At 44.8% G+C, this 128,173-nt stretch overlaps 6 protein-coding genes and 1 pseudogene across 7 annotated transcripts; all 7 read right to left on the minus strand.

Moving 5' to 3' along the window:
- Positions 1 to 376: 376 nt before the first annotated feature.
- Positions 377 to 12,408, minus strand: LOC149331325 (amine sulfotransferase-like). The gene is made up of 3 exons (XM_089555463.1): positions 12,161 to 12,408; positions 3,043 to 3,529; positions 377 to 1,386 (listed from the first exon to the last, which is right to left on the minus strand). The coding sequence occupies exons 2-3, from the start codon at positions 3,499 to 3,501 to the stop codon at positions 898 to 900; spliced, it is 948 nt and encodes a 315-aa protein (XP_089411589.1). The 5' UTR covers positions 3,502 to 3,529; positions 12,161 to 12,408; the 3' UTR covers positions 377 to 897.
- An 8,553-nt stretch (positions 12,409 to 20,961) lies between these two features.
- Positions 20,962 to 32,880, minus strand: LOC149331326 (uncharacterized). Its single transcript, XM_089555464.1, has 6 exons — positions 32,610 to 32,880; positions 31,274 to 31,364; positions 30,327 to 30,371; positions 27,668 to 27,858; positions 25,214 to 25,542; positions 20,962 to 21,347 (listed from the first exon to the last, which is right to left on the minus strand). Exons 2-6 carry the CDS (start codon positions 31,344 to 31,346, stop codon positions 21,329 to 21,331), a joined length of 657 nt encoding a protein of 218 aa, XP_089411590.1. The 5' UTR covers positions 31,347 to 31,364; positions 32,610 to 32,880; the 3' UTR covers positions 20,962 to 21,328.
- Positions 32,881 to 39,975: 7,095 nt separating this feature from the next.
- On the minus strand, positions 39,976 to 48,166 carry LOC149331327 (uncharacterized). Its single transcript, XM_089557334.1, has 5 exons — positions 48,151 to 48,166; positions 47,535 to 47,579; positions 44,859 to 45,049; positions 41,349 to 41,677; positions 39,976 to 40,381 (listed from the first exon to the last, which is right to left on the minus strand). The coding sequence occupies exons 1-5, from the start codon at positions 48,164 to 48,166 to the stop codon at positions 40,363 to 40,365; spliced, it is 600 nt and encodes a 199-aa protein (XP_089413460.1). The 3' UTR covers positions 39,976 to 40,362.
- Positions 47,553 to 78,130, minus strand: LOC149331328 (uncharacterized). 2 transcript variants are annotated; one of them, XM_089555467.1, is made up of 5 exons: positions 77,852 to 78,130; positions 76,526 to 76,642; positions 75,728 to 76,056; positions 48,410 to 48,500; positions 47,553 to 47,579 (listed from the first exon to the last, which is right to left on the minus strand). In XM_089555467.1, exons 2-4 carry the CDS (start codon positions 76,629 to 76,631, stop codon positions 48,417 to 48,419), a joined length of 519 nt encoding a protein of 172 aa, XP_089411593.1. In that variant the 5' UTR covers positions 76,632 to 76,642; positions 77,852 to 78,130; the 3' UTR covers positions 47,553 to 47,579; positions 48,410 to 48,416. The 2 variants fall into 2 exon arrangements, with proteins under 2 accessions (XP_089411593.1, XP_089411592.1); XM_089555466.1 differs by lacking the exons at positions 47,553 to 47,579; positions 48,410 to 48,500 and adding an exon at positions 68,474 to 69,059 and having other exon boundaries at positions 77,852 to 78,128.
- On the minus strand, positions 53,743 to 58,226 carry LOC149331329 (uncharacterized). The gene is made up of 3 exons (XM_089556453.1): positions 58,096 to 58,226; positions 57,181 to 57,261; positions 53,743 to 55,077 (listed from the first exon to the last, which is right to left on the minus strand). The coding sequence occupies exons 2-3, from the start codon at positions 57,251 to 57,253 to the stop codon at positions 54,512 to 54,514; spliced, it is 639 nt and encodes a 212-aa protein (XP_089412579.1). The 5' UTR covers positions 57,254 to 57,261; positions 58,096 to 58,226; the 3' UTR covers positions 53,743 to 54,511.
- Positions 62,845 to 65,389, minus strand: LOC149331330 (uncharacterized; annotated as a pseudogene).
- Positions 78,131 to 79,038: 908 nt separating the features above from the next.
- Positions 79,039 to 102,962, minus strand: LOC149331331 (uncharacterized). The gene is made up of 8 exons (XM_089555468.1): positions 102,466 to 102,962; positions 100,503 to 100,710; positions 94,844 to 94,991; positions 90,033 to 90,154; positions 86,436 to 86,553; positions 83,640 to 83,816; positions 80,273 to 80,386; positions 79,039 to 79,179 (listed from the first exon to the last, which is right to left on the minus strand). Exons 1-8 carry the CDS (start codon positions 102,869 to 102,871, stop codon positions 79,039 to 79,041), a joined length of 1,434 nt encoding a protein of 477 aa, XP_089411594.1. The 5' UTR covers positions 102,872 to 102,962.
- Positions 102,963 to 128,173: the final 25,211 nt, after the last annotated feature.

Raw genomic sequence — 128,173 nt, forward strand, 5'->3', positions numbered from 1 at the left:
TATTGATTTATTGCAACAACTAGCGCAAGGAAAGCATTTTTAAAATTAGCTCGGAGAAGAGGACAACCTGCACCAAATGTAGTTATTCGTAAAAAAATTGATTTTTTTGGCTATTTCTAGTTATACTGATATTTGTCGTACCTGAAAAGACGCACTTATTGACGGGAAACATAGGTGATCGGATGAGATTAAGAAGTTTACGGGGCAAAGCTGGTAAAGGAAAGGGTTGATTGGACAGGCATGGGGGAGGTCTTTGCCCTATAGTGGGCGTAGACAGGCTGGTAAGGATGGTGCTGATGACGACAGCAAGGTATGGCGAGTAAAGGCGTACAGCGCACTTTTAAGGCGGAAGCCTTTAATGGCTCATACTGTCGTCCGTTTACAAAGCGTGTCATACGCGTTTAACTCTGGAACAAAAAAAGATAGAAGAAAACCAATGGTTGCATCAGAGGAGGAAAACATAAACCTAGAAGCCAAGTTTGTTAATTGTATATTAATTAGTTAATTAATTATGTACAATAATGTTCAACTTGCGTCGAAATAGCGCGGACGTCGATACAGCCACTGGAACGGTGTGACATCACATGCACCGGAAGTCGTCACGGCATAGTGAAAATTATGAGAGAATGGTCAGAAAAACGTGCAATTTGTGTCAAATTATATGAAAAAATCTTTAATTAAGTGTAATTAATACTTAGGATCCCCGAAATATGCATAATTTGGGTATCGATATAGCCACGGGAACGGTGTGACGTCACAACCACCGGAAGTCGTCAAGGCATAGTGTCCTCGGCTTTCGCCTCTCAACACTTTAGTTCCCAAAATGTACTCGCAATTTTTATATTTCATGACAGCTTGATATTACACGGGACTACAGTGCCTGTTTTTTTGCTTCTGTTATGGAAGGTCTATGTTGCTCCAGAGATCCATTACCTCACTTCCCCGAGGCTTGGCCGCAATCCAATCCTTCATCTGCACTATTTGCTCAGACGTGAAGTAGTTTTTCCAGTCGCCTACAGCTCCTTTTCTAATAAATTCTGAACCGTACTCCATTTGAACATTTGTTTTCTTCACGTCTTTGGTCGATTTGTAGGCAGATAATGACCGCTGATCCCCACCTTCCATTACCCGCTTCACTTTATCGATTGGTGCCTCTTTGTAAATAGCCCTCATGTTTTCTGTCGTGCAAGCATTTAGGACTTCCTCGAGGAGTCTAGAGTCGTCCCGCAGAGCTTTTCCATGTTCCTCGTCGAGGAAATCACCGATCTTGAGAACTTGCGCCCTGGTGTCTTCTTTGAGCTCTTCGTAAGTGATGAACAGGATGTTGCTCTCGTTACGGTGAACGTACCATTCTTGAACGTGGTCGAAGTAGTCGCCGTAACAGATCTGAAAGAAAAGGCCAATTTACTCAAGCAAAAAAAAGAAATGTTGACATCACAATATTTTCTCCTGTGACTTCTAAATTATTAATTTTGTCTTTGAATACCGCGGCGCCCATCTTTTTTTGTATATAACAACTGTCGCGTAGTTCGTTCTCATGTCAGAGACTTTTGTTTTGACTTGAGGAATATCAATATATTTGAAATTATCAAACGTCAAGTGGCCAAGACTCATATCTAGCCAACAAAACAGGTCACCCCACAAAACCAATTCATTTTCAAGCGCCAAAATTGCAAGACTAATCAGTAGTTAATCACGAAGTGAATCTAGGGGCCTTCGATTGTTGGTTTTATTTTGCCTACAACGGGGCCTAAAAATAGGCTGAAGTATTAAACACAAATTCAGGCGGAAATAAGGTTTGTCAGCGAAGCCTTTCGCAATCAAGTGTTCTCGGACCCTATTTTTCAGAAAAGATCTGCTATTTGTGTGCGAGAGAAAAAGTCCTATTTTTTGCGCAGTATGTTACAGACAAGGTGGGAATCGTTGGGTGTTTGGAAACCACGACTTTCCCTCCTGTCGTAACAAGTTTATTGCGTCGTGGACGCTAACGATCTCCTACGCGACGCTCCTACCTTCGTGGAACACATGCCTGACTTGCGCACTGCGAAAATTGTCACTCAACCTAACAATTGCAATTTTAAAAGCAGAACTCTGGAGCAGGATCTCATTGCCACGAATGAAGGTCGATGCAATGACGCCGATAAAATTTTTATCATCATGATAAGCCTGACTATGCCCACTGCAGAGCAAAGGCCTCTCCCACGTCTCTACAGTTAACCCTTTCGTTTGCCAGCTGCGGCCACCGTATTCCCGTAAACTTCTTAATCTCATTCGTCCACATAACTTTCTCGTGCCCCCTGCTAAGCTTGGCTTCTTTTGGAGTTGACTCCGTTACCCTCAAGGACCAGCGATTATCATGCCTTCGCATTACACTACTTGCCCAAGCCCATTTCTTCCTCTTGATTTTGACTAGCTGTCATTAACCCGCGTTGTTCCCTCAGCCACTCTGCCCGCTTCCGGTCTTTAACGTTACACCTATAAATTTTCGTTCCATGGGTCGATGTGTTTTAGACATAACAGGTTTTTGGGCCTGTCGATTTGACATCGTAGTCTTCTAAATATTGATAAAATTAAGTCTTCTCAAAATAAGCAAGCGCTAAAATAGATTTAACATCAATCATTGAAGGGAAAAATTCGTGTGGAATAATTACAGGGTGTCCGGTAATTTCTGTGCGTTGTCTTCAAAGAAAAATGTGCGTAATCTAGGCTTTTTACATACGCAATAATGAGCCCTTTATTCTCTGCCCTTGTGTGTTTTCTAGAAGGGGCATTTCTGTTGAGAAATAAGGCTTAACTCCATTTGTAAGAAACCTTCTAGGTGGGCAAGATTCAGGCAAAATTTATTTTTATCTGAAAAGAAACGTGATCAGATATAACATAGAGGTGCGGGTGTTCAATGCCCTATACATGAGCTCTTATTGCGCTGAAGCTATTCAAGAAGCCAGCGGTAAAGGGTCATAGCGGCCTTCACAAAGAGAACAGATAACGATGAAGTGGTTTCTCAAGGCAGAGAGTTGAAAACGCTGAAAGAAGAATAATTACCTTTCCTGAAATGAACATGTCGAGGAACCTTTGGAAGGAGAAATCACTGCTTGCCTCTGGCTTTAAAATTCCCTTTAAGAAGTGGTAGTACGACACAGCGCAGTCGTACGGATTCCTTGCTACGTAAATGTACTTGGCGCCGCCCACCGGACGCAGTAGGCGAAACGGGAGGTGGGTTACAATGGGACCAATTCCAGATGGCTTTTCGGCTTCCGAAGATCCGTGCATTTCGATGAGCCCACGCATGACCCCGAGATCGGTAGCACCGGGAACTAGTTTTCCCCTGGTAAGAATGCTGGATGCGATGAATTGCGTCCAGTGCAGGCCAGTCCTTGGGTAAGAGACGATGAATACGTCGCCGGCTCGCGGTCTGTAGTTGATGGCTGAGTGTACGGTGTGGTCACGAAAGACCTCACCCATCCACAAGCCTTCAACGTAGCGGCCAACCACTCGGTCCATTGTCAGGCTGTCTTCTTTCCCTGGAATGCTTCAAAATAGAGATAACCTGGGCGTTAGCAACATTGTTTTGCCATGGAGAGCAGTAGCAGGCCAATACTTAAATAATCAGTCACAGTGCAAGCGCATAATATTAACAAAATGACTAAACTGGCAAAGAAAAACACACGTACTCAAAATAAATGGTGGGTACCGGAAACAGCACATAATAGCACCCAATATTTTTCCAGAAGCGTTTTACTGTATTAGAAGAAATTAATAGAATCAGCATAGGGTTAAATGGTATAGTAGTGCGATTTGTGCTGAATGTTGGACAAATCTTTTCGTAACGAACCAGAGAAAAGCAAACGCATGCTTTCAGAATATGAAACGAGCTTTGTCGCGTTTTTCTTATTATTAGACAGCAGGATTAAATAAATTTTCCCCAAGCTCATGCTGTTATCAGTCTTTTGTGGATTATGCTAAAATGTTTCGCTTTCCAGAAAATTCACGTAGGGGAAATTAGCGATCTGAAAACCATGAATCGTGACATTCAGTTTTTAAGCTTATGAGCCGAGCAGTATTATCTTGTAGGTGTTAGCAGCGCACACAAAACAAGGACGGATAGAAAAGGGAACAAAACACAGCGCTGACTTTCAACTGAGCTTGAAAGTCAGTTGAAAGTTGAAAGCTCAGTTGAAAGTCAGCGCTGTGTTTCGTTCCCTTTTCTGTCTGTTGTTGGCGCTGCCACCAGTTGTTGGCGAAGATGGATAGGTTCGGGGTCGTTGCTAGCTCGCTGCTGCTGCTGCTGCTCGCTTGACGCAACCGCGGTCAAGCTACCGACACCCGTTCCCACCACCACCAGGACAGGAGTGCCGCCAAGTCAAAGAGTTAAGGTGATGGGAGAAAGATTACAAGAGGGTTTATTTTACATTTTTACATCATGTTTAGAAGTTAGACTGAAGTGGAGCTGAAGTGAGGCTCCAGTGAGGCTCAAATGAGGCTCTATGGGAGGCTTGAAGTGAGCCTCACTGGAGCCTCACTTCAGCTCCACTTCAGTCTCACTTCTAGCCATGATGTAAAAATGTAAAATAAACCCTCTTGTAATCTTTCTCCCATCACCTTAACTCTTTGACTTGGCGGCACTCCTGTCCTGGTGGTGGTGGGAACGGGTGACGGTAGCTTGACCGCGGTTACGTCAAGCGAGCAGCAGCAGCAGCAGCGAGCTAGCAACGACCCCGAACCGATCCATCTTCGCCAACAACTGGTGGCAGCGCCAACAACTGGTTGGCAGCGGTGCGATGAACCGGGTGACATGGTGCTGCATCTGCGGGTGAGTGTTTGGTTTTTGCTTTGGATCCTCCAGGCTTCAAATTCTGGGTTAATAATTTGAACTGCTGGTTGATCGGGTGTTTGTATGTCTGTAGCACAGGGGTAGTTGCTCAGAATCACCATGAGCGAGCAAAGCCAATATTTAAGAGCAGCGCCCGTGGACCTGACGAGGTTGTCGAGGACAGAACTGTTGTTCTTGTGCGATGAGTTGGGAGGGGATGTGGAGGAAAGAGCGGAAGATTCAGATATTGTCCAAGCAATCCAAAATTTGGAAACGGAGGAAGAGGATGATTTTCAAATTGCTTGGGATAATATGCACAAGTGGGTAAAAGAAGAGCAGCTTAAAAGAGCTGAGGAAGCGGAAAGAGAGAAGCTAGAGGCACAGCTACAGGAGCGTGAAAAAGCTGAGGAAGCGGAAAGAGAGGAACGAGAGGCACAGCACCAGGAGCGTATGGAGAAGCTAGCAGCGGAGCTAAAAGACCTTAAACTCGAGGCTGAGAAAAGGCGGCTCGCAAGGCTCAGTGGTCTTAATGGGAACGAGGTAGCAATGAGCGACGCTATCTCCTTCCAGACAGGGCCCTTAACGTTCCAGTCCATCGCCGGGCTGGAGAGACATGACGCCATAATACAGGATTGCGAAATGGCGCCAAACCGGCATGGATGGTACACGACAGAGCGCGGCCAAAGTAGAGAGGCTACAGAGACCGTCACTGAGTTAGCTAGGTGTAACTCCGCGAGAGCTCGTTCAGAAAACGTGTGGAGAGGGCACGAATGGCGTCGGACAAAGCCTCACTAGTGCCTCACTTCAGCCTCACTTAAGCTTCACTTCAGTCTCACTTCTAACCATGATGTAGAAATGTAAATAAACCCTCTTGTAATCTTCCTCCCATCACTTAACTCTTTGCCTTGGCGGCACTCCTGTCCTGGTGGTGGTGGGAACGGGTGTCGAAACTTGACCGCGGTCCCGTCAAGCAGCGAGCAGCAGCAGCGAGCTAGCAACGACCCCGAACCGACCCATCTTCGCCAACAACTGGTGGCAGCGCCAACACCGTCCTTGTTTTGTGTGCGCTGCTAACACCTACAGCATGAAAAACAAACTATCCCAAGAAAAGACGATTCAGTATTATCTGCCAGTCCATCTTTGGTTTTAGGTGCAATTATGTGTTCACAAGCTTAAAGTATTTCGATTTAGCCTTTCAAACACGCACAAAACGGAAGATAATTTAGCCAAAACTGCCTCTGCACCGATTTATAGAATCAAATGGAAAACCTTTGAGATGTGTTATGCTTACAAAATCTTGATTTCTGCTTTAAATGTTTTTCGTGGGTTCCCGCTTCAAAAGGTAGCGCTTGAAAAGTACAGAAAGCAAATTCGGAAGACATGAAATACAGAAGTGTTCCTAAGAATTAGATCACTAAGAAAGCTCGTGTTTATTATTAACACATATAAAAATACTAATTGTGATTTCATAATTATTCAAAACCGCAGGTAAGCTACTAGTTCGTGCAAGTGTTCAGAAGAGTGGAGCCAAAACGTGAAAAAATGATCAGCATTCCTTAACTGCTTGTACATTTAGGAGTTTTTTTCAACGAATCAGCGGGGAGGGAGTATACAATAAGCCCTAAGAAAAATTCATTGCCACTTAAACTAAGAAAAGTTGCCAAAAGAATATTGTATAGTGAGCTTCTACTCAAATTGTATTCCTTGAGCGCGATTTGAAGCAAATTACAATAAAGGGTAGCTGAGGCAGTTTTCAAGTATGCTAACATTCTATGCTTCTGAAGTAGGCCAGTGGTTGATCACGTCTGTGGATTTATTTTTTCTCATGTTGGTTAAAAGACTAGCGAAATCACTAATTCAAATCGTGGGTGTTCAAATCTCCCGCCTCAGGCGTGGGTGCAGGAGAGGAGAACAGCGGAGAGGCATGGGCCAAGTGAGGTCATGTTTAAGAGCTGGGGATACTTACAGCCACTCGAGCGAGCTTTCAGCCAGCGCTGTTTCTAGTGTTGCTTGCGTTGTTCACCGAGCTGCGTTAGTTGTGGGCGTGCAAAACCTGTCAGCTTATTTTGAGCACCAGGTTCAACACGACGTACTGCTTTGCGTTCGGGTGCACGAACAATTGCGGCCGCGAGTGTTTCGTGTCCCACTGTTTCCCAGAAGAGCTACAGCTCGCAGTGCACAGGGTCGCTCCTGTGAAGAGAGAGAATTGCAAGCCGTCAAAAGCAAGCGTACTCTGTTCGAAGCACTTTCGTCAGAGAGGCTGCATGCGGAGCATGACCCTGCTTCGATCTCTACGGCTTTCTGTCAAAGAGGCTTCGCTGAACCACCATAACGTTCCTTCAGTTTAACTCGCATATGAGGTGCGTGTCACCACTGCCGAGAAGTGCCTTTGTTATAAGAAGAAACATGAGGTGAAGCCTTCCACTTCCGCTTATAATTTCATTACTTGGCGAAAGTTGAAGTTTCTTTGTTTGTGAAGGCTTGCATGAAGTGTTGAGATCGATTAGTCTTCGGAGAGTGGCCCCACGATGGGACGGCCAGACAGTTTCAGCGCGTTCCTGCATCTGCATGGCTCCTTTTTTCGCGCATGGGGACACACTACAGATCTGTGTGCTTATCGACGCCTAACCCACCAACGCGCGCGGACAGGCTATTGAAAAGGACTCACTGTTGTGTCGGATATCGTCATTCCTCTGCGAGATGCTTTCCCTCATGGCACGCGCTTGACATGCTCGCGGAGCCTCTTTATTCTTTCCTTTTTGTCTTTTGGTGTTATGCAAATTATGTACCCACCTCAGATGGTCTTGTTGTTCAAGACCGCAGTATTTATAAATAAATAAAAAAAAGAAAGCAAGCAAGCAACCATCGGAGCTGTTTATATGCAGCATCTTTTTTTTCCACCAGCTGCAGCCTCGTCACTAACCATAGTGCGCTATTAACAGGAACACGTTAAACAAAAGTCTGTCGGGTTTGGAATGTGAATTCAAGTGTGAAATGAACGCCACACAAGTTCATTTTAATAAAACACGACGTTTCGAAATCTCACTCGGTTTCGTCTTCACGGTGTGACTGCGGGCTAGTTGCAGCTTAGCTTTTGATCTTTGCCTCTTACCAAAACATTCGGCACTTGCAAACAACTCAAATCCGTTATTTCGGCACCTCCACTGAGTGCTACACTATTTTAACGGAAATACTCCGAGGAGCTGCAAATGCATCACTCGTTATTTATGTAATGCTAGAAAGTGCAGTACGATCGATACCTCGAGGGGGACTCTAGGATATTAGATGCGACTTTGCAGCAGAAAAGCAGAAAAGTACTGCAGCAGTACTGCAGTATTGCAGTATTGCAGCAGAAAAGTACTGCGCTCCTTATGTGAAGAGAAAATAGCCCCTAGTTAGCTGACTCGAGCTGAAGTCTTAGCAAAAGTAAGCATGAAACTAGGCATACCGATCACTGACGATGCAAAGCCGAATGTGGTTGCGAAGCCAACTGCGGGAGACAAGTGTGACGGCACACGGACGAGTGCCATATATTTAGCCATCCTAGGGGAATGAACCCCTCGACCAAAGAGCGCATCCTTCATATGCTCTCCTCATAACAGACACCTGTGAAAGGTAGCTCGAGTGCAAACTTAAATAAAAAATGTTCCCTGAATATATTAATGCCGCATATGGATCGCGTTCAATAAAGTGTTCAGCTTTGTCCAGCAAAGCGACAGGAAATAGTACTCTGGGTAAACAGTCATAAAATATTTATGTACGCATAAAAATTCACTTCGCGTCCGGTGGAACGAAACAGAGACGTTACCGATGGGTTAAAATAACGAAATATCTGTACGTATGCTATAAGTGTGTGTTATTGCACATATCTTTGCAAATAGGAATTTAGGCGACAGCGCAGCACACTGTTAGTCTATCCTTTACGTTAAAACAATCAGAAAGTTTATTAAATGCTTTCCTTTATTCTTTCGAGCATTGTATTTTTCAAAAATGTTAAATGTCTTCAGGAATAACTGCCAATCTGACACTCCAACTATTTTAGAAATTCAGTGACCTCTCCATCTACTTGGGCATATTCGCCAAAAACATTCAATACTTGTTGGTGAAACGAGCGCTTACTTGCCATTTTGTTGTGGGCAGTCTACTTTTAGCTTACATCTAGGATTTCAATCTAATTAAAGTGGCTACGTTGACTTTCAAGGTTGTTCATGGTTCGTGTGAGAGTTCCTCCCGCAACTAACAGAGTGATAGGTTTAGACGACCAGCAGAACCGGATGATCAAAACTGCCCTACAGTTTTACTGCCCGATACGCAAATTCGTTAACAGTACTAAACGTGTCCGAGATTATCTCGAATGAGCCGGTTTAGCATGAACACACTTTAGATAAGCTTATGTTCCCTGTTTATTAAGAAAGATAGCAGTCACCCAAACCCAGGAGCATAGAGAATATTTCTATTTTTTTTTTAATTTTAAATGTTCATGAAAGGGAAGTTAATGTTGCAATCATTTCGTCACTTTAAAATAATTGCTTACAAAGAGCAAGAAAAGCAAACAAATGTCGGCGGTGGTACCCGAACCCAAGGGGTCTGTATTTTGCGTCCGGTGCCATGCCAACTCAGCTAGGGTAACAGCTGTCCCAACCAGGCGATCATTTTCCCACTCCTCTGTTGAATAGCTTAACGAGGGCCTCAGCTGTGGCAGTCTTGTCGTTACAGGTAGCATCAGATGTTTCTAGCATAGCTTACCCCCTCGCAAACTGAATGCGTTCTTCTTGTAATACAGGACATACTACGCCCGCTGCTGTGGACGAGGATGGCGCTAATGAACACTGTCAAGTTTAGGTTACGCGTAGCAAAAATACCCTCGAAAGCAGAAGATGAATAGCCGTCACCGTAGCTGAGTTGGTGGAGCACAAGATACGAGATATGGATGTTGTGGATTTGGTTCCCACGGTGGCATAAGGTTGCTTTTTCTTCTGCAGAATAATGAACTCTCTTTCTGCTGTGCAGTAATCACACCATTAATTTCCTCCTGACGAAGACCGCAAAAAACAAGAAAACAAACATTTCCTGGTGCTTTTGTTGGTTTCTGTGACTGTTTTCTTCATTTTTGTATTTTATCGCCATTGCCTCATTTCCACGCACTTCGTCTGCTCAATACCTTAACGAGGGCCTCGGTTGTGCACTCTTGATGTAATAGGCAGCATGAGAGGGTCCTAGCGCAGCTTCCGTCCTCACCGTTGGATCCCGTTCCACCTGCCACAGGACTACTACGTCCACTGCTATGAACGAGGGAGGCGCTGGTGAACACTCTGCAGGTTACCTTGCGCGCAACATTCATGCACCCGAAACTGATGACTGGATAGCCACCGCCGGAATTACGTTGGTAAAGCACCACACATAAAATTTGCAGGTCCGGGTTCGTATCCCACCACGGCATGTGGTTATTATTCTGGCTTCTAAGGAATTCTCTTTCCTCCATATAATAACGAAACCATTAATTTACCATTGATCAGGACTACAAAAACCTCTTATGCTCTCTATGGTGTTAGTTGCTGTTGGCTCCGTTAATTTCTATAGCGTTACGAGCCTCTCATTCCCCTGAAACTTGCATAGGCGAAAAGGGAGGTGGCTTACTGTAGGACCGATTCATGACGGGCTTTTAGCTTCCGAAGCGCCTCTCGACTCGAGAAGTCCCCCACATGCCAGCGTGTTGTTTTACGCCGGGAACTTGTTCGCCCCTCGTCAGAATGTTGAATACGTTAAAGTGCATCCAATTCATCCCATACCTACGATAAGCGACTACGAATAGATCCCCGCCCTCCCGTCTGCAGTTTATTGCTGGGTGTTATCTTGAAATGCCTCCCACATGCGCAAACATTGAATGTAGGAGTAACCTGGTTTCTCCGTTGCCAGTTTTTCTTCTTCCCTTGACATGCGTTAAAATCGTAACGAGGCCTCTGCAAAGAAAATCCTGTAGTTATTGAGGCCTATAAGAGCTCGCTAATTGCTCGGTAGGAGTTCACAAGGAGAGGAACAAAAAACGATAAGCAACACAAGCATGAAGAGGAAAAAATGCACATCAAAAGTAAAAGATTTTCCATGTAAAACAGCAAACAATAGCCGCAGAGGGTTGATTGGTACCTGCATTATGCTTTGCGCTCCACACTGTGTAAACGTTCTCGCCAACGTGCGAGCGAAGAGCAAATGCATGTATGCAGGTAGTGGCGAGACCGCAGTCGCCCTTTTCTTTGATGGGACGAGTGGATTATAGAAAAGTGGTTATCTTTCATGCCAGTTCATTTGGCACCGTTAGCCTAGCGAAAACCCCGAGTCAAAAGATTCAATTTTTGCAGCTCATTTAACATGAGCAGAGCACTAGTACCGAGCATCACACCTTTTGTCACAAGCCCATTTAGTGTTCCCAACCTGAGAACATTTTGTTTTTATTTTCCAAACAATCACTATTAGAAAAAATTAAGTCAAAATATTTTTTGCTCCCCTCTTTTATATGCGCCAGAGCAAGATATATTGCACATTGCAATTCTTCACTGTATTTACGAAATATCAGTTCTGAAATCTAATTTTTTTCTTTCCTCCTTTTTGAAAATGCTAGTATTCGAAAGCACAAAAAGATGAATCTCTAAGCCATGAGAAAACAAACTTTAAAATCTAAACACAATATAGAAAACTGCAACGTCTCAATGTTTACAAAACAATAATTGCAAATTTATCACTAGTGCAAAACAGCTTGTCGGCTGGGAGATTATCTCCACCAATGCCGCCGCGTAGGCTCAGTGGTTATGCTGGTCGGCTGCTGATCCAAAAGACGCGGGTTCAATTCCCACCGTGCCGGTCGCATTTAAATGGAGGCGCATTGCTAGTGGCCTCTCTCTGTGCTGTGCGATGTAAATGCACGTTAAATAACCCCAGGTGCTGTTTTTGTCCTGAGCCCTCCACTACGGCGGCCCTGACAACCTGAGCCACTTTGGGACGGTAAACCCCGTCACACCAAACCAAACCAAACCAAACCAAACCAAACCAAAGCGCAGTGGCTAGAGCACCAGCTAGCTGAGTTCTTGTTGTTCTGAACAATCTAAAGGAAATTACCGCGGCAGCGTCGGCAATTGAGTGTGTAGGGACCGGGGATGCTCTAAGCTAAGCAAATGGGGCGGTTGTTAGATGTGTGCTTTGGAGCTGCATTCGTGGCTCAGGTGGGATCAGTAGTGCGTGGCGAGTGCACCAGAGGCGACCATACGCATACGCCGGTGGGAGAGTGGGCGAGCCATGGCTTCGCCATTGCTGCGAGGCGCTCTCGAAATGGAGTTCGGCGTGGTAGGCGTAACTCACCGGCTGCGGAAGATGTAGTTAGGACGACCTCAGGAATCGGCTACAGGGCAGCGACAGTAACTGGCAGATAGCTGGAAGGCAGATCTTCCAAGTCCTGACACCGTATTTCTTGCCTGACATGCAGCGCAAGGACTGATGCTTGTCCCCATGCACAGGGCAGCAGAGACCGCCGACGGGGGACTTGCTCGCGCACAAATTTCGTGATTTCAGTGGAGAGGCAAGAGAGCTCTCTGCTCGTTGCCAGGCCTGCAAAACACGCTGCCTGCGTAGCTTGTCTCATCTCTGGCTGAGTTGGTAGACAGCAGAGATGCTGCCTCTGCTGAGTTGGTAGACCACTTAAGCGCGAGACTCGCTCGCTGGAGACAAGCGATGGCGACGAAGTGCGACAGGGCTGAGTGGTCCTCGTCTTCTTCCTTACGCTATAAGGCTTTGCAAAGATAGGTTCTTGTCGCATGCACCAAAAGGCGATATTTTGTGCTTTCGTGTAGAGCGGAATTTCGCTTTTTGCGAAAGCTATAGCCCAACTTACACAGCGGAAATCCGCAATTGCGCGTCTTCGCTGAGTGCAATCCTATTAAAATAGGGCTTCTGAGTCAAAAGGCAGCTGCGTCACGTGTTTGTTTTTTTTACTTTAGTCTTCGAAAATATAGTATACCCGGCACATCGTGGGGACACCTACAATCTTAAATGCGTCTTTATTTCAACTGAGCCAAAGAGTAACTCGCTTATATGAAACAATAAAATTACCCCTAGCCGGCTTATCTGGGGCGCCAGCTTTGGATAGACCAACATAAAAGTAAGCAGGACGCGCACGAAGAAGCACTTTGAGCGCTACCTGCAAAGCTACCCTTGTGGATAAAGCTGCTTTGTACGCGATGGCATGAGTCATACGCTTGTATCGTAACGAACACCTGGACAAAGCAGCACGAGCGCAAACATTCTAAGCAAACAGGTACCTGAATATATTACTGTCATATATGCATCCTGTTTAACCAAGTGTTCTGGTTTTGTTGTTATACCGGGAGGACAGGGCACCGTTGGTCGTCAGTGATTGAATATGTAATGCATGCATAAAAATTCGTTGTGCATCTGGTCGAACAAAAGAATGACGATGCTAAGGGAATAAAACCACAAAGTATGCGCACCTATACCTTTAGAGTGTGGAAATTGAGATAACATTTGTAAATAGGGACTGAAGCGCCAATGCAGGACGCTGTTAGCCAGTCCTTCAGGCTGAAACAGATAAACATTTTATAAATGTCTTTCTTGTAGGCCTTCTATTCATGATCAAGGTCTGTAACTTTAATTGACCTTCCCGGGCACCTAATTTCAGCCCTTTATGAAGAGAGGATTATATACAATTGTGTAAAGAAATAAAATACAATAATTAAAATTTTGTTAGAAAATATTAGGGTATTTGAAACAACCGTCTTCGTGCATTACTTGCACCTATTTTGTATTAGCGTGATCTTGATCACATTTTTGCTGCACCCTATTCGATCAATACTTTTCGCAAACACTACGTATTTCCATAATTATTGTTATTGCTTCATTTTGCAATTAGTGATCAGGACCCACTAGAAATCACGTTTAATATACGCCATTTTGAAAGAATAGAGCAGTAATGATTCATTCTCTTTTACCGTAATCCTAGTCGTCTGTTCTGATTTGCGGCCTATAGGATACAGATAGTAGATGAGTCCTTTAGAGATGACTCCCCGCTCCACAAAAGTACCGCGGGTAATCCTATAGGATACAGAAACAAGCCTGAAAAAATTCATGCGCAGCAAATATTTATAAGTAATTTGCAATTGCAGTAAGCACGCGAAATTCCTGCTGCCCCACGGATCCTCTCCGCAGGCGCTAAAGCGCGGGGTCTGTCCGTTGAGTTTTGGAGGAGTTCTCCTTAATCGTTTTGTGATGGCGAGTAAATGAAGTATTTCTTGCACCATTCTTCACACAGAGAAGTAAAATACGTAAACTGCTTATCCAACATCACAACACTTAGACATCACCTTTAGGCTTTTGCATTTGGCAAGCATGATGTCACGGGTTTTTGCTTTCCCTTCTACATCTTATCGTGAAGTTGAGCAATCCTATAAAGAACGCGAGTTACTACAGACCGACTACCTCAGCCTCAAACATTTCCCAGTGCGCTGGATGCATGCAGCCGGTACGGAAACATGTAAAGCTTTTATCACGTTTAGCAGACCACTCTGCCACGCAGCTCCTGTCAGGTTTGCGTAAGTTAATGTGAACGGTCTGAGAGATACGGTGCACCCCAATAAAAACAAAAAAAAACAGCCGTGTGTGCACTCGTACGACTCGCGTACTGCCGGCTCTCAGTCGGAGACAATGAAAGCTGCAACACGTGGCACCTTACTAGACACTCATGTTGGCTGCTCTTTGAACCAAACTTGATTGCTCTTACAAAATCTCCACAATGCTCACGATTCCGGGAGTTATAAAAACTTCTTAAGAATAAAACCACGGGGCTGGTGCCCATGTCAGTGTTGCTCCTAGAACAAAGAGCTCGTGTGGCCACGTGTGAACCTGCCCACTGAGAGGTTCGGTCCTTTCTTTGATACGCGTGCACCGGAAAGAAGTCCATCATAGCACAGAAGGTAACACAGGCGCGGAAACAAGAGAATTCGGTCTTATTAGTTCTGAACCTCTTTCGGGCGTTGTATTTCTCATAAAAAAATGTTAATGACCTTCCGTATCAGTGGCTATGTGTTGACATCGGGCGGGCATTACTACAATTCACTCGAAATGTCTGCCTCTGTGAAGTTGCTTTTGAGCCAACATCTAGAATATCATTAAAACATTCAATTGATTGTTAAGTATAGAACACTTCATGAGAGCCCTATTGCAAAGACGGTACTGTTCGGTTTCCTTTGGCATCTTTATCCTCATCTGCTTTGAATTCAATCCTCAGGGTGATTATTGCCTATGTTCTTTGCACAAAAACTGATTAGTGCATTGGGCTCATTTTAAGCCGACCTCTCGTTCAGCTCCACGTGTCCCCAAATTTGGCAGCGGTTCAAACGTGAAACGCTTCCCAAAACAACAGAACTATTCGTTGTGTGTCTTAGAACGGACAGAGTTCTTGCTTCTGGAGAGGAATGGCTCTAATGCAAGCAGCTCTTAACGGAAATGAGCAGGAACAAGAGGGAACGTAAAAAAAGTAACCGAGCAACAGGTTGTCGCTTCTCAAACGTATAACGGAGCATTTACAGCAGCCCCAAAGACCGAACGGTGCCATAATGCAAGGACAAGGCCTCACCTTTCTTTACACAGAATTAGAGCTTAAGGGCTGTCGTGAGTGATTCGCTACGCGGCTAAGAAAGAAACCACCTGTGCCGGGTTACTTTTTGCAAAGACTGTACATTTAAAGGCAAATAATCTTAAGGAAATCAAAATATGTATATTGCGCGCATTCACTGAAAGCAAATGAGGATAGAAATTTGAGAGTAATTCCTTTCTGGAAAGCATGAGGTTTGCTTAAGGATGGTGTTTCCTCAAATGAAAAAGAACTGACATGCGCTCTCTGGGCAAATTTTCATGAAGAAGGGCATCAACCAGGTTTAATGTTTAGGGGTAGAGTTCAGCAGCTGCGACAAATAAAGTTTTTCTGCCGTGGAAACACTTCGTACGTATATAGCGTTTAATATCCCAAACCTCCACACGGGCCCAACAAACGCTGTTACAAAAGGAATCAGAATAGTTTCGCGCTATCGGCATCTTTGACTTGATATGAGTACGTGACCGTTTTTGTACTTTGTGTGCAAGTAAATTTCGTAAATCTCAACCTAATGAATTCGCACCCGAAAGGCTTGAACCACTCAGCCACGGTGTGTGCGGGTGGTTTCAATCGTTAACACTCGAAGCTCATTCAGTTTGATGCGTCAACTACCACTATTTGTTTGGGTCAATACAGAGAGCATAATTACGCGTTGTTTATTCGGCAATACCAATAGTAATTTCACTTCGCAAATGTGAAAATATTGCATTCATTTGATAACTATGAGGACAACATCAAATCAAATCAAATCAAATCAAATCTTTATTTTGCATTTTTAGTACAAATAAAAATGCAGGGAGTGGGGACAAAAAGCTGCTCAGAGGCAAGCTTGACTGGGTCCCCACCCCCTTTACATGGCAGTTTGTGCAGCAGTTATGGATGAAATGTTGAGTGTTTAAAAGAGAACAATTTACAGCACATGCGATTTTCGCGCAGGAAATGAGTAATGTTACAAATGCAGTCTTTTACAATATAAAAAATACAACAAAATGCAACAAACACTCGCGTGATAGCAGACCTGAAAAATGACAATGTTAATAAACAAACTCGCCTGAATATAAGGGAAAAGAAATAGTAAAGACAAATGGACACAACTACAGTACTCTGGGATGAAATGACGTGTTACAAAAGCTCTGTTTTTGGTTATGAAGATGGTTGACACTGTTAAACGCCATGAAACATGCAATGCATAAGGAATGTTCTTTAAGAGAATAATATTTTTTTATCGTCCTGTTTAGTGCTTTCACTTACAGCGCAAATAAACTGCAGTTGCTTCGTGATTTTCTTTTTAAATGTCTATACTTTTGAATAATATCAACATTTCTTAAAGAAAAGCAGTGTGGCTTGTTGGATCCTTTATTCACTTATCAAAGCGAGTTGTCACTGTTTGGGAACACTTCGTTTTATTTCTCTGGAACAGAGACGAATTTTACAGGTTCAAGCGTGACGTGTCTTTATCTGATTTTAACTTCTGTTTACTTTCAAGGGGCGATTGTCGACTCTGCATATGAATCAATGTCAGCTGAGGGTCCACCACAAAAAGTGGCTGAGAGGCACTGCGCGATGATGCAGTTCGGCCGTCCTTCATTCTGTCGCGCTGTGGCTCCATAAGGAGACAAGCCTTCTGAAATGCAACAGAAATGCCGAAATTTGTATCGGTATCTTCAATAGGAGAATGTGCATCATCAGCGAAAACATGAGGAAAAAAATACTTTAACTGAGCGGATTCAAATTAATGACCCCTTTTAGGGAGGGTCTATAAGAAAACAAAAATGACATTAAATAGAACAGATGATAGGGTTCTAACTGTCTGCATGAAATCAATCTCTATTCCTTTTAATTTTAAAAATTCATGAATCTAATTACTTACCTTAATTCTGCACAAAAGATGCATATGCATCGCATTTAGGTTCATACTGATAATTTGATTGTTGTCAACTCTCAAAGGCATAAATTTTTAGCGCCATATTACTGTTGAAGGCTGTCAAACTTCACAGAAGGCGCAGTAAATTGTGCGTGGCCCGATGGGTACTCAGCACCTTTTCTTAATAATCAGCGGGCAACGGCTACGGTTTTGAAAATACGCCACAACAAAAGAGGCTACTCTTAATTCTTGTGAGGGTGTGGGACGTGCACGGTACCGTAAATATTTAGAGTCATAGATCTAGAACGTACTTGTGAAGTCGGAGGGCTGCATAAAATTTGATGTGCTATCCCGTAAAGCAGCGGCAGAGTAGACAAAATCATGTAGCCAGGGCAAAAACCGCTAGCACACGCCCCTACAGCGTTTTCTGCGCCATGGCCACCCCGAGCAACTGCTGCGATCAGTCTGCCTTCATAGCTCCTCGCATGCAGATCATATATTCTTTTACAATACGAAGTTTTCTTAACAGTTTTACAAAAAACTTTCACGTGATGTTGCATTGACTCTAATGCCAATTGTTTTTTGCTTCCTACATCTTAAATATTGTGATAGGAGAGGGTCTTTATAGTTATGATAGTAGGTTTCAGTACCATACTCACCCATTCATCTTTTTCAGGATAAGGTCTTTAATCAGCAACTTCACGATGACTGCTCCTGCCCATCTTTCGGAATGAAACTTCGAAAACTCGTTCTTTACACTCCCATGCTGGTCGTCGACTGTTATTCGAGGGGAGTGAAGTGAGAGGGCCCTTGGGCGGGCGGGAACAATAATTCTGACTTGAAAGTCTGATGTGATTTCACGGTAGAGTGGTATTTCGACAGCAACTCTCATGCCGTGATGCGTGATGTTGACGGGACCATCAAGTCCAATGTTCCACTGCAGCGATGTCACAACTGGCATCGTTGATTTCAGCTTGAACTTTAGGACCTGCAGTGCATGAGGTGATTTTTGTCTTATTCAATCTCACTTTGAGCTCTAACACTCGCATGTCGCAAAGTTGCGTCGATTTGTGCTATTTCCTTTGATTATGAAATTTCCTCGCTCATTGCATCAATTCTCAAAAAGAGCGTGAAAAAGAGGCTGATACACTTTTCGATAGGACGCTCAATTTTTTGAGAGTGACAAGAAATGATCGAATTTCTTTTGATTGAATTTATGTACTGTGTCCTGTTTCGGGTACGTCATAGTTGAATGCGCCCCATAAAAAATGCGAGCGATGCTAACACTATAAAAGAAAGATTTTCTACTCATTGGTATAATGGATCATTTCCTGCATTATCTCTCTACCGGAGTATTTTGCAGTTTTACAATTTCAAAGTTTTTGTCGACTTATGTTGTAGGTGAAAGCCATATGCACAGATAGAAAAATGAAACATACCTGTATACTAGACATCATGAGCCACGGTAATGATGTCTCGTATTAGTTTTCTGGTGTCATCATCCTTTCAGAAGAACGAAGCATACCTGTATACCAGACATCATGTGCCATGGTAACGATGTCTCGTATTAGTTTTCTGGTGTCATCATCCTTTCAAAAGAACGACACATACCTGATACTAGACATCATGAGCCATGGTAATGATGTCTCGTATTAGTTTTCTGGTGTCATCATCCTTTCATTGGGCCTCTTACGGAGTGGGAAAAAATGTATTGAACATATCCATGAAGAAATTTTTTGTCTTGACATGAAATTGTGAGCATATAGGTAATCAAGAGCGTCTGGTAGGACTTTCGAAACTGACGTGTCTTCCCTGTTTTTCGCCTCCTATGTTTGCGCTTTAGCCCCTTCCTCTTCTCTCCCTCCCCCTATAAAAACAAAACAAAAACAACAAGTAGTGCTTAAACTTCTCGCTAGAAAGAGTTTCTAAATGAAATCGCAATCCTGGAGCAAATGAACGGCAACTTGACTTGTTAAGCATCGTCTAGAAAAATCATAAGGTCCCAGGATAAACCAGCCTTTCCTCCGCATTCAGGAATCACAGTTTAACTCGTGTGCGCCTAGAGGAACTCGTGTAAGAAAAGAACTCCAGTTTAGGAAAACAAAGTTGCAATCGAGAAGGAGCCCCAACGCCTCGGATTACCCGTAGTCCACATTATGAGGGCAGTAATGAAAGCGCCGCTGAACAACCGCGGAAACTAGACCTCAGCCGTTTTTTGGAGACGCTTGTACATAGCTTCGCACTGATCGTGACTTATCACGGTTGCAAATGCCGTCGTCTCCTAACATTGAGTTAATTAAAAAGCCTTGTGATCCCTGTAACCGCTCTAATAAGATGTAGGCTGTCTATCAACAAATGACGTATGTTGATGAATGTTGACCAGTCGGTGGAGCTTTTCGGTCTATACCCAGCATGTGTCTAATACACTCGAGCGATGCAGCATAACCTGTAACAGCACTGCATAATTACATGGTCTCTGTTCCTCCCTGTGCACCTAGCGGCCTCAATTAGTTGATGTTCTCTTCATGCTATTGTGGGCAACAACGTAACTCGTAGCTTCGTAACATTGCAAGTTGATGCGGCGAACGTTCGTAACTCGCATTCAATAGCGTGTAAGTTATGGCATGCATCAAAGGTAATGACTCGTTTGCGTTAAAATCGAATGTAAAAAAAGCAGGCACAGGTTTTTTTTTTGAAGTTTTTTTACGTTCAAACCTTAAACTAAACTTCAGCCGCAAAGGTTGGTTGGTTTATGGAGTTTATTGATACAAAGCGTCTCAGGCTCTGAGGAGCGCCGTAGTGCAGAGATTCTGCCAATATTGGTCACCTGGGGTTCTTTGACATGCACTGAAATAGCACAATACATTGACCGCTAGCATTTCGCCTCCATCGAAACGCGACCACCACAACAAGGGTCGAACCTGCGTTTTTTGGGCAGCAGCCAAGTGCCATAGCGGGGATTGTTGTTGTGCAGCTCCGAAAAGAATATAAGAAACTCCTGTGGTGAAATGCCTCGGAATAATATCCAGGCTGATTGCGTTCCTTAATGCTAAATGCAGTATACGGCACATAGGCACATTTGGTTTGGCCTCCATATAAATGCATCCGCTATGGGGAAGAGTTGCTCCCCAGGGCCATGACCAATGAGTCACGGTAAGGTTGATTTCATTTCTTAACAGTTGAATCTCTGTCAGTTTGACGTGTCAGGTGCGGCTATTTCAATGGTTCAATATACGAACTTCAAATGTGCGGTGTTGCTTCAATTTGACCTGAAGTATTGCTTGTTTCATGGAAACTGGGGTAAGAACATATTCATCAGTGGTTATGGTGCTCGGCTGCTGACCCGAAAGACGCGGGTTCGATCCCGGCCGCGGCGGTTGAATTTCTTTGGGGGACAAATTCTAGAGGCCCGTGTACTGTGCGATGTCAGTGCACGTTAAAGAACCCCAGGTGGTCAAAATTTCCGGAGCCCTCCACTACGGCGTCTCTCATAGCCTTAGTCGCTTTGGGACGTTAAACCACATAAACCAACCAACCAACCATATTCATCAATTAGATATGTGGACAATGCAAGAGAGAAGTTTAGGCAGTGAATTTTTATTTGCTGCTTAGCGCTCTTCTCTTCTCTGTGCTGCAATCACATGTGGCGAATATTACACCAATTCTCAACAAAAAGAACTGATTAAAGAAAACATGCAGGCTGGCAGGAGACTTGTTTCACTTTGCACGTTAAGGTTTCAAGCTTTAGAAACCTTCATTATGCGGTACCGAGGAAAAGACAATTTTTTACAGGTAATAAAAGCGATAGGCATCGTGGTAACGGCACTAAATCGCTTCGGTCAAATTTATCACAGTTTGACCTTTGTCGACAGTTTCCATTGTCTATAGCGGTATTTTCAGATCAGTCCGTCACCGCCAACGATCCAGCAGAAGTGGGCCGCAGACATGGACTCTGCGTGTATGTTTCACCATCGTCCTTCAGCTTTTCACGCTGTAACTTTCATAAGGAGATTCGTGCCCTGAAATGAAAAAGAGCCCCCGCAGCTTGTCTAAGTAAGGGTAAGAACAGCATATGCAACATAAGTCAACACTTGAAAAAAAGAAACTTTGGATGCAGCAGATGGTAACAAATGACTAATTTTAGAGAAGGGGAGCGGGGGCATGAAAGGTAGGCGGACGTAAAATCGAACAAGGAATGGATATCTAACTACAAATGCAAACATAGTATGTAGGTCTAGTAATTTACTTTAAATAATGCACGAAACAAAAAAAAAATGCCATAACAGAATCTAACACAACAATGTACAATGCATTCAGCCAAACACCGTTCATTTTATGGTGGTAAACTCGGAGACATAACTGTATTTTCACCATTTTACTCTTGAAAGGATTTCAAGTTCCCAGTAAACGTCATCATTAGTATGGACCACCTCTTCTGAATATTCCTAGAAAAACAGAGTATTTTCTCGCCATTAACACAACGCGCAAATAGGGTATGCACAGCTCAAGTCCACGTAAGCGCGTGCCTGCGCGAGGGAAATCCGGTTGTGGGCGGCAATACGCATGATGGGCATTGGGACTTAAGACGAGGTTGTAACTTCAACGACTTTTTACAGCTAACCCATTTCTTTCCTGATTAAGGCCCTGTATCACATTCTTGGGCGCCATTACTGCTTTTAATTATCATCATCAGTCTCACTAGGCCACTGCATGCAAAGGCCTCTGCTATGTTTCTACAATTAACATTGTCATTTCACAGTGGCGGCCACCGTATTTCCGCAAAACTTCTTAATCTCATAAGCTCACCTAACTTTCTGCCGACCCCTGCTGCGCTTGCCGTCTCTTGGAATACATTCCGTTACCCTTAAGGGCAAGCGGTTATCATGCCTTTGCATCACATGTCCTGCCCAAGCCCGTTTATTCCTCTTGATGTCGACTAGGATGACATTAACTCGCATTTGTTCACTCAACCACTCTGCCCACTTCCGATCTCTTAAAATTACACCTATCATTTTTCGTTCCATACCTCGCCGCGTTGTCCATAACATAAGCTGAGTCATTTTTGTTAGCTTCCACGTTTCTGCCCCGTAGGTGAGTACCGCTAAGCTACAGCTGTTGTATGCTTTTCTTCAGAGGGATATTGGTAAACTGCCATTCATGATCTCACAGAAAATGCCACATGCGCTCCACCATAATCTTATTCTGCTAGTTATTTGCCTCTCATGATCGGGAAAAATGCTACGCAAGATGCCGTGGGTTTCGTGGAGACTCCATTAATTTTTAAAAATGGGTTTCTGCAGGTAAAGGAAAGCTTTCTTGGAGGTTTATTAACATCAGGGCTGCCGGACGTCACAAAAACAGGTGACTTTTGTTACTCATGCAGTTAATCACTTTACTACTTAGCATGAGTCACCTCTCTTCTGATGTCCACAAGAGTTGATTGTACTATTCCGCAAAAAGCTTTGCTATGCCAGAAGAAACCTATTTTTAAAAATTTGTGATGTACTCCCCTGAAACAGCTAATATAATAGCACCTCGTGAGCTTAGTCAGAGTTAAGGGCATTCCCGCTTGTTCTATCCGACTGGCAACAAAAACTGCAATAGTTTCATTGCGATAGCCAGGGCTGCCTTTTTTTATCGTAGGGCAATATTCTCATATAAGCCTCGTGAGATATGTAAGGTTTAAACTTGTAAAGAAATAAATCATGGCTCTCAATCAAGCCTAAAAAAAAATATGCATATCACGAAATTGAGCGCAGATCTCAAAAACAACTACGATGAGAATGAAAGCATGCCCCCGCATGCGGGAGAATGAGTGAGGACAACAGAAAAGATTCCTGCGAGGGCCGCGGGAGAGTGCGCGGCTTTGCGAGTTATAATTGATGGCCTCTCCACTTAGGCTTGGCTGCGTGTGACGGGAGAAGAAACACCTCGCGCTTTCTAGAAAGTTCCTCCTCTGCTTTTTAGAAACTTCGTCCTCTGCTTAATAGCATCGCGCGCCTCAGCAGTAGGGTGAAAGTGCTTGCACTATCAAAAGTACTGTGTGTGTGCGTGTGTGTGTGCGTGTGTGCACGTGTGCGCGTGTGCGCGTGTGCGCGTGTGCGCGTGTGCGTGTGCGTGTGTGTGTGTGTGGCATCAAAGAGGAGGCCGCTGAACTTTGGCGGCAGCCTCTGCCATAGTACCATTGCTTGAAAGGGCAACTCCAGCGTGTTTGTATCTCTTCAGATTTGACTCAAACTTTCAGGTTAAGTTACTCGCACGTTTCTGGTAATTTGTGCCAAATTTCGAAGCCGGGAAACGTCTTGTTGCAACACAAATGAATTTTTTATTTTTTGGTTTCAAAACTAAATTCCAGCGGTTTCTACGGGAAACCTGGCGCGTGTAACGTCACAGCCTTGCACACTAACTGATATTCGCTCTGAATTTGCTGAAGGACATAACTTCGAGCATCTTCTTGATCAGTTGCAAAAATAATAACCATAGCTGTCCCTACTCGACTCCTACTCGACTCCATAGCTGTCCCTAACATACTCCTACTCGACTAGTATTTTGAAAAACGGTTCTCCGTACCGGAGAGAGGAAACTGTAAAGAATGTGGGCTTATTACACTCAAAATGTGCAAAAAAAGCTTTAGTTTTTCTTTAAAGACAGGGGCTCCGCATGACTTGTTGGATCTACAATACTGTCCCAGCCACGGACAAGCAAAAGATCGCGCGCCTCCCTTTAGGACGGCTACGTCTGAGATCCTATGGTCATCTGTTCTTCACTATGTCCAGGAACAATTTGCCTTCCTTTGCTTTCTCTTGCGTATCAATACAATTTTGTTGTGTGATATCTCTGTGTATAGTAGCCTTCCTCTGATGTACTGCTTTGCATGTGGTTCATTGTTTGGGGAAAAACTGCGGTTTTCTTAAGCATGTCTTGTAATTCCTGCGTATTTTCTCGCTGTTGTATAAAGATCATTCATAAGTGTAACATTCTTTCGGACCCAATCTCTGCCTTGAGACCAACAAAAGCTGGACCCCATACGACCATCTTCCTCATCACTATGCAGTGTGATTACTGCTGAGCTTGTCGCGCTAAATGCAGGGCATCTCCATCGAGGCGGGAAAATCTTCCCACACATGGTCTAATGGTGTGTAGGTGCGCACGTTACTCGTGTGTATGTGACAGTTGTGTGCATGCTCTCCATCAGGTGAGCATTTGGACGAATATGCTGATAAAAAAAGCAAGCACCTAGATTTTATGGTTTACTTAGTCGCATAATTTCGCTAGAAATTTTCTGGAGTGTGTGGAAAATCCTCATTTATGTTGTTTTCCTCTTAAGATAGCATTCCGAGGGTCCTTTTTTGAACCTAAAATACAGACCATGACAATTAAAACTGTGCAGCGACTGTACCTTATCTCATAGCCTGTTATTCGTCGGAAATTCACCCTGAATGTAGGAAATCGGCTTCGAACATTCGCAGTGACGGAACATGCCACTATTCTGACACATTAAATATTTTTGTGAGAATGAGTAGTTGCAAGCTGCACTATATGCTTTGTCGTAAAACGGTGACAGAGCGGCCGAGCTCCCGCTACCGCACGAAATACCATTACAGGTGGCGGTACAAATTTCACTACGTCATTCTTCACTTCCGCTGCTGGCAATTAGAAAGACCGGCCCCGAGAAACTGTTGCCATCCTTTTCTCTTCACCGTTCTGCGCTTATATAGCACGTGCCCATTCACTCTGAGGATTGATACCATTTTCATAATGTGCTTGGAGTGCACTTTGCGTAGCTGTTTTGCGTTAATGCTGATTAGAATAGCTTTATGTATTCTATCAACTGATTTAAGTGGTGTCCACCGACACGGCGTTTAAAGCAATCATGAGAACTCACCTATTCATCGCTGGCACGATGTGGTCCGTCACGAGCGACTTCAAGATAGCTGTTCCTGCCCATCTTTCTGCATCCAACTGCAAGAGCGCATTCCGTACGCTCCCATGTTGATCGACGACAGTTATATTCGAGGAATTCAGTGTGACGGCCCTTGGTTTTTGGGAAACTCGAATGCTGGGTTCACAAACCGATGAGAGGTGATGATCGACGGGAATTTCCAAAGCAATGGTTATGCCATGATGCGTGACGGCGACGTGACCGTCCAGCCCAACGTTCCATTGCAGCGATGTCACAACAGAATTCCTTGATACTAAAAGCAACTTGAGGACCTGCAAGGCAAGAATTGACATTCCTCTTGTTTCTTTTGCACGGTAACACTGACAAGCGTGCGTCATTGAAATGCTTCACAGACTCATTTTTTTTTCGACTGTGGTAGTAGCTGGCTCATTGTATCAGTCCTCGAAGATTGGTTTGGTTTATGGGGCTTAAGGTCCCAAAGCAACTCAGCCTATCAGGGACGCCGTAGTGAAGGGCTCCGGAAATTTCGATCACCTGGGGTTTTTTAACGTGGACTGACATCGCACACTACACGGGCATCTAGAATTTCGCCTCCATAGAAGTTCGACCGCCGCGGCCGGGATCGAACCCGCGTCGTTTGGGTCAGCAACCGAGCGCCATAACCACCGAGCCCCTGCGGCGGCAGTCCTCGAAGAGAGCTGGAAAAGGAGGCTCATCGGATTTTCTATCGCATTATTTTTTCAGGAAGATATGCAATGAACTAATTTCTTTTAGTTAAAAGATAAAGTGGGTCTTGCTGCAGGAAAGTCGCAACTGAATCTGCCAAATTTAAAATCTTGCTTAAGTTTCACATGTTCGAGATTTCGTTAACTATTACTTTTTCTCCAGAACGAAATTTTATTTCTACCTTTCGTCTCCATTTCAGGACAGAAATAGAATAGCACGATACATTATAATAACGTTACATATCGGAACACCAACTTGATCTCAGGAAGAGAAATAACAGACCGCCTGTTAAGGAAAAAATGCTATCTTTTAAAGCGCACCGCATACAATTTACAGGGAGAGTCAGGGAAAGAAAGCCTTCCCTTTTAATGCGTGGTTAAGTGTTTTTAGACGATATATGATATATGAATATAATAACTTTTTAAGCAAGGCTGCAGTTCTTTACGCGCATTGATTAGGCAGTATGCGTGCCGAATCACTCGTGTCAAAAAACAGACAGCGCTACTTGAAGGCCTTTACTGCCCGAAGAAGGATTTCTCGTTGCAATTTCCGTCCGAATTTTCTGTGCAGTGCTCTACCAACTGAGCTACGACGGGGCGCCTGTCAAATCTTCTACTCTGGGCGGTATATATATTGCGCGTGACCTTGAGCATTTTTACCAGCGCTGCCCCCGTCCATAGCGGCGGACGTGGTACATTTTGCATTACCGAGAGTGTCACATGGATTATGACCGTACGGTAAGGACAGAAGACGCGCGAGGATGCAATTATGCTGCCTATGGCATGAAGACTGCGAGAACCGAGCCTTTCCTTAAGCTATTGAGCTGACAAGAGGAGGTAAATGAGAGTTTCGCTAAGACAAACAGAAGAACAAGTCACCGAATCGAAGGAAAGTGTAGTGAACGTTAAATGTGTAACTGTTTTAACGGCTGAAATGTAATTGATTAGAAAAAAGAAGAGAAACAAAACACACGCATCTGTATTTTTCTTCTTTCTAGTAGACAATCTGTCAGCAATAAAATGCTACACTATTAGATGAACATTAACACCACAAATTAAGGAATAGGAACATCCTGTCGATTTGCACGGTTTCGGCGTCTTGGCTTTTTCGCAGGTATTTAGATGCTCATTTCCCTACGGTTGTCTGCTTAGTTGCTAGATATTTATCGCGTATTCTTATGTGAATGAGCTAGAAGGTGGATGCAAGAACTGCATTATTTATCGAACACATGCACCTGTATTTTTCTTCTTTCTAATAAATTGCCAGTCAGCAAAAAAGTGCTCCACTGTTATTTTATCATCGATTAACAGAACAAATTAAAGAAGGATTAGAACTTTCCTCTATGCTTTGTTTGGTTTCGGCGTCTGTTGGCTTTTCCTCAGGTGTTTTATAATGAGACCCACATTTTCCTATGGTTATCTGCTTAGCTGATACATCTCTGTCGCTTGTTTATATGTCAATGAGCTTCAAGGCCGATACAAGAACTACATCATTTTATCCAACCTTAAATCTTTCAAAGACCGCGTTTTGTCCGTTACAAAATATTCTCCGGCAGTGAGTGAAACACACAAATCAGCTCTGTGATGGGCGTGCTGCAACACAGCGTTAAATATGGACCATCACATCGGAGGGTGGTTAAGCTTCCCTCGCACTAGGCGTGGTTAGTGAAGCGCATGTATCACATTTTCCTCCAGAAGCTTTCCTTCTTACCCTCTTATCGTGCAAGCAGTGACTACGCAGTGCTCCCGTGCGTCGAAGGTGATTTAAACCAGTCACAACGAATGGCTTCTCATCGCTCTCTTTTTTCTCGGAATCAAGCTCGGAGGAGTATACAGGTGGCAATTGGAGAGCAGAGTCGAGGGCGCGTTCCACCTGCCTGGTGTAGTAGGGGTCGCAGAAATCTGGGAAGCGGCCAAAGAAAGCTGGAGTTAAGCTGGTGAAAGAATGCTGGACAAAGAAACACTGCAAGCTCTCAACGTTCGGTCCTAATAAATTGAACGCCATTTTTCCCATCAGCATGCGGGAATAGTCGGCCCCTGAACCATAAAAAGTTCACCATGTGGTACTTTTACCGATTCAATATCGCACTATCGCACTTGGTTATCGGGGACATCGGAGCGTTGTCAGTACACCAAAGATGTCAATGCAGATAGCTACACCGCGTACAGACTGGCAAATGGGAGTAACTGCACCCGCCAGGGCTCTGAACGAATGCTTATTGTGTAGGGAGTAACTGTAGCTCACGTCCTGATATAATTTCTCTCCGAGGGAGTAAGCATAGCATTTTTGAGGTACAAATGATGGACACAACGCAGTTGCACCTAAAGGTCTATGCTCTGCAGCAGTTTAGTGCTTTTGGCTTAAAGTGCAAAGTTTAAAGTAGGTTATTTTTTCTAACTTTAAACTCAGTACCTTCACTGAAATTTATAGACCTTTTTGCCCTACAGTACAAACACACAGTACAATGTGGCATACGGCGCAAAACTGGCCAGACGGATGGTTGATTCAATATTCGCCTGAAGGGGCGCAAGAGAACACGGTCTCAGTCAACGTATTCACGCATGGTTGGCCACAGAGCGGTCTGCGATAAAATGGCTCGAGCAGGCTGGTGTTTGAGCAAGCTGTTTTCCTCTACCATTTGCGGGACAAAAGCACGTATTGATCGAAGCTTTCATTTTCAGAACGCTCATGTGCGCCAGTCAGTCCTCGATTACGCTCCACGGTAAGGAGATTATTCTTCTAGTAAACGCCGAACGGCGTCTTCGGCCATAGCCTTCTCTCATGCAATCTGGATTGTTTTGTTTTATGCTTCTTGTCAGTGTTTTTCCTTTTTGTTTTAAGGCACACAGTGCCTTCATGATTGTTCACAAACTGGCAAATATAACATTTAAAATGGTGGCACAAAAAACTTACTCCGTCTATTCAGCTCCTAGCTACTACCATTTGCTTCGTAATATCAAAGAACAGACGAAGGCTACATATTTATCCCCCTTAAGCCGTCATAGCGCTGTAAACGGGGGGCTTATGCAATTGGCAGCCTCCTTTCATGCAGTGCTTACTTTCAGTGCACGATCTATGTCAAAGGTTTGTTCACCTTCAGAGTAGAAGTTGAATAATTGGTAAGTTTCCTGTCTGCACCGTTAACTTTCTTCAGTTCAGCTCAAGACATCAGAACTTCTCCGCACAGTGATGTGGGCACTATCCTTTGGGAGTGAGTACGTATGTCATGCCCATGTATATTTCTTGAGTAAATAGTGCGTCTGATATGGATATTGTTAAGGTGAACAGGTCTTAGGCTAGATTTTTATTCAATGAATTTTAGGCGTCCTCTGAACACCATCGCAACAATGGGAACCAGCTCGGAGAACGCATATTTATATTTAGTGTGCCGGAAAGCGGTGATGTTGAGTGCAACATTTTCACCTAGAGCCAGAAGATTCTCTGTTTTAGTGACAGTCGCCTTATTACACTGCCGCTTATCCAAAAGGTGACAGATATAAATCTTTTCTTTTTAACAATGAGCACATATAAATCAGGCGCAGGCATTTTCGCGTATATTGTGTTCATAAACAATTCTTCCTTATTCCAAAATTGAACTCATTATCTTCAAGTGCACTTTTCCACAAGCTAGTAAAATATGAAAAATAATGTTGCAGATTAAACTAGTCTGCAAAAAGCCATTTGAGGCGATGTCGGACGTTCCTTTGCGGCCTCGGCAATAGAGCTCGGAGGGCTTGCAGTAGATATTACGACATTATGACGCACAACATGCAGCAAAACTTTTCTTGTCATTGTAGTGTGAACAAGTTTCTAATGAAAACTCTGCAAACTTAAGCTAAAATCAGGTTTAAAAAATCCAGATGCTAAAATCAGGTTTTCAGAATTGTATCCCGTTTTGAGCTTTATGAAGTAGATTCTCGGCTGAGCGCGCACCTCGGGTAACATGAGAACTAAATGGCGCACAGGAATACTGTGCATTTACAGCACAGAGTGGAGCTCTTCGTTCTGAAGTAAACCACTTCTGAAGCGTGCTTTCTTCTATCATGCGGAGGTTACAGGCCCTGACAAGGAAAAATAGGGCATTCGCCTGCAGAATTACGAAGAAAACGCTGCTTTGCAGACAGCAATACCCCCAAAGTGAGAGCCACAGGATACTCGTATTCTGTTGATTCTGATGCCCCTGTTGAAGTGATACATCCAAAGAAAATCATGTTTTAAGAGATGGGACGGCATTGACTCAGGAGACCCCGAGAATTGTTATAGAGATTCGCGCTTGCACGCATGTACTGGCAAGGTTCTTTTCCCAGCTGAACTGTCCCTTGTACCACGCCCTTTGCTCAACATCTTTTTTATTGAAGAATGTCCTTACCTGTGGGGTCGTACCCAAATCCCTCTGATGGATGAGGACGACGTACTGTAATACAAGAAGGTACAAAATGCCGACGCTGAGTATTACGCAACGCATGGTAAAAGCTCTAGACTCGAGCGAAAATATGAAATAACAGTGCAGATGGCGTAACTACACGTATATAACATTTCCGATAACATACCTGTGCGGTTAAAAGTAGTTTACTATCTATAAAAAATGTCATTCTTTACTGGAAATTGTTTATAACCTTATTTTCTACTGAAAACGATTGATAGCACAAAGCTTGAACACATACAGGGAGTGGAAACGCTCGCATAAATACTAAATAACATGTGGACTGTTACCTTCTATAAAATCTATGCAGTATTTCTCTATACGTAGCTACACAGAGCGGAAACATAAAGTCTCAGTAGCATTTCTCGATACAGAGCTAAACAGAGCGGAAACAAGTGAAGCACTCAATTGTGATATCTTGGCCTAATAAAAGATCGGCGTGCATCTCTCTCGAGGTGATTCGTTACTTTCAGGAGCTATCATTCAAACAGAAATTCATTTCTACGAGATCAAGTTCTTTGCAAGTATGAATTCATTATGCACCGAATGCGAACGTCTTTGCTAACACAAATGAAATGATCACATCAGTAATAGCTAGCAAGTCTTGAATTCACAGATAAGAATAGAGTTACTAGGCTGCAATCTATCGATCACGTCACCCAAAAAATATCCTAAAGTGCTAGAATTTTTGTTAAGAAAGCACACATCCACGTTGCTCGGGAGAAAAACCCGGTGAAAAATAGTGTGATTCGTTTACTATAAAATCTAATGCACTGATTCCCGAGCTTGACTCCTTTGATCGCTAATCACACAATCTAAAACACTTCGCGGAAGGAGATTGCTTTCTGCGCTGCTATGACTGCAGCGGAGCATTGCATAAGTGAGCAACTTACAAGAGCATGAGTAGGCAACTTCAACTCCTAGAAAGAAGCAGACAAAAGCTCGCAGTGCTGTGTATCGTCCCATATCTGTGTTCAATAAATTCTGCATGGAAGGAAAACAGAAAAATCAAATGAATCACTTTTGAGCTAAAATGAGACTCATATATCACACACCAGGTAACGCCAATCCCTTCATGAAACAGACAGTTATGGTGTTAAGACCTTTATCACCCGACCAGCAACGAGGACTGGTTCTCAGGGCCCACGCTGCGGCGCAGGCCAGAGGGCTGCAGGAATTGGCGTACCGCCCGAGGCTCCAGTAATTGCCATTGTCTAAAGTTTTCTATCTATCAATGCCAGAACCTGCTTTCGCTCAGTATTCCGTGATTAGAAATGCTAAACCGCCAGCAATTTTGTTCTTCAATGGCACCCAATCTAGCACAAATAGCCAAAGTGATTTTACGGACTGTGTGCTAAATTTACCTCTTATTCTAGTGACCTCATTCTCCACATCACCACTGGTTTCAATGTTTCAGCAGATGCGCATCCCCGCGGAAGCGCAAACATTGTAACCCTTGCTGTGAAAAAAACGCAGTTAATCAAGCTATATAAGTTGTCCAGTCGTTTAGAGTACCCGGGGTTGTATAACTTGTGCTAACATCGTAAAGAACACGAGACTTTTATTATTTCGTCTCCACAACAATACCGTCGCGGCCGTTCGAACTTGGTCCAGCGTCCTTAAGACGAGCAACGAACACACAAAGGCGCCGTAAGCGAGTTTTTCTCTTCTAGCAAAACTATATTGGTGGTTTGCGTTAATTTTTCTTTTAATGGTCAAGCCGTCGTCAAAAATGACAACAACGTGACAATCGACAACTTTAAGCACCTGATATGGTCTTTGAGGCACTTAGAGGCTGAGGCATGCGAGGGATCTGCTGCGTTAAAGATGCGAGGGCCCTTCGCTGCAATAAGCCACTCTAACAGCATGTGAACTAGTGTACAGTCAAATACGAAAGTTATATCTGGTAAACGAAGGAAAAGTTGCGGGGCATTTACAGATATTATATACAAAAGTTTTTTCAAATTAAAATGCCGATCTGACTGCGAAAACACCGTTCAAGAAATATGGCAACTTTAATTGTCAGGTTGAATTGAAGTTAAAGCTCTTTTTACGAAAAAGACGAATTAGTCCGCTTAAAAGGCACCTAGTGATTATGACAATAATGCAGGTAATTATAAGAAATGCAAAAAAGGGCGGCATAACCAAAGCAGACGTGCCTGTTTTTAAGCAACACATGAGACGCCACCCCACGTTTCAAATATATATATAACATGAACTGGTACCTACATTTTCCTCGTGCTTGAGTCTTCGGTTCCTGGTAGGTCTGTACAACAAAGCAAGAAGGGGCTCAAAGAGTTAAACTGCAGCTATATCGAATTTATGGAAGCAGCCGCTTGTAATAAAAAGCGGATATGCTTTGAAAACCACTGCTGGCGATGGACAACTCAGATGCGAATGGGGGCGGCCCTTATATATTTTGCAGAAACCAGCCGACTTCTGTGAGGAAGGGCTTGGGCTTGATATGGGCTCAGAGAGAGACGTAAAAGGATATGTCCACAAAGCGGAAGTAAAGGCGCGCTCTCTGTAGAGAACGCTGATTGCACTCCTCTTGCACTTGCTTGTTCGGCAGCCGTTCTCTTCTGCATTCGAGCGTCATGAAGTGAGCACATCTAATCAGAGGCGAATATTTTTCATTCTTTTTTTTTTTCACTCTGATGTCACGCCTCTCATAAACTGACGTTTGCCGAGCAGAGCTCTCCGCACAGCGAGTCGTCGTACTAACGGGACGCGAAGAAAAAAATTGACAAAAATCACGCTATGATTAAGGCCCGCTCTTTGCATGGTGGTGGTCAGTGAAGTTGAAATCAGACAATTTCGGGACGTACAATCCCATTCTCCTGGCCGTTATTATGCTTGAAATACTGTCGTGTACTGTGACGCGCTTAGTGGTCTATGACACAGATCAGGACGTGTCCTGATTATGTCAGTACCGGTAAGATGCAGCTGCTGTAGACTTTTCTCTGGAGGTATATTGGCAAACGGCCATTCTATATCTGAGAGAACCTGCCATATACGCTCAACCCCATTCATATTCTTCTAGTTATTTCACTCTCATGATCCGGGTCAGCGGTCACTACCTGCCCTAGGTAGACGTATCCCCTTGCCACTTCGAGCACGTCGCTACCAATTGCGAACTGCTGTTTCCTTGCGAGACTGTTGAACATTACTTTAGTTTTCTGCATGTCAATTTTTAGCCCCACCTTTCTGCTCTGCCTGTCTAACTCATTGGTCATGAATTGCAGTTCATGTCATGAGTGACTTAGCAAGACAATGTCATCAGCGAACAGCAAATAACTTAGGTATTCGCCATTAAACCTTATGCCGAACCGTTCCCATTTCAGGCCGTGGAATACTTCCTGTAAACAGGCGGTGAATAGTATTGGCGAGATCCTGTCTCCCTGTCTGACGCCTTTCCTACTGGAATTTTTTTGCTGACTTTATGGAGGACTATGATAGCTGTGCAATCGTTATAAATATCTTCCAATATTTTTACATAACACTCTTCTACACCCTGATTACGCAGTGCCTGCACGACAATCGAGATTTCCACTGAGTCAAATGATTTCTCATAATCAATGAAGGCTATATATAGGGGTTGGTTATATTCTTCGCATTTCTCTATCCCCTGATTGACAGAGTGAATATGCTCTATTCTCGAGTACACTAAATTTACGAAAGCCTGCCTGATCACTTAGTTGATTGAAGTCTTAGGTTGTCCTTACTCAGTTGGCGATTACTTTAGTAAATACCTTGTACGCAATGGAAAGTAAGCTGATCGGTGTGTAATTTTGCAAGTCCTTGACGTGTCCTTTTTGAAGAATTAAGATAATGTTAGCATTTTTTCAAGCTCCTGGTAGGCTCGAGGTGAAAAGGCATTGCGTAAAAGGGTGGAAAGTTTTTCTAGCACAATCTCTCCTCTGTCCTTCAACGAGTCTGCTATTATCTGATCCTCACCAGCTGCTTTCCCCCTCTGCGTGGCTCCTAAGGATTCTTTACTTCCTCCTTCGTTACTGGCGAGATGTCCCATTGCTGTGCTTGACCGCCAGTCTCAGTAACGTTCTGACCACATTCGCTACTGTATAGATTGATGTACAACTCTTCGGCTACTTCAGCTATCTTATCCATATTGCTAATAACAATGCCCTCTTTGTCTCTCAGCGCACATAGCTGGTTTTTACCTATACCTAGTTTGCTCTTCACTGCTACCTCCATTCTTTAGAGCATGCTCGATTTCCTCCATGTTAAACTTCCTTATGTCGGCTATCTTGCGCTTATTTATTAAGTTCGATAGCTCCGCTAGTTCTATTCTGTCTGTGGAGTTGGTCGTCCTCATGCTTTGGCGTTTCTTAATCAGATCTTTAATTTCCTTCGATAGCTTGCCGGTATCCTGTCAAACCATCCTACCACCTACTTCTTCGGCACACACCGTAACGATAGCTGTGAGATTATCGTTCATTGTTTCAACAGTACGGTCGTCTGCTTCAGTTGAAGCGGAAAATCTGTTCTGCAGCGAAATCCTGAATTTCGCTACTTTGCCTCTTAATCTAACTCGTTAATAGCCTTCCGCTTCACTAGATTCCTTCGTTCCCTCTTCAAATATAAGCTAATACAAGACCTTACCATTCAGTGGTCGCTACAAAGGACCTTTCCGCGGACCTCCACATCATCACGATGCCAGAGTGAGCGCACAGTATGAAGTCTATTTCATTTTTAGTCTCACGATTGGGCCTCTTCCACGTCCACTTCCTGTTTGCTCGTTTGTGGAAGAAGGTGTTTATGATCCGCCAAATAGTTCTATCTGCGAGGTCTACTAATAAATCTGCACTGCTTTTTTTAGAATCTATCCCATAGTCGCCTACCGCCCGGTCTGCAGCCGGCTTCTTGCCTACCTACGCATTGAAGTCGCCCATCAATACAGTGTACTGTGATTTTACTTTGGTCATTCCCAGAAGAGGTCAGAAGAGGTAGCGATGGCGTAGACATAGAGCATCGGCCTCGCGTGCACGAGCACCGGGGTTCGACTCCCTGTGCCACGCAATTTTCCACCGGGTTTGGATCCTGGAGTGCGACCTGATCTCGGTGACAAGAACCGACAACGCGCTTCCTCACCAGAACAGGATTTGGCCACCTTGGTGCAGTACTTGGCCGCAACCTTTGATGAAGAAACCAATTAACCCTCGGCCCTCAGTCCCCAGCGGCTGCAGAGCAACTGACCAAGGCGGCGGTCAGACCTGTGACGCAGCGGAGGGTGCTAAGAATCACTCGCTCCAGACAGGCCGTCATTGGAAACTGAACCTGGCGACTTTTAACGTTACAACCTTATCCAGTGAGGCGAGCTTAGCAGTGCTGTCGGGAATTACCGAGCATTGAATGGGATGTCATAAGGCGTAGAGAGCTTAGGAAGACAGTTGAGGCGTCTATAGTCTTAAAGGACGGGCACGTATTGTGCTATCGTGGATTAGCAGACAGACGAGAGCGAGGTGTGGGATTACTCATCAATCAGGATATAGCTGGCAACATAGAGGAGTTTTATAGTATTAACGAGAGGGTAGCAGCTATCGTAATTAGGCTTAATACGAGGTACGAGCTGAAGGTGGTGCAGGCCTAAGCACCTACATCAAGCCATGATGAGCAGGTTGTTGAATACTTCTATTAAGATGTAGGGGTTTTGCTGTCTGCTAAAATCTGTAACCACAGCAAGGAGAATGCTGTACAACTATTCATAATTAATATTTTGAGGTACAGAGGCCACCGTGAATGCTGAATGACTAGAAAATCCACACTGTTAGGCAAAGATGTGTAAACATCACATATACATCATCGAGGAGATGGTGTGCGAGTAGAGGTTATTTTAAAACTGCAAAACATGCAACAACGTTACTGGCAAGGCTGTACAGCTCAATGCATATACAGGCAGCATCATTACGGTAAAGTTTGAGCACTCAGTGATTGTCCCATAACTGACGCCTAGCTTGGTTTGCGTTAGCACAAGGCTATGAAGCTTTCTCCATGATGCCAGGACAAGCCCCTTATGCGACCGCATATTGCGTGCAACAAGTACACCTTTAACTTTTTTCAAACTACTTTTCCTCTTGGTATTTAATATTCATTCTCAACTTTAAGGCATGATTTTTTGTACCTATTGGTTTTTCCCTTTTTTATTGAAGGGGCTTATATACAGCGTGCCTCGGAAAAGATGGATCTCGTTTTTTAAAAAAAACGTAAGTGTTCTTCTGAGCTGAAAGGATGCGCATGTTATAAGCTATGAGAATTATGTAAAACCCTTCAAACAATGCCCTCATCAAACCCAGCGATACCAACACGATCACTCCGCCTGCTCTTCAAAATGTAATAACATATTGCACACCATGGCACTGTCCTACCTCTATCGCCTCCACACTACCTCAATGTCTTGGAAAATATGCAAACTTGAACATTGTCTGTACACAGTCATTGCGGAAAATTCAGGTTGCTGTGTACGAGCGAACGCTCAATTTGCTCGTCTTTCTGCCCGGTCGCAATTAGCCTTTACACAAGCAATACAAACCGCCTACTTTTTCCCTGGTTCACCCCATATCAGTTAGAAGATCAGCAAATGACCTTCGGGGAAGAAGCTTGTTCCCTCCTTGGTGACAATAGCAAGATTACCAAATCAAGTACTGTCTCTCAATCTAAACAAACTAAATGGAACATAAACATCACAATTCCTGCATTTCGTACAGGCGCATAAAAATACCGCACTAACTGAACATCAATGAACGGAACAGCGAACACATCAACGGAACACCAAGTGCTTAGCCCGATGTGGGCGGCATCACTTGGTTTCGAAGCAGAGTAGTGATTGTTGCCACAGTGGGCCAGGCGTGTCGTCTAATTTCCTGCATTGATATTGCAAGCTCCCAGCAGAAGCACCTGTCTACTGCCGTCTATCGGCAGCTGCTGCAATGCGATGATTCATGGTCATGTGGCATTTTCTGAACAGAAATAAACAGAACCACACGTTTGTCATCGATAGGAGGCGCCGATTGAGAACAAGGCCTAAAGCCGTCTTCGTCGCTTTTCGAGACAAGCGCTCCTTGAAAGTTTATATCGGCAGACCCGCAGCAATCACAGCCTTTAAACAAATTTTTCCGCGCACTTAAAACATCCGCGCAGTACCTTGATTCTGTACGACATGTAAAAAAAAGCAAGAAAGCCGTGGAATCAGCTGTTTTTTTTCTGGCTGCCATGCTTACGATGGATGTATATGTGGGTGATTGTATTAGGCTGAATCCTTAATATCAGGCGGCAGCTCAAGCTACCCAGCCGACGCTACCTAGCGACGGCAGCAAAAGTTACTTAAGGGCAAACTTAATTGCAAAAGTGAGGGCGCTTCTTGTTTCGCCTGGTGCTGTTGATTTTGAAATACAGTTTATTAGAAAAATAAAACATTCTTCATTTTATTCACTGCGTATGCCTTTGCAGCAAAACGTTAGACTACGGTCCCTTGTCGTGAATGAATGCTTCCGGGAAATAGCCTTGCTACTAGCCACCGCAACCCTGCTGCAAACTGGATGATTCAGGGGTCGGCATCTGGCGGTGCCGCCATTTTGACGTCACTCTCATAGACTTGAGGGCGATATTGAGAGCAGTACGTAATGCGGCCTCAGTTCACTGATAGTCCGCTGTCGCCTTAGTGGGGGCCTCGTTGGGGACATACCGATAGCGTAAGTGCGTATCCGAGCCACAGTGCGCCTGGAGAATGTCGTGATAACGCTTTTATTCTTTATATAGGGAATGTCTTGCACAAGAAGACGAGTTGAGCCATGCTGACGCACTGTGCATAATGTTGAAACCTCCGTGTAAGAGGAGCTTTAGGTGGTGTCATAAGAGAACGAGACAACGTCGGCTGGGTCGTAAAGTGCGTCGCAGGGAGATGCCTTCGTCCGATAACTCCACGCGGAACACTTCTGCGCGAAGGAAATGTGTGAATAATCAACTGAATTCGCTTTACACACTTTATTTTTTCGCTTATAGGCTGCGAAGTAGAAGGGAGGCGCTCTTACGTCCGTTCACATGGTACTGAACTTAGCGGAAACTGAAATACGCCATGAGTTGGGATACATACCCGCGTATTTCACGTGGTAGATTTAGTATTAAACCATAAGAGGAGCTTTAGGTGGTGTCATAAGAGAACGAGACAACGTCGGCTGGGTCGTAAAGTGCGTCGCAGGGAGATGCCTTCGTCCGATAACTCCACGCGGAACACTTCTGCGCGAAGGAAATGTGTGAATAATCAACTGAATTCGCTTTACACACTTTATTTTTTCGCTTATAGGCTGCGAAGTAGAAGGGAGGCGCTCTTACGTCCGTTCACATGGTACTGAACTTAGCGGAAACTGAAATACGCCATGAGTTGGGATACATACCCGCGTATTTCACGTGGTAGATTTAGTATTAAACCACGCATGGTCTCGGCTGATGACTAGCTTCTTCTGTAAAAACATCATTCCTTCTAATATTAAGATGCAGTGGGACCAAACCTGCTAACACCCCTATATGTGTTTCTAGAACACCCCATACAGTCAAAACGTTCTGCAAAATAGCTATGCTGCAGAAATTTGTGAGCTATATTGCATCATAAAATGTGGCCGCTCTTTGTTTAACCCTGAAATACGGAAGACACAACCGGACCATTGCATAAATACAGAATTGCGGTTAGCATGCGCGAAAAAAGCCGATACGTCTTTCATCTTGCTTTCGTCACGCTCTGTCGTCACGAAGAAACTTTTTGTCTTGATGCCAAAATGCAAATGGACGGGTAATAAAGAGCGTCTGGTGCGACTTTCGAAACTACTCTGTCTTCCATGTTTTTCTCCTCCTATGTTTGCGCTTTATCTGATCTTTATCCTATGTTTTGCGCTTTATCTTTGGACGTGTACTGACATTGCACAGTACATGGGACTTTAGCATTCCGCCTCCAGTAAAATGCGCCCGCCGCAATGTGTATGAAACTCGCGCCTGTGCTTTGTTGTTGAGTAGCTCCAAAAAAAGTACAAGAGACTCCAGTGGTGAAAGATCTCGGAATAATTTCCGGCTCACTGCGTTATTTAACGTTAAATGCAATGCACTGCACATAGGCGCGTTTTGTTTGCCCTCCGTGTAAAAGAACCCCTTATGGGCCAGATTTGCCGCGAACAACATCGCCAATGAGTCATGGTGAGGTCTGTTTTTTTATTTTTTTATTCTTTTTCCCCCACCAATGTGAATCATGTTGAATGTACTACTCCGCCCCCCCCCCCCCCCGCCCCTTTATGTGATACCCCCCATGGGCCTTTAAGGGACAAATAAATAAAGATAAATGATTATGATGATTTCGTATCTTAACAGCAGAATCTCAATCAATTTGACGTTTCAGGGGCTGTGCCATAGTGCTGCAATATTCGAACTTTATATGTGCGGTGTTATTTGAATCATACATGAAGTAATTATTGTTTCTTGGAAACTAGGGTGATGTAGTAAGTGTGAATAGGGTAATGGAGAGAGGTAGGTATGAGGAAAATGCAATAGAGGAATTTAGGCAATGAATTTTTATTTCCTGTTGAGCGCTTTTAGCCAAATATTTTATTGTTTTTTTTCTGTTGTTCTGCAACATGTGCAGGATATTATACCATTTCTCAGAAAAAAGAATTCATAAACGGAAGCATGCTGGGTGGTGGGAGGCTTGCTTTACTTTGCAGGGTAAGGTTTCCAGGTTTAGAAACCTTTATTACACGTTACCCAGAAAAATACAATTTTTTTACGGTCAATAAAAGCGAGAAGTATTGCGGTAACGGCGCCACAATCGATACAGTGTAATTTATCATAGTTTGACCTTTCTCGAATGCTTCCATTGTCTACAACGGCGTTTCCACATCAGTCCGTCTCCGCCGACAATCCATCAGAAGTGGGCCGCAGAGATGCTCTGCCATCGTCCTTCACTTTTTTGACGCTGTAGGTTTCATAAGGAGAGACGCGTCCTGAAATGCCAAAGAGCCACCGCAGGTAGTTTTAATAAGGGTTAGAGCAACGTATGCAACATAAGTCAACACTTGTAAAAAGAAACGGTGAATGCGGCATATTATAACAAATTATTCTTTTTTGGGGAAAGGGAGCGGGGGGATGAAAGGTAGGCGGACATAAAATCGAACAAGGCGTACATGAATAACCGTATACATGGCATGAAGGTTCAGTAATTTAGTTAGTAAATTCGCGAAGCTAATCAATTGCATTCATTCAATCAAACACAGCAATATAAATTGCATTCAGTCAAACACCAATACTTTCATTGCTTTAAACTCGGAGACATAATTGCAGTTACATCACGTTTCTCTTGAATCGCCTCGAAGTTCCCGGTGAACGCTAGGAAATTAGAAATGTCATTATTGGTATGGACCACCTTTTCTGCATGACTTCGTAAAGCAGAGTACTTTTTCCTCCCCAACATTACTCTACTCGGGTGCTATGTTTGTATAGTTCAAGTCGACATGCGGGCGTGCCTGCGCGAGCGTAATCGGTGGTGCGCGGGCAGAGCGCGAGATTTGCATTAGGAGTGAGGAAGAGGTTGTGAATTCAGCCACTTTTTGCAGGTAAGCCACTTCTCTTCAGTTTAAAGCCATATATCACATTGCTGAACATGCTTTCTTTTTCAACGTGGTACTCAAGTTGCGCAATATACCAGGTGTTTTGTGAAGTCCACCAGTAATATTTAAATGTTCGTTTCTTCAGTTAAAAGGAAGATTTTGGGGCATTTGGAAACCAGCGCTGGTAGACGCCAGAAAATCAGGTGACTCATGATAACTGCCAAGTTATAATCACTTTACTAATTAGCATGACTGACCTGTTTTCCGACGTCTGCAAGAGTTCGTTTTGCCACGATGCAAAAAGCTTCTCTTTACTTGGAGAAGCGCCACCGAGGCGGTGTTTAAAGTAATCATCGTAACTCACCCATTCATCACTTGCACAATGTGGTCCGTCACGAGCGACTTCAAGATTGCTGTTCCTGCCCATCTTTCTGCGTGAAACTGCAACAGAGCATTTCGTACGCTGCCATGTTGATCGACGGCAGTTATATTAGAGGAGTTCAGTCTGACGGCCCTTGGCTTTTGAGAAACTCGAATGCTGGCTTCACAAAGCGATGACAGGTGACGATGGACGGGAATTTCCAAAGCAATGGTTACGCCATGGTGTGTGACGGTGACGGGACCATCAAGCCCAATGTACCACAGCAGCGATGTCACAACAGGATTTCTTGATACTGAGTGGAACTTGAGGACCTGCAAGGCATGAACAGGCATTCCTATTGTTTCTTTTGCATGGTAACACTAACCAGTGTGCATCATGAAAGTGCTTCGCGGACTCATTTCTTTCGACTCTGGTAGTAGCTCGATCATTGCATCAGTCCTCAAAGAGAGCTGAAAAAGGAGGGTGATCATATTATCGATCACATTTTTTTTTCAGGAAGATATCCAACGAATGAATTTTTTTAATTAAAGGATAAACTGGCTCTTGCTGCAGGAAAGTGAGTATTAAATCTGCCAAATATTAAGCGTTGCGTAAACTTGACATCTTCGAGATTCTGGTAAAAATTACTTTTTCACTTAAGGTATCTTTTTCTTGTGCTTTTATTCTCCATTTCAGGACAGAAATGCAATAACATGAGACATTAAAAAAAAACGTCAAATATCTCAAAACCAAACTAGATCTACAGTAGAGAAATAACAGACCGTTTTTTAAGGAAAAAATTATATTTTGAAGCGAACGGCATAAAATTTACGCGAAGTGTAAGACAAAAAAAGTGGTCACTTTTCATGGATAGTTAAGTGTTTTTAGAAGACATATGAAAGGTGTGCAAAGACAAAATAACTTCTCAAGCAAAGCTGCAGTTCTTTATGCACATTGATTGGGTAGCATGCCTACCGAATCACTGTTGTTAGAAATCAGGCAGCGCTGCCTGAAAACTATTGCTGCACGAAAAAGGCATTCTCGTCGTAGTTAAGGGGTACAACAGCCACTGAGGCTATGTCGCACTACCTGTTGATAAACTACCAATCAAGAGGACCTAGTCACAAAAGCGATGGAAAGCATAGGCGAAAGTTAATCAATAGAAAATTTGTAGTGTAAAATTTTATGAACGTAAGGCAATTGATTTCAGAGCAGTAGGAAAGCTTCTTACGCAGCCGGTGGGATCCGAACCCGTGGCCTTCGAATTTCGCGTACAGTGCTCTACCAACTGATTTACGGTGGAGGCTGTCCAGTCTTTTACTATTAGCGGCCTTTATATTGCGTGTAAACTAACCTTCAGGTTGCTCACCAGCGCTGCCTTCCTGCATAGCGGCTGACGTCCTGTATTACCGCGAGTGTCACGTGGAACTTGATCGCAAGGTAAGGACAAACAATATGCTAGAATGAATTTATGCAAGAGTGCGAGAAGTTAGACCGTCGTTAAGCTATTAAGGCGAAAGCCTTTAATGGCTCACACTCTCGTCCGTTTAATAGAGGGTGTCACACCTATGGCAGAGTTTAGCTCGTGTTAACTTGGGAACTGAAGAAGATAAACGAACACGAAAGGTTGCATCAGATAGAAGAAGAAACAATGAAGATTGATGCACCGTTTGATCACTGTAGACTGATTAGTTATTTAAATATAGTCAAAAACGTCAAAATTGCATCGAAATAACGCAGATGTCGATATAGTTACGGGAACGGTGTGACGTCGCATTCACCGGAAGTCGTCACGACATAGTAAAAATTGTTACGGAATAGTCGGAAAAATGCCAGATTTGTCTCAAATTAGATGGAAAAATGTGTAATGAAGCATAATTCACACTTTAGTTGCCAAAGTTTTCCTCGCAATTTTTCAGCAGGAAAGGGAAGGGAAATGTGAGTCTCGTTATGACGTACATGCGGAAACACGTCACTGAATCGAATAAAACCATAGAGAACGTGACTGCGTGTTTGTTTAATGGCTGAAATGTGGCTGTGTCTCAGTTAATTGGCTGAAATGTGATTGACTAGAAAATAGAAAAAACGAAGACATTCATCTGTTTTTTTCTTCTCTCTAATCAATTACCTGTCAGCAATAAAACTTCTACACAAGTATTGCTTTTTCACCAACACAAAAAACAAAAAACAGCAGTAACTTTCCCGTATATTTTGCTTGGTTTAGGCGTCTGTTGGCTTTTCCTCGGATATTTTATAACGAGGCCCTTTTCTCTAGGTTGTCTGCTCACTTGATACATCTGTGCCGCTTATTTATATGTTGATGAGGTTGAAGGCCAATACAATAACTGCTTTATTTTATCTAACATTAAGATCTTTCAAACACTGCGGCTTGTCTTTTGCAAAATATCTTCCGATAGTGACCGAAACACATAACTCAGCCCTGCAATGGGCGCGCTGCAACACAGCGTTAAATATGGTCACACCGTAAAACAGCGCGCTTACACGGGACGAAGAAAGAAGACACGCACACACACAGCGCTGAACTTACAACTGCATGGTTTATTGCATTGCTCGCAATAAATACCGGAAAGGAAAACAAAAAACAACCAAAGGAAGGCGGGGAGATATCCTCCTGTCGCATCATGTCGTCAAAGGTTATTCAAGATATTTAATCTCTTTTCTTGTCAGTGCCATCGATGGAGTGCTAACGCATGACGCGCCTTTCCTGTCTATGATGAATGCTTCATATAGTTCACGTTTGTGCTGATGATTGTACCGCCTGAAAATCTGGCTTCGTCCAAGGTTAGGTGTGCAATGACAGGCAGATACGTGTTTTGCCAGCGTTTCCTTTCCGGTATTTATTGCGAGCAATGCAATAAACCATGCAGTTGTAAGTTCAGCGCTGTGTGTGTGCGTGTCTTCTTTCTTCGTCCCGTGTAAGCGCGCTGTTTTACGGTGTGATCATGTACCAACTGGCCCGGCAACTATCCTTAATGCAGTTAAATATGGCCCATCACATTGGAGGGTGGTTAGGCTTTTCTTGCACTAGGCCTGGTTAGTGAAGCGCAGGGATCACATTTTAAGGCAAAAGCCTTTAATGCTTCATTATTTTTGACGGAAGGTGGTCAGCAGAAGGTTGTCAGCAAAGCGGTCACGTTTTTCTCGTCAGACCGGAAAAAAATCTTTGCGCACGATGGGATACGAACCACCATCCTTCCGGTTCGCAGCCGAGCGTGCTAATGGCTACGCTACTTCCTGCCAACGCATATGTAGTTCTCCTTATCTTGGACGCTGGAGAGTGCAGAAAGGCGTCGAATAAGACGGATGCCTCCCAAACGCCCTCCAGTGTCTCCAGCATTCAAGATTCACAAACAACTGTGTACTTAATTAACATTTTAACCATACATGAGTGACACAAGCAGCAACACCGCGCTTAAGGATTTCGCCTCACCGCACTTAAGGTCAACAAAGTGGCCCCTTGAATTTTTTTCCTCCAGAAGCTTCCGTTCTTACCCTCTTATCGTGCGCGCAGTGACTACGCAGTGGTCCCCTGCGTCGAAGGTGATTTAAACCAGTCACAACGAATGGCTTCTCATCCCTGTGCTTTTTCTCGGAAGCAAGCTCGGAGGAGTACACAGGTGGCAATCGTAGAGCGGAATCGAGGGCACGTTCCACCTGCCTGGTGTAATAGGATTCGCAGAAATCTGCGAAGCGGCCAAAGAAAGCTTGAGTTGAGATTGAGAAAGAAACACTCTCAGCTTTAAAGGAACAAGTTCGTTCCTAATAAAAAGAAAGCCGTTCTTTGTATCAGGATGCAGAAATTGTCGGCCCCTGAGTAATAAAAACTTTACCCTGCGGTGCTTATAATGATTCAGTATCGCACTTGGTTATCGGGGATATGGGGGCGCTGTCAGAGCACCAAAGATGTCAATGCAGGTAGCTATACCGCGTGCACACTGGCAAATGGGAGTAACTACACTGGCCAGTGGTCTCAACGTTTGCTTATTGCATGCAGAGAGTAACTACACTGGCCAGTGGTCTCAACGTTTGCTTATTGCATGCAGAGAGCAACTATAGCTGACGTCATGATATAGTTTCTATCCGAGGGATTAAGGGTAGCATTTTTGAGGTACAAATGCTGGACACAACGCAGTTGCGCCCTAATGGTCTATACTGTGTCGTGCATTGGCGCATTTTGCTTAAAGTGCAAATGAGCTTTCAAGTGGGTTATTTCATTTAAACTTTAAACTCAGCATCTTATTTGACATTTCCAGTCCTTTTTGGCATGCAACGCAGACAGACAGTGCAATGTGGCATACAGTTCGAAACTGGCTAGACGAATCGTTGCTTATATTTCCCTGAAAGGACACAACAGAGCAAGGTCTCAGTCAACATATTCACGCACGGTTGCGCTCAGAGCGGTCTGCGATAAAATGACACCGGCAGACCGGTTTTTGAGGAGGCTGTTTTCCTCTGCCATCAACGCAACAAATGCACGTGTTGAAAATATGGAAGCTTTCTTCACTTTAAGCATGCGCATGTGCGCCATTCCGCCCTCGATTACGTTCAACGGTAAGGAAATGAGTTATCTAGTAAACGCCTTATGGCGTCTTCGGACACAGCCTTCGATCAAGAAATCTTGTTTGTTTTGTTCTGTTTCTTGTGATGCTTTCTTCTCCTTGTTCTAATGCACACAGCGCCTTCATAATTGTTTAGAAACTGGCAAATACAAAATTTAAAATGGAGCTTCAAGCAGCTTACTCCCCCATTCAGCTCCTAGCTGCTATCATTTGCTTCCTAATATCAAGAAACACTTGAAGGACACCTATTTTTCCCCGTGAAAACGTCAAATCCTCTGTAAACGGTGGGCTTGATGCAAGTCACAGCCCTCTTTTATTAAGGCATTACTTTCACTGCAGGATCGATGCCAAAGGTTCGGTCAGCTTCAAGGAGTAGAAGTTGAATAATTGTCATGTTTCATTCCTGTACGGTTAACTTTGTTCAGCAGAGCTCAACACATCAGAACTTCCTCGCACAGTGATGTGGCCACGACCTTTTGTGATTGAGCGCGTAAGTTATGGCCGTGTAAATTGTGCATCACATATGGATATTGTCCCTTTCTGAAGGTAAACAGCCCATAGTCTAGATATTTTATTGAATGTATTTTGGGCGCCTCCTCAGCACAGTTCCAACAATGGCAACCCGCTCGCAGAACGCATATTTATATTTAGTCAGCCACAAAGTGGAGATATTTAATGCAACGTTTTCCTTATGGCCAGAATATTCTATGTTTTTAGAGGCAGTTGGATTATTGCACACTGCCGCTTATCATAAAAGTATTCTGCATAAATCTCTTCTTTTCTATAATGGGCACTTATAATCGGGAGCTGGTATTTTCGCGTATATTGCGTTAATTCATCATTCATTATTCCAAAATCCAACTTATTTTCTCTTCAAGCACTCTTCTCCACACGCTACTAAGATAGGAAAAATTGCTTTTCCGGATTGAACTACTCTGTAAAAGCCATTTGATGAGATGTCGGACACTACTTGCGGATCCGGCAATTGGGCTCCGACGGCTAGCAGCAGATATTGTGTTATTATGGTGCATAAGAAATGTGCAGCAAAGCAGTTAGCGTCGTCTAATGTGTCAAAGTTTCAATGAAAACTAATCTCGTACTCAAATCATGTTTTGAGAATTGCCACTCATTTTAGGCGATGTGAAATGGATTTTTGGCTGGTTGCGCATTTCGGGAAGCACTAGAAATGACCGGCGCACACGATTACTATGCACTTACAACAAAAGTTGGAACTGTTGTTTCTAAAAGAGAGCAGTTGCGAAGCGTGCTTTCTTTTATCGTGCGGACGTACGAGGCATACAAGGAAAACTACGGTATTCGCCGGCAGAATTAATGAAGGAAACACTATATGCTTTGTAGACAGCGATACCCTAAGAGCGAAAGCCGGAGGATACTTCTATTCTGCTGAGTCGAATGCACCTGTTGGAGTGTTACGTTCAAAAGAAAATTATGTTTTAAGAGATGGGATGGCATTGACGCAGAAGTCCCCCAGAAATGTTACCGAGCTTTGCGTTTGTCCATTTTCACTGGCGAGGTTCTTTTTCGAACTGAACTGGCCCTTGTACGACACCCTTTGCTTAACACCTTTTTTGTTGAAGAAGGTCCTTACTTGTGGGGTCGTGCTTGAGTCCCTGCGCTGGATCAGGACGGCGTACTGTAATACAAGAAGGTACAAAATGCACAGGCTGATTATAAGGCAACGCACGGTAAAAACTCTAGAGTTGAGTGAAAAATTGAAATACTAGCACAGACTGCATGACCATACGTGCTATATTATGCCCAATAACAGTTATATGCGGTTAAATAGTTTACTAGTTATACACATGCTCGTTCGTTACTGAAAGCGGTTGATAGCACAAAATTTCAACGCATAGAGGGAGTAAAAACCTGGCATAAATACTAAATAACCTATAGGCAGTTACCTTCACTAAAGTCTAAGCAGAATTTTTCGATGCATACCTAATGAGAGTGGAAACAAGTGAAGTGATCAGTTACGATATTATGCCGTAATAAAAGCGTAGCAATCGGCGTGCACTTCACTCGAGGTGATTTGTTAATTTCGGGAGGTATCATTCAAGCAGAAATCGATCCGCACGAGAACAAGTTTTTTGGAAATAATAATTCTTTATGCACTGAATGCGAACGTCTTTGCTGACACAAATAAAACGATGACATCATTAATAGCTAGCAAGTGTTTAATTCGGGGATAAGAATGGAGTTACTACGTTTGAATGCATTCATCCCATCACGCCTGGAATATCCTAAAATTATATTGTTTTCCTTTAATAAAGCACACATTGACCTTCCTCAGGTGAAAAAGACGGAGTAAAGTAATCTGGTTCGTTTGCTATAAATTCCAATCGGCTGATTCCCGAGCTTGGCTACTTTGGTCGATAATCATATAATCTGAAACAGTTCGCGGAAGGAGATTGCTTTCTGCGCTGCTATGACTGCAGCGGAGCATTGCACGAGCGAGCAACTTACGAACGCATCAGTAGGCAACTTCAAGTCCTAGAAACAAGTAGACGAAAGCTCGCAGTGCTGTGTATCGTCCCATATCTGTGTTCAATAAATTCTGCATGGAAGAAAAACGGAAAATCAAATGGATTACTTCTGTGCTGAAGTGTGACTGTTATATATCAGAACATCAGGTAACACCAATGGCTTCATGAAATAGACAGTAATGGGGTTCAGTACTATATCAAAACCACTTGATAACTTATATAGCTTGGTTAACTGCATTATTTTCATAGCAAGGGTTACAACGTCGGCGCTTCCTCGGGTATGCGCATCTGCAGAAAACCCGAAAGTAGCTGCGATGTGGAGAATGAGATTGCTAGAATAAGGGGTGAATAACAGGTGGAGTCAGGTGTAAATTTTGCACACGGTGCGTAAAACAACTGACTATTTGCGCTACATTGGGCGCCTTTGCCAATCCACCGCAGTGGGTACGCGCCATTATTTAGAGGACAACAACAACATCAACAACTGCTTAATATTACAAAAAAAAAACGCTAGAGATCACTGCGGCACCCGCATTAGAGAAATGCGTAAGCATGGCGTCACACGTTGTGATGTCCACATTATGACGTCACACTAAAAAGTCGACATAACACTTCCACACTTTTCACGTCAACTGAGACTCGTGACCGGAAGTCGAGACCCTCAAACCCGAAGTCGATCACTTCCGTCAATTGCCCATCTGAGTTTTCAAGCTTCGCACCATGCTTAGTTTTCAAATTTGGCGCCACGCGTTGGCTCCGCCCGCACTTCCGGTCGCGTGGGGCCGCACTTCTGGCGTTTTCAAGTTTGACGGAACTTTTGCGTCGGTCCTGGTGACTCTTTGGACAATTTTGGCTCTAATTAATTAAATAATTAACCCACCTCCACCCCCTGATTTCCCGTACGACATTTTTTGATGCTGTGTTCAATGGTAGCATTCTTTTTCACATAAACCCGTTCGTTCGAACGTAATCGTGCGGACAAACTCGTGATGGCACGAAACCGCAAACATAGCCATACAATGCATAAGCATTAATAATGCAGGTGACTATAAGAAATGCAAAAAAGGGCGACATAATCAAAGCAGCCATACCTGTTTTTAAGCAACAAAAGAGACACCACGTCAAGTTTCGAATTTATATAAAACAATAAAAATGGTACCTACATAGGTCATTGTGCTCTAACCTTCGGCCTCCGGTAGATCTGTACAACAAAGCAAGATGGGCTTAAAAGTTAAACTGCGGCTCTATCGAATTAACGGAAGCAGCCGCTTGTAATACAAAGCGTATATGCTTTGAAAGGTGCCGGTGGCGATCGACAACTGAGATGAGAATGGGGGCGATCCTTATATATTTTACAGAAATCAGCCGGATTCTGTGAGGAAGTGCTTGGGCTTGATATGCTCAGAGAGAGACTTAAAAGGCGATGTCCAAAAAGCGGAAGTAAAGGCACACGCTCTTTCTAGAGCGATGATTGCACTCCTCTTTCACTTGTTTGTCCACCACTTCCTTCGTGCATTATAGCGTCACAAAGTGGACATATCTAATCAGAGGCACTCTGAAGTCATGCCTCTCTTATACGGACACTTCGTTTGCCGAGCAAAGCTGTTCATAGAGTGAGCGCACGTGATAAGGAATCACGATGAAAAAAAAAAATTGACAAAAATCACGCTACGATTAATATCTACTCCTGTGTATGGTGGTGTCCAGTGAAGTGAAAATCAGACAATTTCGGGACGTACGATCCTGTTGTCATATCCGTCATTATGCTTGAAATGTCGTGGTGTACTTTGACGCGCCTAGTGGTCTGTGATACGCCTCAGGACGTGTCCTGATTATGTCCCCCAACTCCCGCTACGAGTGTTCACATCCTGCGTACCTCTACTGCATATAAGCACTGAGTTTGCTGAGAGGTGGTGCGGCTTTAAACGTGGCTTCAGGTTGAGGGAGCGCTTTCTTTTCAACCACTTACGCATTAAGAAAAATGGTAATGCGCGCCGATTGGGCAACCTTGGAGTATAATGCATAAAACAACTAAAAACAATTGTCCTCACTCAGTAATTTCAGCTTTCTCACTGCATTTCTCAAGTGTCCTGCACTCAAAATGCTGAAAATGAAACATCTGGTTGGGACAGTAGAGAATTTGTTCTCATCAACGTCCATTTCCAAACCACAAAACTACATCGACCTCGATGTGCTCTGTGCATTTTCGTCTTGTTCATCTCAGGAAAGCAAGTTTCTGTATTAAACTGGTGGAAATGCACTGTAATTGGAGCTGGAAATTGGAGGACAACAATATATTTTGCTTTTTTCTTCCCATAAACTGTAAACAAACATTGTTTCAAGACTTCCCACAGACTGCATATAGGCTGGTATGAAAAGTTCGCGTGAACATTCGGTGAAAAATAATTTTCAGATTCCTTTACCCCATTTCATTGCCACTCGGTGGAGTTTCACCTTGGTTGCTGCAGTTTATTTTTTTTCGCCGATATGGCTGAATTAATTGGCTATTAGTGCCCTGTGCCTTTCATTTTCGGTCTTTTTGTGTCGTTGGTGTTAACTATACAGTTCCGGAGATATTGTCTATGCTTAGTTATGTTGGATCGATATTTTGAGAACCTTTCATCGATGTTAATGGTAAGCGCTCCTATTCTTCGGCAATCAATTTCACGGCTGAAAAGATTTATTGGATCAAACTGCTGGTAGTGTATTTGTAATTTTTTCATCTGAAATTGAAATTTCCTTTATGCTGGAATAGCAAAACGATTGCATTGCTTGCCAAATGCTGTGAGACAGTTGGGAAATATGATACTTTGAATGACATCATTGTTGTTTTTTCTGTCGTTGAGCGCAGCAACGACCGAGTGGCCGTGCTAGTTGGTTGGAAATTACATTTGCACCGAATTAAAATTATAAGCTTATAATAATTATAATTAAAAAATAATAAAAATTATAATTAAAATTATAATTATTTCCGCTGACAATCTGAGTGCTAAATATTTTCCACTACTCACATCTCAAGTGTCATCAGTCACTGTACTGCATGAAGACAAAGAAATTGGAGAGGACACTTAAACTCCGCCTTAAAAGTATGGCGCGATAACGTAATTGGTCAATTCTCATATCGGGAGAATTGGTCATACTTCACTTCACATTCATCGATCCCTGGGAGTCCTCAAGCCACTCTGGCACAGTGGTGCTGCGGTTAAACGCTGCGCCACTGTCCTGGGATGGAAGGTGCTGCCACAGGTGGGCTTTGGGCGACTGATTTTGCTTTTCTCGAGCGGCCAATCGCGAATTTACCTGCCACCTGCCACAGTGGGCAGTTTGTTCAGAATCTGGTGGACAGGTTGTGATGCCGCCACAAAGTCACGTGATGTATGTCAATCATGAATTTTTCTGCCACCTGCCACAGTTTTCAGCTTACTCACAATCTGATGGGCAGGTTGTGATGACGTCACAAATTCACGTGATCTACGTCAGTCATGAATTTACCTGCCACTTGCCATAGTTTTCAGCTTACTCACAATCTTATGGGCAGGTTGTGATGACGTCACAAAGTCGCGTGATCTAGGTCTCACCTGCCTCCTAAGTTGCTTCTCTGCGGATTTTGCGCGGATTTTTCGTTCACGGTCAATGTCGACGCCGACGCCGGATTTTCTGCGACCCGAGTTCCTTAACGCTATCGCGCTAACAAATTTTAAGGATGGGCAGAATATTCAGGCAAGGTTGAAAAGCGGGGACAAATGACTTTTTGCTAAATGATATGATCTTTTATAAAACATGATTAGTGCCACTCTTTAGTACTAGCCACTTCAAGGAACTTGCAGTAAGAAAAAGAGCCCAAAACGTGCTAACTGCATACCTGTATGTGCTGAATGTCATTTTTTATTCACTTGCTTGGCAACAGTGATTGAAGATACGCAAACTATTCTATTAAGTCGGCTGGTGTGACGCACACAAAGCCTGTTATACACGCTTACATTCTGTTTTATTGCCAGCAACAAACCAAACATTAAGAAAAAATTTGAATTTCGAGGCCCTTTAAACCCCCCCCCCCCCCCCTTCATGAACGACCTCTGCTTTTGCCAAACACCTCGAATAACGAGAAACTCCTAATGCGTTTTCCTCTTTTGTTGCTTTTCATCTGTGAGGTCATCTCCCTCCCACTACCAAAAACAAGACAGTAACGATGGACGACTGAGTCCCTGTCGTTAACAGAGCAGAGCTAAGAAAAAAAAGGTAATGGCTCTAAAGAGCATCTTTCAGACATGGGCACGTGTTTCTCAAGGTGGCACAACGCTTGCCGAGCCTCACTCTTACTCTAGTCGTCGGCATCGTGAAATCGTCAAGGCGCATTCCTGGCCACATTCAGTGCGGGCGCATATAGTATGTTCCTTAATGGAGCTGCGGTACCCTGAAAAACAGCACGCTGTGTAAGAGTTGGGGAACTACGGAGCAGGTGCTTGCCGCTTTGAAGCGAATATATCGGAAGCCATTGATTTGTATTGAGAACTTGAGCTTACCAATAAAAGCGAGCGCATTGTCTCGTCTTCACTGCACTCCAACTGACATTGGCGACCACTCGCGTCCTATTAATAATAACATCTGAATACCTCGAAAGAGGAAATAAAAGTTTTGATAGCACTCCTTCATTTTTTTTATTTCATTGTATTTCTTCGACATGGTTATGTACAGAAAGCATATATAGACATACATGTGTGTGTGTATATATACACACAAAAAAAAACTATTTACAGAGCAGCTAGGTAGGCGCTACAGGGCACAAACAAGGTAGAAAACTTAACAGAACTAAAAGGCCGGCAATGGCATACAGCGCATCAGGAGAGGACACCAATCCGGTAAAATGTCAAATTATTTGTAAATGTCCGTTAACTGCAGCAACATTCAACTTTACTGGTGGGTCATTGACAGCAGGAATCTGGCGACACGTGTCCATATAGTCTTTTTCCGGACATGTGCGGAGCCCGCAAATTCTTCCGTTTCTCGGACATGTGAAAAAGAATGTTACAAAAAGACAGTCGTGTAACTTTCTTGATTGCTCGTGTGTGGTTTCTTATATTTTGGTTCACTATTTTCTGTCCCTTGAGACGCGCGTCTTAACTCGCTTTTTCCATCATGGATATTAACCAACTTGCCAAACTTTAAGCTCTAACCAGCCTTGAGAGAGAAGAACAAAGTGCAACAGTAGAATATAAGTTGGTCAGTTTTTGTCTTCACTGAACATTGAAACCTACCAAAGCTAGTGCGTCGCTATTAAAAGCGATGGGAAAGAATGAGCCTTTACTTTCCAGCTTTCGTGAATGAAAAGCAAGGTCAGAAGCCCGGAGCTTCTTTTTGATTTTATTTGAACTGAGCACGCGCGTGTTTGTGTTGATAGAAACAGGATGGTCGCAAAACTGGAATACAAACTGCTAACAGGAACAGCAGTTCCGGTTGCAAATTTACAGACCTAGATGCTTAATGCCGAGAATAACAACAGGCAGTGGTACAATTTCCAGTGAAATAAAGACAGGTATACAACAAAGCAAACTACAATATGCAGCGTAGCAGGGTGTTGTCCCCTTTCGTTTCTTTTGCCTTATCACTAGTTTCTGTGCCGTTACCCTTGCCACGTGTTCATTAAAGCGATGAAAATGCTAGCAAACCTTTTGCAGATTCAGAAAAAAGTACCGACTATTCCGGAGCGTCGAATCACGAAGATCTGTTTCCCGGATAATTATTCTGCTTGTTCGTCAACTTCAACATCAACTTCGATGTCAGAGGTTTTTCAGCTGCATTTCGAGATATACGCTACGACTTCGCACACCACAGATACTGGTTCCAAATGTGCAAAACACAAATCATTGAAAGTATTGGTACAAAATGTTTGACTTGGTGTAGAAAACTCAGCTGCTGCAGAACTTTACGAATGTTTTGTTAGCTGTTATCTCAAATGAGGTGGAGATCTCGGTCGTAATTTTCTACAGTGTCAACATTCGCTGTGCACCCCCTTTATTTTGAAACACCACTTCTCATATGATGTAACAAAAAATACGCGTAAAACACAAGATACAAACAATATTCATTCCGGTTTGGGCGCTATTTCAGCAAAAAGTGCTTCCAGTTCGGAGAAGAGCATTCCGTGCCACAAATCATGAAGGAAGTGCGGAGGGAGGGTCCGTGTGAAAGATGCCAGGGCTTCGTCAGTGTCCTTGTCGGCACCTTTCAGCCCAAACGTTAGCCCTACCATAGAAACGGGCATGTTCACTCGATGATGAAGTTTGACGTTCTCGCCGGCGCCAGTGACGGCAAACTGCGCAGTGAACCTCACAAGGAACGCCCGACTTTCGATTTCGTGAACTTTGCCGCTGTCTCCCTGGAAGGATCCGACCAGGACTAGGGGTTTCTCGTTGACCAGATCGAACTGAACCACATGACTTCCGTTAGGGCAAAATGTTAAGTAGGGCCCGAACGGCCGCAGAGTGTTGAGGCCGAGAATTTTGAACTTGGTCACGTCCGGGGCTGGCGTTGACTCCCCCGGATTTTCACCGTCGCTGTCTACAGTCTCGGCCCGCTCAGCGGGAAGCTTGGCGATGAAATCCTGTATTATTGCACGCTCAAGATGCTTGTCATGGAACGAGCAGACCTCTATAAGAACAGAACAAAAGAGAAAAAAATATGTGGACATGGTAAGTGCAAACATTCAAGTTAGTTAAAAAAGGAAAGTGGGCTATTCTGATTCTTGGGGTATAGCAGCGACATGTTTAATGGAGCGAAATACACAGCACACTGCGAGAGAGAACAGTCGGGTCACTTCAATGGGCATCAAAATATTATGCTTTCAAGGTTCTTAGACTCATAACCTAGAACTGGAAATACTAATTGATTGAGTTCTGACTGCTCAGTAGTGAGCTGTATCCTTTGGCGCAAGAAAGAAAAGATTTGGTTTGGTTTATGGGGTTTAACGTCCCTAAGTGACTCAGGCTATGAGAGACGCCGTAGTGAAGGGCAAAAAACAAAAAGTCTGGAATTTCGGGGGCAATGGGAGCTTAAAGGCGAGCAGTAGTAGGTTTAACTCCTGCTGTTTTCTAAATCATTGTGCTAAGAAAAATTAATTGTCAGGTGAAAAAAAAGCGACCAAGCGTGGATGTGATATCATCATGGCGTATTTGTTGCCATTCACTCTTAGATTATCAGTCGTTATTCTGTGTGTTGTCATAAAACTGAGACGTCCAAGTTAGAGTCTCCAAGTTTTGGTACCGAGTGTTCATTGTATACTCATTGCTGCGTGCTTATGAGATAGCAGACATGCCCTCCCTGATCACGTCGTCCGTGCTTGGTTGGCAATGGTCATGCTCCTGAGGGGTAATTTACAGCTATCAACTTTACTTCCTCCTTCCGCTGAGTAAAAGAAAACTTCCCGTTTTTTTTTTATTGAAGCTTTCAGGAAAAGGATGTTGTCCCTGGCTTTTAGTATTAAATAAACCGGGATTTAACCTTCGGATATCTATCACAAGAAATCACTTTTTGTCTTGCGCTTCCTGACAGTGTCACGTGCCTCATCTGCGCTTAAAGGCACCATTGATAAATAATCCCGTGCGTACAGGCTAGATGAGCGGCTACACAGCTTGGATGTAACCAAACAAAATTTTAGTTGAAATTCAAGAAAAACACATATAAGAATACTGCGTAAAGAGTTTAGTTCGCTGAAGAAAGCGCGACGAACAAAAAAAAAATGATCTGTACTAGTCTTGTCGTGCAGTTGACCCCAAACCTGTCAATAGAGCGCTCGAGCGGCGCACCGCGGTGGGCACTTGCGCCATTCACAAATGGGCTAGAGCTTCAAGGAAGAACTTATCGTGCTTGCACAATGCCGTGGGTTATGTTTTAACTCCTGATGCATTGATAAGTTCTATAGGCCTGCCAGGACGCTTCGATTGTCATAAATTCAGAATAGAGCGGGCCGTTCTAGCGCTATATGGACAACTGTAAATGTTGATTTCGCCCTAGTCATGTACGAAATGCAGTAAAACTGCGGTCACTATTCCCCGAAGTTGGTGCCAGGAGTCAAAGTTCCTTATTTCATATAGGCGAAAAAATCGTGTAGAATACTTCCAGAAGCTATTCGATAACTTCTTCCATACAAAGAAATTATTGCAACAGACGTTAGTCTAAACACAGCAGTGCGCAGTAGAGCTGATTCAACTAAGTACTTGTAGTGTTTATCAATTAACGAGAGTTGCTGCAATGCAAAAGCGGCGAACCGAAACTTTTTTGTACGTTCTGGATTGACGAACAGAAAACAAATAAAAGGAATGCTGGCTGTGAACTGGACGCCACGGTACCTGGATTAGCGTATTCGTCGTTAAGAGAGGTGGATATGAATGCCGTTGTGGCCTCTTTTGTTATTCCTGTGGTTAATCCCTGCGGATTTTTTTTAACGCCGTTTTCTTTTCTATTACATTATATTATATTTTCTATTATATTTTGTTTCTAACATTTACCTTCTCAAGCGCGCTTAACACAACGCTACCACCGCAAGTAAATAGCCAGGGAAAGGACACGCGCACATGATGGCAGCAATCTTTCGCCGATGTTTATCTCGTAGCGAGTCCTCGCTCTCCGCAACGACAGGTAGTTCTGAGTGTGCGCTTCATAGTTTGTTTCCTCGTCTATGACTGTGCGTTGGCATGCTCGTGTTCCGAAGCAGATGAATAGATGATGTGAATAGTATTTCAGCAAAACGCTTGCCTTCATCCGATGATGCAACACTGGACATCAGTAGTACAGCTGCGAAAATAAGGACTTTCCTCTTAGCGTCCATTCTTTAGCCTGAAAAAAAAAAGATTTAGGAAGGGGTTAAACAGCCAGTCCGTCGAGAATATACCATTAAATCTGCAGGAATTATTCAAGATTCCGCAAAATATGTTAGTTGAAACGTTTTCGCGTCACTGGAAAACGACTGCAATGTTTTTGGTTTATTTCATGCGCCGTTTAAGATCAATAAATTCCTTGACCAGTGAAGTGAATTGCGTTTATTTTAGAAGGTTAATGTGATATCTCCACACGAAGGAAATCAAGTAGGTGCATTTTGGCCGATCATGTGAATAGTTGAGTACGGCTGTTGGTGGAAAACGAAACATTTTTTGCTTTCTGTCATCTCTGGCTCACACTAACTCGCGAATCATAACAATAAACGCCTTTCTCGGTGGAGATTTAGGCGAAGCCATTATTCTCTTCTGCTCGAACTTTGCGCTATGTTTGAAAAAATCGTCCGCCGAGTTGATCATGCCGTATGTATCTACGTAAACTCGTTGTGTTCTGTTGATTCATAAATATTTTGGTTATATGGGTTCCACTCCGATCGCTGGTCACATTGGCGCTATCTTTGGGACAAATGAATTCGGATATTAGAATTTGAAGCGCGTATACACCGCCTTCAAATTTCTGCATGAATCCCAATCGCCTCTTTGTAGCTATGTATTAGACGTTGTTGCTATTAATCTAGAGCTAAATTGATAGATAGCAGGATTATCTACGTTTAGCTTTTCAAAGGAAAATATAGAAATCCCCGCATAGAGCCATACCGCAAGCCGATGAAGAACCGTGGTAGTCAGCAATAAACCATGTAGCTTACACGCGTAATGAGCACATGCCATTTCTCACCTTGTGCAGAGTAACTTCTCAGGATAAAATGGCGTCAAATCAATGGATGTGAAGCGCAGGTGTTTGTGATCCTTCGTATGGAGACCTCTTCGCGTTGGAATCTAAAACAAGCTTTAACTTGGCTGCGGTTTTTATACCCGGCTCCGCCGTTTCCGTTTATGGAATAATCGTGATCGAAGCTCACGAAACGCACGGTCACAAAGGGCATGAAGAAAAACGCGCGGACAAACATCATTATCAAAGTGCGCTTACATTTGTTTTGTTATTGAATTCTTTTGATTTACCTTCGACGACTATGGGAAAACCTTCCTCCTCTATACTCGCTCGCTCGGCCGTACCGGGGGCGAGACAGGAGCAATTTTGTTCGCCGAGGTCGTCTTATACTTACTTCGCGTGCCTGGCAGCCGGTTCAGGGTAGATGATGAGTGAGGAAATGAAAACATAGAAAAATGTCGCCATCATTATTAGCGGCATCTCGTCTGACACCTGGCCTTGCGGTGCAGCCGGTGAGGTTATTGCGCAGTCCGACTGCTTAATAAGAAAGTTTGCCTTGTGCAAAGGCTTGGAGGAAGTGATGTTCTGCCTACCTGGTTTCGCAGAAGCGATCATGCGTACGAATCACGTTTAAGAGAAAGCAAAAGTTGAAGCGTGGGATTTTTCAATATGCGGACTACCTTAGCAGTGCTTTGTGTGCATTTCAATAGGCTTGCGCGGATTTTTTCATCGACTGGGTCGGGGCTGTTTTGTCTGTAAGTAATGAAAATGCGCAAAAGTAGTTCCAGCGGACTGGACTGAAAGAAAAGAAAAAAGAACCTATAACTATCTATGCTCATTTTTGAAGCAGCTTGAAGACCCCACTCGACGAGGTTAAAGAACCATATAACTGGCATCATTTATTTATTTATTTACTTAAGATATCCTAGAGAGCCCAGAAGGGCATTGAGTAAGGGGTGCAAAATAACAGATTAAGTACTGTAGTAACAATAAGTTAAATACAATGTGCAATACAAGACAAAATGTATCAACAGTTATAATTATACAAGGAAAATCGTAACTACAAGACAACCATCCTGAATCAACCCTACCTTGAAAAAAAAAAGACAGCACGATCAACTTGTATACCTTAATGTTCTTCCTCAGGACGATGTTTTTAATGTGTTTCGAATATGCTTGCATGAACAATGTAGGACACATTGTATACCTTATAAATGGTCATGTTTTTTATCTTAGGAAGACAGATTGAACCTACTCTCCTTTCAATATTTGTCTGTAGTTCTAGACAAAATTGCTTTCTTGTAAGGAACCGCGGCTGCTTCGTTGTCACACGCTTATTGAATTAGGCTGTCTGCGACCACATAAGAAGCAATTTACGGATCAACAGTCATAACTGAGGGATAAATATTAACCGAGGAGCATTACACATGCCTGCCTGCACCGGCATGTACACGAAGGAGAATGAAGCCAGGAATTGAAACAGGAAAAGAAGCGCCAGAAGCTTAAGAAAAAACTGCCTCGCACAATCAGGACAATGACATGCATCTGAGCCTCATAGCAGCGTAATCTGAAGGAGGCTCATAAAAAAAAAGACTGAAATATATACATTAGTGGCCCAGACTCGAATACGAAGCCGACGCTTTCAAGACAGCGGTAAATATACAATGAGCTGCGCTTGTACAAATCCTTAAATTCTATAAAGTATGCTTCAGAGCTACATGCTGAATGGAGTCGGGTACATGTCTCTGGATAACCTTACCATATTTTTATTTATTTATTTTATTTATTTCAGATACTGTCAATCCCATTGGGATTTTTACAGGATGGGCACATAGTAAAAGCGAATACAAATGGAATGGTATACATTAAAAACACTGTTGTTTGCAAGTAATTACATGAGTATGGGAAAAAAACACAGATAACAGAAAATAAAACACATAACGAAAGAGTATATTTCACAGAAAAGGGTGCAATTTTATACATTGTAAGTAGTATGTTCATACAGATGCTGTTATATGCAGTGATACGAGTGGTCTGTTGTACTTGTGTAATTATGATTTATTTATCTATTTAATTATCGCGCAACTGTTCTTCTACCAGAGTTACAAATTTCTGCAAAGATGTATTAGTAGTGATAGAGGGGTTCAAACTATTCCATTCTTTTATGGCAAGCGGAAAAAATGAATATCTGAAACAGTCGGTTCGGAATGCGTACTCTCTAAGGGTTAATGGGTGCTTATGCCGGGATGGTCTCGATTCATCTACAGATATATATAACGAAGTATCTATGTTTAACGAGTTATGAACTAATTGGAACAATAATTTTAGTCGTGCTAGTCTGGCGCGTTTCTGTAAAGTAAGAATACATGCTTGATTTAGTAGTTGGGATGGTGAATCACTGGTCCTGTATTTGTTAAAGATAAATCTAATTGCCTTTCTCTGCACTCCTTCTAGTTTGTTAATGAGCTGTTGTGTGTAGGGAAACCAAATCGTGTTTCCATATTCGAGAACTGATCGTATAAATGTGTTATATGCTAACAGTTTAGTCTCCGGTGGCGCTTCTCGAAGCCGTCTTCTAAGGAAGAACAATCGTTTTAAAGCAGATGATACTGTACTGTTAATATGTGATTCCCATCTTAGATCATGTGAAATGATTAATCCAAGGTATTTGTGTTCGTGAACTCGGGTGAGCGGTATGTTATTGATGCTGTACACATATTCGGACCTTTGTTTTTTACGGGTTACACATAGGAAGGCTGTTTTTTTAATGTTCAATTCCATTTGCCATTTGTGACACCATATTACCACTTCATGAAGGGCGCTGTTTAAATCATCGTGGTCATTTACAGAGTTAATTTCGTTGTAAAGGATGCAGTCATCGGCAAAAAGTTTAATTTTAACTTTTATGTTAGAGGGCAGATCATTAATGAAGATAAGAAATAAAAGTGGAGCAAGGACGCACCCTTGGGGTACTCCCGACGTAACGAGCGCAGTAGAAGAAATTTCATTGTTAACTACAACATACTGAGATCGGTTAGTTAAGTAGTCCTCGATCCAATTGATAATAGGGCCGTTACCTAAAGTTGATCTAAGTTTGCTAATTAGTTTTTTATGGCTAACTCTGTCAAACGCCTTAGAGAAATCAAGTGCAATCAAGTCAACTTGCTTTTGGTTATCAATGCTCTGGAACAAATCATGTGTTAGTTCGAGTAATTGGGTGATAGTTGAAAGTCCCCTTCGAAATCCATGTTGAACAGGCGATAAAATGTTTTCTTGCTCAACATAACTGGTGATATGCTCTAGTATAATGTGTTCCAATAATTTTCCTACCGTGCACGTTAGTGATATTGGTCTGTAATTTGAAACGTCATCTTTGCCTCCTGTTTTGTGTATAGGAATAACTTTCGCTATTTTCCATTCATTAGCTAGACTGCAGGTTGATAAAGATTTATTGAACATTAAATGTAAATATTTCGCGTTGACTTCGGCATATCTTTGCAAAAAAGTGTTTGGAATATTATCAGGACCATTTGCTTTTTTTGTATCTATTGATAATAGTAGGTTGAGCACGCCTGTCTCAGTTATTGTTGGCATGTCTAGCGGTGTTTGATTGCGGTGAATACTCTCCGGTGTGCGGCCATCGTCATCTGTCAACACAGACTGGAAGTATGTATTTAAGGAATTTGCAAAGTTTTGATTTTGTCCTTGCCAGTTGAAGGTGTCTTTTTTTGTTTTGGGGCTGAGGTATTTCCAAAATTTTCCAGGGGAGTGTTTTAAAAAATTAGGAAGCGTAACTGAGAAGTAGTTTGTTTTCGCTGCCTTAATTTTAGCTTTCATTTCACGGATGGCGTTCGTGAGCTTATGTTTTACCTGAGTGTCATTTTTTGATTTTAGTGATTTACTTAGTCGTTTTACTTTGCGTTTCCCATGAATGATATCGCGTGTTATCCAGGGATTACGTGTATTTGTTCGTTTGGTCTTCAATGGTACAAAGTTTTTGATGCAGTGCGATACAATGGCCTTGAAGCTTCCCCACAGCGTATCTATATTTGTACCTTGGTAATTAACGAGTTCTTCAAACGATTCGTACTCCAAAATTAGGTAATTAAGTATGCTTGAATCATCAGCGTTTGTGAAGTCTGGGTAAGTAGTTTTCGAGATAGTACGAGCTGCTGTTGCTTGAATGGGTGTGGTGCACAATGTTAGCTTATGATCTGATATGCCATCGAGGACTGCTAAGTTGGTTTGATCGATCGCAAAGTGATTGCTGAGGAAGATGAGGTCAAGAATGTTAGATGCACTACCTTGAACACGTGTGGGCTCGTTGATAACTTGGAACAGGTCAAAACTAAGCATAATATCAAAAAGAGTTTCAGAACACGGGGAGCGGTACGACATGCTTTGCCAATCTATATCTGGTAGGTTGAAGTCCCCAAGAAGGACCAGTTTGGATTTTTGAACATGTTGTTGCATATATTCATACAGCGAGACCAATGCAGGCTGATCTGCCGAAGGACTGTGGTAAACACAACCTACAGTGACAGTGTTCGTTCCAAATAACAACTTACAAAACAGTGCCTCGGCACCCTCAACTTCTGGTAAGATTGCGAAGGGAATTTTTTTGTTTATTAGTATAGCCACACCTCCTCCACGTGTTAACCTGTCTTTGCGCACGATAGCGTAGTTTGGTGGGGCAATTTCTTTGTCACTGATATCGCCAGTGAGCCAAGTTTCTGTGATCGCTATGAAGTCAGGTTCGAGGCCGATAAGAAGAGATTCTAGTGACTCAAGTTTATTAAGAATACTTCGCGCATTTACATTTGCAAAAGTTATCTGGTTCGTTTTGTGGGATGACGGGGGCGTAGGTTTGGTGCTTTGCCATGTTCGTTTTTTTGGCTTGTACTCGCGTTTGTCTCGGGACACGAGTTAGTTGTCGCGTTTGTCTGTGTCTTTACGGGTACTCGGCAGTTGTTTTCTTCATCCCATTGGAACATTTCACCGTTTATGCGTATTTTGTCGAACACTAGTGCAACCTTTGCCCCGGAATCTTTCATTGCTTTCGCACTAGTCCACAACTTTTTCCTTACGTCGCGTACTCGGGCTGAAAAATCTTCACTGATCGCATACTCACTACCTTTGAGTTTACTACAGTTTTTTAGCACAAGAGTCTTTTCGCGATAGTCAAGAAGTTTTAGTATTACAGGCCTGGTTTTTTCAGCTGAAGGCTTTCCCAACCTATGTATGCGTTCAATGGCGACAGGTTGAATTTTAAGGATATCCTTAGCAATGTCTTCATTAAAAATCTGTTCTAAGGACTCACTGTTTTCATCAGGATCTTCTGTAATGCCGTATACTAAAAGGTTACTCCGCCTCGATCGGTTTTCCAAGTCATCAAGCTTTAGTTCAAGCGAGGCAACAACTTTTTGCATGTTGGCGACCTGGTCTATGCAGTCCAATATTTTTTGTCAAGGGCAGCCACGTTTTCCAATTTAGCTTCAATTGATGCCAGTCGTTGCTCTTTGATGCTTTTTATGTCTCCGGCAATTGCCTCTAGCTGCTTGGAAATCTGAGCGAGATCTGGACCGGGGTTCGTCTCGATGTCCCCGGCCAACAACAGCAATTCCGCCACATGCATTGCCAGATCACACAGTAAAGGACATAGCTGCATTGGGCACGGCAGCACAAGAAGAAACGGATCATTTGAGCGAAGACATTTGCCGTAACGTCTTCTTACCTGCACAAGATAGACGAAAGGTTTATGCATCCGCATGCCGCTGTTGCTGCCGTGCCCAATGATGTTCGCGCTGGTCTGTCCTCGCTTTATGCAGAATGGGCTCCAGTACGCCATCTGGGGAGAGCTGGAGGGCCCGTCGATGCACAGCGTCGTTGACGTCTCTCGTGGGTAGCCGAAGGTGTCGTTGACCACCGCTGTCACAGGCTGGAAGCAGCAGGAGTGGTTCGTCTGCTGCAATAGTACGGTCTGCGTCACGAGGCCAGGGTTGTGGTGTGGCGTCGATATCACCAGCGTAGTGGCAATCAGCTGCACAAGATAGACGAAAGGATTATGCATCCGCATGCCGCTGTTGCTGCCGTGCCCAATGATGTTCGCGCTGGTCTGTCCTCGCTTTATGCAGAATGGGCTCCAGTACGCCATCTGGGGAGAGCTGGAGGGCCCGTAGATGCACAGCGTCGTTGACGTCTCTCGTGGGTAGCCGAAGGTGTCGTTGACCATCGCTGTCACAGGCTGGAAGCAGCAGGAGTGGTTCGTCTGCTGCAATAGTACGGTCTGCGTCACGAGGCCAGGGTTGTGGTGTGGCGTCGATATCACCAGCGTAGTGGCAATCAGCTGCACAAGATAGACGAAAGGATTATGCATCCGCATGCCGCTGTTGCTGCCGTGCCCAATGATGTTCGCGCTGGTCTGTCCTCGCTTTATGCAGAATGGGCTCCAGTACGCCATCTGGGGAGAGCTGGAGGGCCCGTCGATGCACAGCGTCGTTGACGTCTCTCGTGGGTAGCCGAAGGTGTCGTTGACCACCGCTGTCACAGGCTGGAAGCAGCAGGAGTGGTTCGTCTGCTGCAATAGTACGGTCTGCGTCACGAGGCCAGGGTTGTGGTGTGGCGTCGATATCACCAGCGTAGTGGCAATCAGCTGCACAAGATAGACGAAAGGATTATGCATCCGCATGCCGCTGTTGCTGCCGTGCCCAATGATGTTCGCGCTGGTCTGTCCTCGCTTTATGCAGAATGGGCTCCAGTACGCCATCTGGGGAGAGCTGGAGGGCCCGTCGATGCACAGCGTCGTTGACGTCTCTCGTGGGTAGCCGAAGGTGTCGTTGACCACCGCTGTCACAGGCTGGAAGCAGCAGGAGTGGTTCGTCTGCTGCAATAGTACGGTCTGCGTCACGAGGCCAGGGTTGTGGTGTGGCGTCGATATCACCAGCGTAGTGGCAATCAGCTGCACAAGATAGACGAAAGGATTATGCATCCGCATGCCGCTGTTGCTGCCGTGCCCAATGATGTTCGCGCTGGTCTGTCCTCGCTTTATGCAGAATGGGCTCCAGTACGCCATCTGGGGAGAGCTGGAGGGCCCGTCGATGCACAGCGTCGTTGACGTCTCTCGTGGGTAGCCGAAGGTGTCGTTGACCACCGCTGTCACAGGCTGGAAGCAGCAGGAGTGGTTCGTCTGCTGCAATAGTACGGTCTGCGTCACGAGGCCAGGGTTGTGGTGTGGCGTCGATATCACCAGCGTAGTGGCAATCAGCTGCACAAGATAGACGAAAGGATTATGCATCCGCATGCCGCTGTTGCTGCCGTGCCCAATGAATGGCGCATATACTGTGAATGGCGCATATACTGTGACAGCCAAAAATTAAGACCCACTTAAGATGTTTTGCAAGATTTATCCGGATGAATATCTTAGTTGTCGTTGGCAGGGTATATTGTTATGGTGTGTGAGGGAACTAGCGAAGAAAAACACCAGGCTGCCCACTTCAGCAAGCATTTTTAAGGCCTCGGTACCTCGCGGCGACACAGTAAGATGGCCATAAACCCAAACTGCACAAGTAAGCTAAACTGGGCTAGTCGGAGCAATTGCATCTTCGAAAAACGTAGCGCGAAAAACAAGACACAGGTAAGGTGAAGACAGGACACGAGCGCTGTCTCACGACTGAATTTTTTATTAGGAAGGATATCAGAATATATACCATAGATATGGAAGCGATGAAGAAACAAGGAAAAACAAAATAACAACTCAAAAAAAGAACAAGACGAGGAGATAAAAGGCCGAAGCATTGCACCGAAGCATTGCATTACCGAAGCATTACCGAAGCATTGCAGAGAATGTAAATGTCGCCCCCTTTTCGATAAGACTGTAGTACTTGATAGAGCATATTATCAACGTACAAGAGAGATTATTGAAGCGTTCTATATCGCGAAAGGGGGGGAAAAGTGTATTAGTGACGCATCCATCGCCTTAACAAAAAGTGAGATTGTGTACCTCCAATCGGTTGTCAAGTAACAGTGCACGTGTTTTATGTTGCTATGCTATGTACCTGCTTCCATCGCCGGCCTTTTATCTCCTCGTCTTGTTCTTTTTTTGAGTTGTTATTTTGTTTTTCCTTCTTTCTTCTTCGCTTCTATATCTATGGTATATATTCTGATATCCTTCCTAATAAAAAATTCAGTCGTGAGAAAGCGCTCGTGTCCTGTCTTCACCTTACCTGTGTCTTGTTTTTCGCGCTACGTTTTTCGAAGATGTATAAACCCAAACTCTGGAGCTGCGCAATGCATTCGGCAGGCTTCAATTAATTGCTCGAATACCCTGCGCGAGCCCTGAGCTCCGCGTTGTATTCTCTTCGCTCTCTTCGCTCTTCTTCGCTATCCTTCTTGCAAAGAAAAGAAATAACCACACAGATGCGCGACCTGTCGATATTGGCGCTAAACGAAATGCTTTGGCGACCAGCGAAGCAGTAGACTCCAATGACGCGCCAGTGAAGCGTTTTGAAGCAGCCTACGACAGCGACACATGCCACAGCGCATGCGTGCGCTAGCAAATTAGTGGAAAGAAAGTGTCTGGCAGCACGGACCTCGGTACAACCGGAACGGAAGCGAGATACGACAGTTGTGCCAGTGCCAAAACAGCCGACGAAGCTCCCTGCCGGAGAAGCTCTTTGAATCCGTGAAGTATCAAGTAGGGACGATACTATCGCTGTACTATTAGAACACAGGACGTGAATCCGCATTGCCCGTTGATATGCACGCGCTTCTGTTTTCTGAATCAAGAAAACTTGCTTCTTATAGCCATTTGGAATGCTCCTAGTTTACTGCCGGGAAAAGCTAGATATACTGCGCCTTCATGCTAACGGGAAGCTTAAAGATCACTCACAACTGGCTGGTGGAAAAATTTCTACATATTTTCAAGGCGCCGTCCCCGGAATGACCGGCCGTAAACATTTTTTGAAAACACGCGTAAGAGCCAAGCTGTAGCCATCGCGCTCAAATTACTAAGGCATGATCCTCTCTTTCCGTTCCCTGTCCGAGGTTTTCTCTCTCCCTCCTGATTGGCAGCTGCCGCAAGCGAAATTCGCCTTCTTCCTCCGACGTTGCGGGGGAGCGTGAAATGGGATGGAATACATCAAATCTTTATGTCATGGCCCTGCCTGGGCAGATAATTTTTACTTCGGTTTTTGCTACCCAGGATATTTCCGAGGGAGGACGGTGGAAGGGCGGTGGAAAGCGCTGCATCTAAATTCCTTGCACTTTTTTGTCGTTTCGTTCGCCCATTCCACTACACTTGATGCCTTCACGGAAGCCCCTAATTTTACAAGCGAAACGTGCAGCGCTTCTCATTGAAATATCAACGCATCGAAATCGCGTTGCTTGTGGAAGCGACGAGCCAGTTTTGGCTGGCGTGGGGTCCGTGTGACGCAGAGCTGTTGTGGCCGCCTACGCACACATACCTCTCGCCCCCCCCCCCCCCCCCCGGCCCACACACACACACACATGCATATATATACACATATAGTAGAAGCAGTCTGCGTTTCGCAATGGGCCAGTGAACACTTGCAGAATGAGTAGGTCACAACTGGTGCGATTATCTGTTTGTTTACCAATGGGTTCGGACGGGGCGTCAGAAACCGTTTGTAAATAAACCTTGATAATCGTACCAGTTGTGACCTGCTCATTCTGTATATATATACATATACAGTGATACCAGTCTTCTTCAGAATGCGGCTTGATTGTTCCCGACGAGTATGAAAAAAAGTTGAAAAAAGGCTGGTACAACGCGCCTGAGTTAACCCCCCCCCCCAAAAAAAAAAAAAAGAAAGCTTCACAAAATGCCACTTACGCGCTTGCTGCGCGAGGAATCACAGTCTAGAAGTGTGCCCAGCGGCCGTAATTCGGGCATAACAATCGCCGGAACGCACACACGCAGAGCACACAGAAAAAAACGCCGGAACACACACACATTCTATTGCAGTGGAGTTTTCAATAAATTCATTGTCCGTAGTCTGTAGTGCCTTGGTCAAAGCAGGTTTTCTTGCTAAGGTAAAAGCTTGGGCGAGTTGTTGGTTGTTTATTCTAAAACAGCGCAAAAAAGACACGCACAACAGGAAGAGACGTCCTTGTGTCTGGAGCACATTTTTTTGGCCGCGGCACCACCTCGAAAGTCGCTTTTGCTGTCAACATTATCTCTATGTGCTGGGGATTGCATTCTCATTGGCACCCGTTTTCCAACTTCATCTTTTACTACACCACAAAGCGCCGCGAACAGATTTGATGTCGTAGTTAGTTCTTTGTCTTCATCCTGTGCGACTTAATATCTCGAGAGGTTTACACGCTAATAATATCTCTTGATAATAAATTGAAAAAGTTACCACTCGTTTTGGTGGTCGCAATGATATTTTGGTCAAAGAAATAAATTGGTCGCTGTTAGTTTGATTCATATCTGCGAAATTTTTACACAAATCTAATGTGCACAGAAATGTTCTAATGCTTAAGAAATATATTAGCACTGAATACAAGCAATGAGGACAATTCTTTGTTAGAGAAACGAAATTTATTGGTAATGAAAGAGAGCACGGCGATTATAAATTAACTAGCACTTGTTGAGAAAACTGTAGACTGCGATGAAAGTATTGTTCAAACGGAAACCAGTGCCAGTATATGGGTGCGAAGCGACATCGTGCATGTTACGTGTAACGGGAAATCTACATCACTGGGCCTCTTCATGAATTCGTGATGTTCTTGAAGATTTCTTTCATTGCTGGTTTGGCCAAATAGAGATACGCGTCCTTGCTAAGACCTGAAAACAGCTTTCCAATTATCGGCGCTGCGCGGTCTAAAAAGGTGTCTGTTCTCTCCAGGAAGACGTACACGTCCTCCAAAGAAACAGGCATGGGACCGTCGTGAAAAACGAGCTTTGGTCGCAAACTTCCGGATCCAGTCTTGTCAGCGACGTTCTTTATCTGCGGGAAGAAGCATGAATTGCGGTAATTATTCATGGCCGGCTTTCCTTTAGAGTTAGCAACTAGCGTTATCTGTTCGCCACCACCAATAGCGCTTAGTGCGTATCTCATTTGGGACTTTTTAAACGTGTAAAAGTTCGGAAAACTAGAGAGTCCCGAGAGGTAAGGCGCGAACATGGTGATTATCACGGTCGAGTGTTCCTCCTCGCAAGAAATGCTTCCATTGCTCACGCCACTCTTTTACTATGGGCATAGAAAATAAGTGGGATGTACCAAACATTCTAAATTCCCGCGCTGATTCAGAGTGTTGAGTGCCATGCGGCACAAGGTGGCAGCAGTACAAGCAAGAAGCGTTTGTGCACGTTTCCTTGCTTTGATTCTTTTGCGCCTGATCTATTATAATGAAATGAAGTGAGAAAAAAAGTAAAAAAACGGCTGGGAAATGTAAGGGTAGAATACTTGGAGCTCTATTCAGAAGTGATAATAAGTGCATAGTGAGAGAAAGTGGGGACGAAGAAATGAGAAATAAATAAACTAGAACAGTGTTCCTGTTAGCTAACCGGCACTACAGGAGATGGAATGAGAAAGGGGAGAAAGGAAGGTAGAAAGAATGAGTGAACTTATGGCCAAGGAAGTCAGTTGAAGCATTACTCTGTTACGTGCAAAAAGATCCAACGTTGAAACGTAAAAGAGGTTTCAGCACCTAGACTACACGCGCAAGTAAACGCAGCTGCGAAACAATATGATGCGCCCGCTTTTCTACATGTCTGAGCTTACAGTGCTAAAGAGGCAGTTTTATATATTGGTATTACTGAGAACAATGATCGGTAGCCTGCTTTTAGTGGCATAAGCTATTGGAATGCTTGTCCAGAATGATAAAAATCATCGAAATCAAACATTCTTGTACGCTTATGTTAGGATGAGACCAAGGGCCTGCTCGCAAAAGTCACCGCAAGCTGGTTGCCTGCTGCATGTGTGACCCCTTTGGGCACGATATACCGGTCTTTATATGATAACAACCTCTAATCTCTTGAACGTAGAACGAAAACCACGCAAAGGACGATACACAGGGAAGAGGTAGACAGGACGAGCGCGGACTTGCAACTGTTTATTGAAACACATCTTCCTATCATCAACAACCCTACGCATGTGCTACAAGCAATCTCTATCTAATCGAGTTCAGGAACTTCAGTTCCTTCTTGTGCAGATGGACCGAAGCATCGCTTACACACTTTTCGGGCCCATATCTATCAATCTGCCAGGCTTCGATGACCTCACGTGTTTTCTGGTCTTTGGCCCTTCCGGGATTTCATAAACTACTCCCATTCTACAGTTTACGTGGGACAAACGGGACGCTGCATTAATAAGCGCCTACAACAACATAAAAATTCGTTGGGCTCTCACAGGGGCAGGCATTTGCCAAAACACTGTCTGTCCTGTAACAAAAAATGCACGCCACTCCTTGAGCGTACAAAGATAATCGGAAGGGCCAAAGACCAGAAAACACGTGAGGTCATCGAAGCCTGGCAGATTGATAGATATGGGCCCGAAAAGTGTGTATGCGAGGCTTCGGTCCATCTGTACAAGAAGGAACTGAAGTTCCTGAACTCGATTAGATAGAGATTGCTTGTAGCACATGCGTAGGGTTGTTGATGGAAGGAAGATGTGTTTCAATAAACAGTTGCAAGTCCGCGCTCGTCCTGTCTACTTCTTCCCTGTGTATCGTCCTTTGCGTGGTTTTCGTTCTAAGTTCATGCATTACCAACTAACCCCCCATCGCACACTCCTCTAATCTCTTTTCAAAACCGTGTCACTAATATACCACACCATCTTGTATCAAATAATTTTTTTCATTGAGCAAGAACCTCCACGTAAGCTTCTGAAATTTTTGAGATCTCATATATCTGAGATTTTGACAACAGACGTATTTTAAGCACTGTAATAAAATAGTTTCTCTTCCAGGAATTGTGCGAGGTAGTGAAATTTCTAATCTCTATAAAACATGAGTACAGTGAGTCTGAAGACAAACGGAAGCAGCGAACTAAACTTGACGTATATGTCATCTCGCTCTATAGACCAGATTTTTTTACCCTCGCACGCAGGCTGCGGACGCGCGCCTACTCTCGACGCCAGTCGCCATCTGTCGGCGCGCGCGGCCCGAGGGACTGCGGGTCGCGCCGGCGCCGCGCATAGAACGCATGTTTACGTGTTCGCTTCTGCCGTTTTGTGCTCCATCAGCTAACGTATGAGGGTGTGTGCTGTGCGTCACTACTCACATTTGCCCTCTTCCAGACAGTGCTGCGGTTATCTTGTGCGCAGTTACTCGTTAACGTGACATCCGAGGGCAGTCGACCAGGTAGTGTACGGACTGGAAACCAGCACTTCGAAGCAGATTTCTGCGCTGTCGTGTCGTTTGTTGTCGCCTTTTACGTGCGATATCATCTATGATAATATTATGCATTAGAATGTAGATCTATTGACTTGACTCAGTGGAGTAGTAACTGGATAGGCGAGCTGCAGACTGAAGGTTGTCCCGACGGAGCGCGTGTTTTCGATCACCAGTACGTGTTCAGCATCCTTGCGCTGAGCTTGCTCTTGTTCCCATTCAGAACATTTCATGCACAGGATTGTAAGCACGACCGCTACCGATTTCAGCTGCTTTTTCCGCACACATGTCAGAGGTATCTGGGGGGTAAAGGTTTATCTATAGTATCTTTCTGCTGTTGGTATCTACCTTACCTTGGTTTGGTTTATTAAGGTTTTACGTTCCAAAGTGACTCAGGCTATGAGGGACGCCGTAGTGAAGGGCTCCAGAAATTTCGACCACCTGGGGTTCTTTAACGTGCACTGATATCGCACAGTACACGGGCCTCTAGAATTTAGCCTCCTTCGAAATTCGGCCGCCGCGGCCGGGATCGAACCCGCGTCTTTTGGGCCAGTGCAGAGAGCCGTAACCACTGAGCCACCGCAGCGGTGCGGTATCTACATTATTCATAGAAAAATATGCGCGATTTCATTACATTTTCCACACTTAGCCAAACGCCTACGCAACGCTCTCACACGCGGCGAGAGCTCCTGAATAGCATAACGCGACTTCGGACCTCAGAATTAGTGAAAGCTGGATTAGCTGCTCATATCTATTCAAGCTTTTATAAATTAAGCGAAAGTACGTTTTTATGCACCAGGTTGCATAAACCATGACAAAATTTGTTTTCTGTTGGCGCTGCGACTTAGTTGAGCTCACAGCGGTAATTTGTTGATAAACTGGCGCGGCGACAAGAAAGCCGTTTGTGGAAGGGGGGGGGGGGGGGGGCTTTATGGCTGGCAGGAAGGAATAAGAGTGCATGGGAATTGGAACTGCATACTAGCCGCACACCTAATTCTTGATATTGAATAAAAAGTTTCTTTGCGGTGGAGCACCAAGACGGAATTCGATATAAGCACGAGCGCGTTCTAAGCGCCGGCACAATTAACCTGAATGTCAAACTAAATGTCATTAAAACGCGTCAGTGTTATCGCTTTGATAACGTAAATACTTCCTGCAACACAGCCACGCAGCGGAAGTATGCTCGACAATGTTTTTTTAGCGCCCGAAGCGCGGCTATATGCAGGCGCGGCCGCGGAACTGCCGCAGCCCCGCAGTCCCCAAAGAAACGCCCGCACCGCGGCGCGCCAGTCGGTGCAAAATGGCCGCGCCCAGGAGAGGCTCAAAAATCTGGTCTATACCAGGAAGGATATATACCGTAAATTTGAAAATATGAGGTTGGTGTCCCCTATGGAAGAGCAAATTTTATCACCAGCGGACGGGAAATGTGCATTAGCAATCAGTCTACAGCGTTGAGCGCTGATGCTTTTAGGTTTCCTGACAGGTAGATAACAAGAGCTCAGTCGGAAAGAAAAATAAACATCTTTGGCAAGCATGCGCTTCTCAAGTGGTTGCGCGCACTTCCCATTTCTACACAAAATATCTCTGTTAGTCTAAAAATTGCCAGTCGCTTAGCTCGGCTATGCCAGGATATACGTAGCGAAAGCGAGCGCAACGACGAGGCAAGCGGTGTGACGTCATACCAAACGGCAGCGGTGGCGAGGCGGCGAGGCGCGCGGGGTGACGTCATGCTAGATGGCGCGGTGAGCGCATGCGTGCTCCAGCTGCGGCGGTTGCTAGGCGACGGCTCAAGGTCGGTCTCTGTGCCTCCTCGGAGCACCGCCACAGCGAAATCGCAAGTTCGTGGCCAATGTAGCTTTCGCTACGAAAATGACTCAGTTGAGCGCGTGGCTACGCCTGGTTGTAGCATGTTTTGTTCGCCCTCTTTCTGCGCCCACTGGGCGCATTCAAGATACGCAATTTACGCTGAAAAGCCGTTTAGACCACGTTGAGAATGCGCTAGAGAAATATAAAAGAAAAGATCGGTGGCCTTTCATTGATCGCTACAGTCCACATATCCGCGAGACGATTGCGCTAGCATGTCCAACATTATCGGACAAAAATTTCTAACATCGGAAAATTTCAAGGTATGGCTATGAAAATATCAAGTTAATGATACATTTTTCTTACATGGGCAAAAATCTTTCTTTTAAAGTGTTTCCATCGATGGCATCGAAAAGTATAGACTGCCCTAGAAAACCAACGGGGAGCGCTTTTGACGGTAGGAAAAGTGTTTATACAGAAAAAAAATGCAGGACTGCCGTCCGGTGATCTGTGGCTATACTGACTTTTATATTGAAATCTTACACTATATTAAAAAAAATTGTTCATAAAAGGTTTTCCGCACAAAACTTATTTTGTCCAGAATTGTTGGGTACGGTGTGGTAAGAACTGTTCAGGCACAAACGTATAGATAACGATTTACGATTTTCTTTCCGAAATTAGTTCCTTGCTTCACAATCTGCTTGCGTATTTCTTCGTCCTCGAAATACTCAAATTTAATGTCGCTGCATGCGTCGTTAACGTTCATTTGATGCTGTCCTGGAGAGAAATGAAGTGTTTTCCCAATGGACTATTATCACCTGCGTTGCTTCCAAAATGCCGTTGCGTATAATGTTCTCTCTCGAATCAAATGCAGTGTCCAGCGAATTAGAATGACGTCACTTCTGTCGCTTCCCAAAATGTAGCTTCATAACTTGAATCTACAAAGTAACTGCCCGATATTCACAGTTGGGCCTATATAGTGAATGATGTTTACTTTATACTCAAGTAAGAAGCGCTTAAAAGCGATATCTAGTGAGGGGAGCTATGCAGGGCTGGCTGCCACGTTCAAACAACATGGAGATCACCGTATGCCAAGTGATCACCTTTGTTTCGCGTGCTTCACTGGATGCTGATTTTTGATGTGACGTCAAAGAATCGCGTCGCCTTCTGCGCAAAGAGGGCCATTTTACCCTGCCTGTTAGCGTCCGGGCCGTGACAGTGTAGTGAAAAAATCACAGATAACAAAATGCTTGGAATTCACAGCGCCAAGCCTGGATTGATGGAGGTAATAAGTTTGTCCCTCCACCTACTGTGAGTTGGACGATAACAATTAGGCACGGTGTTATTTTGTAAAAACGCTAGAGGGCACTGCTGTAGCCACATTGGAGCAATGCGAAAGCAATTACGCCTCCTCGACGACTCTAACTGCTCCTCTTTGCCTCTATGTCGAATGTGATGTGGCGTCTGACAATCGAATCCCATAATTCACCTTAAAACACAGTGAATGCACCTTACTGTATAATTAATTGGCATTTAATTTGCAATTAATTCCTTTCATTCACCCTTAATTCACTTAATTTATAACTTTCAAAGTCAAAGTCATTTTATTCAGGCAGCAGTAATAGGTGCCTAGGAGGCAGACATAAAGGCATATTAATTCCTGACTCAGTGTCGGCCCCCTTCCTCCCTTCCCAAACACATCACTAATCAGCAGTTACAGTCATGTTATTGTTTCGATCAGTAATCAGCACCATAAAAGGAGACAATTGACACAATTAATCCATTTGATTCACCCTTAACTCACTTATTTAGAATTGATTCATTAAATTCGCACTTAATTCACTATTATTCGGAATTGATTCACTCTAATTTGCGTTTAATTCATTCCAATGTATCTTTAAGTCACATTATACCAATATTATTCCGCCCTAACTAAAAATTAATGTGCCTTAATTCCCTCTCATGCACCTTAATTGATGTTCATTCACTTCTGGCGTTTCTCTAATTTGTTATCATTGATTACATTTCGATTAACTCCAAAGCCCCTATCGTTTCACCTCGGTATTCATTTCGGACATTCAGATTTCGCGCCACTCGTTGGATCCGCCCACCATTCCGGTCACGTGGGCCAATCAAGTGGTAGGTCACTTGGGGCCGTCACGTAGTACGACACTTCCGGCGGTTCAAATTTCGCGCCACTCCGGCCCTACCACGCCAGCTTTGTGGCGGTTTTTTTGGCTCTAATTAATTAACCACTGATGCGATGGGCACCAGATTTTTTATCCCGCATCCTCACATGATTCCCCTTTGATTACACCCAATCTTTAAACGATATCTTCTTATAGTTCTCCGCAACTGCTGCCGACACCTTTTGCGGACACAAACCCACCGACATAGCGTAGTAATGCTTTCGCATTAATAAAAACAAATACCTCTTAAGCAACCTCATCACCCTGCGCGCATGCTGAAGAGCGATTACCTCGAACGTGATGGTCACTTTCACATCAGCGATGGCCCCAGTGGCTCCCCTGGCTTCATCGCCGCTGAACCATGGCAGAGTGACCCTGACGAAGCCCCGACTCAAGGCGAGGTCTACCTGGACGAAACGGGAGCCATCTCGACAGTAGGTCAGCACAGGTCCGAAAGGACGCAGCATGCTAAGGCCAGAGTAGACGGCAAAACCACCAACAGAGACTCCTGGAATCAGTTCGTAGCGCTCGAACTGCGGGTACGTGTGCTCAGCGGGCAGGTGATCGACGAAGCTATCGATCATGGCGTCGAGGTTTAGACCGGAGAAGTCGCACGTTCCTGAGAATAAAGAATAAGAAAAAAAGGCGCTTGGTTCCCATGTTCCCGACGAAATATATGAAAAAAGCAGACAACCGCTGTAATTCCAAAAAAACAGTTGATGCCCAATGATAGGGGAAATGTTTCTTTTTTAATCAACAGCGACATCACTTCAAGAAGTTGACCGCATTTTGCGCCGCTTTAGGAAGATCTAGGGCATTGCGCGTGGAGGTCATATCATTTTAGTGAGCTTAATCTGGTCGACGTTGTTTGAGATATGCGCAGCAAGAATAAAATAAGTTCTTCATTTGGATGAAAGGCAAGACGGAAAGCCGATAGTGAGTGACTTTGTCATGCGGCATCGCAAAACGTGATTGAACTGCACAATCCTGCGAAATGTCATCCGTGCTTGCTAAGCGGTTGAAAAGCGCAAATAAATTGTATAGCCATTTGTTCCGGTGAGTGCCGGTTCGCTGTGCTTTGACCATACCATTCGCCGCCAACGTCTGCTGTGGCCCTGCATGCCTGGTCTGTGCGAGGACAGAGGCAACCCACAGGCATAGGTAGGCCGCAGATGCAAAACCTCCGTGTTTCATGGTGACAGCGTCTGCAAAAAAGACAGCAGTTAGAATTTTATAAGAAAAGAATAACAACAGGACTGCTCAGGTTGAACCTGCCGGCTTGGGAAAAAAACAATTATTTTTCTAAATTGCTCAAGTAAAAACTGCTCCATTTTTTTAACTAGCAGCATAAAATATGAAATTGATATTTCCTTTCAAAGGGCGAGCCTATGCATTTTTAAATTGCAGCTGTTATTTTACTGACACTCATTGCCCAATATAGTTGCGCGAGAAACTTTTTAGAAACGTCTTTAGACTGCCTTGCACTAAGTGTGCATATTTCTTTAATCGTGTGTAGACCTAACTTTCATGATGTTCCAAATGTCCTCATGTAGTTCTCAATTTATTGAGATCTGTCCGAAGGCTAATTAATGCACTTCAAGAAATACTGCAATCGGCCGCAGTGCTGCTCTGGGTTTTGCTAATTTATCGTTTGAACATCAGAAGCTCAAAGATTATTATATTTAATTGGTGTCCACAGTTATTAATCTTTGCATGCAGCATTTTCGTTGCAGCATATAGCATTAAAAATTACTGTATATACTCACGAGCGCCACTTAATATGTTCGCTGTGCATAGTAACTTTCGTCCCGAAAGGAAATACAACTCTCAAAGAAAACAAAAAGTGATTAAACCCCGCTTCCTTATAGCGTTAACATTCCCTCGCCAAAGAAGAACTAGAGATAAGCGCACATTATTCCCTATGGACGCTTCTTAAGACCTTCAGGAAAATGCGAAGCTCTCACTACCTGAAACTACTTGCAGGACAAACCATATCGCCCTGCCGCTAGGAATCTCCAGAATTAGAACTGACAAATATCATTGCATAGGTAATTTCTTTTACTAAAAGCGGGACAAAAACCACCATCTTGGTCGCGACCAGTTCAACCCGGGTGCCTGCTCCAGGTACCCCCCCTTTGCCGAAAGTAACCAATCAGCAGGTTTTTGCTTCTCAACCGTACAACGGAATTATTACGGCACATCTAAAGATCGAAAGGTGTGAGAACGTGTGGACAGGGGTAAACCATACTTTACAGAGATTCAAAGCTTAGGGGGCTACCATTATTGCTTCGCTACGCGGCTGAGAAACACACCATCTTTGCCCGGTTACTTTTGGCAAAGATGCTACATACCTCGGCAGCTACGATTACCCAGACGCAATACTAAACATTCGTAACATAGGCAAAGAAACTTACCCTTTGATGCTGATGGGCCAACGTTATTCTCTGCTGGTGCCTATTCCTTACGACCGAAACGACAACATTCCTTGCGCCGATGCGTCTGAGACTTCTCTTTATATTCACTGCGCGATTGTTTTGACTGCGAAACCCCACGTCGGGGCGAAGACTCCGCCCTGCAATTGGATAAGGAAGTAATGCAATGGGCTGAAACCACGACGCGCGTGCTCTATAGGAAACAAAAATACTCGTGAAAGGAACGCTCAAGATACCGGCCGTCCTGTGTTTTCTACTAGCTGCGCAACGCGCCTACAACGAAGGCGCTTCCTCTCCCGGTCGTGGGACGGTGAACGTGGGCAGGGTCGCTACCGGAACAGGGTGTGTTTGAACCAGCGGAGGGGCTGTCTTCTGTAAATCGGTGTTCTTTTCGAGACCTCTTGGAACGTAGCAGGTCACATGAGTTCGTGTTTCCGAACAGTGCTTGTTTCGAACGATCACAAAAAATCCTGTACCATGCAAGAAAAAGCGTAACGGAACATTTATGCTGCATTCATATTAGGGTGCTCTTATTTGCGCAAAATACTTCTTGAACGAAGTGATGTGGGAAGAAACATAACTAAAAGTGTCATCTGTTGGTCGCCTATTGCAACCACAACGTATATCAAGAGCAATTAGGAGGATAATGGGCGCGGAGCCATTCTGTCAGATTTCTTGCGAGTTACTAGGAACTCTTCCCTTAAGCGGTGCGGGTCTCAGGGTTGCCGCACTGTCCTCATAGGTAGGCTTATGTGCAGATCGAAAGCGCTTATCTTAGGCAAAATAAATAGTTTTCCTTTTTTTTGTGCCTTATTGTCCGGAGCATTCGATAATATAGCCGAAAAATACCAGGTGAAAGTCATTACGGTCAGTCATTACGGCCACCTGCCCACCATTGGCTACAGCTTGCCCGACGCTCCTCCAAACTTATTTGAGCTTCCTCAACCAACATTGGCTGTAGTTGCTACAGGGGTTGCTACGTCTGGAGCAGCGCTTTCGCATTAGTATCATAGCACAGACATCCGGTTGTTGAGAACGCTAGGAATGTGCCGCAAGAGGACGTGGAGTTCGGGAAGACCAAAGAGTATATAGAGAATAAGCGTATCGGCCTTGGGTGTTTTTTTTTTTTACTCTCAACGTGGTGACAGCTTCAGGTGCCGCAACTCTTGTCAGAATCCAAAGCGTGTTTTCAGCTGCTCGAGCAGCGCGAATCTGTCGTATGGGCACTTCCTCTGGGAGTCGGACATGTGGACGTCGAACACCACCCAAGAAAAGCGGTGCCATGCGGGCAGAGTTCTGATGAGATCCACCTGCGAATAAGGGCAATTGTAGAATTCTAGCACAAAGCAATACCCACTGCGACTACCACATATTCGAGACAAATAAAGCGCATAATTTCCTACAATCTGAGACCTCTTTGTGCATTCAGCACCCTTAAGGACTCTAATCAATTCCGGATAAAGAAATCGGTGAACTAAACCTTCTGCACGAAAATTCTAATAATTATACGCAACTTCCGCCTGCCACATACGCGGTTAAGTTAATGCCAAATGTGTTTAATATGAAGGAATAGATAGTTGGTCACACAGTATCGTTGCTTCTGCTGACTGGTTGCTGTGTTGCTGGCTGCATTGTTCAAACATGTCGCTCTTTTCATTGAGGACCCGCTTCTCGTTCTTGTATTTTTATCTCTTTTGATCTATTCCCACCCTGCTAAAATCCCTCCATGAGATTGCAGTATGAATGTATAAATAAATAAATAAATAAATAAATAAATAAATAAATAAATAAATAAATAAATAAATAAATAAATAAATAAATAAATAAATAAATAAATAAATAAATAAATAAATAAATAAGTTGACATCTGCGTTAACCTTCTTGTGCATTTACTGCCGTCGCCGACACTCAAATGCTCTTCGTTTAAGAGCATAAGTTCCCTCTATGAGAAAGATTAAAGAATGCCATTACAGTAAATTTGTGACAGCGCCCTACCAGTACTGCCAAGTCTAGCGGCCTATCACGATCTCTTCAGCATTCGCTTCTTGTGTAACAGATAATGTCAACACACTTATTTTCAATGTTCAGCGCCATGCCAAAGCGGTGGCAGCAAAGCGCACGAACTGGAAATGCTTGTCTCGAACTCCGGCAATAGAACTTCTCTCCGTTCGGGCACTGCCTGCCATCGCCATTGCGTTTTGTCTGGGCGTGACAGTACTTCCCCTCTCTTGCCGTGCAGTTCCCGCACAGGACCCGTGGCACTGGTTGCGTTGCGAGGGATTTGAGACAAGGAATAGGTGCAGGCGTGCTCATGCGAACACCCCGGAAATTCGCCGCAACGTCTGCATCAGCGAGCGAGTGATGGAATTGCTAAGCGGCATATAGGCACATTAAGGTGGTTACCTTCGAAAGTACGGTGTTAGTGGTCTCCCACAAAACAGCGTACTCGGAGGAGCCGTTCATGATGGCGACGTTCGTGTATTGAGTGTTCATGGCATAATCTTGTGCGTCGCATGCCTGCAAGAAAGAGCACAGGAGCACAATTCGCGTTGCTAGAGACCATAATTAGTTTCGCATTATTATCGTACGGGTTTCTCGTTTCAGACGAACAACAATACGCCATTTTGTTTCACACAGTCGGGTGCCAGCGGCTTGTGATCTACGCTGCCACTATGCCGTCCCGCACGACTGCCTCTGTCTCGGTCTTTGCAAACTACGTAGGCCAGAATCAAGGGCCAAATGTGAGAGGCGCTTCACTGGATAAGAGGCGAAAATAATGGACAGACGATAGCGATAGTCGGTAATAAAAAAGTTTGAGCGCAGCTCTTCACACGCCGCCCGCAACCTCTGGAAGTGTAAAGCGCAAGGTGGCGGTTTACTCTGCTAGCCGCACTCCAGGATGTTTCCATTCGTCCATTGCTCTGCTATCGACGTGCACGTGGCGTTTCGCTCTACTAACAAAAACAAAAAATTGCCGACGATTACGTTACTTCCTAATGCAAAATTTGAGCGTAGCTCATCAGCTGTTGCAGCTGTTCCATAGATTGAGGCAAATAATTCCAGCAAGGCATTTGTATACAATTTCAGACAACTTATTTTGCACACATTTTGTTTCTTCGAGAAAGACTCCACTAACAGTTCTTGATTTTCACGAAGGAAGCTTTGTGGTTGGAGAAATAGATGGATATATGCGTGACTTGCTGCACCAATGCCTGGTTCTCAAAGACCAGGTCTGCGCAAATATTTCGCGAGGTTGTCCAGCTGTGGGAGCCGTTACAAGTGAGAAGAATGGGATGTTCTCCCCCATAAGTGGTGAGAAATACCCGCTTGTCTTTATATCTTCATTAAAGTTCCCACCCACCCTGCCACCGTGGCGGGTGGCAGCGTTTTTGGCACAACCTTGTCAATGACAATGCACCCAGCGCACATCTGTCACTACCGCCACGTAGCTTAAAGCACGATTGAGGTGCCCGCTGTTACAAAAGGGCAGTTATGCGTCTTCCCTCCGGTTCAGGTGCCCACCGAGATTTGTGAAACAGATACTGCGCATCACCTTTCCTCAAAAACTAATTTACAAATTTTGCCCCCAGCTTTCCAAGCCCCGCTCCATTGGTTTCGCAGCTGATGGAGACAGATATTGCGCATTTCCTTTCTTCAAAAAAATACCGAAGACGCTTTGGAAATTCTAAAGTGTGCTTGGCGAAAGCCTTGTGGTCAACCCACTGCCACTTCCCTGAACTGCTTGGCGCGGAATCGCTGGGCCGCTTCGGAGCCTTGCCTCTCACTCACTCGACTGCAACGAGACGTCTGACGAAGGAGCGGCGGTGTAGCTGCCACCGCCGACGCGCGCGCGCTCTTTCTACCGCTACTGTGTGACGTCACGGTTGCTATGCACAGCCGCAGCCAAACTTGATCGCAAGATCATCTTAATTTGGGTCCCAGCATACACATCCGTCCCCGGTAACGAGGCGGCCCACATGTTAGCCCGAGATCTCTACTTCCGGGTAACTGTAGAGCCACCCGACCCCCAGGGGATGGACGAACGTTTGCAAACGTACGCGGAAATCGCCGTGCACTAAGGTTAGGCAGGCGTCTAATGCTACCACCGAATCCAAACTTAACCAATACAAAGGCCATCGCCTGGCGACGATTACAGGCCGGAAATTTCGTTAACCCCGTCTGGTTATTTCAAACCACGTTAGATGATAAAAAAGATGACAAATGTAAGACCTGCGGAGCGAGGGGGACCCTCGATCATATAATTTGGCAATGCCCGGAATCCCTGGGTGCTGAGGACAATTTTAAGAGTAGAGCAGCCTGGGAGGCCCTTCAGCGAAGCGAGGTCCCCGCCGACCAGAAACGAGCTGTCCGCCTGGCGGCTGAAGCCGCGAAGAGACAATGTATCTTCGCCAGTCTTTAGTCGCGGAGGTCCCGTCCCCTAGGCCTGCATGCCAGGGACGGGGAGTAGGGGGCCTCCTACATCGGCGGAAATAACAGTTGTTATCAGTCAATCAATCACAGCTGCGCCCTTCACCGGCGCGCTGACTGCTAAGGAGGGGAGGAGGTTGCGCTTTTACACTCACCTTTCGAACCTCCCACTCCATTGCTTTCGCAGCTTAAAGGTTGTCCTCTGCTGGTTACAACGCACAACGGCGACGCCGCGAAACGCAGAAACGGGCATCTAGGAGCTGCGCTCTAAAACTGAACCTGTCTGGTGGCGAGTTACGTCACTAACTACGACATGAAAAAACAGCAAGAGGCACCTGAGAGATGCGCTCTAAAGAAAAAATACCGCAAGGGTAATTGATCACTGCGATGACGGTTTTGTTGAGGGAGCGTAAAAGCGTTAGGGGTGCTTAGGAATAATGTTCACTGACGAACGGAATATGTTGTCCCATGTATGCTTCTGGAGGACGAAAAGCTGGGCGAGCCGATTTGATTCCATATTTAAACACCACGAAAAGCGCAGACAGCACTACACCAGGCGAAAGAAACACAGCTCCGTGTTTGTCTCGCCTCGTTTTCATTTGCTTTGTTTTTGGCGCTCTTGAAATGTTGTTGATATGCTTGCCTACTTCGCAGCCTAAATGAAGTGTTTTGATATAACACACGATAAAACGAAGATATAACGCACTGCTTAGGCCGCAATACTCTTCCAGTCAATTAGAAATTTTGCAAGATTTTTAATTCATCATTCCAAATTTATCTTCTTCCTCCGCCTTGATTAATTTTTTTAATAAGGAATATATGCTGTTCGTACGGCACTGTATTGCATGCAACTCAGCTATAGCCAAATGCCTTCCAGGCGTAGTAAAATTGTGCTAATTTACTACACAAAATTCAAAATGATAGTTTAATTTTATTGAATAGGACACGGGGCATAATTTGTTACAGGCACGCTCTGGAGAACATGCTTCATGTTATTGAACCACTCTACAATACTGCTATGTTGTGACACACCTAGCCAGTTTCAGTATGAAGCGCAGAAGTCTGCTGCAACGCACGCTGCTTGCGAGACGTTATAGCATGCCGAGTAAGAATCTGAAGTTACACAGTTTCTGATGTGGCTCGAAAACAGCGCAATGTCACTTCGCCTGAATTTCTTTAAATGCACTGTTAATTGGTCTTTCATTTTGAAGTGTGTTTTTTGAAATATTGTTTACAGGAGAAAATACTGATATATAAAGGAATGCACGAATGGCTATCGACACCTGAGGCTTTAATGAGTAGCAATGTTTCTCGGCTATCTAAGGAATCAAGCAGAGCTTACCACGTCCACGGGTACAAGCGCGTACTGGGTGCATGCATCGTAGAGCCGGACATCCTGGTGCTTAGCGATACTCTTGTGATACCTGTAAGCGATGGCTGCCATTTCAAACGTCATGCCAACAATTTTGCTCTTGTCAGGGTACTGGTTGGACTTCTTTAACAAATTCATCATTATGTTCTGAAAGAAAAAAACCACATATTTTTTCACACCTCGTTCGCAGTATTGGATCATTCTCACGCTATGTGTCCATTCATCTTCATAACGAGGTGTTAATTTTGTTGCGCCACGGAACAGCAATTCATGGAGCCCAGATAAAGAACTAAAGGCTTGTTATTTCCAGTGACCTCGTTTAGCTCGGACTGCGATAACCCCCGACATGGTTCTGTTCACGAAATGACAGGAAAACATGTCTAGCTAAAGAGCAAGATGAAGAGGTACTGGCAATTCCCATGCTGGCACTTCGTGAAGTGGCATTTCCTAGGCACATGTATGGCGCCTTGCAGTGCGCATTCGGGCCGGCTTGAACAGTAAGAGCACAGCAGAGACTGGCGTCACTTAGCCTCAGATATTCTTACCGTAGGCAAACATGCAGAGCCTTCCTCGAAAGCAAACAGCTGAAAAGTTATTCTTCTAAGCCGTGCAGAGGGGTTAGTGTGGCATTCATGATAAGTTAGTTTCTTTTTTGTTGTTGGAGGAGGGGGAGAGGGGGGGTCGGAGGAGTCGAGATCGAGAACTACTCTTACAATCAAAGGTACAGAATGCTACCGGTGTGTACCGCGCCATAGACCACAGCTGTAAATAAACTCCTTCTACTGTATATTATTCGCAAAGATTGTAAATGGTGCCCTACCAGAAAGCAGTAACTTTAGGGAAGGCGTTAAAAGGGAACTGATCAGGGCAAACGAATTGCTACACAACTTCTTGCTCTTGCGTTGTGTGTACTAACCAGGGGAGAAAAACTAAATTGTTTTAACGGGGCGGTGAGTCCGCAAACAGGCCCGAGAACATGCTAGTTTACAAGGGCCACATGGGTATAAGTAGTGGCCTGCTGCCAGTGTGGTTCCTAGATGTAGCTCTCGGAAAAACTTCATTCTCAGACATTTGTGCTGAACAGCCTGCCACCAGTTACATTAGTCGGCAAATGAAACTAATTTTCTAATCCGGGCATCGGCCTAAGCACACAATTTAGCTTGTATTCAAACAGCAGTGTTTTTACTTACGGTTCATTCCTCCCTGCAATTTCCGTCTGCGTACTCAAGCAAAATTTTTTATCTCATATTAAAATGGACATGTTTCCATATGTGCTTCACTCTGTTCTGCTCTTTGCATCTCCCTTAAGCGGCCGCCGTGGTGGCTCAGTGGTTGTGGTGCTCGGCTGCTGACCCGAAAGACGCGGCTTCGATCCTGGCCGCGGTGGTTGAATTTCTTTGGAGGTGAAATTCTAGAGGCCCGTGTACTGTGCGACGTCAGTGCACGTTAAAGATCCCCAGGTGGTCGAAATTTCCGGAGCCCTCCACTACGGCGTCTCTCACAGCCTTAGTCGCTTTGGGACGTTAAACCCCATAAACCATACCAAACCAATCCCCCTTAAGCAGACTCAGTCATCTTGTATATTTAAGCCGCCGCGGTGTCACAGTGCTTACGGCGCTCGGCTGCTGACCCGAAAGACGCGGGTTCGGTCCCGGCAGCGGCGGTCCAATTTCGATGAAGGCGAAATTCTAGAGGTCCATGTATTTTGCGATGTCAGCGCACGTTGAAGAACCCCAGGTGGTATAAATTTCCGTAACCCTTCACCACGGCGTCCCTCAAAGTCTGAGTCGCTTTGAAGCGTTCAACCCCCATAAACCAAACCATCTTGTATATTTAGGATTAGAGATGACGGACATATTCAGCGTTACCCTTTGTCTACGGTATTTTCGATACATTTCCTTGAATCAATCCAGTAAGCAAGTGATGACTAGTAGCCGAGAGACAGTGTCTCCTCGTCCGTCATTTTCCTGATTGGATATTTATCAATTTTTTTCAGGACACTTAAAGCGGTGCCGCCGCTCCAATTAATATCCCTTGCATTTACATACGCTTGCTTTTCATGTTGGTTACGGAATTCTTGCATGAATCATTAAGTTTAGCCTCCGCAAGGTGCTGCTTTCTTTTGACCGCTTTTAAAGCGTTATCCTTATCCCAAGCAAATTTCACACCTGGTTGCCGGCTTTTTCGATAAAACGTTATAGCCCCGTACGTACCCGCCGTTTAATTCTGTACACGATTAATTTGTCCTAGCCATGCTAACTAAGCAATGTGGAATACCGCTAGTTGTCCACCTGTTGATGCGATAACCTTACGTAAGCTTAGTTCTTTAAAGCTATAGTGTTATATTTTGGCAAGTTTAGTATCGAATAGCAGGCTCGGAGCATATAGACTCTTGACAATAACTGTGCGACCAACAGATGAGAGAGCCAAAATTTGACTGGCCTGTGGAGAAGCAGCAATGTTCTTATATAAAAATTCGAAAGGATAACAGCTTTGCGCAGCCGGTGGCTTACTATGAGCTGCTTGCATTAGTTCGCAATAACACCGAGAGAAAGCGTGAGAGCAAGGGCGACATTGGGCCGATGCTGGCCGGACTTGCAGGAACCAGAGCACCAGAGCATGCGTTTCCTACTTCGGGCCCAGAAGGGCCCCGACCACTTTGATCATATCAAGCTAAATAAAATATTTTGTTATGAGTATTAGGGAGCTCCAAGATCTGTACTATATCAAGTAATAGTGCAATGGTATTCAGAGGAATGCACTCACAAAGAATGGATAGTTGCCGGCTTGAGATGCTCGGTGGCCGGGAGGGATCAGCTTGCATCTCGTGACATCTTCCTGGATGTTGGTAGACGACACCACGACCACCACGTCTGCCTTGTAGCTGCAGTGGAAGCAAAACAGATCGCATTGGGGGTTAATTTCTAAACCCAGAATGAGCAAAAGCATCACGGCATCCTAGTCGAACTCTCCTGCTGTAATAAATCCTGGGAATAACGAATTTGGATATATCTATTAAGTGCAACTGTGGAGCTTTGCATGCGAGGTTGCCAAGGAGTGTCAGAGGTAGCTTGCCTCATCGTCTTTACCCCCCCCCCCCCCCCCCCCCTCCCTAGGTCTCGAGGCTACCTTTTCAAAAACATCTCTATCTCTCGCTGCTAACGATAAAATGCGCTTGGTTTTAAAAGCACTAGGTTTTCTGAGAAACCATAGTTGCACGGAGTGTAACGCTTGCTGTGTTAGGGAGTTTATTGGTGTACTCGGAGGCATTGTTCTACGTAGAACGAAAAAAGAGGATGAAGTCAAATGAACAACATGTGACAGAAAGATAAAATTGATGGTTGGCTTTTCTGTACTTTTGAAATTGGGGTACTGTGCCAGCAGACGTGAATGTAAGAAAGGATAGAGGCGGGACGCGCTTGACTCAACTGAATTTAATACGATGTATGACGCCAACTAAAAAGCTGGAGGAGACACCTAAGCTCCGCCTTAATGGTATTTCGTGATTGGTCTTATGCCGGCTTATGCGGAATCGGTCATTCATTACATTACACGCCTAGAACTCTGAGAGTCTTTATGCCATTCCTGGTGCAATGCTGCAGCGGTTAAGCGATGCGCCACTGCCTTAAGATTTGAGGTGCTTCCAGACGTGGGACTTCTGTGTGCTGGGTTGCTGTTCCCGAAAAAACTCTCGCGACCAAACATTAATTTTACTGATAGCCGCCACGGTGGGCACATTTTTGATGACGTCATAAGGTGCCGTGACATTGGTGGTTGCATGCCACCTAAGTGCTACCGCGTTAAACGGGCAACGACTCTTTTAGAAACCATCGAAATCAAAGCAGGGATTCAGATACACCTATTAGAGCAGCCTGCGCGCCGCGCTACTCAGCTATCTACCTGCCTATGCAGTACCGCCAAATTTGCATCCTCTATTATATCGGCGTCACCCATTGTGCTATACGCACGCGGAACGTGATGGTAAACACCGCAAAGAAATTAGTTAGCTGTTGCTTCTGACTACTGTTTTTTGATAAGGGAGTAATTACTCATTGACATCCACACCATTCACATCCACTACGTAGCTATTTAATAACGAACCTGATATTGTCAGTGAGATTCTATCAAAAAGGAATACGTATGCTTTATTGGTTGCTAGTCTCCCCCTCCCCTCTAGCTTAAATCTAAATTCACATTTGATGGCAAGCCATAGTCACCCGCTGTGGAGGCGAGAACAGGATAGGACTCAAAATAATTGATTGATGAGGTATCTGTCGCGAAGAACACACTGCAAAGATTAAATGAGGCGGGACCCACTCGATTTACCAGGGACGGTTAGGATGGCAGTTCATTTTTCCACATTATGAAATTAAATTGCATTTAGGTTTTCCTATCCAAAATATATCCGGCTTCTCTGCCACGAAATTCTGTGATTGGTCGACAGAGGTCGCGCATCCCTGTGACGTCATCGTAGCCTGCTCACCGTGGCAAGTGGCAGCTAGCCTACAGGAGTGTGAGGAAACTACTCGCCCTTTGCAAATTCACTGCAACTGTGAGCTGCCACCGTGGGGATCCGCATGAGCCTTACGGGAACTCGGGGGAGGGGGGGTGGGGGTAAGCTGGGTCTCTCAAGTGCTATCGGTATAGCAGGCGCCTGTCGCGGCAATAGCGCATTGCTTAACCACTGCACCGCCGTGCTGTAGTGGTGTGCGGACTACTCGCGATATATGAATGCTGTATGAATATATGAATGCGATATATGAATGCATATGAATGCTGGTCGGGACGTGAGCAACACCGCGTGACTAACAGTGAACCAACGTAAGGAACCGTCAAATGGGCAAATCTGAGGAGCGCTAAGCTCTGGCAGGTCGGCCACCTCCCTATATTCTAACGATCCCAAAAATTTTGCAAGCAGCCTCCCCACAGAAGGGATTAAGGTGGAAAATTGGGGGCTAATGGGTGGATTAAGGTGGGATAGTGGGTCAGATTGGTATGCTTTCGTTCCACGATTTAAAGGAACGTTCAGTCGGAAGCAATATGAGATGGAATTCATTTTTAATTGGCATTGATTTTTCAATATTTCTTTATTTTTTTAACTGGCTTTCCTCTTCACTCATGAAATAATCCGTACATTAGCAATTTTGTGCAAAAAATTAGTTTCATGTAATACTGGTGACGACTGTACTAGAGCATTTTAGAAGACGATGACTGATCAATACCAAAAAATTAGCAATGAAACCGGTTAAAACAGGCACTGTGCGCGAAAATTGCCAGAACATTACACACTCATTGTAGACTCCAGCGAAGGCAACCTAAATCCTATTAAGAATGCGTTCAAGAAGGGTTCCATGTTTATACGTATCTATATGAATGATATGCTTATCTATATGAATGCTTTCAGCGCGCCTTAAGAGATAAACTGCATACGTAGGCATAGCCTCTTCCATTTTTCTTTACACGAGTATGCATGAACTGATGGTAAACATTTGTAGAATGTCGGAGGTATAATGGCTATCTTTTTTTTTGATAAACAGCTTTGCAGGAGAAATTTCGACACTTGTCCGGTCTGCTTCTATGTCTGTGTCCTTGTTTTATGCGCTAATCTTTTAATTAATGATGACACACCAACTAGCCCAGTTTTCCGCCTTAACTGACCCCAGGTCTTTGCGTGTGTATTGCTGAACTCAGCTAATTTTGGAGTTAATATGTTGCGCACTACAGTTAAGGGTTACGCTGTGGTTTACAATCTGTCCATCTTTGTGTTGGTACATATTTTCCGATAATTTATTGTACTTTTCATCTTTAGTGGACAGAAATGTTACCTGCTCTAATCAACGAAATAACGTTAAAGAACATTTCGTTCTTCTCTATATGACTATTTCTAGCAGCCAGGACACTACACCGGCTTCAATATGCTACGTGAGTCGTATTGAAATTTTTACAATGAGATCAGCTGGTACCTTATCGAAGTGGGGTGAGTGGGGTTGTTGCTTCCACGCATGCTTTTATTCGCATTAGGCATATTTATAGGTTGAAGGTTTTGTTATTTATTCTCGTCTCCATAAGCTTACATACGTTGATACAGGAAAAATAGTAAAGGCGCAAAAATCCATCTGCAGCAAAATTTTTCTATCACCTCTGTCTGGGGCAACGGGGCTAGACTGCGCCTATATCCACACGGCCACAGATCTTCACGTACGAAGTTGGTTATGTAACAGGTAAGCAGGCACCCGCAATAGATAATTATTTCTCTAAGCTACAGCGATCATCTACACAACGACTTGAGTACCTAGATTAGAAGGTACTAAATGGAGGCTATCTGCTCTGTGGATAGCACCACGTAACACCAGGAAAACTTACTCTTTAGCGATGGCTTTTCTGAACAGGTCGGTGTACTTAGCCATTGACTGAGTGTAGTTGAAAGTACCAATAGCAAGGATGGTTCTTTTTGATCGATCGTTGCCTTGCAGATTTTTTAACGCCTGAAAAGGTAAATAAACGGTTACATTCCCTCAGTCGGCATAAGTGCGAGGAGCCAACTGCCGCGACCCTGCGTTCACAGGAGTGAACATTTATTACATATGTTCGCATTATACGTGGATTGCAGAAACTGAATGAAAAGAAAATTACAAAGCAGTGCCCGTCAAAAGTTACAGCGGCAAAGAAATTATTTTCTATCGTAATTTCCCTTTCTTTTACAATGGTTACTCCTTTAAGAAGTGGCAAGAAGGACGTTTCACCTTATGTCTATCAGTGTATAGAAAAGACCAAAATTGTAATCTCTTTGCACAGTGCCAAAATCTATCGTGTAGCAAACTTGTGCTAAAATTTTGGCCCCAGTCTAGTTTCGCTGCGTTAATAGCTCTATATGCCGGCGATAAATATGAAAACTTTTTAGCATTCGTAATGAAAGCAAGAATACTGTACTATCTTTCTATCAGTACGGAAATTTAAATGCTGAGAATTCCGCATACATGAAAAAAAGATGCAGGATACTGGTTCGGAGGATATGTTCAAAACAAAGCGTGATGCCTTTAGCGTCTTTGAAAAGCAGTCGCTTCTCTCGGAACCTGCCATGTTGCTTGAAATGCGACTGATTTTGTTACCATCAAATCATTGCTTTCAGCGTGAATACTGGCTTTAACTGAAATACTGTCGCATTTTTGCGGAGCAAAGTAACAGAAGACGTGATGGCAAGGCTGAGTTTTTTTAACTGAATCTTGAGTTTGCAGCTTCCTGTCTAGTCTTATTAGTCCACAGAGTGCTGCGGTAAATAAAGCCGGCAGTTTTGACGTCACAAACCCGCATAGGCCATTAACAGCAAGGGAACGGCGTGTTAGTTCGTTTAGCAGAGTGGTTTGTTGGGCGAGTTGGTTTACCATATTGAAATATACCTGCGCTTAAAAGACACGAACTGAAAAATAGAGACACACACACACGGCGCTGGTGTGCGTGTCTCTATCTTTCAGTCCGTGTCTTTTAAGCGCAGGTATTTTTCAATATAGTTCGTTTAGCACCTGCTCCTTACCAGACAACCATTGAAACCAGGACACGCATCCTTCGATCGAGTGGCCACGGCGGCAGTTCGCACTTACCCAAGCAACTACACAGGCAGGGTGCGGTAGGTATAGCCGTGCATATCGGGTGCTTCAGCCAACACCAAAAACATCGCCTACATGAAGTAGAAAACTTATCTCCACAGTAGGGCAGCTCTATGGCGTTTCCATAGATCCTATCTATGGTGTTTCCGTAGGTCGTTTCTTTGCGTTTTTACCTCCCAGTTATTCTTCCCTTTTTTGTGATTCAATTCTGAGAACTGTAGAAAAATTGTACTTTATGCCATTAGCGAGCTGCGACCTGCAAAGACTGAATTTTTGGCTCTTCCTTGAGTTTTTTTTTTTCAAAAGCACCAACGAAACTTTTAGGAAACGCAAAATGCTTCATCGTCTGTTTGAGACATGTTGAACTTAACAGAAATGTTCGAACTCGAATAAATGAAGTCAACGAAGAAAAAAATTCTAAATTGAAAAACAGCGTGATTTAGAACGCATTCTGTCTTAATCGTTAACGCATACCAACTTTAGCTTTTAAAGAAAACAATCTGGTTGCTGGATTTTAGTAAATTTTGTTGCTTATCAGATATGATGCTCCCTCCAGTTAGCGGTAGTTTTTGTGAAAATATAGAGCTGTTTTCAAACAGCCATAACTGAACAAGGATTACAATACTTATTCACAGATTCGTAGTGTCTGGAACGAAACGTATTTTTTTTAGAGATCCAGCCAGACTAGCCCCTAAAATGCATGACTATAACACTTGTGGTGCCTCTATATATCTGGCATTCGTTCCATGCAATTCCTGGAAGCTGGTGGGATGTCTTTAAGGAGAGTATCCTTGCTTATCGAAGTTAAGGCTAATCGCGCAACTATAAGCTGAAGGACGACGTAAAGCACGTATTTGTCCGTGGGCAAAAATGTTAAAGGTGCACTGAAGAGGAATCTGAACTCGTCTTTTTGCCGCGGGAACTCGATCTACACGTTCTGAGCATTCTTAGAAACGTCGATTAATTGACCTGTGTGGCCGATTTCAGTAATTAAATCGAATTAATATCCGGCTCCCGTCTTTTTTTTTTAATTCTCCCTCGTACGGTGGGCGGAGTCGACCAACGCGTGGAGTGTCTTTCACCAGTCCCGTGGCGGCTTGCCGCTCTGCCATCGGCGGAGTAATACGTAGTAATCCGCAGAAGCAAATAGTCCGCGCGTATTTTTATTTCTGCGGGCTTATTTTGCGAATGAAACTATTTATTAACGGAAACCGAAAAAATAACATAAAGCGAAAGCAAAGCCTCCACGGAGCTGGCTGAAAGGCACTCCACGTGTTGGTCGACTCCGCCCACCGTACGAGGGAGAATTCAAAAATAAAGGCGGGAGCCGGACGTTAATTCGATTTAATTAGAGAAATCGGCCACACAGGGCAATAAGTCGAAGTTTCTAAGAATGCTCGGAACGTGTAGATCGAGTTTCCGCGGCAAAAAGGCGAGTTCAGATTCCTCTTCAGTGCACCTTTAATGTTAAGGGTCTCGTTGTCGAAGCGACCTTGAAAACATGACGGCGGCTCAAAAGCCACCATGCGGTTGGTTACTCTGATGAACGCCCATATTTCAGAATTGCTTCGTGCAGCTCGCTTTCTGCCATCGTCGGTTCCTGTTCAGCAGTTATCTAGAAATAAGCTCACAAAGATTGATTGTTTTCCTTCCGCACCGCACTGTTCCCACGCAAGTTTATCGTTCTCTTTGCTTTTGCTCGTCTCTGTCCTTGCCGCGGAACGACCATGCGCATTCCATTTCTGCTTTAGACGTATTCAGCATCTTCTGCATCCCTCTGAATGCATAATTCGTACTGTGTGAGTCATTTCTGGCTTTTTTGATTTGGTCTTCAAGATCAACTTCACCATTGTTTTATTCCCTTTTTTATCTACGATTTCCCTCACGTTCTTTCTTGCCTCTCGTACTTTTCTTTGCCTTCTACCAACGGCAGATCGTACGTCGTTCTCCTAAGTAGGTACAATACAACCGCTTCAAACCACACTGGCGAACGTGTACAAGACCTGACCCTCCACAATAAAACGTGCTGGTGTCCTATCGCCGTTTTATTGAGGAGGACAAACTGATTAGGAAGGGCCGCTAAGTTTTAATTCAGCGAAACCAGCCTTCTGTGGACGGGTGTAGGGGCAGGAATATCGAGATTCAGCATTGCACGTTTGATGTGTAATAAACTAATTGATAATCTAACTTTCCTTTTACTTTGCCACCAACAGTGGCGAATCTGCACTGAAACGCCGCGATCCATTTGAAAACAAGGGACACAGCGGCCTTGACAGACAGTGTGCAGACACACAACTTTTCCAGCAGGGAATACTTATTTTGGACTCCGTGCATTCTTGAACAGAATTTCTTACACTCTTTCTTCCATTTCTAAATCTATATGCTGACAACTGCAACGACGGAGGATATTCGGCAAGCATACACCATGTAGTAAATCTTCACATTACTGGTCTTCTGGGCTATGGAGTACATTAGCGCAAACCAGTCTTAGAGTGAACTACAGAACCTAAACGAGAATCACATTAACGTGCTTTTTCGGTAACCGACTATCTGATGTGACAAAGTATACCGACTGCAAAATTTATGGTAGCAAATATTTCTCTATACAAGGTTGTACTGCTTCCGGGCCTGACTGCGTCATTTCATTAGACGTGCAGCAATATCCATCCGCTAAACTAACCACAGTACAATTTGAAACAGCGCAATTAGCAATCCTAACCATTGAGGCTTGAAACGTGAAAACATTAGGGACAAAAGAAAAAGGCGATGTACGCGGCGCCACTTACCCAGCCTTTACCTTCGTCTTTGATGTCAATATTCTGACGTCACTAGAAACATGCATCGTCGAGTGCAGCATTCATTTTTGCAAGCAAACGCAATGCCATGTTTTCAGTAAAAAACTGAGCGTGCTGCACCAGGTTTATGTCGCTATGGCTAAGTAATAAGTAAGTACGTAAGTTGGTTTGTACGGCTCTCAGTCGTCTTCATAGAGCCACAAACCGACCGTGTTTCCTCGGGTGGAACATTAATGATTGTTTTTACAGTGACGGCGCTTTCGATATTTTCTGCCCGAACAACAAATGTCGAAGTCTAGCAAGAGCTTAGGTGATTAACATAAATACTCAGTTTTACTTTATGATTGGTTCAGCCGAACATCGAAATATAATACACAAATCTAGGGAACTGAAATTTCTAAGCAAGGTTTAGGCAAAATGAATTTTGGTGTTAGCGTGCACTGCTACACTAATTCCAAAGATGAGTGCTATCTAGGCTTCCTTTTTACGCGACTTCTTTAACGGGATTTTCTTTCCAAAGATGTTAATTTAATATCTTATTACCAGCTTCTCGTTATTTGGCCGTTATCAATTCCGAATCTCCTCCGCTTAAATGGTTTTATGTTTAGCCTGCTTGGTATGCATACTAAACATACTGCCACAGATACTGCATCATCGCAGTTGGAAATGTCAAGCACGAAGCGAGCAAACGAATGAGTTTGCGGCGTTTCTATGGCTATCACAGCCCCGGAGAACAGCGGTGATGTGATATGTTTAGAGGTTGTAGAAGGCTTACCAAAAAAATGTCCTTTGCTTTGTTTACCCATGGTTCTAGTTTGGCTATTGGTGCAATCATGGTGAGGAAGCCGTAGTGTTGAATGTTTTTTGACGCCAGCGCTGTCAGAGCTGATGAGTTTCTTTGAATGATGCTAGCCGTAATGTATCTGCATAAAAAAAATAAAGATATTTGGTTGACGCAACACAGCGTGCGCGCTATGATGCCTCGTAATATTATAAATATACATATGGTTCACTAACGCCCCCAAGAAAATGTCTACTGTATTGTATTGAAATTATTCGAAGCTTGAAAAATCATCTTGCGCTGCCGCTACTGAACGCACACTCCGTGATGATAAAAGCACTGGTGGTAAATTCATAAGCATTCCTCCGGAAGCAGCCAACCACATTGTTCCTATGTCTGCACGCTGGCTGGAAATGATTGGTGGTGTTATTGAAAGACAGTCACAAATCTGGGCTGAAATTATGCAGACTTTGACTAACATGGCGGCCAGAAAAATCTGTCTATCTACTGCAGATAGGAACTGGCTGGTTTGAACAATGCGTAGTCATTATTTTAGATACTCGCATCTTATGGTCATTCTTTCAGATGCCGCCAGAGAGAATCCCTACTGAGCATTACAGCACCGTACGACAGCATGCTAAGTTGGGTCTCCAGTACCCTGCGTCGTTTGATGTGCATCGTTGTTTGGCTTTTATGATTCGGTTAGCCTGACAGTCAATATGATCGCCTGATGACGTGCCAATCTAAATCAGATTCATTCACTCTGGAATATCATGGTGAGGAAGTGTGTTGCCTAGGAACGGCAGAGTAGTCAAAGTAAGAGGCTGGCTGCAACGGCTTAAATGCCCTTCTGAACGCAACACTTCTTTGTCATAACGGTCGCTGAAGCTTCTTAAACACGGCTGTTATGCATATACAGCGACGCTGCACTGCCTCAAGAAAGTATTCTTGAGGCGTCTAGTTCGGTCCCTAGGATCCGACATCTGAAACAAGCAATGAGCATGTGCGAGTTTTTGAGAACCTTACTTGAGGGACAGAGCTAGGCGAAACGCAGCTAAATAACCACACCGCACACCGCACACAAGATGCAGAAAACAACGGGGAACACTTAATCTCTGCCATAAGGGTATGAAGCGATAGCTCGATGTGTTAACTCCAAAAATTCAGGGGGCACTTTGGCTCTCTAAAGTGCTCCAAGGCGAAAGCGTTTCCTGGCCACTGTTTGTTTTTATTTACTTTTTTATTTTTCATATTTTGTTTTTATTTATTTTTTGCTCCTTGTCTTAATTTTATTGTTTTTTATTTTTATTTTCACATCTTATTTTTATTATGTTTTTATTTTTGTTTATTTTCTTATTTTTATTTTTTATTTTCCTTTTCTTGACTTTACTCCCTTTATTTTATTTATGAAGCCTATGCATTCACTAGATGCGCCTTTATTCATGCTGGAACCTTGAGCCTTTTAAGCAGTGACGCAGAAAGGCGGACGAATCTGCCGACGCGTCTGTCGACACTCCTGCCGACGCGTCTGCTAACGACAGTATGAGGCATTAAAGACTTTCGCCTTAATATATGCAGATGGTTTGGTTGGTTTATTGGGGTTTAGCGTCCCAAAGCGACTGAGGCTATGAGAGACGCCGTAGTGAAGGGCTCCGGATATTTCGACTATATGCAGATGGTCGTTATCTACTTTCGTAATCTACTTTCCTACGCCACCTGGTGCAGTGGGGCATCGGTTAAAATACGCGCCACTGCCCTGCGATGGCAGGTGCTCCCAGCGGAGGGCCTTGCGAGGCCCAGGTTGCTCTCCCCGAGCTATCAGTCTTTGTAGCGCGAGCTACACTGGCCGAGGTTGAACAGTTTCGAGGTGTAGACTATGAAAACACAAAAATCTCAAACAGAGAAACAATCTACTCTTGTTGCTAGAAAGGCAGCAGACTATATTTGCGGATGAGTCTTGAAGACTCCAAATCTTTTTTTTTTGTCCAAAGAGTGTATAGACTGTGAATAGACAAAAGCTTAAAAAGACTTTGAATCTTCTTTCGTCTGCAAGTATGAAATGAGCATCACCTAATATACTTACAATCGATTTTTGCTATGCTATGAACAGACAACTGTATGAAAACTAGCAATCTACATTTCTTTATATGTAGTCTTTAGACTCTTAATAGAAAAAAGCTCTAATAGCCACCCAAACGACTTATCTGTGCAGACCGTCAATAGACTCTGAACAAACAGGAGGAGCCAGCCATATATAGGCAACAGCGTCTATAAGTCCACAGAAGGTCTATACATTTTTTACAATCGAGTTCCAAGGAAAAGGATAAATCCTTCTTCTGACGGTCACCCCTAACCGCCAGAATTTGGTTCGTGTGGTTGCCACTAAATAGAAATGAAAGATTTGTTTAGGAATCTACTGATGGGTGCGGTACCTGCTAGTAAAGACTCCTGGACAGACGTGCTGCGCATGCTCGAGAAGCAAGTGACGTCAGTAAGCACAGCTCGCGGCCCCGCCGCGGTGGCTCATTGGTTACGGCGCTCGGCTGCTGACCCGAAAGACGCGGGTACGATCCCAGCCGCGGCGGCTGAATTTCGATGAAGGGGAAATTCCAGAGGCCCATGTACTGTGCGATGTCGGTGCACGTTAAAGAACCCCAGGTGGTCGAAATTTCCGGAGCCCTCCACTACGGCGTCTCTCATAGCCTGAGTCGCTTTGGGACGTTAAGCCCCATAAACCAACCAAACCAACCAACAAAGTCGCTTTTGTAATTTGCCTCCCATGAAATAAATATAGCCGTGGCGTTCATGACTCGATACCACTCTGCTGCGGCAATGATCCCGGTATCTTCGAGCGTTTCTCCTATGGCGTTCATCTAAGACTAAATTTCCATGCTCGTGAGCATCAACCCGATGGTATTGTCCTAGAATGATCGAAAACATGAATCCTGCGTTCTGTAACAAGTATGGCCGAATCAAAGCAGTTCGTTATTACTCGATCTGGATTATTTGTTGCAGTTATGCCAACTTCGGTCACTCAATAGACCTTAAATCTGCATTATAATTTGAGGTATATTTCAGCTTCCTAATCGCACCAAAATTCCATTCGCTTCTTTTTAACTTTATTGCCCTTTCTGTGCTTTCGGTAGGAGCCAGAAGTGCGGTACAATCACAGATATTCAATGATTGCATTTTTTTTCAGATAACGGCCTTTTTGCTGTTTTCATCAAATAAAATGTCCGAAAAAAAATCCTACTATGCCTATAGGTGCTATTGTATTTCTGTAGCATTGCCTCTCCCTACATTAAAAAGGGATGAAAAAATTTGGCTTTTTATCGATTTTCTAATGATCGATAAAAAACAACAAAAACGACACCCTGGAATATTTAAGGCCGAGAGAATGCAATCTTACTTGAATTTTATGGCACATGAATTACGCTGAAACTTCCGTTACGTAGAAAGTTGCCAAGTGGTCAGAACAAGCCTATATTTTACGCTCCCTTTCTTGGCAATTTCTTTATCTGACCTGCCTTGTCACCTACTTGGTGTCTTTCTAAGTTGAGTCCCTCTCACTCTACATATCTCACGCACATTGTTCTCTGATATCAGGAGATACAAATGAACATTATTGAGGTGATGCTGCCATCAGTGACTCTGAGCGCTCCGTCTACGATTGTGTTTCGTCTATGTTCATGAGCGCGCTCTCATAAGACGTGGTTAAATGATTTGTTGGCATGTCTCTCTTCCCCCCCTCCGACTGTAAAGAAGTTTAGACAGTGCCATAAACTGTTCTCTGCAGCAAATTTAGAGAAATATGTGACCTAATCAAACTACTCCATGTTTTGTATATCTGCAACGAAAACCAAAAAGTTATTTTAAAAATCACCGTACTGCAGTTAAGAAATTACACGCTTCATAGGAGGTAGTGAAATGTCTTATACTTTATAGTAGATACCAATGCCTTTCTTAGCTTCACTAATGCAAATGCATAACCCGAGCAAAGAAAAATTTCCTGGTTTACTTTGTACATCATGTTTTAGACAGAATCAGGTCAAGCTCCAAATTAGGCACACCACCCCGCTACTCAGCTTGACAAATAGTTATTGTGGCTGTACCAAGAGTGCGAAAAGAATGCGCTACTTTATAATGTTTATGCACGGTCGGATCTTAAAATTTCTCCAGAGAAAGTTTATTTTTCCAGGAATGGAAATTTCTCCAGACAAAAATTTCCCATTTTTAAATTTTTTTTACACCCTGTGCCTTCATTTTCATTGGACTAAGTCATTCGCGCAAAACAGCTGCTCATTTCATTTTATCAAAAAGTAGGCAGAGGACCTAGAAAATCATAAAAAGCTAGAGAATGTATTTCCACGCTGTATGGTTTTTAGAGTGGCTAAGTTGACTGGCTACCAATTAAGAGAGCGTTTATTCTATATTACAAGTAAAAAAACAACTACATACGTGGGACCCCGAATGCACGATGTCTCCGTGTTGCGTGATGCTTTGCTACTGAGAAACGAAAACGGCGATCTCTCCTCCTACATTGGACTACATTTACATATTCTACAGAGCGATCCATAACTACCTTGATATCACGGCCTTTCCTACTATAAATAGGCGTTGGTGGGGGCACATGCACTTCATTTTCCATTGGTATCGTTTCAAAGCTGAGTTTTCTTAGGTTTCAACTCCCTAATGAAAACCTATTTATCGATAGAGGACAACCTTAATGTTGTATCCCTCAGTGCCAACTTTTAGGGAAATCCTCAGGGCCAGGAAAATATTCCCTTTCGTGGCAACGAATTCGCTGAGGTGTGTCACTGCCACTCAGTGCGAATCACATCGCAAAACTAAGAGTCATTGGGAGGTCTTAGATTGCAGAGCGAACATAGCTGGAAGAGAAGCTAATACCCCTGTCAAGCGGGCAAGTTAAGTGCACTTAAGGAGAGTGTACTTCGCTGTAAGTACACTTTGCCGCTTCTAAACGATGCAAGTGGAGCGTCACTCGCAGAAGAGTGCACTCCGCTGAGAGTGCGTTCACGGACCACACTTTGCTGGTCGAGTGCGTGGCCTCGATGCCAGCGGTTCCAATGTACAAAATTTATAGTGCATAAAAAGTACTTACAACTTTATTTTACGTGCTATAACACTGCTTTCAGAAAAAAGTTCCTTGGTTATAGCTACAAGCGAAGCAACAAAACAAGTAAACGTGATCAGATGCAACATTGCTGCCCGCCGCCATCTTGTTTGTTGTCAAAATTCTGGGCAATCTTGGCTGGTCTTGGCTTTTCTTCTATTTTCATTTTTTTCGTCGCTAAAAACTGTTGAACCTCGTTTTATTTGCGCTATCACGTTAAGCAATCAAATATTATGAGTCTTTTTTTCTTTTCCATCGTCCTGTACAGAAATTCCGCTCATTTTCTGTCGCCATTTTTTTTTATTATGAGTGCACTTTGCTTTCCCGTTTAGCACCGCGTAGCCCAAAGTGTCACTCGGGATGCCGAAGCGCACTCCCCGTAAGTGCACTTAACTTGCCCGCTTGACAGGGGTATAACTAGTAGTGGATGTGCCAAACCTCCTTAGGCAACAATTGTTCTCTCTTCTGAGCTTAACGATAGCAGCTTCCAGCCGAAACTCCCTATCCCTCGTCACTCACCTAATGTCGAAGGAAAGTCCTCCTTTGGTCCTTGTGTACCCAGCGATGACTTTTTTGAATACCGCGAAACTTGTGAAAACGCCCGTGGGCGCCACCCTGTTTTGGTTGATAAAGACGTCCGTGTAATAAATGTAGGTACACATTCCATCACCTGGGTACATGTTCGGGAGAGATGCTGTTTTCCCAACCGTGCAGACGAGTTCTTTTACTGCAAAGGAAGAGGCAGCAGCAAGACAGTTAGCACACCTAGCGCAAATATGCCCAAAGTCAGGTATTCGTTCAAGAGGCGCCACTGAAAAGGGCCACATTCCGTATGGTTCAGAAATATAACAAGCAGAACCATCTACAGTGTTATAAAACGAATTGGTTCCGGCTATGAAGCAGAATACGACACCAAGTAGTCGAAACAGAAATGGCTGCCCGTAGAAGTCATATTGTGTAGATGGTCATCAAGGATTCGAAATTTCTTGTTCCTAAGAAAACACGCGACAATACCTATACATATGGACAATACCTGAGGACCAAGTCTTAACATGTCGCGCTGTCAGCACGTTGGTGTCGTAGACGCTACCGCCAGCAGCTCCTCATCAGCGCGAGGCTGTGTGTGTGGTAACAATTGACGCAAGCCACCAGCCACGTTAGCTGAGTATTTGGAGTTTCAGGCAGCTAAACTAGAGGACACGGGACCGAATTCCGTCTACTCAGCCGCATTTCTATCCAGGTAAAACATAGAAGAAACCTATGTGCTACACGGCTTCCGCGCACGCTTAAGAAGAGCAGGTCGCCCTAATCCGGAGCCGTCCACAAGGATGGTCGCTCCTCTTTCCAACTGTTCCTTGTTATTCCTTGCCCTCACGGAACATTGAAAGTGCACACATTCTTTCTTTACTTCAAAACCGAATTTCGCTTTCATCCCGCGGCAAAACGCGCACGCGGTCGCGATAGCGGTTCTACTCGTTTGAAGACCTGCGCAAAGTTTCCAGCAGGTACGCGTTGGCCACAGAGGAATGAAGGCGCGCGCCCGATGGAGGTCATTCATTTTTGCAACTTTCACCTGCGTCCCCGGAGTATGCTGTCCTAGGAACATCTAGTGTTAAGTCTTTTGTGTCCCACGTGCGCGTCACCGATAAAGAAGCCCCGGACTCCCTAATCCGGAGCCCTCCACAATGGTTGCGATTGCTCTTTGCTCTTTCTGGCTGTCCCTCGTTAACCTTTGCCCTTAATCCTTGCTCTGGCGCTTTAAACACCGCCTTTGGGTTATGGAACATATTACATGCCGGAATGCCCTGATGGCGCCACACTTGACACGCGCTGTGATATAGGTGGTGTTTATGCGAAAAAGAGGAGCTTATACAGAAACGACTATGCGTAAAATAAAAATACTACGCAAACCATCAAAGCTTTCGAAAGTAATAAAACATCACCCTGAGAGAACACATTACATTTGGCAGAATAGAAGCTCCCCTTGCACACATGCTTTCACTCTTTTCATTTTACAGGCTCGCTACCTTCAATTGTGGTTTGATGAAACTATGGGGATCAGCCGCATGCTTTGCAATGGCCAATGAATGCAATAATCAGTAGAGACCGTTGTGAATGAAATTTTAATATCAGGCGTCTATTAACTCTCTTTTACTATGGCCAACATAGCATTAGAAAGAAAACTGGTGTATAATAATCGAGCTCAGGTCTGACTTCAGTGTCAAGCCACATTACTGCACGGCTCACTGTCGAGACAGGCCGGAAGATGTCCAATTATATGCAGAGGCAAGTCATTTGACCATTCAGATGTGTAGCGCTCGTGGCTGGTGAAAGTGGGCATTAGCATAGCAGGAGCAGCGGGTTAGGAGCAGCATGTTCCACGCACTTTTTTTGGGCTCGAAAGTACACGTAATCATGTTACCGGGATACTACACGTAAGCCTACTGCGTACTGTGCGTTATTTAAGACCAATTATGCTTACTTGGGGCGGTCGTTGTAGTTGTTGTTGTAGTTGTAGTTGTTGTAGTTGTTGTTGTAGTAGTAGTTGTTGTTGTTGTTGTCGTTGTAGTCGTCGTGGTTGTCGTCGTCGTCGTCGTCGTTGTCGTTGTAGTTGTCGTTGTCGTCGTTGTTGTCGTTGTAGTTGTAGTAGTTTTCGTCGTCGTCGTCGTCCTTCTCGTCGTAGTTGTCGTCGTCGGCGTCGTTGTCGTCGTTGGCGTCGTTGTCGGCGTCGTTGTCGTCGTAATTTTTGTAGTCGTCGTCATCGTAGTTGGAGTCGGAGTGGTCACTGCCATCGTTGTCATCGTTCCCATCGTAGGGACCGTAATTGCCGTGGGTGGAATAATCGTCGGCACTGTTATGCTTTCAGTTGTTGGCTGTGCGTTGGTCATAGGCGCGCCAGTTGCCGGTCGCGGGGTTGTCACGCGACGAGGAGCCGGAGGGGAAGAGGGAGCGCCGCCACCGCCGCTAACACTGCTGCTGCTCTCCTCGGGCTCCTCGGAGATGTCCACCCCTGCGTCCAAAAGAGACAAGAAAGGCATGAGCAGCACACTCAACTGAATCTAAAGCAGCAGTCGCGCGGGGCATTTGTCGGCAGTAATTTGGGAGCTAAAATTTTAAAGCTTACTCGGTGCATGCAAAAAATACCGGAGCAGCTAGGATACGATTCCATAACGATGATATTTGTAGCAAGAGCGGCTGTTTTCCTCTTGAAAACAACGACTTCCTTCGATAGGAGAGCGGCATTGAAGAATTCTGCAAAATTTTCTTGCCAATATGAAGAAGCTAGATTTAGAAAGTATTTGATTTTGCCGTCCAAACTAAACACCTCTCTTTTAAGTTTTTCTTTGTTTAGGAACATTTAGGAACATTGTTTAGGATACATTTAGGAACATTGTTTAGGAACATTTAGAACAAGAGCGCTACATTACTAGTTTCATATCGCTCGCCAACAAAGATAGCTATCGCGCACAATCATTTTGTACACGTTCCATATTTTCTTTCCATACATTTTACTCAAACAACCTTAAGATACCCCTGATTTGAGTAGGACTGAGTGTAGCAATGATCGCAGTATTTAAAACAAACGCTTAAATATATTGTGACATATTTACGACACGCGTAATAGCTACAAACCGCACCTATCATGTTGAAGCCACAAAGATTGCTCATCGGAATAAAAGTTGTCACGCGTTTCTAACCCGGTTGATGCCAAAGCACCTATCTGCACTTAGCCAAAATTATGCTCCTAGTTTTCTAGAAAAGATGCCCTGCAATTATTTCACGGAACCCTAGATAGCAAGTTTTAAATCCATTTCTGTGGATTGACTTCCCGCCTATAACTGAGCAATGAAGTACGGTGAAATTTTACCGGATTTCTCCTGCGCTATATATATCATACAGGTATTTGTACGAAATACATATATTATCTATTCCGCACGCGCGCATATGAATTTTCTTAATACTAGGATGTCATTTCATTACGGAGGCATAGATAAAATGAATCAAACGTCGTTCTACCTATTCAAATTCTGCCTTCTACTGGTGCTACAGATGTGAACGCTGAATTATATTTAAAAATAATCCTACAGAGGGCAGAACTTTTTTCTAGAAAATGTGGGGTGGGTGCTGGCGGGTAGAAAGCAGCTGCCGAGGCTGCTGCGGCCAGTAAAGTCAAGAGGAAAGTCTTGAACCTTACGTTCCGCCAGTTTTAAATCAAGTATTATCACTGGGTGCCGTGTCAGCAGCCAGCAAAGCGCCCAAAAAACCCAACTGAAAATCTTCTGGGCACAATTTTCTCCGCTTTAATATCACAAGGAAGTTATTGAGAACTGCAGCTCTTTAGAGCTGCACCGACAGACAGATAACAGGAAGAGATACCCCTCGTATCAGTATCAGGAGGTACTGATCGTAGGACAAAAGTGCGCTGAAGTTGAGCGTGGTCGTAGTAGCAAGTGCCTGCATTCAGTAACTGCGCATAGATAGTTGCATTTGCAGACGATGGCGGGAGCCACAAGGCAGTCTTTTTTTAATGCGAAAGCAATACTACGCTCATGAACGGCCTTTCGCGTAGCGGTGGCCGGTAGCCACGTTTGACTTTTAGAATGACCTCTGTCGTCATACTAGGGTGTGAGATGGGCTACCAAGTCGAGTCGTCGCGCAGCGGCGGCCGGTAGCCACGCATGGCCTGTAGACGCGGTGCACTGCGTTCCTTCTTTAGACGCGGCGCGCCGCGTTCCTTCCGTTAGAGGCGCTGCACTCGCTTTCGCAAGCTACCAGGCTTAACCAAAGCTAAACCCCCGCCAATTTTTTTTTTTAGGGATCCTTAGATGCTGCACCAACTGTGATTACTGCTCTAGGCGACCCTTGAAGCTGGGGCCGGGGGCGGAGAAAGGAGAACAGTTACGCTGGACCCCTATCACTTCCCGGTGAAGAGCAATCCGTAGTGTAATACGTGCGCGAGAATAGAAGATCAGTGAAAGTATCATCATTGCTTTGTTTCATGGGAACAGCTTCCAAGCACCCGTTTTTCACCTCTACGGAGTTGACAATGGGGCCGGTTTCGGCATAACAAAGCTTACAGCTGTTTTCAAATCCGGCGATGTAGCGCATAATATTGTAGCGTGCAACGCCAAAAAGAACACCCGCGCAGAGACGAAAAACCTGCGGCAGTCTCCTAGTGGTTCGAGCGCGCGCGAGAGAGCCAACTAACTTCTTCCTCTTCTAGCGCATGCGCTACTTCTGTCTCTTCTTCGAATGCATGTATCACTGCCCCCCTCTTCTGCAGCATCGACACGATGCGGCTGGGAGTGAAAAGTCAGCGAAAGGGTAGAACACAGCTGCAGTGAACCGCAGTTCAGTCAGGTAGCCGGTCGTGGTAAGGCTTCATGCGAACAACGTGTACGACTTCAGTTCGGTGCGACCGGCGCGATGAACAAGCTGTCGGGGCGGGAGCAACTGCATAAGTCACACCACTGATGCGGCGCACTACTTCGTAAGGGCCGAAGTATCGGAGCAGCAGCTTTTCAGAGAGCCCGCGGTGACGAACAGGTATCCAAATCCACGCAAGGTCGCCGGGAGCATAACTGACGAAACGGCGTCCACAGTTGTAGTTAGTGGGAGCGTACGTTGTTGGGCTAGTCGGTCAATCATGGTGAATACAAGGGGGGGTACTGCGCACAAAAAGACAAGGACAAGAAGATAACACAACAAGCGTAGTTAGTGGCGTCAGCCTCCTGTTGACGGTGGATGCGCACGCGGGCCAGTTGACGCGCTTCCTCAGCACGCTGAACGAAGGTATCTACGTCGATGTCAGCGTCAGAGTCGCAGTAAGGGTCGACGGGCAACATAGCATCCAACGGAGTGGTCACCTGGCGTCCGAAGACAAGCTGAAAGGGGGTCAGTCGGGTTGTTTCCTGCAGGGCGGTGTTGTACGCAAACGTTACGTACGGCAGAATGGCGTCCCAAATTCGATGCTCGACGTCAACGTACATTGATAGCATGTCGGCTAGTGTGCGGTTGAGTCGCTCTACCAACCCGTTTGTCTGCGGGTGATACGCCGTAGCACGTCGGTGGCTCGTGTGCGTCAGAGTCATCACGGACTGGGTTAAGCGGGCCGTGAAAGCAGTTCCCCGGTCAGTAACAACAACGGCGGGTGCTCCATGACGCAAGACAATGTTGTGGACGAAGAACTGCGCCACTTCAGCAGCAGTGCCTTTGGCAAGAGACGTGGTCTCAGCGTACCGTGTGAGGTAGTCAGTCGCAACGACTATCCAACGCTTTCCAGACGAAGACTTCGGAAATGGGCCAAGGAGGTCCATGCCCACTTGATGGAAAGGGGTCTTCGGTGGATCGACGGGGTGAAGAAATCCGGCCGGTTTCAATGGAGGAGTCTTCCGACGTTGGCATTCACGGCATGTTTTGACGTAGGCCCGCACCGATGGGAGTAACCTGGGCCAATAATACTTTTGTCTAATCCGCGCGAGTGTACGGCTGACTCCAAGGTGGCCGGCGGATGGTGCATCATGACAGGCACTCAAGATCTCAGACCGCAGCTGTGATGGTACGACAAGTAGGAACACTTCTTCGCTGTTGGCAAAGTTGCGCTTGTAGAGAACACCAGACCATAAAGTGAAGGTGTGAAGCCCTCGAAGAAAAACACGCGGAATGGGAGCTTCACTGCCTTCGAGGTAATCGATGAGCGGCGCCAACTCCGTGTCCGCCCTCTGAAGCTGCGCCATTTGGGTGGTACTAACAGAGCCCAGGAAAGGAAAATCATCGGTGGTTTCTTCGGTATTGATTGGGATAGGCGCGCGCGACAGACAATCCGCATCCTGATGCTTGCGGCCAGACTTGTAAACTACTGTTAAGTCGTATTCTTGCAAGCGTAAGCTCCATCTAGCCAAGCGTCCTGAGGGGTCTTTGAGGCTCGCCAGCCAGCATAAGGAGTGGTGGTCGCTTACCACACGGAAGGGTCGTCCGTAGAGGTACGGTCGGAACTTGCAGATGGCCCATATCACTGCAAGACATTCTTTCTCCGTCGTAGAATAATTGCTCTCGGAGCGCGTAAGTGTCCGACTAGCATAACTGATGACCCGTTCTGCACCGTCTTGCCACTGGATCAGTACTGCACCAAGGCCAACATTGCTGGCGTCAGTGTGGATGTCCGTGGCAGCATGCTCGTCGAAATGGCCGAGTATCGGAGTGCTTTGCAGACGGCTGCGAAGCTCGACAAATGCAGCCTCTTCGTCGGTCCCCCACAGGAAGGGCGTGTCGTCACGGGTCAGTGCGTTCAGCGGTTCCGCGATTTTCGAGAAATCTTGAATAAAGCGCCTATAATAGGAGCACAGGCCTAAAAACCGGCGAACGGCCTTCTTGTCAGTTGGGCGTGGAAAACCTGAGACGGCAGCAGTCTTGTCAGGGTCCGGGCGAACACCTTGTGCGCTGACAACGTGACCAAGAAAGCGAAGTTCCTGAAAGCCAAAATGGCATTTCTCGGCTTTGATGGTGAGTTGCGCGGATTTGAGCGCTTGTAGCACAATGCACAACCGCTCCAAGTGTTGGTCAAAGGTGGGCGAAAATATAACGACATCGTCCAGGTACACCAGGCAGGACTGCCATTTCAAGCCGGAGAGGACAGTGTCCATCATGCGTTGGAAAGTGGCCGGTGCTGAGCACAGACCAAATGGGAGCACTTTAAACTCATAGAGGCCGTCAGGCGTCACGAAAGCCGTCTTCTCCCGGTCTCTCTCGTCCACTTCGATTTGCCAGTACCCGCTTTTAAGATCCAATGACGAGAAGTATCTGGCGTTCCGCAATCGGTCGAGCGCGTCATCTATCCTGGGCAGCGGGTAAACGTCCTTTTTGGTCACGCTGTTAAGTTTCCTGTAGTCCACGCAGAAACGCAGAGTATTGTCCTTTTTGACAAGAACCACAGGCGATGCCCACGGACTGGTGGACGGCTGAATGACATCGTCTGCAAGCATCTCGGCAACCTGATTCTGAATGGCTTCTCTCTCCACCGGGGAAACACGATATGGGCGCTGGCAGACGGGTCGCGTAGTCTCGTCAGTGATGATACGATGCTTGGCGAGTGGAGTTCGGCCGACCTTCGAGCACGTAGCGAAACAGTCCGCAAATTCTGCCAAGAGGGCCGACAGAAGATCCCTCTGAACCGACGGCAAGGCAGGATTTATTCTTACTGACTGAAGAACGTGATGTGGGCCAGCATACTCCGGAGAGGGTCCTCCCACGGTGCACAAACCTGGAACCTCAGCAACGTCGTGGAGGAAGGCAATAGCCATGCCTTTTCTTTGGCCAGGTGCTGATATTCGTTGGCAAAGTTAGTCAGGAGGACGTGGGTGCGGCCGTCACGTAGTTGGACGAGACCTCTTGCAACGGCAAGTCCCCGCTTAAGCAGCAGTGGACTATGGCTGTCCGCTAGGCCCTCGTAGTCATGAAAGAGGTCGTTCCGCACGAGCACCAGAACACTGCACCGCGGCGGCACCGTGACGTCGTTCTCGACAATGCGCAGAGCGTTGCTGCAGGGATCGCGGGAGTCAAAGCGCGCCACGGCCTGTTTGGTCGAGAACGTGACACGTGCCTCCTGAAAGTCAATCACAGAGCCGTTCGACTGAAGGAAGTCGATCCCCAGAATCAAGTCTCTGGAACACTCGGGGAGTACGACAAATTCACCAACGTACGTAAAACCACTAATCCCAACTCTAGCCGTGCACTTGCCCACAGGGGAAATTAGGTGGCCACCAGCGGTGCGAATGGGTGTCCCCGTCCACGGTGTCAGAACCTTCTTAAGTTCTCCAGCGAAGGCACGGCTCATAACAGAGTAATCAGCACCGGTATCGAGCAGCGCGGTAATGTCAGTGCCATCAATTGTCACACGCAAATCGGATGCAGCGTATCTGATACTGTCGCTGCCTCTCTCTGTCCGGGTATCGTCGGCTCGAGGGTTCCGCGATGGAGGATCTTGACACGTCCCGACGTCAGCGGCCTTGCCTCCAGAGGTCGCTGGTGTTAGTTTTCCCGACGCGGACTCGGCGAGCGACGGCCAGCAGAGCTACTCTGGCGGCCAGGGCTGGAAGAGCGATAACGGAGAGGCGAAGGGGAACGGGACTCGCGCCTTCCAGAGTAGGCAGGGTTCTGGCGTGCCCAAAGATGCTGTGCAATATCATGCGGTCGTTCGCCGTTCTGAGGGCAGGGTGCGTCGGGATGGAAACCGCGAAGGCCCACTTGGCGGTACGGACAGGCGCGGTAGAGGTGACCAGGCTCCCCACAGTGGTAGCAGAGAGGCCTGCGGTCCGGTGTACGCCACAAATCCGACTTGCGGGGGCGTGGCCCAGCTGTAGCAGATGCGGTTGCAGAATACGTGGCGATGTTACTCACGGAGGTCGACGGGGTCACACCGTAGCCAGGCAAGCTTGCGTGACATGTGCCGATGTTGCTCACGCCAGGCGTTGGGGTAATGGGACCGTAGCCTGTCGTGCGACGTACAACAGATGCGTACGTGGGTCGGTCATCGAACCGGGATGGCGCTTCGGGGACAGGAGGTGCCTGCGCAGCCTGTCGCACCTCGTCCCTGACAACTTCGGACAGCGCTGCCAGCGGCGCCGGTGCAACCTGAGGCAGATGGATCCGTTGCAGTTCCTCCCGGACAACGGAGCGAATTAGTTCACGCAAGGTGTCTACACTGCCGCCGAGACACGACGAAAAGCCTTCGGGCACCATGCAGTTGATGTCCCGGTTGTACTGGCGGGCCTGTTGTTGCAGCGTCGTCTCCATCGTGGTCGCCTCGGTTAGAAATTCCGCCACCGTGCGGGGTGGGCTGCGCACGAGGCCCGCGAACAGCTCCTGCTTAACCCCACGCATGAGATGGCGCAGCTTCTTCTCCTCTGTCATGTTGGGGTCGGCGCGCTTGAAAAGACGGGCCATGTATTCGGTGTACATGCGCACGCTTTCGTTCGTGCGCTGATTTCGGGAGTGCAGCGCAGCTTCGGCCTTCTCCCGGCGGTCAGCGTTGGGGAACGTAGCCAGGAGACTCCGGCAAAACGTCTCCCAGGTGGGAAGTGTAGCCTCGTGGTTTTCAAACCACGTCCGAGCAGACTCTTCCAGGGCAAAGTAGACGTTATTCAGCTTGCGCTCGTCGCACCAGCCGTTGTAGCGTGCGACCCGCTCGAACGTCTCCAGCCAGTCCTCAGCGTCTTCGAACACGTCACCGTGAAAAGATGGCGGTGTTCGCGGTGGGTGGCAAAGGATCGGCGCCAGGGGCCTGGTGTCAGCGGCCATGGCAGTTGGACTCGACGGTAGAGGCTGGATCGGCGGCTGGGTCCTGGTGTCAGTGGCCATGTCAGTTGGACTCGGCGGTCGAGGCTGCGTCGTCCTTGTTGGCGGGGGAAGGGGCCCAAATTCAGGCGACTCTCCGCGGAGACGGCGGCTGGGTCGCTGGTGAACCGGTGTGAGGTCCGTAGTGACGCTGTACGGAGTTTGCAGGTCGGGAAGCGTACCCAGCACTGCTCCACCAAACTGTACTGCGAGAGGTACTGGGATCGATACCCAGCACCTCCACCAAACTGTAGCGTGCAACGCCAAAAAGGACACCCGCGCAGAGACGAAAAACCTGCGGCAGTCTCCTAGTGGTTCGAGCGCGCGCGAGAGAGCCAACTAACTTCTTCCTCTTCTAGCGCATGCGCTACTTCTGTCTCTTCTTCGAATGCATGTATCAATATTACTCGACGCGCTATGCAAAACACGTGAAGGACCACATTACATGATAGGCGTTCAGGGAAGTCACGTGTCACGTCCCTGCAACGTGTAATGGCAACTCTCCACGCTTTGAAGAAGCGTGGCTTGTTGGGCCAGTTGGTGCATGGTAAGTAGAAAACCAGCGAAAAGGACGCGTTCGTAAGGAGAAGAAGTACACAGGACAACGCTGGACTGCGTATTCCTGTGTACTTCTCCTCCTTGTGAACGCGTCCTTTTCGCTGGTTTTCTACTCCACGCTTTGAGCTCCGAACGCAGTGACATCAGGATTTATTAGCACGAGCATGCCACTCATTTACGGGTGAAGAATGGAAATTGTCTTGCGAATAATTTGTGTCCTACAGTGCCCCGTTGTTCGGTAAGCGGCGACCCAAACCTCGGCTTGTTTTGAAGTGTTTCAAGGAGGTGAGATCTACTCTGTGCTCACCGGTATCGGTTCCGGCGAAGACGAAGAACACCATTCCGGCGAGAACCAGGAGCAAGCAGCATCCAATCATGGCGAATAATACCTGCTTGCTGTCGCGATCTTCGCCGTCTCTGCGAATGCGAAGCCAAAGGCGACGTATGAGTGGGTGAAGCACGCTTCCTAAGCATCACACGTAATTCCCCAATATTGCAAATGGATGCTTTCTTTCTGGTCCTTTGTAGTACCGTCCTTTGCCACTACGTTTTGAATATTGGGCCAGTTTCATGCTCTGCTTGGGTTTCTCCCACGCAGAGTGCAATCTTTCCTTCTCTGTTTGGTGAATGCGCGGTAAGCATCAGCACGGCCAGAGCCGTGCATTCGAACTCTCGCATCCCCTTATACAAGGTCCCGCTAGAACCAAACACTTGGCAATTCCTTCTGTACCCTCCGCAACCACGGCACCGCCACCCTCACCCACATTCTATTCCAATGCCCGTGGGATGCTTCCCCGCGGGGCCTGGAGCAGCTCGCCACCTGGGAGGACTGGGACACACTGATACGCTCTAAAGGCCCGGTCCGACAGAACACCGCAGTGAACCGCGCTGCCCAGGTTATGGACCGCAGGAACATGAATGAGTCTTGTGGGGCCATGTAGGGGTCCCGAGGCCTGTGTGTTCCGAACTCCTCGGGTTAAATATGAAGTTTTAATACCAATACTGCTTACGACGAGTCGCGCTGTTATGTATACATATGCACTCTGCATCGCTGTCAATTTGAGGCTTTTTTAATTCACGCGCGGCTTTCCAATTTCAAAGGGCACTGGACGAGACTTGAAGACTGCTTTGGTTTCGGCTGTAGTGAGTGAGTGCACCTCGAATGCTAAGAGGTGTCGGCTGACAAGACGGCCTACCACAAGGGCGGCTGGTTTTCGAGGTCACTTTATTGACATACACTAAGTAAACCACTGATACTGGATAACTGTCCAGCAAATTTCTTTCTAGGGTTCCAAGCTGGAAGGGATCATTCGCAGAAGTGTCAAGCAGGCGCTGGGTTTACCAATTCGGACCCCCACCGCAAAACTTTTAGAACTAGGTCTTCACAACACATTGGATGAAATTGTGGAAGGCGTGACAGTCTCGCAGTACGAAAGGCTGTCGGGAAGCGTTACAGGCAGGCAAATCCTCGCGAAACTAGGAATAAATTACGAGAGTCAGCGAGGTCCGAAAGTGGACATGCTTAAGAGCGTGCGCGATAGGCTGATGATCCCACCACTACCGAAAAACATGCATCCCGTCCACCACAAGGATCGCAGAGAGAAACGGGCTGAAGCCCTCGGCAAATGTTTCAAAAACTATCCGATAGAAGACGGGGCCTACGTGGACGCAGCTAATTGCGGGAGGGGGAGAATGGTGATAGCGGTAGCTAGCGCCGAGACATATCTCCGAGCCGGCGCTTCGATCACGACGGACAGTCCCGAAATTGCAGAAGAAGCCGCCATCGCACTTGCAATAGTGGGCACGGATGCGTCAATGATAGTCAGTGACTCAAAGGTAGCAGTGATGAACTTTGCCAAGGGGAGGGTCTCCCCTCTGACGAACGGAATCCTGCGGACTGCAAGGGACGACCGCAAAATTCGCATAGTCTGGACACCTGCACACGCATCCCTGGCTGGAAATGAAGCAGCTCACGAACTGGCTCGAGGTCTTGCTTTCCGAGCCAGTGGCCATACCGAGGGCTTCGCAGACAGGGATCGTCTTGTAGGTTACAGAGAAATCACACAACATTATAGGCTCAATCGAACAAAGTACCCCGCTGCTGATAAATCATTGACAAAGAGTCAGGCCACCTCTTGGCGCCGTCTCCAAACTTATGCGTTTCCGAACCCGGTTATGTGTAGTCGTTATTATCCGGGACAATATTCAAACGAGTGTAAGCAATGTAAGGCCAAAGCGGATCTCAACCATATTCTCTGGAAATGCCCTTTTGCCCCCCTGGAGGGACAAAAAATAAAGTCACTTGAACAATGGGAGGCTCTCCTACTCAGCTCCGATCCGGAGACTCAAACAAAAGTCGTCCAACTGGCCGAAGACGCCGCCAGGAGCCAAGACCTTCTGGCCGTCGTTTAGGCGGGGGGCCTATATGCCCTTCAGACTGTTGGCAATAAACGTTTTACAATCCAATCCAATCTAGGGTTTCATTTTTCATTTAAGTGTTACCGTAGCACGCGGCTATTATGACCATTTTATTTTATTTTTCTATTATTCCAGCATTACGGAATTAAAAAAAAGACTTGTTTTTGACTATACAATATGGCGCAGTGTGTGTCTCACATATCGGTGGACACCTGAAGCGCATCGTAAGGGAAGAGAGGAAGGTGGGAGTGAAAGAAGAAAGAGAGAAAGAGGTGCCGCAGTGGAGGTCTCCCGCATTACTGGTGCTTGTATTTCATTTGGAAACTCAACGGCAGTTGCAATAACCGGGTCTCGTTTTCTCTAGAATTGAATTAATATTTCTTGTGGACTGCGATTTATTTCTGTCCGGATTAAGCTTTGTCTCGAACATTCGCACTTATTATCTGTCTTGGCTACTTAGTAAATGGCATAGTTGAAGCGGCTATCGTTCTGCGAAGGAGTTAGGGAAGCCTCGGTAATTTGAGTTGCATTGTTTTTCTAAAATCCAATTATTAATACTAATATGAACACAGTCAACTAAAATCACTAAGAATAAACTAAATAAGGTGCTGATGTCGACAAACGAAAAATACCAACTTTGCGTATTCTTCAAAGCCCTCGGTATTAACAGCGCTGATATCGTTAACATACAATACTTACCATCTAGCCAGCATCGCATGCAGCGCAGGTAAATGACCCATTATTGGAAATGGATGGTTTCGCTCTCGTCCTTTGCAGGACGGGCCTTTGTCAATATGTTTCTAATATTAGACCGATTAGCTGGGCTGCTGGGGATCAATACCCGCCCGATGATGGTGTTTTATTACATTACTTAGACTTAGCTGGCGCTTAAACGCAGATTGAAGGTAATATTATTTACAGACTTTACCTATAGATAGCCGTCGGCCAAAGAATATATAGAACATGTTCAACCAGAGTCGGGATTTCTTGACGCCAGTTCCATGTCCGCGGATGTACCCTGTAGCGCATTTCTTCATGATTAACGCACTTTACACTGAAGGGAAGCTGAGGACCGTTTGAGGCTTGCACGCGTATGAGTAGATCACTGGAGCTTGTATTAACCGCATAAGTAAGTGGAAGAAAGAAGCAAGTACAATTTTCGCCATCCCCGACCAAATTTTTTAGCAAGTTTCTGTGCTTCCACAGGTAGCTTTTAATGCTGGAATCCCAAATACTTGTATAAATCGATATTCCCTTCAAAACAGTTATCGCGAGGGCATTTTCGCTGTAAACGTAGCGAGATTGATTATAGCACTGGCAGAATTTTTAACTACATTGTTCTTAGGAATATATATGCGCCTTTTAATCGAGGAAAAACTAAAACATACTGAGAAGAACGCAGTGATTCCTTTTTACTAAGGACAAAAGTTGGAGGAATTTATCCGGTGTGTTTATTTAATTGTTCCTCTCAACTGCTCGCTACTAGCCCTTTCCCATGAGATATCTATTTTGAGAATGAAGCAGTTACTGTTATTCATGCAATGTGTAGAAAAAATTAGTTGAGTTGTGCGAAAAATTACAGATTGAAACGTGCTGACTCGGCAACCATCGAGCACGACTGCAGAAGCCAGCGCTATTGTTTGACCACATTTGTTAAACACTGCACGGTCATGTGTACCATATGACAAATAATATAAGTGTAAAGGCGACGCAGACAAACGCCAAAGTTCGTGCCTGAATGTCACAGGGGAGAGCAGAAAGTAACTGTAGACAAATATTAACTTAATAATTGTGTTAAGATGTTCTGCGTGTGGTGCCAATTCGTTCTGTAATGAAATAAAATTCGGATGAACAGCAAAGCTCAGGCGCCGCACAGAGGCAGCGCCACTGTGCTTTTGTTCGGACTGAAAATTTCTGTGCAGCGATTCTTACAAAGGCGATCGGCTCAAGTAGGGTAGGTCTCCATAAGACTCGTATGGAAAGCAGGGAATATATGCGCGCACCACGACGATCACACACGGAAATTTCGCCGTAATATAATGACCAGAGTCGTCTTTTCTTGGGCTAGTCGGTTTTTCATGCTGTAGGTGTTTGCAGCGCACACAAAACAAGGACGGACAGACAGACGGAGCAGATCATCATCTCGGTGGCTGAACGAATCTACAGGGAAGTGAGGAGTAAAAGCAAGGGAAGTGTGAAAGCTTCGGCTGAGAGTCAACAGAAACGAAACCTGGTTGTAGTACCCTATTTGCACAGCATCTCCCACAGTTTGAAACGGATAGGCAAAAAAGTGAAGTTGAGAGTGTTGTTTTCAGCCCCGGAAAAGCTGTCAAAGCTTTGCAAGCTTACTCAGACGTGTGGTACACCACGTGTGCAGTGCTCCAAAAAACACCGGACTCGGTTTGTACGTTGTACCAAAGGTGTGGTGTACCAGATTCCGTTAAGCTGCGGGAAAGTCTATATAGGACAAACGGGCCGATGCCTTAACGACCGACTCCGAGAACACAACAATAATTATGACAATCTGCGCAAGAGAAACATACGAGAAGGAAATCTCGCTGGGCACTCCAGCGAATGCAATAAGTGCATACCACGGTTCCAGGACACTACGATTTTAGGCAGAAGCAGCGATCAGACCATGAGGGAGATTATCGAGGCGAAAGCCAACGAACAGAAAGGGGACATGTGCGTCAGCGCTGGGTCCATAGTGCTCCTGGATAAAGAACTTGGATTCTTGCAGGCCGCAGGCGCGCACCCGTAAATTTCGACACTCTTTAAATAGTGGGATAATATGGGTTTTATGCTGTTTTAGTTAATGTGTTTTTATACCGTTTCAGTCCCGTTTTTTATCCATTTATTTTATTTTTATTTTTCTTTTACTTTTTGTGACAAAGCCAGGGTATTCACAACTTACAAAGAAGATCTCACGATATAAAGGAGTTGTTGGTACGCCAAATCTGGAATACTTCACAAGCTTCGGGAAAAACTCCGGCAGAAATCGGAAGTTCAACCGACTATTCTTACCAAACATAATGGTTTTTGAAGGAAACAGTTTGTGTTGTCAAAAGCTTTATGAGCGCGAGGACACATTCTCGTTATATATGTGGTGTGAAGAAGTCAACATGCGTACTCACTGAAAGCCACTTTGGCCAATGCCTGTTATGAATGAAAAAAAAAAAGATTATGTACATAGAATGACAATGAGCGGACATGCGCAGTGTGCTGAAAAGTTTAGGTAAGAAGTGGGTGCTCTTCTTAGAAACTATTCTTGGATTGATTTTTAATCTCCGTATAAGAGCACAAATTGCAAGAAATATGTTGCTAGGAATTAGCGATTTTTTCTGAGCCGCAATTGAACCGCGATGTGCATATCACAGTGAACAATGGGGATGTGAAGTTAAGGTTCGAGCTTTCACCCTCTTTTTGCACATCGGAACTTGGCATAACTGAAAACTGGTTCGGAGCGTTTCGGAATAACACCCTCCCATGTCCTTGGCCGTCACATTTCTCAGTTTTCTAAATCTTTAGGAGGTAACATTTGTGTTCCGGAAATATTAGTGAAAATTATTGTTTTGATTTTTAATTTCATGGTGAAAAAGTACAGTACAAACAAAATTACGAACTTTTCGAAGCATATAAGAAAAAAAGGCCCCTCATCGCTTGATTGGGCGGTTATACAGGGTGCCCCAGCTAACTTGGACCAAGATTTTTTAAAAATCTTGAGCGTTCTTGAGAACTGAAATTGATTGGCGTTTTTGGGTGTTTATCTAAAGTTACAGTACCATTTCTCGCTCGTCCTATTTGAATAATTAGTCCAGATAACTAAATTTTTTAAATACAGCTTGAAACATTCAGATGTCAATAGGAGAGTTGCGAAGCTTGACAAATGTTGACGAACCCAGGCACTTCGAACGAGATAGGCTTAGCGAGGCCGTTTTTATTCGGGAAAAACGAAAGCCCCTGGAATTTAAAAATACCACGTGACAACGCGCTCCGGGCGCCCCAATGCGCCGCGATCACAGCGCTCTCATCCGTGCTTTGTAAAAAACAGCACTTGCTTCGCGCCTTTGGTGCTGCCCAAGACAGAGCTTCGGGTTGTGCTTGGTTCCAAGATAAGCGCCAGTGGGTTCGGGCGGCAATTGAAAGGAAGCGCTGCTCCCGTTTCTAAGGCGATAATTGCGCTCTCACGTAAGCACAATACAAGTGGAGGAACGATGACAATCTCATGAGTTCGAATTTGGGAGCAAGATCTAAACAAGCAAAGACATGTATAACCAGCTTGATAACGTCGTGTGAATTACGCTGAAAAACGGGAGCCGCGCTTTCTTTCAACTACCGCCCGAACCGACTGGCGCTTATCTTGGAACCGAGCACAACGCGAAGCTCTGTGTCGGGCAGCACGAAAGGCGCGAAGCGAGTGATGTTTTTTACAAAGCACGGGCTTTCATTTTTCCCGAATAAAACAGCCACGCTAGGTCTATTTCGTTGGACGTGCCTGGGTTGTATAATATTTGAGGAGCTCCACAACTTTCCTATTGACGCCTGAACGTGTCAAGCTATATTTAAAAAGTTACTTTATTTGTTTCGACTAATTATTGAAGTTGGACAAGCAAAAAAATGGTACTGTAACCTTAGATACACCCTAGCAACAGCCACGCGATTTCAATTCTGTAGGTCGCTTAAGTTTTTTTTTTTTAAATCTTGGCCCAAGTTAGCTGGGCCACCCTGTATATGTTGGTTGCACTTCTACGCGTAATGATCAGTACATAAGAGTGGTCTACTTCTCTTTGAAAGTCATGTGGATCCCTTTGCTTTCTTTGACTGCCACGGCAAAAGTTGCTCACCGAAACTCTCTGCATATTCTGAACTTCTCAAAACATCATAAACGATGCGGGTTTGACAATGATCACTAGATAACAGCATATGTTTTGTAAGTAGTTGAAAAAAAGGTGGCCTCGCTCCTCTACACCACACGGCGGTTGTGCATGTGATTTCACGGTCAAATATATTATGCATATTTTTAATTGTCCGGACTAAGTATCTTTTTTCAGTAGGCTATTTTAGTGTCTGTATGGAATAATATTATTACATGCCAGTGCGAATTGAAGCACATTTATGGGTTTCCACAGAATGCTTCAATGGTACCCCTGTTGAACTCCGGTGAGAACTGTACATTCGATTACCGAGAACCATCGACTACAATCGTCAAACATTACCACCATAGCTGTGCACCAGATGTTGTAAAGGATACTTAAAAAAGGCAATTTACTAAAGGTACCCAAGAGAACATATTTGTTTTCAGCACAAATGAAATATTCTGGCGATTATCATGCAATGCTTCATTTCCGGGTGTCGTGTTTTGCGAAGGGAAAAACAAAGATGGATCCTCGACAACACACTCAGCATACACAGTCAAACAGATAAATTTTTCGTGCAGTGGCGCTGATTTTTCTAGAGCTGCTGGTGCCTTGGTGAAGGCCGCAACATGCCAGTGCTGCATTGAGGAAAAAGTGCTTATTACACAAGTACTTACTCGACAACTGGCTCACTCCTGGAAAATAAAAATGAACTCTTCTTGGTTATGACACGAAATCCTGGTTGATAACTGGCTAGACCTATGCTTTGTCATCGCCAGAACAGCAATTAGAGGGTAGGCTTGAACATTTGGACAGAGAAGATAAGCACGTGAAAGAATCATTCTGAATGGTTCACATTCACAGTAAAATCACGATATGGTTCAAATGGGAACACTTCAGCCTTCAGACCTCATTTAAGCATGTAAGGTGCCCGTGCTTGTCAGTTAAGGGGTAAGCTTTAATAAATAAGTTGTATTAACACCTATGGATATTTTTCTTTGAATTCTTCATATCATTCGTTCCTACCTTAGTTCTTTCTTACTCCATAACGTTTAGAATTGGTACAAAAATATGACTAGAAAACTCGTATATTTTTCTACGTTATTGAACACTTTGTGGATACTGTGAAGAAAGAATGTGGTGGAAGTTTGAAAGGCTTAAAACACGTGAGAAGAGAGCGCTCCTCATTGCTCGAAAAGGGCGATGATGTACTTTGGCAGCACATGTACAAATGGTTATGAATGCTTAAGTGCATTCTACCTCCTTGTAATACGCATTCGTGTTCCTTTGCTTTGTTTGACCGCTCTCGCAACAAGCCCTCTCCCGGAACTCAACTGTTGAAGAGGCGGAAAACGATACGGCTTCGAGTAGATCAATAGGTGGCAGCATGAGCTTCGAAGTAGCTTGCATGTCTTGGCTTTCTTCTCTGGCCAAGGATTCCCTACATTCGATTTTAAAGTGAAATATACATTGGCCAAATTTTTCATTCCTTGGTCTCGAGAGGTTATACGCTACATGAGCGCATATACTAACGCGTGTCAATTGCAATTTAAAATAAACCCCAGTTTAGGGCACCCTATTGAACGCTGCAGTGGTTGTTGTGTTTTTATACCAGACAAATTGTGTATGCGAGTACATTATTTATTCTTCAACAACCGCACTTTCCAAAAAGATGTCAATTTATAACTTACTCATTTACCAAGAATTGCTACGAAAACGTAGATTTACGTTAGATCGGAGACCACCGATACTGTGCACCTGAAGTCCTAAAAATTAGTGCCCTTTGAGGAAAGCAAATGGCGCAGAAAGATTCGCGCTTCTCAGTGGACACCTCAATCGTGCTTTGAGGGATGGGAAGAAGGTTGGAATTATGAAAGGTAAGAGAAGGAGGTAGCGTAGTAGAGGGCACCGGAATAATTTGGGCCGCCTGCACACCATTAGACACTTTTAGTTGGCCGTACGTAACGGGCTTACGTACGCAACGCCGACTACGTTGCGTACGGTACGAATGGCGCATCCATCACACTTTTAGTTGGCCGTACGTTAGCGTTCTTCCAAGTGGACGTACCAAGCGCATCCTAAAATTCTCCGCTGTGCTTCTCCGCGCCATCTGGCGCAAGAAATAAGAACTGATGCTTGAAAAGTTCTTGACATCAGCCAAGCCAAGCCTCTCGCCAATCCTCCAGCCGTTCTCGCTGTTTTGTTTGCTTTAGGTTGTGATTCTCGTGTGTTGCGCGACTACCACAGCAGCTATCGAAATGCCGAGAAGCATTTAATTACTGGTAACGAAGCTGGCTGCATCGCGAGTCTTTTTTTTTGTTCCAAGAAAAACTATGCAAGCAGAAGAAAATGAAATAATTGACTAAAAGCCAGAGAAGTGCTCCGCCAGATGTCGTTGCTACGAGGTAAACAAACACGGTTAGGCCTACAGCTTGAAAATCGCCAAATTATTTAAAAAACAGGGGCTAGTTATCGCTTATACTTCTGCGTGTGGGCGAGAGTGTGCAAAATAAAAGCGAACCGCTACCATTTGAGCAAGCTATCCCGCCGGAGAATGCAGCGGCGACATGTTTTTATTTCGAAGCGGGCGAGCTGGGCGCCGCCATCTTGTCAACGCAACCCGTAACGTGCCCGTAGCGCACGCACGCAACGACACGATGCGTGCGTACGTACGCAAGCGGCCCAGCGGTACGGAACGTTCTGCGCATGCGCACTCGCGACCCGCAACGTTCCTGCGTACGTAACGCCGTTCCGTACGGCCAACTAAAAGTGTCTATTAACGCGTACTGACCGCGCAAAGTACACTGACGACTTTTACGTTTCGCCTCCATCGAAACTGAGCCGCCGTAGTAGAGTTGAAACCCAAGTATTCCGACTCAGTAGCCCAGCGCCATAACCATAGAGCCACCTCGACGGGATCTCAAGTCCTAAAGAATACATAAAAGACAAGATACTGGTCAGAACAAATAATATTGTGTGTGGGATTTTAACACAATGCTGTACTTTGGGGCGTCATAATGTTCAACAACACAAGGAGAATGGACGACCACTCAACATGCACAACCTTCGTCGAAAAGACGAATGCTGCGTAAGCTTAACCTCTTTTCTTTTAGTGTTTTTTTGTAAAACTTTGATGCACAGTTTTAAGTGTAGAGCTTTGATTGCTTGGAACAGGCCGCGACGTGCAGCATCGGCATAACAGAAAAATACTGTTTTCAGAAATACCAGATAACTGGCTGCCTCCTGGAAAAGAAAGCTTCTCTTCAAAAGCTCCCTCGGAATCTCAGCACCATTGTACCGAATCACCGTCCGAAGAACAAGGGCCAGGCCGCGACGCATTTGTGCGGCTCTTGCTGTGTGTCGGGGCCTTTGTTTTGTGGCGCCAGAGAGGCGTCGCTTCCTTGCAGGGCCGGCCTCAACGCGCCATGTTCCCCATGCTGCAGAGGGTTCGGGCGCGCCTGTTTCAACAGGCGTGTTTAGATCATGTGACCCTCCCAGAAGACGAGTTCCTGCGGCGGTGGAGCACCCGCACCGCTGGAGCTCCGGTGGAGCACCGCTTCACCGGAGCAGTCGCTCTACCAATTGCGCTAACCGGGACGGCAAGCTTAGACGGCATTTTCAACTAGCGCGTTCGACCTCCTTATGAGACTCAAGTGAATCCCCTTTGTTTTGTGTGACCACCACGCCTAAAGGCTCTCTGCCGGACTCCCACCTTAGTGAGAACTGCTCAAGAGGCGGAAATCGATACGGCTTCGACTGCGATCTAGTGATCGCAGTATAGGCTTCCCAAGTAGTTCAAAGAGCGAGCGATGAGCGGCTAGTTGGTATGACATGATTACAAAACATAAAACTGAGGAAGAAAAAAGACACAGGAGAGAACCAAACAGGACGAGCTCGTCCTGTTCGCTTCTCTCCTGTGTCTTGTCCCCTGCTGGGTTTTATGTTCCTTAAGTAGCTTGCATGGCATGGCCTCTACTCCTTGCAAGGCTGCCGCGTTTGTGGTTTTAAAGTAGAATACTTTGGGAAAATATTGCATCAATTGCAGTGAAACTGGACCGTATTTTAGTGCAGCGTATCGATACCTGCAGAGGTTCTATTCTTTCTGCCTGAAAAAAAAACACCTTTCCTACTTGTTAAACTATACTGCAACAGTCGCATTGTTTTCTTCAAAATGTATGTTTAAGTTTACAGACCATCTCATTTAACAATGAAGCAGTAGGCAAACAGATTTCCGTCAGAACGGTGACCACCGATACTGGGCAGCTGAAGTCCTAAAGGTCAAGCATCAAAGACAAGATTTTAGCGGCCAGAGCAAATAGAATACTGTGTGGTATCGCAACAGAAGGCTTTATTTTCGGGCTTCATAGTATTACGTAGCGATACAAGAAGAAAAAAAGAGCAATCATCAACACGCGCAACGTTCTCCGCCGAAGAGACGAATCATGCGTAAGCCTAACCTCTTTTTCTTCAAGTGTTTTTAATGTAACACTTGGACGCACAGTTTTAAGTGTCGAGCTTTGATGGATTGGAACGGGCCGAGACGGGCACGTATGGCATACCGGGAAAATATTGCTCTCAGAAATACTTACCAGAAAACTGGCTGACTCCTGGAAAGGAAAAGTCCGATTCGTTACTACAACAAAAGCTTCCTCGGCATCTCAGGTCCATTCTGCTTTATCACCGCCACAAGAGCAAGGGGAGCGAATGGCTGAATATTTTGCTTAGAGAAGCGGCTCAAGTGAGAGAAAAACTTATAATCGCCACGCTTTTAATGTTTTTTTTAGTTGCATGGTGTGGCTAGTAGCGGCTGATGACACAAGTAGGAATAATGAGAGGAGGCCTCAGGAAAGCTACCCTCCACCCTCTTGGCACAATTTTTCACACCACGTCCAAAGCTGGCTGCTCAGTCATGGGCCCCGCCCAGCAAAACGTCATCCGTGACGTGTTCATGACAATTCTTTTTTATTTATTTTACTTTCTCATGCAACAGGCAGCTGCTCCAGGTTTTGGTGCACGTGATTGGCGCGGCTACCGAAATATCGCTGGCCTGCTTCGTAGTTTCGTTACTCTACTTCCTGCATGACCTTAATGTGCACCTGAACTCACTGCACCAATAGTTACTCTCACTTATTACGTATAACTGTTAGGTTTAAGTAATCAAGAATCCTAACATGTTCAAAGCACGAGCACGCGTAATTTCGAGTGTGGTTCTAAGTGAAAATATCCTCAGGCGAGGGCTGAGTATGTACTAGAAGTGTGGTTTCCGCTCTTTGGTCTTGTCGCATCGCTAGAGGGAGCAGCGCGTAAGGACGACTAGAAACACAGAAGCTCAGCGCACGTCCAGTTAGCTCCGTGTTTGTCGCCGTCTTTTGGCGCTGCTCCATCAAGGCGTGGAGTATATGATAACAACAAAAACAACAATAATAATAATGATAATAATGTATACATAAATTCCCTCTGCTTAACATTCCGGAGGGATAGAGGGTTGGTTCAAATTCCTTCTGCTTAACATTCCATAGGGATAGTGGTTCAAAGCTGCACAGTAATCAAACTACGCAAGCTGCGCGGTGAAAACGGGGAAAAGTGACAGATACGCTCTCTTTTGACTGTATTTACATGTCTCTCGCTTGCCGGTGTTTTCAGCTCACTGTTTTTTTAGTACTACACAGATTAGTTTCCAGGTTCTTAACACAAAGATGCAACTTGTTGGCAGGCTCATTTCCGACGCTAGCGCAGTACTCAAGGTCCTATTTATGCATGCGAATCTGTACTTGCTATCGGCGTATAAGAGCGGCCGCAATGAATCAAGGCTACGAGGTTTGACACAATGTTTTTGTGCGCGAGCAGAAATTCTAAAAAAAGACGGCATCTCTTCCCGAACCATAACCGCCTGCAGCTCTTCTCACTTAATATAATTTATTTCGACGAGTTGCTAAATTACAACAAAAAAAATGTTCTTAATGTCTCGAGTGAAAAAAACGCTTTTTTTAGCAACTCATTTCATGTTAAGTAGTCCAGCAGAAAGTAGGCTTCAAAGTAGACTTTGTTATCAATCGGCAGCTGTCAAATACATTGATCTTGTGGTTGCTTTCACATAGAAGAGCAGGCCTTCGTTAGGTTTTCTTTAACGCTTTTTGACAGCTCCTGATTGCTTTGCACTGTTAACCAGAACCAAAGCAATAAAAGAAGGCAACCTAAATGCTTCAACATCGACTTGCATGCACTGTAATCAGTACAGATGAAACGAGCTTAAATTTCTCAAGCCCTGATAATTTTTCAGGTAAAGCTCAGGGCATGTAGTTTCTTAGCTAGGAAGATCCGACAAGATTGTAGTAAAAGTTTACATTGTACTATAAACGACGGTACTTATTGTGCTGTCTAAATAGCGTTCTTTTTTGCAATCTCCAGATGAGGGGGTTACCACATTTGGAAATGGCATTTCTATGGTGATAAGTTTTTATCTAGGGCCTGCGACGTAGAGCTTTCAGCCTGGGCTCGAAGTGACTTGAAAGCCACTATATATTCTCTGCTCGTACCTCACTCTATTGCAAGTCAATAAGAGAAGGGGAGATTTTGTAGCTGCTATACAGAAGAGCATTGAACACTCTGGAGTTTTTTTAACCGCACTGGTAGGTAAAATTTATGCAGTGATAACCCTAATCAGGGGTAGGCAAATGGAGTCACACGGAGTCATACTCTAGCACATCATTACTCATTAAAACGAAAGAACTCTGATTTCCCAATCTAAAATGCGCCGCACAAGACCTATTCAGAAAATGCTCTCGAGAGAAAACACAATCTTGAACGAAAAAATAAGCGCAGCAAGACAGAAACTTGGACGGGCCGACGATAACAGCTATCAATTACCAAATCGAGCAATCGAAATGTCTCGAGAGGAAAGTGTGACTTACCAGACACAGACACTGTAGAAAATTGCGACTCTTCACCTGCGAAAAATACAAAGCACGACTGTGAGGTTTATCGCCATTTCAGTTTTTGTGTAAACCTCATCACTCCACACATATAAATGCAGACATCTTTGATGAAACTGCGAAAAAAATTACGAGGAACTTTAGCAGCTAAAGTGGTGAAAGGCGAAAGCCTGAGAGCTGCATTCTGCTACGCGATTGTTCACTTCACATTCTGTTGGCGTATTAACTGGCAATTAATGACGCTTAATCTTTGCCTCTAGGAGTGGAACGCGACAGCGTGTTATAGCGCTGCCAGGGAGTCCACGGAACGCCACCACCCGTTCGGCGCGATGCCTTGCCCTTTGAACGCAACGCTTTTTGAGGAAAGGAAATGGCGCTGTAATTCCCTGCCATCTCGGTGGACACCTGAACCGCACCGTACCAGAAGGAAGGAAGTGGAGTGAAAGAAGGAAGAGAAAGAGGGGCCGTAATGAAGACAATGAAAATTGTATTTGAGGAAAGGAAATTACGCAATAACTGTCTCACATATTTCGGTGGACACCCGTCAAAATTCGCGTGCAGTGACGTCACGACCATTTCGACCAATCTGAAACGCGGAAAAATTCCCTAACACGTCTTGGTCACGACAGTATGAGCCATTAAAGGCTTTCGCCTTAAAAATGGGCAGCTTGACCAGGTTCGTCGCCTCAAGAACTCCGCAAACACGGTGACGGAACGCTGCACGTGGATGGGATGGTAAGGTCATGTTTTTAGAGAACGCTAACACGGATTTATATTGGGGTGCACAACAAGACCGACACTTTTTCTCCGAATGAAAGGTGTAGTCTGCATGGAGAATGTGACACAACTTATTCCATGCCAATTAAAAGAACGCGGTCCACGAAGAGACCTTGCACTGCGGCAGCGCGTATATAGCCGAGGCTGGCCTTTAATTCTACGTTTGGTTGAAAGATAGTCGAAATTCCACGAAGGTGATTCGCTGGGGCATCAACACCACTCGTTAGACGCTCTCGTGGGTTTGCTTCTTATTTTAACTATCATGAACATTTTTTTACCGCAGGGGCGACGTTCATCTGCAACGTTTGAAAGCTTTCAAATTAAAATCCTCGTCTTCCTTGTACTTATTTTGGAAACGACTTACCTTCGGAGTTACTTCCTTGCTGCTGTTTTTTTTTCTTCTTTTTACCTTCCTCTCCGGCACAGCGACCCGTGTTGGTGCTGAGTGCAGTTAAACGGGACTTTTTTTCCTATTGATTGCATCCTTGTATTTGTTACGCCTCTTTGGCTATAATCTCAATTGCTAATCCGAGACAGTACCGTCAGTTACGATTGTGTGCCACTTCTCTTTATGAACTTTTCTGACACAATTCACCGTTTCCCCTCCTGCACATTAGGTGTCTGCACCGTGCAAGTGGCACAAAATTTACTTACCCATGGTTAGGCCGGTTTGTCAAGGCGTTGGTGCAAGGCCGAATTCAGACGCAGATGGATGCTCTGAATATAAGCGTGAACGAAGATGCCAATGTGAGACACTCTAAAAACAATACCAGAAAAACCGTCTTCACTCTCCTGTTTACGGCAATACAACAAAATCCCACATTGGCAATTTCATTTAGAAGCCGAAAGCGCCTATCAGGAACCCTTTATTGCACATGTCAAATTTCTCTTCCTGAGTGTTCATTTTGCTGTTAACATAGGTAATTTGACGTTCCTTGTTGGTGTTGCACATGTGGTGTTTTATTGTACTGTGTGTAAGCGTTTTAAGCCCGCATTTTTATGTAACTGATGCCGCGCCGTAAGAACTAATACCCCATAGCTTTTCGGATTGAGGTGTTTTTGAGGCAACTTCTAGAGCTAAGCCTATTAATCAGCTAATCGGTTATAGCTTTGGTTAAACCTATTCTGTTAATCCCCCCCTCCCATCATCCACACATTATCACTCTTCACTCTCGCGATTTCCCTGTCTTTCGTTTCCCTTGAGAGGCACGTTTCCCATTTCGCACTTCGCGCCTGCTCAGCAAAGAAGGTGGCCGCCACCCGCCACGGTTGGTAGATTGCAGCTATTTTATTGAAGTCAAGTAAGTGAAATAAGGTTAATTAATAAATTCAATTCCTTTTCAAGTAAAAAAAGTCTAATATATAACGCTGCAGATTCCGCAACAGAATGCGAAAATATATGGCTAAATCAAAGCTGTAAACCTATAAACCCTTCCGCTCTAATAAAGGGAAGTTCTCAATATTTATCCAACGCAAAAGAAACCGAGCTAGTCCCGGAAATAAGGGGAACCAAATAAAGGCATCGTAACGAGATTAAACGATAGGCTTCATTAAAGAGGTAAGTCCACATGGATAAAACCAACAACGTATTTTTCGGTCCCATGATGCGTAAATCCAGTTTCTTTTAAAATTCCGTCTAGGTAATTAGGCAACCATATTTGCGCAAATTTTGTAATAGTCAGCCAGTATCGAGCAGCTGTGATTTATTGTAGCATAATAACTCCTGCGCGCTCGTTTCTTTTTCAGGAGATAAAGGGCATAAATTTTTTTCAAAAAATCACTCGACCACCCTATTGCGAAACCTTCGCGCTATGAACACGAATGAAGTGACGATTATGCTCTCTGAGAGCAAACTCCTATAACTTCAGCTGTCTGGACAACGACACGAGAAAACACTACAGCCTAACTCTTAAAACATGTCTTTAATGTTTTCATTGTCCAATTTTCTTCTTTATTAGATAATGACGTAATGACGTATTCCAATCAGCGGTCCGGAGAAATTTTTCCTGCTTCACAAAACCGAAGAGCGTTTTTCAAACGGCGATTTGATTCCAGGTACTGACCTCTGATTAGATCTGCACTGTAAGCCCTCTATGCTCCCCAGTAGTTTTGCTCCTCGCTACGGGGACGCTTACATGAGGTGTGAGGAATGCGATAGCTTTATATCTGCAAGTGAGTCTGGGTACCTCCGGGTACGAACCTGCCCGCGAAAGGGGCAGCGATCCGCCGTGCCGGCCAGCTCCAATGGACGTCCGTGGATGCGCTGGTACACAGTTCGACTCCCCACCAATGCCCGAGGGAAGTTGCGACCAGCAGT

This window comes from Amblyomma mixtum, chromosome 8 (genome assembly GCF_055824585.1).
Source record: "Amblyomma mixtum isolate Tamu chromosome 8, ASM5582458v1, whole genome shotgun sequence".
In the NCBI taxonomy this organism is placed as follows: domain Eukaryota; kingdom Metazoa; phylum Arthropoda; class Arachnida; order Ixodida; family Ixodidae; genus Amblyomma; species Amblyomma mixtum.

Bases quoted from the DNA above. Each gene is read 5' to 3' on its own strand.
- LOC149331328 (XM_089555466.1), bottom strand. From the start codon at position 76,631: ATGAAACACGGAGGTTTTGCATCTGCGGCCTACCTATGCCTGTGGGTT. The intron at 76,057-76,525 runs GTATGGTCAAAG...CTTTATTCTCAG, and splicing joins GCAGACGTTGGCGGCGAATG to GAACGTGCGACTTCTCCGGT. The intron at 69,060-75,727 runs GTAATCGCTCTT...TTCTTCCCGCAG, and splicing joins AAGTGACCATCACGTTCGAG to ATAAAGAACGTCGCTGACAA.
- LOC149331326 (XM_089555464.1), bottom strand. From the start codon at position 31,346: ATGGGACGATACACAGCACTGCGAGCTTTTGTCTGCTTCTTTCTAGGA. The intron at 30,372-31,273 runs GTAAGTTGCTCA...CTTGTATTACAG, and splicing joins AGTTGCCTACTCATGCTCTT to TACGTCGTCCTCATCCATCA. The intron at 27,859-30,326 runs GTAAGGACATTC...GCCGCTTCCCAG, and splicing joins ATTTGGGTACGACCCCACAG to ATTTCTGCGACCCCTACTAC.
- LOC149331329 (XM_089556453.1), bottom strand. From the start codon at position 57,253: ATGGACGCTAAGAGGAAAGTCCTTATTTTCGCAGCTGTACTACTGATG. The intron at 55,078-57,180 runs GCAAGCGTTTTG...CTGTTCTTATAG, and splicing joins TGTTGCATCATCGGATGAAG to AGGTCTGCTCGTTCCATGAC.
- LOC149331327 (XM_089557334.1), bottom strand. The intron at 45,050-47,534 runs GTAAGGACCTTC...GCCGCTTCGCAG, and splicing joins ACTCAAGCACGACCCCACAA to ATTTCTGCGAATCCTATTAC. The intron at 41,678-44,858 runs GTAAGAACGGAA...CATGCCTTGCAG, and splicing joins ACTGCGCGCACGATAAGAGG to GTCCTCAAGTTCCACTCAGT.
- LOC149331331 (XM_089555468.1), bottom strand. From the start codon at position 102,871: ATGACCAACGCACAGCCAACAACTGAAAGCATAACAGTGCCGACGATT. The intron at 90,155-94,843 runs GTAAGCCTTCTA...TTACCTTTTCAG, and splicing joins AAGCAAAGGACATTTTTTTG to GCGTTAAAAAATCTGCAAGG. The intron at 86,554-90,032 runs GTAAGTTTTCCT...CTTCCACTGCAG, and splicing joins AGAAAAGCCATCGCTAAAGA to CTACAAGGCAGACGTGGTGG.
- LOC149331325 (XM_089555463.1), bottom strand. From the start codon at position 3,501: ATGGACCGAGTGGTTGGCCGCTACGTTGAAGGCTTGTGGATGGGTGAG. The intron at 1,387-3,042 runs GTAATTATTCTT...CTTTTCTTTCAG, and splicing joins ACATGTTCATTTCAGGAAAG to ATCTGTTACGGCGACTACTT.